General features: G+C 45.8%; 3 protein-coding genes and 1 non-coding gene across 9 annotated transcripts; 3 read left to right on the top strand and 1 right to left on the bottom strand.

The window, feature by feature from the left end:
- The first annotated feature begins 32,152 nt into the window (after positions 1 to 32,152).
- CFAP161 (cilia and flagella associated protein 161) lies at positions 32,153 to 40,587 on the top strand. Of its 2 annotated transcripts, XM_028706819.2 has the most exons (7): positions 32,159 to 32,464; positions 33,314 to 33,403; positions 34,969 to 35,204; positions 35,952 to 36,036; positions 37,428 to 37,586; positions 38,798 to 38,871; positions 40,141 to 40,587. In XM_028706819.2, the coding sequence occupies exons 1-7, from the start codon at positions 32,375 to 32,377 to the stop codon at positions 40,340 to 40,342; spliced, it is 936 nt and encodes a 311-aa protein (XP_028562652.2). In that variant the 5' UTR covers positions 32,159 to 32,374; the 3' UTR covers positions 40,343 to 40,587. The 2 variants fall into 2 exon arrangements, with proteins under 2 accessions (XP_077774995.1, XP_028562652.2); XM_077918869.1 differs by lacking the exon at positions 37,428 to 37,586 and having other exon boundaries at positions 32,153 to 32,464.
- A 4,063-nt stretch (positions 40,588 to 44,650) lies between these two features.
- IL16 (interleukin 16) lies at positions 44,651 to 129,548 on the top strand. Of its 5 annotated transcripts, XM_028706037.2 has the most exons (22): positions 44,651 to 45,190; positions 53,949 to 54,313; positions 77,703 to 78,099; positions 81,160 to 81,296; positions 82,612 to 82,744; positions 84,598 to 84,706; positions 86,622 to 86,767; positions 88,057 to 88,167; positions 89,127 to 89,241; positions 90,209 to 90,282; positions 91,013 to 91,229; positions 99,305 to 99,422; positions 105,334 to 105,466; positions 108,635 to 108,722; positions 110,164 to 110,645; positions 114,288 to 114,426; positions 117,779 to 118,865; positions 120,763 to 120,949; positions 123,957 to 124,058; positions 124,819 to 125,068; positions 125,679 to 125,804; positions 128,699 to 129,548. In XM_028706037.2, exons 3-22 carry the CDS (start codon positions 77,791 to 77,793, stop codon positions 128,893 to 128,895), a joined length of 4,260 nt encoding a protein of 1,419 aa, XP_028561870.2. In that variant the 5' UTR covers positions 44,651 to 45,190; positions 53,949 to 54,313; positions 77,703 to 77,790; the 3' UTR covers positions 128,896 to 129,548. The 5 variants fall into 5 exon arrangements, with proteins under 5 accessions (XP_028561870.2, XP_028561868.2, XP_028561871.2 ...); XM_028706035.2 differs by lacking the exon at positions 44,651 to 45,190 and having other exon boundaries at positions 53,685 to 54,313; positions 77,706 to 78,099; XM_028706038.2 differs by lacking the exons at positions 44,651 to 45,190; positions 53,949 to 54,313 and adding an exon at positions 69,862 to 69,937.
- On the top strand, positions 48,875 to 48,948 carry TRNAI-GAU (transfer RNA isoleucine (anticodon GAU)). The gene has a single exon. It is a non-coding gene; the product is annotated as a tRNA-Ile (tRNA).
- A 2,170-nt stretch (positions 129,549 to 131,718) lies between the features above and the next one.
- Positions 131,719 to 141,099, bottom strand: STARD5 (StAR related lipid transfer domain containing 5). The gene is made up of 6 exons (XM_028706521.2): positions 140,883 to 141,099; positions 137,347 to 137,396; positions 135,868 to 136,000; positions 135,298 to 135,415; positions 133,381 to 133,474; positions 131,719 to 131,891 (listed from the first exon to the last, which is right to left on the bottom strand). Exons 1-6 carry the CDS (start codon positions 140,970 to 140,972, stop codon positions 131,744 to 131,746), a joined length of 633 nt encoding a protein of 210 aa, XP_028562354.2. The 5' UTR covers positions 140,973 to 141,099; the 3' UTR covers positions 131,719 to 131,743.
- Between the last annotated feature and the right edge of the window lie 2,480 nt (positions 141,100 to 143,579).

Genomic DNA, 143,579 nt, shown 5'->3' with positions numbered 1-143,579 from the left:
ATTTACTGTTGCTGTGGAACACTTTGCTTTTTGCAGAGATGCTGCAGGCTTCCTCACGGTTGACTTTCAGGTGTCAAATACAATTTTATGCTTGCACTGTAGTGATCATCTATGTATTTTTAAAATGGTATATGATGTTGAAATCGTGCTTCAGCGGCGCAGCGGCAGCGGGAGGCCCCATTAGCTAAAGTGGTGCTTCAGGTTAAGAACAGTTTCAGGTTAAGAACAGACCTCCAGAACGAATTAAGTTCTTAACCTGAGGTACCACTGTATAGGGATCGAATCTGCAACCTTGACATTATCAGCACCACGCTCTAACCAACTGAGCTATCCAGGCTGACCTTGATGTAGATAAATATAGTTTCAATGATCGGAAATGCTGAGATTAATTTTTCTGGGCCTTTATTTTCATTTTAGAGGCCCTCATTAAGGGAATCCCCTTTGCACTTAAAAATCTGAAGAGTTTCTCTCTCTGTCTCTGCTTCTGCAAAGCTCGGGAGTTCCCCAAGTCTGCTGATACCTCCCTCTTGTGTGTGGGTGGTTCCGTTTTCACTAGACAAGGATCCACATTCAGAGCATGGGTTTGCTTTCAGTACATGGGATGGAAACAGCAAATGGTTTAAAAAAAAATGCAGTAAAACAAGCCACAGCAGAGAAAGAAAAGAAAAGACTAACCTAAAACCGCAGTGCTTAAAAAGCCACTGGGCAGATGCAAAGGTTTCCATATGATGCCCCAAAGAACAATAGAGAGGGTGTCACAACCAGAGAGGGCATTGGGTCAACCCACTATTACGCTCTTCTGCATTTCCCCCCATTTTCCCCATGGAACACGTGTAGAAAGCAACAATGTAGACCTGGTTGCCTCTGCCCTTCATTGATTACAAAGTAACTTGCCCGCTTTCATTGCTTCCTCTAAAATATGGCTGAGGAACCCTTTTCAAACTGGAGGGCATATTCTCATCCGGGCAGTCTTTGGAAGTGGCCACATGCCAGAGGTCAAAGTGGGTGGAGCAATGCATGTCTATTTTAACCTTTGTACCGTAGGCTACTTTCTACACACACAAGGACATAGCCCATCCAGGCAAAACACTTAGGGAGGGTAGGAATTAGGGCTGGCAGTGTGTGTGTGGCCTGGAGAGAAGAGGTGTGGCCTGGGGCAAGTCTGAAGGGCCAGACAGAGACACTAGGTATAAATACCGTATTTTTCGCTCTATAACACGCACCCAACCATAACACGCACATAGTTTTTAGAGGAGGGAAATCCGTAGGCATGCCACCTGTAGGCATTTCCTCCATAACACGCACAGACATTTCCCCTTACTTTCTAGGAGGAAAAAAGTGAGTGTTATGGTGCAAAAAATATGGTAATTATTCTTCTTTCTATCTTTCCTGCCCATCTGGCTGGGTTTCCCCAGCTGCTCTGGGCGGCTCCCAACAGAATATTAAAAACACGATCAAACATCAAACATTAAAAACTTCCCTAAACAGGGCTGCCTTCAGATGTCTTCCATAAGTCAGATACAGTCATATATTGGGTTGAAGTTGCTTCAGGTTGAGCGTTTTCGGGTTGTGCTCCGTGGCAACCCGGAAGTATTGGAATGCTTTACTTCCGGGTTTTGCCGCACGCGCAAGTGTAGACACTCAAAATGACGTGCACATGCACAGAAAGCGGTGAATCGCGACCCGCAGACGCGGGTTGTGTTCTGCTCTGGATGCGAACTGGGCTCTGGAACGGATCCCGTTTTTATCCAGGGGTACCACTGTAGTTGTTTTGATTTCTTTGACATCTGATAAGGTGGGTGCCACTACCGAGAAGGCCCACTGCTTGGTTCCCTGTAGCTTCTCTTCTTGCAGGGAGGGAACTGCCAGAAGGCCCTCGGAGCTGGACCTCAGTGTCCGGGCTGAACGATGGGGGTGGTGACGCTCTTTCAGGTATACTGGGCCGAGGCCGTTTAGGGCTTTCAAGGTCAGCACCAACAGTTTGAATTGTGCTCAGAAACGTACTGGGAGCCAATGTAGGTTGTTCAGGACCGGTGTTATATGGTCTTGGCAGCCGGTCACCTGTCTAGCTGCCACATTCTGGATTAGTTGGCAGTTTCCAGGTCACCTTCAAAGGTAGCCCCACGTAGAGCGCATTGCAGTAGTCCAAGCGGGAAATAACCAGAGCATGCACCACTCTGGTGAGACAGAGAAGGTATTAAGTGCTGGGCCTGAGGTTCCCCACCTCAGCTCTAATATAGCAATATAACACTTAAATCTTCTGTAGTCTGTTAAGCTTGGGATCATTCGCTCTCAAAACTCATTTGCACACGTGCAGTTCCCCTCTGCCACCATCCATTCTATGTCCCACAGGGATAAAATGTCCGATTAATTATCCATCAGCCTGCTTTTTCATTAAAAGCTTCTGTGCAATTTAATATGCTTTTCAGTCCAAAGGCAAGCTGGCGTTCTACTTCTAATCCCAGGGTCTCCTGGTGACAAATATTTGTCCTTCCTTTCCATTCTTGGCCGTGCCAAAAAACCCTGTTAGTTAGCAACAGGAAACCAATAGCCTGCACTATCGGGAGACATTTCCTTCACCGAGAGAGAGAGAGAGAGAAATAAGTCTGAGTAATGATTTCAAGCAAGGCTTCACCCATTTCCTGTAAAAGAAGGAAAGAATGCCTGCCCCACTCCCTTCGACTTCTCCATTTCCATCCCACCAGTGACGTAATGCCTCCTTGCATATGTAAAAAAGCAAGCTCTCCCTCCTCATCACACACACCTTTTCTGGTTTGATATCCTGTCTTTAAAAAGTGTAATTTGACTCAAGAGCGAGATACGTATATGGCAGTTGCATGTAATAGGAAGGGCCCATAAGCTCAGAGCAGTGCCACTCTTAATATACACACACAAAGAAAAGGGTTCTGGGTTCAAGTGTGCCTAGTGCTGTTCAATGTGCAGAATCATAGTTCTGTGCAGAATCATAGATTTTTTTAAAAAGACAACTGCATGAAAATGCATTTCATTGATACACATTTTTGTAAGAGCTTTCTCCTAAAATATGTACAGTGGTACCTCGGGTTAAGTACTTACTTCGTTCCGGAGGTCCGTTCTTAACCTGAAACTCTTCTTAACCTGAAGCACCACTTTAGCTAATGGGGTCTCCTGCTGCCGCCGCACCGCCAGAGCACGATTTCTGTTCTCATCCTGATGCAAATATCTTAACCCGAGGTACTATTTCTGGGTTAGTGGAGTCTGTAACCTGAAGTGTATGTAACCCGAGGTACCACTGTATTTTGTTTGCCTTTGCAACTTAAGATACACACTTTTGCATGCTTCTCTGTGTGTTCCCACTTGTAAAAAAGAAAAGAAAAGGTAAAGGACCCCTGACAGTTAAGTCCAGTCACAGATGACTCTGGGGTTGCGGTGCTCATCTCGCTTTACAGGCCGAGGGAGCCGGCGTTTGTCCACAGACAGTTTTTCCGGGTCATGTGGCTAGCATGACTAACCTGCTTCTGGCGAACCAGAAGAGCACACGGAAACGCCGTTTACCTTCCCACTGGAGCGATACCTATTTATCTACTTGCACTTTTTTGGCGTGCTTTTGAACTGCTAGGTTGACAGGAGCTGGGACCGAGCAACGGGAGCTCACCCTGTTGCGGGAATTTGAACCACTGACCTTCTGATCGGCAAGCTCAAGAGGCTCAGTGGTTTAGACCACAGCGCCACCCACGTTCCCACTTGTACACACACACGTATATTTTAAAAACTCAAACTGTGCCACAGAATTCAGAGAAGTCTGCTGTCCGATTGTTAACTGCATCCATGTACAGTGGTACCTCAGGTTACATACGCTTCAGGTTACATACGCTTCAGGTTACAGACGCCTCTAACTCAGAAATAGTACCTCGGGTTAAGAACTTTGCTTCAGGATGAGAACAGAAATCGTGCGGCGGCGGCACAGTGGCAGCGGGAGGCCCCATTAGCTAAAGTGGTGCTTCAGGTTAAGAACAGACCTCCAGAACGAATTAAGTTCTTAACCTGAGGTACCACTGTATATGTCTGGAAACTGCAAATTGAGTTCACTTTAAGATGCAAACCAAGCAAAATACAGTACTACAAGCCGGGGCCATCCAGTGAAGCTGAATTATTATTTATTAAATTTGTAAGAATATTTGGAAGTAAACAATGAGGGTTGCAGCTGTTGCCCAGATCATTACTCATAAATGCCACCTTTGGAGTTATCTACATGGTAAACAGTTTAACACTTTTTTTTTTACACACAACAAAGGGAAAAAACTAACTCAAAGCCAGATGCAGGGAAGAGGAAAAAAATTACATTCAAAGGTTTCTTCAAAACATTATCTTTTGGACAGATATGCTATGGAAAATTTCATCTCCGAAAGAGATTTTGACAGAAAGCTGGCGTATGCAAAGATGAAAGTTGTAATGGTTCCTGATTTTTCCAGTTTCCACTAGCAGATGGAAGCTATGGTAAATCTTCCGTTCTGATTTTCATTACACCTATCTTTCTTCTGCCTTCATAAAACTGTCACATTTCCCTTGCTAGTTTTTATTACTCTGCTGGAGAGATACAATATTCTGCTAAACCCATACTTGATTACAGAGAAGGAACCAGAAACTTACACATTTCTTCAAGAAGTTACAGCTTCTTATTTATTTATTTATTTATTTACCTATCTCTCACCTTTCCTTCAACGTGCTCAGGAATCTGCCATAACCACTTGTAAGAATCTTACCATATAACACCGGTTCTGAAAGACCTGCATTGGCTCCCAGTATGTTTCCGAGCACAATTCAAAGTGTTCGTGCTGACCTTTCAAGCCCTAAATGGCCTCGGCCCAGTATACCTGAAGGAGCATCTCCACCCCCATCGTCCAGCCCGGACACTGAGGTCCAGCACCGAGGGCCTTCTGGCGGTTCCCTCCCTGCGAGAAGTGAGCTTACAGGAAACCAGGCAGAGGGCCTTCTCGGTAGTGGCGCCCGCCCTACGGAGCGCCCTCCCTCCAGATGTCAAGGAAATAAACAACTATCTGACTTTTAGATGACATCTGAAGGCAGTCCTGTTTAGGGAAGTTTTTAATGTTTGATGTTTTATTGTGCTTTTAATATTCTGTTGGGAGCCGCCCAGAGCGCCCAGCCAGATGAGCGTGGTATAAATATATTATTATTATTATTATTATTATTATTATTATTATTATTATTATTATTATTATATTTTATGAATTTTTTTATTAAAGTTTGAAAAGTTTTTTATAACAACAAAAACAAAACAAAACAATACAATACAATACAATAAAAATGACAAACAAAAAGAAATATAAAAAACACATATAAATTCAACCCTTCATTTCTTATAACTTACTTTCCCGACTTCCTCATACCTCCCCTTTCTGTATTCCAATTTCTAACTAATTTTTCAGCAAATCCTTCCCTTATTTTTAACTTAATTTTAATCTTACTTTTTTTCTTTAACTTATCCGTTACCGCTAATAACCGCATATTTTCTAATCCAGCGTCATTTTAACATTCATTAATTTTGCAATATTTCTTTAAATAGTCCTTAAATTTTTTCCAATCTTCTTCCGCTGTTTCTCTTCCCTGGTTTCGGATTCTGCTCGTTATTTCTGCCAAACCCATGTAGTCAATCACCTTCATCTGCCATTCTTCCAAGGTGGGTAGATCTTGTGTCTTCCAATACTTTGCGATGAGTATTCTTGCTGCTGTTGTAGCATATTATTATTATTATTATTATTATTATTATTATTATTATTAATCACCACCACCACCACCACCATCATCTGCCTTCACCTATCATTTAGGCTCGAAAAGTCTGAAAAGGGTTTCAAAGCTTTGGCCCTCTAAGAGGCTACACATCAACCGACGGTTATCTGCCCGATCGTGCATTACCTTCACACCTGCTTTGCCAAGCAAAGAACACAGCCTGAGCTTGATCAGGACAGTCAGCGAAGCCTCTTAAGCACTTTTAAGCTGATTTAGGTCAGAGTAACCCTCTTCCGAAAGGCCTTGTGCAGAGTCCTTGAGAAGAGCACACACGTAACTAGGGCAGGGTTGCCCTGAAACGGAGCCAAGGTCAGTGCTTAACTGAAAAAGTTCCCCACCGTCCTCTGATATGATACGGCTAGAAATAATTAGCAAGGCAGATTGCGGTAAGATGCTATTTATGCAGCTGCTAAGCTCCGAAGGTCCAATTAAATGCATTGACTTTAAATTCATTCTCTTGGGCAGTCACCTGAATAAGTCATAGAAGATGGTATTCTCTCCCCTCCTCCATAAGCATTTGGGATTTCTGCTCCCAGTGGGCCTGATTATTCCACTTACGCCTGTACTAAGTAAGTTTTGAAGTTATTTGTACTGTTATCTGCAGAACCCATTTGAGAGGAGGACAAAAGCAAGTTTCTTAAATTCCCTTTCAATGCTTTTTTTGAAAACGTATTTCTGTAAATGGAGATAATGGAGCAAAATGGAGCGGGGGGGGGGGGGCTCCTTTAGCAAATAACATGGATTGATTCTAAAAATGGTCTACGCGTTTCTCCTGAGGGTGATATTGGTGCTAGGCCGATAGCTCCTCATTTACATGGGGGTTCCGTTCCAAACCTCCTCACGCATCAGTGAAGTCACATAAAATGGGGAGTCACCAGTTGAGAGATACGGAATTCCTCGTTAAATTACAGACATTATTTCTAGATTTGCATCTATACACACATTGCAAACAGCTGTTAAGGTAAAGGAAAAGGACCCTTGGATGGTTAAGTCCAGTCAAAGGTGACTATGGGATTGTGGTGCTCATCTCGCTTTCAGACTGAGGGAGCCAGTGTTTGTCCACAGATAGCTTTCCGGGTCATGTGGCCAGCAGGACTAAACCACTTCTGGTGCAATGGAACACCGTGACGGAAACCAGAGCACACGGAAATGCCATTTACCTTCCCGCCACAGCGGTATCTATTTATCTACTTGGACTGGCGTGCTTTCGAACTGCTAGGTTGGCAGGAGCTGGGACAGAGCAACGGGAGCTCACCCCGTTGTGGGGATTCGAACCGCCGACCTTTCGATCAGCAAGTCCAAGAGGCTCAGTGGTTTAGACCACAGCCCCACCCGGATCCACACTATAGACTGTGTACACACCAAACATCAAAATTACATTTAAATCACATGGCTCCCCGCACAAAGCCTCCTGCAGTTTATTCCTCAGAGAGCTACAATTCCCAGCTCCTTAACAAACTACAGTTTCCAGCATTCTTTAGTGGAAGTAATGTGCTTTAAATGTATGGCGCAGAAGCAGTCTAAATGATATTTCCAAGTACTGTAAGTAGAAGACCGCAGAGCCCACACCTTCTCCACTCTGTGAATCCGCCCTCACACCCATAATTAGACTGGGGGGAGGGAATCTATAGCTCTCCATCAACATGCTAATACCCCTTTTCAAATGCAAATGAAAACTTTTAAATAACCCAAGTAGAAAAGGGGTTATGGATAAACATTGGAGCAGAGCCAAAAGCTTTACCATACATCACTCTGAGGATATTCTCAGACCTCAGGATCCCTTTGAGAAATTAACAAAGGCTCTCTGCCACTCAAAAACCCCCACAGATTTTCAGGGAGCCATTTTTCAGTTCCAGATAAGGAAGGGCTGACATTTTAAATACCAGCTAGTCACTGAAAATGGGTATTACTGATACATGATTTAATCCTACATGCTAAAGGAAAGGTAAGTTGGATGAGGGTTTCATAATTTTTACAGCAGGGGTGTTCACACCAATTCATCTATCTGTGCACATAACTGAGCTGTACTAGTCAATAAGTGTATACTTTTTCACTTGTATTTGTGTAGAGGGAGCTTTCACCTGTGTTTAGTGTAATGTGTGAACAAGCTACAGTGCTTTTCATTCTGAAACATCAGTCTTTAGTAGGGTGAAAAATAATTAAGCACAGTTTTGTTCTGTGAAGGCAGAATTGTGTATCCAAGCCATTCCAGTCAGTCCTGCCTTTCAAAAATATGCGTTGGGGGCAAATGAACTGAAGCAAAAAGTAGCAAGATTGTTCTACCTCATTTATTTAATTAAAGTAATATGAGGCTGTTTTGCATTATTATAATCATCATTATTATTTGTATACTGCCCTTCATCCAAAGATCACTGTGCGGTTTGCAACATAAAAATATAAAAAGAGAACACAAATGGTTTTGTAGGTGTATAATTCAAAGTGGTAGTGGCTTGTTTGCCACCTGTTTTTGAAAGCAGTGTGGAATGGTGATTTAGAGAGTTGGAGCAAGGCTGTGGAGACCCAGGGTCAAGTCTGCACTCGAGTTGCAAAGTTTGCTGGATGACCTTGGGTCATTTGCCATCTCTTGGCCTAACCACCCCAAGAGGGTTGTTGCAAAGATCAAAATGGGTACTATCTGTGATAGTAGGACAGAAGCAGAAGGTTCACCAGTGCATCTCTGTAGCGGTAGATTTATGGCCTGTGGGATCTGCATGTGACGGGGGGTGGGGCTGGTACCTATTCATTTTCCTAAATATGACCATGTCCAAAGAGAAGAAGAGTTTGGATTTGATGTCCCACTTTTTCCCTTCCTCCCCCACAACAAACACTCTGTGAGGTGAGTGGGGCTGAGAGACTTCAGAGAAGTGTGACTAGCCCAAGGTCACCCAGCAGCTGCATGTGGAGGAGCGGAGACGTGAACGCGGTTCACCAGATTACGAGTCCACCCCTCTTAACCACTACACCACATTGGCTCTCTCTAGTTACAGGAAGAACTGAAAATATGGAACCAGTAAAAGTATGTAATAGAGTTATATCTAATGTGGGGTCTGCATGTGGTCGGGTTGGGGGGGGGGGAGGCTGGCACTTATTAGTTCACAAAAATAAGGCCATGTCCAAAGAGAAGAGAAGCAATACAATACAACCCCCCCCCCAAAATACTAAAATTCATAAATGACAATTCATCTTTTGTTGTCACGTTTCAAAGATAGCCTCTCGGTCAATGATGTATGGTAATAACCCGGGGGCACTCAGCTCGGTGCCGGATTTACATATAAGCTAAACAAGCTATAACTTAGGGCCCTACTCTCTTGGGGGCCCCCCAAAAAATTAAAGGGAAAATACTGGATGTACATTTTCAAAATATAAGATAAAAAACAAATAAAATAAAATAAAACCTACAGACATCAACAGTGTTTTGTGTTGTGTAGGCTCCTATTTGTTATGTGCAAATGGCTTTCGATACCTATTAGGTCCATAAATCACCATACAGTGGTACCTCTGGATGCGAATGGGATCCGTTCCGGAGTCCCGTTTGCATCCTGAAGCGAACGCAACCTGCGTCTGCTTCCGCGCATGCGCATGAAGTCATTTTGAGCGTCTGTGCGTGCGTGAGCAGCAAAACCTGGAAGTAACGCGTTCCATTACTTCCGGGCTGCCGCGGAGCGCAACCCGAAAACGCTCAACCCAAAGCTACTTCAACCCGAGGTATGACTGTGTAGCATATATTCAACACAAAAAACAGCGACAATTTGTTGTTGACAAAGGACTGCTGGACATATAAAGGGCCCCATTTCCTTCAGTAGCCTAGGGCCTCATCAAACCTAAATCCGGCCCTGCTCCCACATCTGGGTGTACTGTGCATACAGCAGCATCTCTGTGAGCACCAGATCCTGAGCTGGTTTGTGCCTTGTATGTAGGCTTCCTGGGAGCATCTGATTGGCCACCGAGGGAAAGAGGAATGCTGGACAAGATAACCCATTGGTTAGATTCAGCAGAGCAGTTCTGGTCTGGTTTGACTTCTCTTCTGCCATTATCGTGACACATTTCCTTTTCCCAGCTTTAAGCCAGACTTGCAAATAACCTCTTGCTTGATTTCTGGGGGTGAGTAAGAACAGCCTCTAGGTGATAAGACAGAGGGACTTTGCAAAAAATGGATTCCTTTTTTATTATTATTTTAAGCTGCAAATGACTAATATAGGTCACTGTGTGGGTGAATCAGCTGATTAAATACTGATATGAGTTGGTAATACTTGTTGACTTATTTTCAAGATGGCTTTAGGCTGCTAAAGCTAATTTTATGGTATTCAAGACTCCTCCCTCCCCCTGGGTGAACTATATTCTTTCTACTGCTGCTCTCTTCTGATGGCAGAGAATTTCATTCACCAAACCTTGCCAAATGGGATTGGAGGAGAAGCGTCCTCGGTAAACAGCTTGAACGCCTCATTCATAAAGACTGAAATAGCATTAGATTTCATAACAACAAATGTCAGCACGAAGCCTGTGCTATCGGGATCATCTTTCATTAGGTTCTCTGCTGAGAAACTTTGCTTGAAAACAGTACAGTATATATACATATTTTAAATCCTCCCTCTCCCTGACCAGATTAATGTATTCTGCAGAATTCATTCACAATGAATTAAGTCGCAATAATCCCCCCTTTTTAAAAAAGCTGTATTTCAAAACATCAGAAGTGACTTTCATTCTATGAAACCACAAACAGCGTCAGATATGCTTTAACCAAAACAGATTACGAACTAATAAGCAGAGAAGTTTCCCACCCTTCCCTTCTTCTAAACTTTGGACAAGTTGCAGTTTTAAAGTCGACACACCCAGCTTGTTATTGCCGAGTTCAAATGTTTAAAAGGTGGGTGCTTTCTATATTTTCCCTTAGCCTTTCGCCCTTATTTTTATGACAACATATTCATGTGACATCTGTTTCTCTGGCAAGAACCTTGCATGAAGAAGCTTACTATAAATAACTTCACTATTAAATGAAAAAAAGAGAGCGGGGGAAGGGGAGAGAGAGAGAGAGAAAACTCTCTTCACTGCCGCTAACCCATACTGAGAACTGAACATTGAGCGCAGTCTTCAAGGTTTTCAGAGCTGGAATCCACTTCTAACCCAAAACATGCATTTGGGAACCCATTTGGTTTCTTTCTTTTTTTTACCAGTTATTTGTATGGTGGTATGGTGTCTGTGGGACACGGGTGGTGCTGTGGGTTAAACCACAGAGCCCAGGACTAGCCGATCAGAAGGTTGGCGGTTCGAATCCCCACAACAGGGTGAGCTCCCGTTGCTTGGTCCCTGCTCCTGCCAACCTAGCAGTTCGAAAGCACGTCAAAGTGCAAGTAGATAAATAGGCACCGCTTCAGCGGGAAGCTAAACGGTGTTTCTGTGTGCTGCTCTGGTTCACCAAAAGCGGCTTAGTCATGCTGGCCACATGACCCAGAAGCTGTACGCCGGCTCCCTCGGCTAATAAAGCGAGATGAGCGCCGCAACCCCAAAATCGGTCACCACTGGACCTAATGGTCAGGGGTCCCTTTACCTTTATGGTGCCTGTGGCAACTCATCTTAGATCCAGACATGACCAGGAAGTGGGTCCTGTTCCACCTGTGTAAGACCTTTAGAGAGCCATTTACAGAAGACAGTTCTTTTATCCGAAGGTCAGACAACCGACCTTCAAACAACTGCATGGGTCAGCTGAAGTTTTCCCAAGTGGTCATTACTGATCTGCTGGAGTCGCTGGCAGGGGGTGAACAGAGACCTGGGGCTTCCAAGAGGTTCAGAAAGGGCTTGGGGGTATAAAAGTTTAGGAGATACAGTGCAAAAAATTAATTGCAATATATATATTCATATATATATATATATATATATATATATATATATATATATATATATGCAGGTTTTGGTGTCCTCGGGTATCTTCCCGTGTAAAAGTTGGGGTGTCTAGGCGACGTTTCGACGAGGTCTCACTCGTCATCTTCAGGCTGGTGCTTTCGGCTTCTTGTTACTGGAACAGAGCAGGATCTCAGTGTTTGAGTTCCTATAAATACTGTTGAGGAGGTTCTGGGCAGAGAGGAAGTTCCCAGGCTAGTGTGCCTTTTCTTCTTTTGTTCCTTAATTGCTTGAGGGATATCTTGAGTGATTTCTTGAGTGATATCCTGAGTACCACTTAGGTGGGTCATTAGGTGTGGATTAGTTGCTAAAGCCTTTGTGTCTTGACCTCTTGAACTTTGTGAAGAGTTTTTCTGAGAAGATGGGTGTACTACATTTAGTTGTGCTCTGGCTTGGCTTCGTGTATAGGGGCGAGCTGTGGTTTTGTGGCCTGTGCCAGCCAGATCTGTGTAGGGATTGCAGGGGGGTGCAGCATCCGGAGGTGCCACCATGGTTTGGCTACTGGATGGTGTCTGTAATTTATCTGTGGAGAGGGTCTGGGTTTGGGTCTGGTGTGGTTGATTGGTGATGGCGTTCTGTGTGCCTCTGGATCTGGTGTCAGTTTTTGTGGGGAGGGCTAATTTCCAGATGTCTGGCAAGCGGGATGTGTCGTCACGCTTGTTCATGTTGTGAGGGTGTTTCTCTATCTCGATGGCTTCCATGATTATTCTCTTGTGGTGATGTTCCATGTTAGAGAGCAATTTGGAATCTGCAAAATTAATTTCGTGTCCTGTTTCTTTCATGTGTTGGAAGAGAGAGGAAGTTTTTTCTTCTTTTTTGACGGCATTCTTGTGTTCTGCGATACGTGCATTTATTCGTCTGTTTGTTTGTCCAATGTACGTGGCTGGGCAGACTTTGCAGGGTATTTCATAGACCCCTTGGTTTTCCAACTGGATTTTATCCTTGGGGTTTCTGAGGATATTGGCTATTTTTTGGTTGGCGCAAAAGGCTGTTTTGATATTGTGTTTATGGAGGATTTTGCTAATTTTATCTGTAGTGCCCTTGATATAAGGAAGGAGGGCCATGCCATTGTTTTCTTCTGTGTCTTGGTTTTTGGGGGGTGTTTCTTTTTGGATTAGCTTCGTAACCCTGTTTTGCTGGTATCCATTGGCAATTAACACATTTGAGAGATTCTGTAACTCAGTTGTCAATCTAAAATAACAACTAAAATATTTCAATGCATAATCTCCTTCACATTACTTACAATCTCTAGATGTACCGTGTTATGGCCTTGAAGATAAAGATGGTGCATAGAGTTTACTGGATTTTTAATAGCCATGCAGCATTCCACGAAGTCTCTTATATGAAAGAACTGAAATCAGGAATCTAGCAACCTGTAATGTTCTATAAGAGTCAATGTCCTGGAGTAGATAAGCTAGATGTAATTCAGGTGGTTTAGCAGCAATTTCCAGAATGATTGAACTCAGGATCCTTGATTGGGGAACAGTGTATAAGGGGCAATTAAACAAGATATGATAAAGGGATTCTATTGATTTGTTGTCACATGCGCATAAAACAGAGGTTTTACCGTTAGAAAATCTATTGCTCAGCACATTTGAGGGGAACACATTAAATCTGGCTCTAACAAATGTGAATCTATGCGACGCAGCCGATAAAGTAGACAGATATCGAGGTATCTGGGACATAAATACAAATCCCATATAAGGGGTTCCATCAAAAAAATAAATGGGGGGGTAGACTGAGTCCAGCCCAAAGGCCAGGTGGAACAGCTCCGTCTTGCAGGCCCTGCGGAAAGAAGTCAAATCCCGCAGGGCCCTGATCTCCTGCGGTAGGGCGTTCCACCAGGCCGGGGCCAGAGCTGAAAAGGCCCTGGCCCTGGTTGAGGCCAATCTGAACGGATGCCTCTTATTTTGTAGATTTTCTTTTGCTGAATCCCAGTGCTGATATGGCATCTTGCTGCAGCTACATCTGCTTGTTATCTGAAACAGCCCATTTCTATTATTTGGTGTGAGAAAAAGACAGGTGAGCTATGGGACAACACAAATTGCAGGTTGTCAGGTTAGCTTTATATTACCTTTAGAGAAGGGGTCCTCTGAATTCTGAACCTATGGTCCTCTGAATTCAACTCCCATCATGTCCTGCCATCTTGGTCAATGATCAGGGGTGGTGCTGGGCCAGTAGCGTCTTTGCTTTATGAAACAACTGCAGGTGTGAATGTTAAGTCGAAGATTTCAGGAAAAGCCAAGGAAACGAAGAAGGAAAGAGACACTCCACTGCTGCTGGCAGAATCAAATAAACATAATTGAGCTTTGACATAAACTTTTGAATGGAATGTCTTCTCCATTTAAGGAACACTAGCCAACTTAAGGAACTAGGTGACGTCAAGAACTGTTCAATCCCCAGAACCTAACTTCATTCATTGCACCACAGAGAGCCTTTCAGAAATAGCAGTAAAAGATATTTCTCTGGAAGTTCCTATATTGTAGACTTAATAGTTATAACTAGAGGCATTGTGAAATTGCCTGCAACTTTCTCAGAACTTGTGGTGTGCATGCCCACCCCCATCCCTGAAATTCCACGCAGAGGACAGGCAGCTGTCTATAGTGTGGACGTTCTTATGAGACGTCCTACGTGGTTTGCTGAATTTAGGGACAAGAAATGAATGACTGTCGTAATGAGTGTCCGGCAAGACCAACATTCAGCTACAGGTGTGGACCGCACTCCCCACCAGGGAAGAAAGGGTGAAAGAAAATCTACATCAGGAACAAGGTGGGGAAGAAAGATTGTCAGTGGGATCTGCTGCCTGCCGCTGTGGATTCTGCTGCCTGAGATGGTCGCCTCACCTGGTCTCATGAGTGGGCTGGCCCTGTTCAACTATTCTGGGAGGGAGGGAATCGAAAGGAGGGTGGTAGTTACCAAATTATGGAAGAGGGGAAAACCTTGGTTTAAACTGCTTTGCTCAAATCTGGAGGAAGCTGATTCAAATATTAGTTTGCAAGCTTTGCCTGCATTGTCGCAGAAAGATGGCCTAGTGGTATTACAGTCAGAATCTGGTGATGTAAATCGCCCTGATAGTGATGCCATCATTCTTCTATTAGCACATTTTGCTGATATCAACCGGACACACATCCTGGACAGTGCAAATGGAAAAACCAGGAAACCCATTAATGAGGGCTGGGCAAAAACCAGGAAACTGATTAATAAGATCTGTGCAATCCTATCAAACACAGCCGGGAAAGCATTGTTGGAACGGACCGCCTTTACTATAAGAAAAGCCCAGCTTTTTCTTTCATCAAAGAATTTAAGGAGCAAATATAAGGAACTATAAGAAAACTTTGTTCCATTAGGATTGTCTTGGTAGACAATGAGTCCTGGAAAGATATGTATTTTCAAAGCTTAAGGATAGAAGAACAAAGAAAGCGCAGTTTGGATGTTTTGGGAGAAGGAATCAGAACTGGAAAAGAGCAGCTAAAACATTTTTTGTTTTAAAAACATTTCACTCATTCTTTCAAGAGCAATAATTGTTCATAAGAGAGTCCCCTCAATTTCTCACAGATTTTGAGTGAACAAAGCCAGCTAAGAAGGAATGTTGAGAGATGTAAAAGTGAGATCTGCTGGAACTGTTCTATGTGCCCTACCCCAGACTCTCCATATTCTGTGGCCATTGAACATGTCCCATTCTCACAGGGATGCTTTTCTTGGGGGGGGGCTGCCCCCTTAGTTTTCCTCCTGTATTCTGTAACAGAGCATAATGCTTAAGTATTAATCTCTCTCACACACAAATTTCAACATGTTGTGGGTACGGAAGTTTTAGCATCTCTGAACTTGCACATCTCCTCTCTCTGACCTGGTTTGCATATCCTATTAAACCGAAATGGGGTCCAACTCCCATCTCGATCCAGGAAACCCAGAGCTGAGCGTCTCCTCAGAAAATGGGCTGTACAAATCAATGGGGAACTTTGCCAATTACTTTGATAGAATATGGACCACCTCCCGGGTTACTGTGATTTTATTGTTTACTTATTTCATCTATGAATTGCTTCCTATGAAGCGCCTCAACATGATTTCAAGATAGAATACTAATAAAAAATCATTGGCAAAACAACTGTGCATACCAAAAATCATTTCAAATAAATTCAGATCCCCATTGAGATAAAAAAAAATCCCCTTAGAAGCCTTGTTGGAAGTATTTGTATCAATGTGAGCACCCAATTCAAGGTGCTCAAATGAGCGTTTAAAGCCCTGAACAACTTTGGCCCCAAATATCTGAAAGACTGCCTCCTTCCCTATACACCTGCTCAGGAGTTAAGAGCAGTAGAAGATGCCCTCTTAGCAACTGCACCAGCCTCAGAGATTCGGGGAGGGAGGTTGACCCTAGAAAGGGCATGATTCTCTTTGGCACCCCCTAAAGCTCTGGAATTCCCTCTCCACAGATGTGTGTCCTGGCATCTTAACTGTACAGCTTTCATCATATGCTCTATACCAGGGGTCAGCAAACTTTTTCAGCAGGGGGCCTGTCCACTGTCCCTCAGACCTTGTGGGGGGCTGGACTATATTTTGGAAAAAAACAATGAACGAATTCCTATGCCCCACAAATAACCCAGAGATGCATTTTAAATAAAAGGACACATTCTGCTCATGTAAAAACACGCTGATTCCCGGCCCATCTGTGGGCCAGATTTAGAAGGCTGGATCTGGTCCCTGGGCCTTCGTTTGCTTATCCATGCTCTATACCTTGGCCTTTGACACACACATATCTATGTACAGTTGTACCTCAGAAGTCGAACGGAATCCGTTCTGGAAGTCCGTGTGACTTCCAAAATGGTTCGGGACCCAAGGCGCGGCATCCGATTGGCTGCAGGAAGCTGCGTCGGACGTTTGGGTTCCAAAGAACGTTTGCAAACCGGAACAATCACTTCCGGGTTTGCGGTGTTCGGGAGCCAAAATGTTCGCCTTGCAAGGCGTTCGACTTCCGATGTATGACTACGACTGTATTTATAACCTTTAGAAGACATCTGAATGTGTAATGTTTTATTATGTTTTTATATACAGTGGTACCTCTGGTTGCGAACAGGATCCGTTCCGGAGGCCCGTTCACAGCATGAAAAGAGCGCAACCCGCAGCGGCGTGTCTGCACAGGCGTGGGTTGTGATTCACCGCTTCTGCGCATGACGTCAATTTGCGCTTCTGCGCATGCGCGAGCGGCGAAACCCAGAAGTAACCCTGGTTACTTCCAGGTCGCCGCAGGACGTAACCTGAAAGAACGTAACATGAAGCGGATGTAACATGAGGTATGACTGTATGGTGGAAGCTGCCCAAAGCAGCAGGGGCAACCCAGTCAGAGGAGCAGGATACTGATACTACTACTACTACTACGACGACTACTACTACTACTGGGACTCAGTGCTATTTTTCTAGAAAAAGAAGTCCTGGAACTCACCATGAACACCTTCCTTGTTCTCTTATAATGGCAACGGCACCCACTTGAGCTGGGGAAAAAAAGCCCTGGACTCACTCTAGCTTTTACTGTAGTTTGTTTTAAACTGCTTTTAAGGCTGTATTTATATTGCTGTAACCCACCCTGGGACCTTGTGGTCAAGGGCGGATTAATATAATAACAATAAAACAATACTTTTGAGATATTAGTACAGATTAATTCTTCTGACTCAAGAGTGCTTTAGCTGATTTTAATCTTGTAACTTGATATGGTTGCAACCCGCCCTGAGACCTTATGGCGTAGGGTGGGTAAGAAATCCCATAAATAACAATGAAAGCTAAGGATGCAGCCGTTCCCTTTCCTTTTGTAGACCCCCCCCTGCCGCCCCCGCCGCCGCCCCCTCCACCGCCCACTAAAATAGAAAGCTTAACTACTACAAATCTTGGAGGTACTTTGCATTTAATCGTAAGCTGTTTATCATAATTGTTTCCACATGCTCATTGACAACTGCTGGGGTGTGGTGGGGGCGACGGGGAGGGCGGAGAAAGAAAAAGTAAAGAAAATCTGCAGAACAAAAGCGAGCTGAAGCTTCCAGGAAGTGAACAGCTCCCTCCATTCTAATATTAGAAACAGGCAGCAGAGGAACGGGATTTTATGCATTCCTCGCTGCTCCCCACATAGACTTTAAAAGAGTTTGGAAAGCAAAAGCCCAAAGTGGACAGGTGGGATACTATTATTATTATTATTATTATTATTATTATTATTATTATTATTATTACTACTACTACTACTACTACAAGGTTTGGGCTAAATTCAGGGCAGCAAGGTCAGTTTAACGGAGGGTTAAAACACGCCCGCTGTGGATTTAGTTAGCTAGGAAGCAGGGCCTAAGAGGCTGAGTTGGGAGCCAGAAGTTCCCAATTCAAAACCTGGCTCTGGGTTTGAAGGGGCTACAGGCAGAATGTCCTTCAGTGGGTTCAGGTTCTATGGGTGATGGAAGTGCTTTCTTCCTGGGAATAAAAGGTGTCAGTGCCCACTACGATCGTGCCGGATTTACGTATAAGCTAAACAAGCTATAGCTTAGGGCTCCACTCTCTTGGGGGCCCCCAAAAAATTTAAAGAAAAAAAATATGGATGTACATTTCCAAAATATAAGATAAAAAAACAAATAAAATAAAACCTACATACAGCAACAGTGTTTTGTGTTGTGTGTGGACCTATTAGGTCCATAAATTACCATATAGCATATATTCAACACAAAAACAGCAACAATTTGTTGTTGACAAAGGACAGCTGGACATATAAAGGGCCCCATTACCTTCAGTAGCTTAGGGCAGGGGTCAGCAAACTTTTTCAGCAGGGGGCCGGTCCACTGTCCCTCAGACCTTGTGGGGGGCTGGACTATATTTGGGGGGGGGAATGAATGAGTTCCTATGCCCCACAAATAACTCAGAGATGCATTTTAAATAAAAGGACACATTCTACTCATGTAAAAACTGATTCCTGAACCGTCCGCAGGCTGGATTTAGAAGGTGATTGGGCCGGATCCGGCCCCCAGGCCTTAGTTTGCCTAAGGTAAAGGTAAAGGTACCCCTGCCCGTACGGGCCAGTCTTGACAGACTCTAGGGTTGTGCGCCCATCTCACTCAAGAGGCCGAGGGCCAGCGCTGTCCGGAGACACTTCCGGGTCACGTGGCCAGCGTGACAAAGCTGCTCTGGTGAGCCAGCGCAGCACATGGAAACGCCGTTTACCTTCCCGCTAGTAAGCGGTCCCTATTTATCTACTTGCACCCGAAGGTGCTTTCGAACTGCTAGGTTGGCAGGCGCTGGGACCGAACAACAGGAGCGCACCCCGCCACGGGGATTTGAACCGCCGACCTTTCGATCGGCAAGTCCTAGGCGCTGAGGCTTTAACCCACAGCGCCACCTGCGTCCCTTAGTTTGCCTACCCATGGCTTAAAAGGTAAAGGTAAAGGTACCCCTGCCCGTACGGGCCAGTCTTGCCAGACTCTAGGGTTGTGCACTCATCTCACTCTATAGGCCGGGAGCCAGCGCTGTCCGGAGACACTTCCAGGTCACGTGGCCAGCGTGACAAGCTGCATCTGGCAAGCCAGCGCAGCACACGGAACGCTGTTTGCCTTCCCGCTGGTAAGCTGTCCCTATTTATCTACTTGCACCCAGGGGTGCTTTCGAACTGCTAGGTGGGCAGGCGCTGGGACCGAACGACGGGAGTGCACCCCGCCGTGGGGATTCGAACCGCCGACCATGCGATCGGCAAGTCCTAGGCACTGAGGTTTTACCCACAGTGCCACCCGTGACCCATGGCTTAGGGCCTCATTAAACCTAAATCCGACCCTTAGTCCTCAATCCTCTTCCTCCCTTTTCTCTCTCTCTCATACTCTACTGTCCCCCACCCCCCTCAATTCATTAAAGCCCTCAATTAATTAAAACCGCTACAAAAGTAGGAACTGCTGGCACCTTCCCCTCTTCCGCAGCCCTAACCACCTTTGTGGGAAAAGCTCTGGAGAAAAATAAACAAAAGGGCGCTCAGACACAGAGCTTTAAACTGCGGACTGTACCTGGAAGGATCAGAGGAAAGGTAAGTGTGGATAAATCCTGGCACAATATTCTCCACGTCTGAGTGCTCCCATGGAGCTTTAAATAAGGAATTCTTTTGCCTTGCTGCAATCCTAAACTCAAAGCAACTGTGAGGGCAGGCTTGTGATTCCCAGCACCAAAAGGCTTAGAATTCCTGGTCCTAGCTTCTGGAGTTTTGTTTTTTAAATTGTTTTTATATCATTTTACAGATATAAATTTATAACAAAGCAAATACATATCCATATAAAGAGATTTCTCTGAATCCCAAGACTCCCGCCCCATCCCATCCATATTGTCAACGGTTTCAACCGCATATTGTTTCATAATCTGTATTTTATATCTATCCATATTGTCCATAGTATTTGTTACATTACAAGTGAGATTAAAATCCTGCTAATGTTTTCATCTGCTTGCAGTGGTCTCCTAAGTAAATTATACATTTGCCCCATTCTTTCTTGAAGTTTTTGTCTTCTTGGTCCCTGAGCTTTCCAGTCACTTTTGCAATTTCGGCGTAGTCTAACAGCTTGGTTTGCCATTCCTCTCTGATAGGGACTCTTTCTTCTTTCCATCTCTGAGCTAACAGCATCCGTGCGGCTGTTGTCACATACATAAAAAGTCTTTTCAGCTCCTTTGGCATGTCAGTGCCAACAATTCCTAAGAAGAAGACTTCTGGATTTGTTTGTTTTTACAAAAGTTGTTTTAAACATTTCTTTCAGTTCATTATATATCATTTCCCAGAAAGCCTTTACAGTGGTACCTCAGGTTAAGTACTTAATTTGTTCCGGAGGTCCGTTCTTAACCTGAAACTGTTCTTAACCTGAAGCACCACTTTAGCTCCTGCTGCCGCCGCGCCGCTGGAGCACAATTTCTGTTCTCATCCTGAAGCAAAGTTCTTAACCTGAAGCACTATTTCTGGGTTAGCGGAGTCTGTAACCTGAAGTGTATGTAACCTGAGGTACCACTGTATTACTTTACATGACCATCATATATGATAAAAGGTACCTTCTTTTTCTTTACATTCCCAGCAGGTATTTGTACTTCTTGTTGTTTTTTAACTTAAGCAAACAGGCATACACACAGCTGCAGAAATGCCCTTCCGGCCATTGGATAAGCAACTTTGAATTTTGTCCTATTTTTCACATCAACTTTTCATGCTTCTGTTCCTTTTCCTTTTATTTCATTAGAAGAGTGACCTCTTTTTATTATTATTAGCTTAAGTTTAAAGGGTTAGGGTTAGAATATCTCATTTATCTTATTTTCATAAATCTTATTTTCTCCAGGCTGCTGTAATAAACTTCTTCTCAAAATTGTGTCTTTGATGTGAATTTCTGGGTTCAGAATGTTTTAGACACATCCTCAGGGCAGTGTGTGACTGACCCATGCAAATGGTTCGCTTCTCACACATGCATGTTTAAGGGTCATGTGTGAATTGCATATACACTCATGTTCCTAGACACAGATGCAACAGAAGGCTCTTGGGACAGAAGGTGAAGCGTGTGTGTAAAAGAGAGTGGGAGAGATCAAAGCCCTGATCACACCACACATTTAAAGCACTACGATTTCACTTTGAACAGTCACAGCTTCCCCCAGTGAATTCTGGGAGCTGTAGTTTGTTGATGGTGCTGAGAGATGTTAGGAGACCCCTATTCCCCTCCCAGAGCTACAGTTCTCAGAGTGGCTTAACAGTCAATCACTCTTCACAGGCAGCTCTTGAAATTATAGCTCTGTAAGAGGAGGGTGGCGCTGTGGGTAAAACCACAGAGCCTAGGGCATGCTGATCAGAAGGTTGGCGGTTCGAATCCCCGTGACAGGGTGAGCTCCCGTTGCTCGGTCCCTGCTCCTGCCAACCTAGCAGTTCGAAAGCACACCAAAAAAGTTCAAGTAGATAAATAGGCACCACTCCAGCGGGAAGGTAAACAGCGTTTCTGTGTGCTGCTCTGGTTCGCCAGAAGCGGCTTAGTCATGCTGGCCACATGACCCGGAAGCTGTACGCTGGCTTCCTCGGCCAGTAAAGCGAGATGATTGCCGCAACCCCAGAGTTGGCCACGACTGGACCTAATGGTCAGGGGTCCCCTTACCTTTACCTAAGAGGAATGGGGTCTCCTAACAACTCTCAGAAATGATAGATCGCTACTCCCTTTGGGTATTAGAGAGCCACCAGGTGCATCCTGGGAATCTGAGAACCTCCTGTTGCAAACAGTCTGAACAGTGGGTATATGAAGTTACTAATATTAAGATATTGATTCTAATAATTTGAATATTAGTAATTTCAGCAAGATCTCGTGCTAAGTCAGGCTTGTGAGTTTCCTTGCCACTTGTCCAAAGATGACTCACAACTGCCTCTCTCTCTCTCTGCAAACTTCTCAGGCCAGACTCCAGAGGGGAACCCAGTTAACTATATTTTAGTCATATCGGTGCAGTGCCAAACCTCAGCAAGTGTCCCAGAAGCGCAGAACGCTGGCTTTCTCAGCGGTTTGCTGATTTTGTGTCAAGTATTTGATGCAAGGGCAATTTTTCCAGGAATTATATCACCCGGGTGGGAACTGGAACAGAGGGCCAAGTTGGCCGATAAAAAGGAAAAGCAGAACTCCAGATCTGCACTCATACTTTGATGTCGTTCTGGAGCCTACATAGAAATCACAGTGCGCAGGCATGATTTAAATCAAGACATGCCCTTTGAACTTTGAAAGATGCAAAAGCCAGTGCCAAGGTAAGAATTCATTATGAATTATACTTATTATGCAAATTCTGCAGAGCGGCATAATTCATTCTGCTTTCGATAGTCATAGGAAGGGCAAATAATTACCGTATTTTTCGCTCTATAGGACTCACCGGATAATAATAATAATAATAATAATAATAATAATAATAATAATAATAATTTATTATTTGTACCCCGCCCATCTGGCTGGGTTTCCCCAGCCACTCTGGGCGGCTTCCATAGAAACCAAAAAACACTAAAATATCATACATTAAAAACTTCCCTGAACAGGGCTGCCTTAAGATGTCTTCTGAATGTCAGGTAGTTGTTTATCGTTTTGACATCTGATGGGAGGGCGTTCCACAGGGCGGGTGCCACTACCAAGAAGGCCCTCTGCCTGGTTCCCTGTAGCTTTGCTTCTCGCAATGAGGGAACCGCCAGAAGGCCCTCGGCGCTGGACCTCAGCGTCCGGGCAGAACAATGGGGGTGGAGACGCTCCTTCAGGTATACTGGGCCGAGGCCGTTTAGGGCTTTAAAGGTCAACACCAACACTTTGAATTGTGCTCGGAAACGCACCTAGTTTGGGGGGGGGGGGGGAGGAAACAAGAAGAAAAAAATTCTGAAGCCCAGAAGCCAGAACAGCAAGAGGGATCTGGCTTCTGGGATAGCCTCTTGCTGTTCTGGATCCGGGGACAGCCTATGAAGCCTCCGCAGGGCAGCGGGGTGCCTTCACCCCGCTGCCCTGTGGAGGCTTTGCACAGCCATCCCCAAGCTAGAACAGCGAGACGGAGCACTGCGCAGCGCTCCGTCTCCCTGTTCTGGCTTTGGGCTTAGTCTCGCATTCGCTCCATAGGACGCACACACATTTTCCCTTACTTTTTAGAAGGGAAAAAGTGTGTCCTATAGAGCAAAAAATACGGTATGCAAAGCACTGACTTTTGGCAGAGCAGCTAAACTGCAGCTAGGAAGTCAACATCATGTACAATACAGTGGTACCTCAGGTTAAGTACTTAATTCGTTCCGGAGGTCCGTTCTTAACCCGAAACTGTTCTTAACCTGAAGCACCACTTTAGCTAGTGGGGCCTCTGCCGCCGGAGCATGATTTCTGTTCTCATCCTGAAGCAAAGTTCTTAACCCGAGGTACTATTTCTGGGTTAGCGGAGTCTGTAACCTGAAGCGTATTAACCTGAAGCATATGTAACCTGAGGTACCACTGTACCGACTCTCTTCTTGAAATTAAAACAATGTTCAAACACTTGTTAAAATATTCAAAAGTGCAGAACGTATAGCTGAAAGAGAATATATGCAAGGTATTTACATTCACATGCTGATCCAAGCATGGGCTTAAGTTTATCTTAGTTGAAGATTACAGCGTCTTCTTTAAACATTCAAATAAACTGTGTTTTTCTCTTTCCAGTACTTGTACTCAACCTTCCATCCATTACCCAGCCAGGCCATTTGCAGTTGCTTCTGAGAGGTTTCCACTTTCTCCTTCCAGAAGACTTCTCCTTACTGCTTCTTTGGGAGAACATCAACTCCTGTACTTCCTTCTGTCAAGTAGATTCACACAGAAACACTAGCCTTCCTCTACTGCGTTTAGAGAGAGACTTATCTAACACTTGTCTCTTCTTCAGTGTTCACAGAGATGCAGCCATGACTGCCGAGTCGCTTGCACACAAAACAAAATGGAAAATGCCATGAGATACCTCCCTGTGTGAACAGAGTCAACCAATTGCACAAGAGTTACTGGGGAACATTCCAGAATTAAACACACAGTGACGCATCTAAGCATTCCCAATTTCAGTAAATTAAATCACTATACTTAACACGGGCTCCTACCAGAGATCTCCTCAGCACTGTTTCCAAGTGACCCTGCCTGCTCCTCAAGGTCTTCAACTAACTGAGGGTCCATTTTGTCCTCTGAGGGCTCCGTGGATGGCCCCAGGTCAGGGTGAGACATGACAGGTTCCTCACAAATTGGTGGGGTGAACCACTTGGTTTTTGTTGCTATATCCATCCACAATTGCATTACAGTGGACAATAAAGAAGGCTGATCGCTGAAGAATTGATGCTTTTGAATTATGGTGCTGGAGGAGACTCTTGAGAGTCCCATGGACTGCAAGAAGAACAAACCTATCCATTCTGAAGGAAGTCAGCCCTGAGTGCTCACTGGAAGGACAGATCCTGAAGCTGAGGCTCCAATACTTTGGCCACCTCATGAGAAGAGAAGACTCCCTGGAAAAGACCCTCACGTTGGGAAAGATTGAGGGCAGAAGGAGAAGGGGACACCAGAGGATGAGATGGTTGGATAATGTTCTCGAAGCTACCAGCATGAGTTTGACCAAACTGCGGGAGGCAGTGGAAGACAGAAGTGCCTGGCGTGCTCTGGTCCATGGGATCACGAAGAGTCGGACACGACTAAACGACTAAACAACAACAACAACAACAGTACCTCGCGTTACATAACCCTCTGGTTACATAAACTTCAGGATGTGAACATGGCAAACCCGGAAGTATTTTTCTGGGTTTCACCACACGCACATGCACATAAGTGCTCTACCGCACCGCACTGCACACATACACAGAACACGCACCTCCGGTAGTGAAAACTTTGGGGTCCAACCAGAGCTCTGGAATAGATCCCGTCCACAACCGGAGGTATCACTGTACTCCAATCAGCGCTGGATGAGCTGCCATTTTTCTTTCCCATAATGCCTCAGGGCGACAGCGCTTAAGTGAATAGCCAGTTCTTAGCAGGCATGCCAACTCTATGGGGCCAAGGTGCCTTCAGACCCCTCAATATCCACTGACAGGGGGATGGGCCTCTTCAAAGTTGAGGGGGCAGAGGAGATTGAATGCGGAGCTGAGCATGGAGTGGTTCATTGGCTGGCTCCTCCTGAGTGCAAGAGAGGAGGAGGAGCCAGCCATTGAAGTCACACCATGCTAATCTGGGCTCTGCGCTTGGCCTCCTCCTGAAGAAGCGACGTTGTGCATGCAGTTCACATGGGGCTCCCTCCATTTTGGGCGCATGGCAGCGCCTCTGGCTCTTAGCCATCCAGGTCCAACTAAGAGCAGGGATACTGTCTGCTGCTGATGCCATGTGAGGCCACCAGGGTCCATTGATGCAGGAAGAGGCACACCTGAGGCAACTTTCCCAAGGGCCTATTAACCCCGGACTGGCCTAGTTTGGCCACATACCATAGTTGAGGGCCATGTGCCCTTCTGCCCTTGTTCTCCTCTTGCTCATCTGTCCCATAAAAAAAGAAGAAGGAAGGAAAACAAGAATGAGTAATGAGAATGGAAATGGAAATGGAAGGTAGCAGGGTGGGAGGCACAGTGAGAAGAATCAGAGACAGTTCCTCTGATTCCTGTGGTACTTTTATGGAGTTTATGTTCCCAGCTGGGAACTTCAGAGAATGATTTTGCATCTAGGAGGTGTTTTTGGCAGGCCTGGGTGTGTCTGTTCCCAACACTATGAATAGGTGGAAGGCTCAAAAAAAATCCCCCTGATGGGGGACTTCCTGCTCAAGAGGAAGTGGACGGCCAAAATGGGTGTGCAAAGATGAATTTAGCTGACACTCCTCTGCTGAAGGGCAATAAACATGAGCTTCTGCAGTCATTCGGATTAAAAATAGAATTGGTCAGATGCCAGCTCTGTGTATAGGAGTTTCTAGAAAAAAAGCCACACAAATAAATTATACATATAAGCTAATAGTAGATCTTTCAGCATTTTATCTCTCTTTTCTTAAAAGCAAAACAAAACAGACAGTGATGGATCCCCCAGCCCCAGATAAAAGATTCAGCTGTCTATTGTATAGATGACCAAATGGTGGCTCTTTATCTATGTTCATCTTTATCTATCTTTATCTTTGGGACGCGGGTGGCGCTGTGGGTTAAATCACAGAGCCTAGGGCTTGCCGATCAGAAGGTCGGCGGTTCGAATCCCCGTGACGGGGTGAGCTCCCGTTGCTTGGTCCCTGCTCCTGCCAACCTAGCAGTTTGAAAGCACGTCAAAGTGCAAGTAGATAAATAGGTACCGCTCTGGCGGGAAGGTAAACAGTGTTTCCGTGCGCTGCTCTGGTTCGCCAGAAGCGGCTTAGTCATGCTGGCCACATGACCCGGAAGCTGCACGCTGGCTCCCTCGGCCAATAAAGCGAGATGAGCACCGCAACCCCAGAGTCAGTCACGACTGGACCTATGGTCAGGGGCCCTTACCTTTATCTTTATATAGTGATAATGACAATAAATTGGTATTGTATTACTGCGACTTTGGCAGCATGAGGCTCAGTCATTTTGGCAGGAGCTGCTCTGTCCTCCTGGCCTGGACCTTGCCACCTCTTGTACTCCTGGCTCTGATATGAGGGGGCATTGTTTACCAAGGGCAAGACACCCAAGAACCACCACTGACATCTGCAAGTACAGTGGTACCTCGGGTTAAGAACTTAATTCGTTCTGGGGGTCTGTTCTTAACCTGAAACTGTTCTTAACCTGAAGCACCACTTTAGCTAATAGGCCCTCCTGCTGCCACCGCGTGATTTCTGTTCTCATCCTGAAGCAAAGTTCTTAGCCCGAGGTACTATTTCTGGGTTAGCGGAGTCTGTAACCTGAAGCGTCTGTAACCTGAAGCGTCTGTACCCTGAGGTACCACTGAAGTCGCTGCTCTTAACTGTTTTATGAGGCCTGCAATGTTAAGGACTTGTGCCTGAGACTGCCTTTTCCTCCTCCCTCCTCCTCGCGTTTTCCTTGTGTGCCAAATCTTTTTAGATGGTAAACCAGAGGGCAGATTTCATCTTACTTGTCTTATTTTTGTAAGCCACTCTGGAACTTTTTCTTGTGGCTAAAGAGCAATGGGTCTAAATGTGGCAAATGAATAATATAGGCTACACACCCTCTTAAGCCACACTCCTCACTGCTCCCACTTTGTACCCTCCTCCCTGAGTTTTCTTCCTGGTTGGGAGGTGTCCTTGAACTCTGTTCATGCGGCATGGCTGCAGAGGGATTTGATCCTGACCTTCGTTATACTCTGGCACGCAAATTCTCTCTAATGAGATGCTTCTTCAAGAAGGGAAGGAACCACAGTGGCCAATGTCTTCCCGCAGTCCCCCGCCCCCCCCCCCGGTGCTGAGCTAATATAGGCAGACGGAGGAGAGAACAGCTGCCAGCTGAAGTTCTGAACACCACAATGTTTACAATGCTGTTGGCAGCTGCAAGGGCCCTTGTCTGCAACACCAAGATTTCCCACTGTTTATTACCATCTGAGGAGCTGAATCAAAAAGCAACACTAGGAAATGCCGGGATCTTCCCCTCTTCCGCAGCCCTAACCACCTTTGCAAAACGGATCTGTTCAAGATCCCCCAGGGAACAATGCTGTGTACTTAAAATAGGCATTGCTTGCTGAGAACCTTTGTATTTCATCCCTCTCAGTCAGCCCAGCCAGGGAGCTGAAATGCTTCTACATTTACCTAAGGGTGGAAATCAGACCCTCTTAAGTGTTTTCATTTTCCAGGGATATCCTAGATTTACAGAAGCCATCCCAGTTTTTTATTTGATCCCAGAATGTTGGAGGGTATGGAGTTATGTGACCCCTGAGCCAAAGAGATAAGTAATTCTACAACCTTTAGAAAGACATCTGATGGCAGCCCTATACAGTGGTACCTCAGGTTACAGACGCTTCAGGTTACAGACTCTGCTAACCCAGAAATAGTACCTCAGGTTAAGAACTTTGCTTCAGGATAAGAACAGAAATCTCACGGCAGCGGTGCGACGGCAGCGGGAGGCCCCATTAGCTAAAGTGGTACCTCAGGTTAAGAACAGTTTCAGGTTAAGAACGGACCCCCGGAACGAATTAAGTTCTGAAATTGAGTTACCACTGTATAGTTTTACTATGTTTTTATATGTGTTGGAAGCCACCCAGAGTGGCTGGGCAACCCAGTCAGATGGGTGGGGTATTATTATTATTATTATTATTAGTAGTAGTAGTAGTAGTATATTACCTATCATACAGAGAGAAGCGCAATTAGAAAACAGATGTTCCATCTTCAAAGTCCAAAGACAAGAAAGCAGCCTTTCAGAAAATATGGTACTTGTCAGAGCAGCATATTAAAAAGAAGACCCAGGCAGATTGCTCTGGTGAGCAGATGCTGAAGAGTTGAGTTGTCTTCCTTTTCCACAGTTATTGAGAGGCCGACATGCTATTCACATGTTCAACAAGAGAAGGAAAAAAATCCCTTGGATGAAAATATGGCAAGAAAATATTCCTTCTTAGAATCCAAAGCAGAAATAGGTTTGAAAACAATACATTCTCCCTCCCCCACCCCCCCAAAAATTTCAAAATGCTATCTGCACACATACAGACAATGGGTTGTACCAACTATGTCTTTCTATGGCCTTCAAAGATGGGCAATAAACACAACTGGGGTAAGAAAATTCTTGGGCTTTCGAATTATGAGAGAGATGGATTTTGCCAGTGGGTTTTATTCTAGAATAAAAATTATTTTATAGGAACTTGGTGGTTAGAAAATGTTTTCAATATTTTAAGAGATCCAAACGGAAATGTTAGAAAATTCAGAGAACAGCGTCAGTAAAACAATCACAACCATTATAACATTTACCTCTAAATGTCAATGCCAATTGAATGTCTCAAGTTGTTGCTTGGTTGGGCAATGGATTTTAGCACTCCAGTTTTTCAGTTAATACTCATGTTCTATGGCCAGAGTTATATATAAAGAACATTACAGTTCCATTACTTATCAATAAAGCACATGATTGCAAGTATCAAAAGCAAAGCTTAGAACACAAACATTTCCAAACTTCCCCACCTCCTAAAAATCATCAGTTAATATCAACATTCTCCACATTTCTAACCTTTATCACAAATATGAAACCACTTACGAGCCTTCCATAATTTTGCAAATAAGTTTAACAGCATGATATAAGCATTTTTTGTGTGCTTTGTTAAAAACAGCAATTGCTGCAGAACCATGTTGACGAACATAGGAAGTTAATTAAACATTGGTTTAATTGTGAAGGGAAAGGGGAAACGAAAACCCAGAGATCCAGTTGCATATAGCTGGGAAATGATTTAATCAGAAGTAACTTGCCTTTCATGTAGTTAAGTCATGTGCATATATAGCTAAAACATCATCTCAAACATGCTTGAGATAAACCAGACATCCTAATTTAATTAAAACCTTCGATTTTGCAAAGACAACGACAAGAAGTTCACATTCTAAAATGTAATCTCTTTATGATGCCGTGCAGTTTCATGTGATTATTCTAAGATGTTCCTAAATCACCACCATTCGTGTTGCTTCCAAAATCCTGATTTGGCAGTTATCAATAATCTTAACCAAAAACTAACGCTTATTCATCCTCTTATATAAGCCGCACAGAGGAGGAGTTTTGCAAACCAACTTTAAAAATGAATTTAGCCAGAAAATGAGTTGACCTAAATAAACCACAAGATGGAGGTGTTGTACTAAGGTTCACCCACACAATAATATCAGCGCCTAGAATTACATTATTCAAGATGTGTAAGTTGAACTAAGGGCTCATCCTTTCATGTCACCTTTCTATCATAGGTCCCACTTAAAGCTCTGAGTCCCCCCCCATCCCCCCCTTTTGCCCCGGTGCTTTCCTTGCAAAACCCCACTCTTAACCTCTGAAAGTAATTCCGCAGAAAACCTGAAATGCCAGTTGTTTCAATACAGTGCGGACCTCTGCTTAGAAAGTATGGGGCAAAATGTAATTGCGTGGACAGGCGGAGTCCCCCCAACCCCAGGCGACCCCCGAGCGGAATAAAGACTCAAGACAATGCACTATGGGATTAAAATTGGCCACAACTTTATTAAGTTTCAGATGTAGGGAGACCTTGGCTCAGGCACGGGGCGTTTATCCTTCCCAGTCCCCAGCCAGGGATCTGGGAGACTTCAGGGTTTTCCAGAATGTGTGGGGATTGGGCTGACTCTGGAGAACATATGTTCAAGCAGAGAGCCCGCCCCCCATTTTGCCGCCGTTGGAGGGGAGAGCAATGACAACCTCTCGGCGTATGGCCAATGCCTCCCCTCAATACCCCTTTAACGGGGAACCCTGGGATCACCACCGCAAGGGGGGGCGTGGGTCACCGCTTCACCCCCCCCCCATTTAGGAAGATAGACTAAAGGATTCTGCTACGGGAAAGGCAAAACCTGCCAAAGCAGGAAAATTCCTTTCTGACCCTTCAACAGCGATTCTGATGTGGCAGCACCTGCGTACCTGTGGGGAAGAGGTTAACCTGCAAAAGAATGCTTAACTGAGGGAGGGCAGGGTGAGAGAAGCTCTGGAGCCAACTGACCATTCACAGGTAAGAATCACCTTTTGTTGTGTGGGCAGGGTGGTCCCTCCCCTTACCTGGCCGATCCCCTTGCAACGCCTCCCCAGGCAGCATTGGGCGATTGGCTGAGGTAGGCGGAGACCTCCAGGTATCCAGCCTGGGGAGGATGAAGCCAGCCTGAACTACCAGGAGCCGCACTGGGATCCAGGCGGCTGCTCCCGATCACGCAAAAGGCGCCCTCCATTTGATGTGGGGAGCGGTCTTTGTGGATGAGCCCTCAGTGTATGACTTCCAGCATGTGATTGACAGGGATTCACATTTTGTTGTTGTTGTTGTTTAGTCGTTTAGTCGTGTCCGACTCTTCGTGACCCCATGGACCAGAGCACGCCAGGCACCTCTGTCCTCCACTACCTCCCGCAGTTTGGTCAAACTCATGCTGGTAACCTCGAAAACACTATCCAACCATCTCGTCCTCTGTCGCCCCCTTCTCCTTATGCCCTCCATCTTTCCCAGCATCAGTGTCTTCTCCAGGGAGTCTTCTCTTCTCATGAGGTGGCCAAAGTACTGGAGCCTCAGCTTCACGATCTGTCCTTCCAGTGAGCACTCAGGGCTGATTTCCTTAAGAATGGATGCATTTGATCTTATTGCAGTCCATGGGACTCTCAAGAGTCTTCTCCAGCACCATAATTCAAAAGCATCAATTCTTCGGCGATCAGCCTTCTTTATGGTACAGCTCTCACTTCCATTCACATTTTAAGTTCAGCTAATGAGGAAATTCTAGTAGGTTGTAGTATGTAAGCAAACAAAGAGGATGAGACCTTTTTATTGGTGATTCAGGCCATGCTCTGCTAAGTAATTTTCAAAGCATGTACTTAAAACTACACCCTGCAAACCGTAATGCGGATTTTCGTTTAGGTGTGTGCAAATCCCACTTCCAAAAAGAAAAAAAAGGCCAGTCATATATTTTAAAAATGACTTAAATCCACAAATCAATCAAAAACAAATATACATATATCCATTACTAAAAAACAGGACAAAATCAGTAAAAGCATTTGATACAAATGTAACTAAACCATGTGTCTGGATAGGCTGGCTGAAACAGAAAAGTTTTCAGGAAGCATCTAAAACAGTACAGGGAAGGTGTACTCTCTCTCTCTCTGTGTGTGTGTCTATCTATCTGAATCTAAATTATTTGAATCTAGTTTATTTATTTGTACCCTTTGTACATGGTGGTTCACAGTATAACACGATTTACAGTAAAACAAGGAAAAAAGAGTATATAAAATCAACTGGATATTTATTTATTGTTTACAGTTTTTGTGTGTGTACACAAATCACAGTCCAAAACAGCACAATTAATTCCATTCTCTTGCTTATAAAATATACGTCCCATCTATGGATGGTCCCAGTTTTGTCCCATGGCTAAAGGGATGGCAAGAGCCCCCCCCCTCCTTTCTCAGCCATTCTTCCCTATTCCGATTGGCTAGCAGCTCTCCTCCACCAGGGCCAATCCCAGGGGCACACACAAGGTTCCCATAGCAACCTGTAAACACAGATCATCTTTCTCACAGCAGCGTGTGTACCGCTTTGCCCAGGCCTCCTCGACTTTAAGGCTAGCGAAGTGGCCTACTTCAAAGTAATCCAAAATGTTCAACCTAAGGACTAGCATGAGTGGCAGACAATACAGCCCTGGGGTGCTGGTTGGCAACTGGAACGAAGATGTGTGTCTGGAAGAGGTAATTAAAAGCTCTTCCTCCCCTCTTGACTTATTTCGTTTACTTTGTGTCTTTATTCCATTTACTGTTCAGTCCTTTCTACATTTACTTGGAAATAAAGTCCACTGTGTCCAGTGAGATTACTCTCAGTTTAGTGCACATTGTCTAATTTCTGATATATGATACATGGTTAGTGCTTTTTTTCCTAAAAAAATATATGTTTAGGGGTAATCTCATTTTCCTACTCATATTGAAAGACTGCCCCTCAATGAGGCCAAACTTAGATTCACAAAATGTTTAGGGGTATGCGTCCCCCCAGAAAAAAAGCACTGTACATGAGGAAATGTGTTTTGTCAATAAATTTTGTAGCAGAAGTTATTGATATCAATTACTATGGATGTTTTAAGGAAAATCCCCTTAAATCTATGGATATAGTTTTGTACTTTTATTCTTTATATTTTATGAACTTTAATTATGGCAAATAATTGGTAAATGCTTTGTCCAAAACAAAGGACATTTCTTTTCCTGTATTTGGGATATTAAAGAAAAAGTGCTTCTTGCTGATGCCAACTGACCCAGCTTTTTTCTGATTCTGCTTCCTTTTCTACACCCCTTTCTGGATTTTGTAATTGGCTTTGTGTTTTTCAAACTCTATTTGTGCCCCCTGGCTCAAATTGTGGGAGTCTGCCTTACTTTTGCACACCTCTTAATGGTGAAATTTAGCAGACTTTTATTGCTGTTGTTTTTTATTTGCATTTGCCACCGTTTGCGGTGGCTGGAGGTTGCCCTATTCAGACCGAGCCACGATGAGACAACGGATGCACATTAAAATGCCAAGCTCACATTTAAAAAATTTCTTTCCCAAAACAGGAACTCCTAAAAGACTTCTTATGTAAAAGAGAAAGAGGGGAGCTTCTAATCCAGAAATCAAAGAAACTGAAAGAGAACCTTTACAAGAAGGTATGTGATCACCCATTGCATTTCTACATTTCTACCAGCGCTTGCTTAGGCACGCGGGTGGCGCTGTGGGTTAATCCACAGAGCCTAGGACTTGCCGATCAGAAGTTCAGTGGTTCGAATCCCCGCGACGGGGTGAGCTCCTGTTGCTCAGTCCCTGCTCCTGCCAACCTAGCAGTTCGAAAGCACATAAAAGTACAAGTAGATAAAAAGGTACCTCTCCGGCGGGAAGGTAAACAGCGTTTCTGTGCGCTGCTCTGGTTCGCCAGAAGCGGCTTAGTCATGCTGGCCACATGACCCGGAAGCTGTACGCCGGCTCCCTCGGCCAATAAAGCAAGATGAGCGCCGCAACCCCAGAGTCGGTCACGACTGGACCTAATGGTCAGGGGTCCCTTTACCTTTACTATATCTGACTCCTGCCTGTCATGCAGGGAGTCCAGTAAGGGTCAACCACTGGTAGGGGAAGCCCCGTCAATGCAAACCAACTCAAGCTCCCCCTGGGTTCCTGACAGGGTTGTGGCATGGCCCTAGCCCAGCCCCGGACTTTGGACAAGATCCACATCCCTTGATTCCTTTAATGGAATACTCTTAAACTTGGAGGGGCAGGTGATGGCCACACCTCCCCTCCCCCATCATAAGATCAACCAATGCCTAACCGCCAAACCTTACAAAGTTGTGACGATTGCTACGAGATAGGTGAAAACCAAGTGTCCCATGCCAATTTGCCAAGTGGAAAAATTCCTACCAGGCCCCTCAATGGCGATTGAGGAAGTGAGCCAAGAGGAAGCTCTCCAGCTCGCACCTCAGTTTAAATGGGCCCCGGCCACGCCCCCCAGCCAGCGGATTGGCTGGCAGGAGAATGACTTGGCTGGGAACCTCCAAGGGACACGGGACTTCATCCCCCACCCCCAGAGGGGAGTGGGTGGCCACGTGGTCCACCGCAACTCCTCCCCACTGGGAAGTAGAGCGGATTTTTGGACGACTGCCATCATACCAGATCTTTAGCCATGCTGGTTCTGGCTGATGGGAGCTGCAGCTCCAAACATCTACAGGGCACCTGGTTGGGAAAGGCTAGTATACACCAATGGGCAGCTCCCTGGGATTTCAGGCAGGGCTCCTTTTTAAGCATTACCTGTAAAATGCCAGGGACTGAACTTGGAATCTGCAAGAGAAGGATGTGCCATATCACAGACCAACAGATCCTTCGCTGACTTGAGGCTGCTTTTGCCAGATGGGCAGTTTCATCTTCAAGGTTGTGTTTGTAAGGATGCGCGGGAAGCCCATCTTTTCCAGTGCAGCAAGCAAATAATAATAATAATAATAATAATAATAATAATAATAATAATAATAAATTTATACCCCACCCATCCAACTGGATTTCCTCAGCCACTATGGGCGCTCCCAACAGAATATTATTAATAAAAAAGTGATAAAATATTAAAAACTTCCCTAAACAAGTGTAGCTTGATAATAAAAAATGATCTTTGGAGACAACCAAAGTGAAAATCCAAATCATGCTATAATCATCTGAGATCCCACCCCTTCTTCTTATTCTTTTTTTTAAAAAGGAGCAGCTCTCCATTTCAACAGACGGATTTATTCACTTTGGAGATACGGTTATGGTGGTGAGCCCAGATAACAACAAGTCACCTGACAAGGAACCTACCATGAGTGGGAATCTATCTCTGGCTGTTAATCCCAAGGAAACAGACATACTCTTAGAGAATGAACTGAAAGCTCCCTGTGATATGAGCGCAATCAGCAGCGTGACCCCAATTGGCCGGAATGCGTTCCGGATTTTAAGGTGGGAGACTGGTTGAATCATTTTGTAACTTCCTAGAATTTGATCTTTCTTTCTTTCTTTTTCATTCATTCTTTCCTTCTTTCTCCCTCCTTATTTAGTACACCAAGACTAGTTCTGCTGTTAGCAGGCAAGTCACCTGCTGCATGTTTTTCTTTGCCTCCATATTGCCAAGGTGGCGCTGTGGTCTAAACCACTGAGCCCCTTGGGCTTGCCGATCAGAAGGTTGGTGGTTTGAATCCCTGTGGCAGAGTGAGCTCCCGTTGCTCTGTCTCAGCTCCTGCCAACCTAGCAGTTTGAAAGCAAGCCAGTGCAAGTAGATAAATAGATACCCCTGTGGCAGGAAGGTAAACGGCGTTTCCATGCGCTTTGGCTTCTGTCACGGTGTCCCGCTGCACCAGAAGTGGTTTAGTCCTGCTGGCCACATGACCCAGAAAGCTGTCTGTGGACAAACGCCGGCTCCCTTGGCCTGAAAGTGAGATAAGCGCCACAACCCCATAGTTGCCTTTGACTGGACTTAACCGTCCAGGGGTCCTTTACCTTTTTTTTACCTTATATTGCCAAGGCGCCTACTTCAGTTGTGTGCACCTTGTAAAGATCCCACCTTGCTTTGCACAAACCCAGAATCCTTCAGGAGAACCTTGCTTTGGGCTCAGGACCTGGGATCAATTTGAATCTGCCGCGCATCCCTCGTAAACAATCTGTAACATGTCTTCTATTGAAATAATGACCTTTGTCTGTTTTTTAAAGCATTGAAGGTGAATGCATGGGAGAGCCACTTAGATTTGGGCAGAATTTTGGTCTTGGAGCATCTGGAGGGTTTCCAGAGAAGATGGTAAGTGAATATATGAAACAGAACGGCCCATACAATGTTAATGACTATAATGTTATGTTACCACAAACCTATGCAGGATTAAGGATGCAACAGCTATTTGCTAACTGTTCACCATGCTTTCCAAACTTTTCACGTTGGTGACACTTTTTAGAAATGCATCATTTTGCAACAGTGATTGAGTTTTACTAGTAAACTAGAAGTTAAACTAACCCCTTATAAGAGATACGGACACATATCATGCAACACACCTACACACTACAGCTGACACACCAACAAGTTGCGACACACAGTTTGGAAAGCTCTGGGATACCTACTACAGCTTATGATGATCGCCTACTTCATAATTTTAACCTGCTTCTCCTTTGAAGAGCTCACACCAACATACTTGGGACCCTGAACCAGTCTCCCATGCAGGATCTCACTAAGCTTGGACCCCTTACATGAACAATGGTTGACCCTGCACTAGGGTTTATTTATTTTTTAAGCCCTGATGATGCATTCCTTTTCTCCACTCAAAGCTGATTTCCCACACACCACTATTGTGCTGCATTATTCAGTAATGTCCTTCCAGATGGCCAATTTGCTTCCATGATGCTCTGGTCCTTAACTCTGTTCTTTTGTATTTTATTGTGGTGAATTGCATATATGTGGAAGTTCTTGTAGCCAAAAAGTGGACCCAAAATCTTCTAAATAGTAAACAAATATTGAAAATTCAGAAGTAAGTCCTGTTGAGTAAAGACTCCTTCCAATGTTAGTTAAAAGCTTCCTCTTTGTGTTGCTAGTGTGTGAAAACAGTCACGATCCAAGGATGCCCAGGAATGCACCTCCAGATGGTGGAGATGTCAGGTGCCATCCTGTCACCTTGGGCATCTTCACTTGGTTGCAAGTGGCCAATAGCCAGGTGGAAATGCTCCTGACACCTGGCCAATTTTGAACGTCGTCCAATTCTATCCAACATAGATGAAAACCTGCTCCTTGAGCTCAGGAACCATTTCACAAAATTTGGCTATGATATCTTAAGAGGTGCCCAATGAAGAGACATCATCAAGCCGGATGCTCAAAGTTGCCTTTGCTTTCTGTGTGGCTTTGATCAATGTAACTTCAGGTAGTATTTCTGCTTTTGGCAAGTGCTGGGATTTGCAGCTCTGTGTCCCTCATTTCCTGAAGTTTTGCAAATGCAAAGTCCTTCACACCCAACCATTCATGCCAGACTAGTCCATACAGCAAACTTAAGAATGCAACATGTGATTACAGTATGATGTCAGCGCAATACTGGACCCAGATTCGTAACCGCGCTAATATTTGTTTTGCTTGTTCTTTGGCCTCTGTCAATCTACAACAATGTTTATCTAATTCTCAGACAAATCATTCCCACATGTTTCCATTTCCAGCTATTTATTGCAAGTGACCACAGAAGTTTTCAGAACATGACAAAGAAATCCTCCCTCCAGCCTGTGTTCTTGACTGATGAACTTACCTACTTGTGTTCTTGGCAAGCTACCTATCTGGACCCACAGTTACGCATGGAATATGAAGGGTTCCCAGTTCCTGTAAGAAATGATGCCGAGCCCCTTAAGCATACCTTGCCTTTCAGACTGTTCTCTCATGTTCTCCAACCGCCTCTCCCTCCTTTTCCTAAACTAGCTCTGCACAAGCTCCTGTGCTCTAGGAGCCTTTAGCTGCCTCCCATGACTCTTACCTCTTTGGCCTCTGCTATGCCAGCCCATAGGGATGCGGGTGGCGCTGTGGTCTAAACCACAGAGCCTAGGGCTTACCGATCAGAAGGTCGGCGGTTCAAATCCCCACGACGGGGTGAGCTCCCATTGCTTGGTCCCAGCTCCTGCCCACCTAGCAGCTCAAAAGCACGTCAAAGTGCAAGTAGATAAATAGGTACCTCTCCGGCGGGAAGGTAAACAGCATTTCCATGCGCTGTTCTGGTTTGCCAGAAGTGGCTTAGTCATGCTGGCCACATGACCTGGAAGCTGTCTGTGGACAAACGCTAGCTCCCTTGGCCTATAGAGCGAGATGAGCGCACAATCCGAGTCGTCTGCGACTGGACCTAACGGTCAGGGGTACCTTTACCTTTACGCCAGCCCATATTCTGGGAACGGCTTTGCATCTTTTACCCATCAAGCCATCTTCAGACACATCCTTACTATACATTTGAAGCACATGGCTTCCCGCCAAAAGAATCCTTGAAACTGTAGTTTGTTAAGAACGGTGGAAACTGTTGCTCTGTGAAAGGGTGCTGGGAATAGCTCTCTAAGTGGTTAAAATATAATTCCCAGCCAGGGGCACCATCTAAGGAGGCCGAGGGGCTGAGAGCGCCCCCAAAGTTTTCAAGGAGGGGCCTGGGCCCCCTCAATATTCCATGGCCTGCAGAGGGCCTCGCTGGGCCTACCCATGGCTACGGTGGGCCTCACGTCTTCCTCCAGCTGAGTGACATCACATATGAATATTATGTGTGTGACATCACTCACGTGTGCTGAGCACCCCCCCAAAATTGGTGAGAACCTGGCGTCAGTGTTCCCAGCATTCTTTGGGGGAAGAAATGCTTTAAGTTGATGGTGTGGGCAGCTTTTCTTCACCTTCCGCCTTTTCTGCACCGTTTGAACAATAATTCTTCCTTGCTACACCTCTCTCTGCTTTGCTTTTGATTCCCAAGGAAAATTTAATCAAATTCATGCGTAAACAGAATTTAAGCCCTTCTTTCCTTCAAGTATTTCTCTTTCTCTCTCTCTCTCCCTGCCCCCATTTCTAGGCAAATACAAAAATCCTCATTGTCCACAGTCATACAAATCAGGCCTTGGCAGTTCCTCGGATCTTCTGGATAAGGTGAGCAACTTTTGTAGAAAGGGCACATCTACACTACACTTCAAATATGCATTGGCTTTACACCAGTTTTGAACCCCCTGGTTACCCAAACAATCCTGGGGACCAGGGACAGGGGATAAATTCATTTCAGTTCAACATTTAAAGGCGATCCATCCAATCTGCACTTTGTAAAACAACATGGGAACCAAGACATGGCCACCTTTCAAAATTCACACTTATCTGAATTTTGCGATGCCACTCTCCAACCAAACAATGCTTACAAGAAGGCAGATATCAGGGGGAGCTGCTTGCAAAAAGAAAGTGTACATTGGCCAAAACTGCCCAATAAAAATGCAATTTCCCAGGGAATTCTGGGGACAGCGGAAAGTGGTGTGAGACTATACTTACAAAGGCTGGACTTCCTCATAAGTAGCAACCACTTCCTCGCCCCAAATCAAAATAAATGCCTCCACTTCCCCAAGAAAGAAAATTGGCCCTTGTTTCTTTTTTTGGGCGGGGCTACTTTGAGTAACTGGGGAAGGAATATTGGCCGAACCTTATATAAAAAAGTAATGGGAGAACAGGGCCAACATTTGAGGACTGTAAGAAGGCAACTGGCTAAAATGTTTTAAAAAGATCTAATTTTGGTTCCTCTGTTTTTTGTCAGGTTGATGTTGATTAAATGTTTAGTTTGGGTTGGTGGTTATTTTAATTTGTAACGATAAACTGTTTATTATTGCTATTACTATTATTGCTATTGTTGCAGTTGCTATTAGTTTCTGTTGATTTATTGGTTTGTTTGTTGCTCGTATAGGATATTTTGTTATTTCTTAATGTTTGATGCTTTCTTGTATTTTTATATATGTGGTAAGCTGACTTAATTGGCTAGAGAAACCCAGTAAGGTGGGCGGGATATAAATTAAAAAATTATTATTATAAACATAAGTCAACACCACAAAGTGAGCTTCCTGCCCCACTTCAAATAAATGCAAGGTGTGTGGCGGATTGTATTTTCTTTTCTTTTTAAAGTATAAATCATTTAAATATATGTCTGACTCCCCCTTTATCACATACACAGCACAACGGGACAACAACCTACCCCCTCCATTGCGTATGAATCAATATGGCTAACCTGACCCAACAACCTATCCCCAACACACATACAAACAAGCCACACTGCAATCAACTGAGAAATTTAAAATTGTATGTGTGCGTGGTCAGCTGATATTCAGGCTGAGGCTACGGAATGTTTAGCCGTTATTGTTGAATTTCTACTCTCTTCTTTTGAAGGACATACTTTGGAAAGGAATTTGAGGTAAACTGCCACACATACCTGGATACACACAGAGCTGAAGAAGACAAGAATTACTGGGTCATGGTTACCGGGAATCCGAGCGACAAATCAACCACGATGTTTGATAGGCCGAAGCCTCCGTCGGACGCGGACAGAGAGCAAAACAGCGAAATCCCCAAAGTAATATGCCCCTGCTAAAGCCCATGCTTTAAAAAGGAAATACAAAAATGTCATTTTTTGTGCTCATGTAAACAGAAAGCGAGAGAGAAAGCGCGAGAGCTGAAGATGTAAACTGGCAGCAGAGCACGAAGGATGCTTCGCTATTTCTTCATTCGAGCTGAACAGATAGGTGAGGATGTATTCAAATAGCAATAGAAATCTAACATTATTCTATCCTGTAAAAAATAAATAAAAAATCCAGAATACAATATCAGTACAACAAACTTAGAATCGCCTTAGTTTTTTATGTACCTTGGCCAACATTGTGTCCTTTCCTATCCTGATCACTAGGTGGCAGCATCTTTTAAAAAGAAAGCCAAGCATAAAGAAAACTCTCTCCCACCTCTCTTTTAGGGATCTAAAGGTGGAACTACACCAGTGTGGGCCACCTGGTGTCCTTCAGATGTTGCTGGACTACAATTCCCATCATCCCTGAGCATCATCAACATCATCATTTTGTTTGTATACCACTTTTCCATAGTTCAAACCAGTGTTTTTCAACCTTGGGTCTCCAGCATTTTTTCGGACTACAATTCCCACCATCTGTGACCACTGGTCTTGCTAGCTAGGAATGATGGGAGTTATAGTCCAAAAACAGCTCAAGACCCGAGGTTGGGCAACACTGGTTTAAAGTGGCTTACAACATGAAATGAATTACATAATTGCAAACATAAACAAATGTAGTCATGAACAATAAATAAAACATCAAAAAGCCCACAGCCAAATCAAACCATTTGCACATAAATCATAAGAAGATCTAAAGGTGCAAAAATAATAACAGCAACCATGCCCTCAAACAACCCCACAACCTAAGCATCTGTTCAGCAGCCTCTGCTGTTGTAGCTAGAGTCAGTCAAGCTCTGCAAGTGCAGCTTTCTCCCAATTGAAGTGCAGAGTGTTTGAGGACTGGGACATTCACAGGGAAACCAAAATGCTTGTTTACAAAGCTAATGCACTACCAACCTTACTGTATGCTTGTGAAACATGGACCACTTACAAACGCCATCTCCAACCCCTTGAAAGATTCCATCAACGGTGTCTCTGAAAAGAATTACACATTACTTGGGAAGACAGGCAAACTAATTCCAGTGTACTGGAACAAGCAAAGATCACCAGTGTCGAAGCAATGACTCTTCAACATTAACTTTGTTGGACTGGTCATGTTGTACGGATGCCTGATTATTGTCTTCCAAAGCAACTACTCTATTCTGAACTTAAAAATGGAAAGCGTAATGGTTTAAAGGTTTAAAGACTCTCTCAAGGCAAATGTTTAAAAATGTATAAACACTGACAACTGAGAAACACTGGCCTGCGAGTGCTCCAATTGGAGAACAGCCTTTACCAAAGGGCTTTGAAGAGGCTCAAACTCAGGACGAAAGGGAGAAACGTGCTAAGAGGAAGGCATGCTTGGCAAACCCTCACCGTGATCAACTCCCGCTCAGAAACTTATGTCCCCCCTGTGGAAGGGTGTGTAGATCCAGAATTGGCCTCCACAGACTCACTGTTAAGACCGTGTTCATCAAAGACAATCTTACTTGGGTACGAGTGATCGCCAAAGAAGAAGAAAACCTTTACTCCTGAGGAATCCTTGTCCATAGTCAGGCACCTCTGTGGATAGGTCAGGTTTAAGGTGCCACTTTCCCCGCTTGGGACCTGTTCAGCCTTGATGTCAGAGGCTGGAGCCACCCTGGCAGCAGACCACCCCACCTCAGTTTCATTGCAGAACTCCAGCTCCTTGACCCCAGATGGAGCCTGACCCAAGGCTTGGCGTAAGGCCGGGTGATAGAATCATAGATTTGGAAGGGACCCTGAGGATCATCTAGTCCAACCCCCTGCAATGCAGGAATATGCAGCTGTCCCTTACGGGGATCAAACCTGTGATCTTGGTGTTAACAGAACTATCCTGGTGGCTCCTCCTGGTCCTTCTCTGATGAGGACTCCTCCAGTTGAGACGTGACCCATGTGTAGGGATGGAGGAGGCATCTGCAGAAGTCAGATTCCAAAGCCAACTCCCCTGATTCGATCAGGGCAGGTCACGACCCAGATCAGAGTATGAGTTCCCTTTGGTCCTCTTTAGAATCTGGAATCCTGTAGATTCTATTACGGGGTTGGACAGAGTTATTGCTGCAGCCATCGGATCCCCATATAAGCGCATATATGCTTGTATGTATCTCTATCTATCATAAGTTTTTCTGTTCAAATGATTTCCTGTAAAATTCACATGGAAATGAGACAGGGCAGACTTGCCCCATCCCCATGAAGAACTGGAATGGACAAGACTTTGATGGATCTGTCCATTCCTAAAAACGAGTAGCAAGGTTCCTTGCACCAGGAAAGCGCACCTCAAACAAGAACATGGCTCTCCCGAGCAACCCCTCAGACTTTCTAAGCCATTTTGCCAGCTCTAGGAGTCTACAGTATGTGATGCATTAGCAGTCAAGAACCTGGAATGCATTTGTTTTCCAGCTACGCTGCTGCAGGATAATTTATGCAGAGGAGTTCCTGGTATATGTATGCATACAAACTGGTTGGGGCTTGCCTTCTGACTTATGTCAAGCCCAGTCACACGTGGAATATCAGAGCAAAGCTAAGCGGTCAGACCACCCAGAACAGGAATCTATGACTGTTATCTGGCTTTCAGCAGGGCTAGCAGTCCAGTCAGCTCTAGCTGAGAGGCTGCCTTGGGCAGAAACTATTCTCTTCTCTTCTTAAGCATAACATGGTGTGACACAATGCCTAAGGCAGCACCCAGCATGAAACCAGAGTATTTCCCCCCAAACACTTCCATGCATCCTTTGGATGAATTGCTGAACGAACTTTATTTTCACTCAAAGTGGGGTCTTGAGCTGTGCATGCAGAAGGCTTCAGGCACATTTCACAGTTAAAACATCAGCTAAGCACTAGTTGGTGATGGGGAAAACCTCTTTCTTTCTACTGGAGAGTTGCTGTGAGTCAAGGGAAGACAACGTTGGACCAGGTGGACAAACAGGTTTCAGGTTGATGTGGTATCACTACACACCATCACTGGCATCTGAAATGTGCTACTTACTCAGGGTAGACCTGTTGACGTGAATGAATCCATGGTGGACATTTCCAGCAACTACAGTGGGTCTGCTTGTGAGTAGGACTGGCACTGGTAAAAAAACCCCCACAGACTGCAGATGGGGTGGTGGTGGTGGAAATGTTCCTGGACTGTTTCATTCCTAAAAGGGGGAGGATCACATGACAGAATCCTGTCTCATCACTAGATACAAGTGTACACAAATATCCATTTTCTAGTTCAACTTTCTTCCTTGATGGTTTACTTTAAAATGCCCGAGTGATTCTCCCTGTCACTCCATAGGGAGGCATTCAGCTGTATGGAACCAGTACAGTCCAAAAGCAGTTTTACTATTTCATCTTTTGTTTGTGTGAACTAAGCCACAAGTGTGTGTGGAGTGGTGGTGGTTAGATTTTAGCTGCACTTCAAAAGGAGCATGCAAACACATTCATTTTTTTCTGAGCATCATCGCAGCAGCTGAGATCCCTCCAGCCCCCCCAATAAAATATTTGAGGGGCCAGCCCTCCCCAAGTTGATGGTCATTGCCATTCAAATGGTGTGTGCGCGCCGTGTCTTGTGATCAATTATGCTGTGTGTGTGTGTGTGCGTGCTACCCGGCTCCCCCAATATTTTATTCAAGTTCGCACCCTGGCTGAGTGTGGAGCCCCCAGAAGAACACTTGTGCTTCTCAAAAGAGAAATCAACACCTCTGTACATTTCGTGTTTCCCTCTTTTAAAAGCAGTCCCATTAGCCCCCTCCCTCGACCGGCTTGTGAGTTCAGAGAGCCAAATCTCTTGTTGCCTGAATTCATTTTTAAAAGGCTATTACGGGCAGTGGCGGAATTTTGTCTCCAGGTGTCACTGGAAGAGCGAAAGGCTCTTTCACATGCTTTGCATAAACACAGTAAAAGAAAGACGCCTCCCCCCCTCCTTTGTGCCTGCTTTCTATGAAATTAAATTAGGAGGAGACGGGGACTTGCCATTTGCACTGTATACTAGCGTGTGCACAAACGTCGTCAACCTTCCCCTGCAAGCAATTATTTCCCCCCCTGAACAAAGCACTCATTCATCACACATGCACACAGACTCTCTCCCCTCACAGCCCCCAGTCCAACTCCAGCAGGGCAAAGTTGATTTATGCCACACATTAGGCCTCTTATACAACCCTACTGTAAGCTGTTTAGTTTCAAGAGCTACACATTATATAAAGACCTCGAGCCAGACTGAAAGCTCTTTTTGTTCGTAGCATGTGTGGGCCGGACACGAATCAAGGTCTTGTTGCCTTTATTTTGCAATGAAGTAAGGTCCATTGTATGGCCAGGATGCTAATTTAGAAGAAGAGAGGTGATTAAAGGCCATTTCCCCCAAGAAACATAACATTAAAAAAAAAAAAAAACAGCAAAAACAACACAAGCTGTCTCAGCCTAGGCACACTTATGAAATGACTGACACCTTGGGTACGACCGGGTTTTTCTTTTCCTGAATTGTGAACAGGGGTTGTGTTCCTGCGCGCAACCTTCAGGACATGGATGTGCGGGTGTGATGGGCCTGTAGTTTTCCATCTCATGTGCACAAACAGGATCCCAACTGCCTGGTATGGAGACGCTGAGGTTGGGATAGAGGAGATCTCCACTAAGCAGCGACCAGTCAAGGAATGAGCGGGAGGAGCCAGTCTCACCGAATCAAAAAGGCACCTCGGCTGCATCACTGGCACTCAACTCTTGTTAACGTAAACTTTTAGAGAGCAGAATTCTGGAAATCTGAAGACGGGGGTCGTCGTCTCGCAGGTAAGTGACTTGTTTCCTGTTTGGCTCGGCTTGCAATCATTTCTCCCGTAAAGTTTGGTCAATTGAACCGCTACTCAGCATGGGGACAGTCTGCTTTTAATTTGAATTTAGCAAACGAAAAAGAGGGAGGAAGAGCTGATGAGAAGGCTTGAAGGGGCAAAGGAGCTCATTCCAACAATGGCATGTTGGCGAATTGTGTTTGCCATGATGAATATGTTAGTATTTACACTGTCTTGAGAGACTTGGTGCGTTCTGCTAAGGCTGCATAGCCACCCTTTTGGAGTCTCCTAATTTTTCTCTTTTGTGTGTGTATGGGTATGGAGGAAGCTTCCAGACTCTTGCTGGCTGTGTGTTGTTTTTTTTCCGGGGGGGGGGGGTGTCATCACACCCTGGCAAATTCAGGTTGTGCAACTAAAGTGGACTTGGCAGTCTTGCATAAGAAACCTGCCTTCAAACCAAAACCTCAAACCATTTTGTGCTTAAGGAAAGTGACAGGAAAATGCACTGGGAAAGGTGGGTGAAGAATTGCTTGGGGCAATGTCATATACCGGTAAACACCCCCCCCCCCGCCAACAAAGCGCAATGAATGTTCAATAAACAGATACCTGGAAGTGACCAGAGTTTGTTTGCAAATGCCTCTAAAGTAGTGAATCTGCCAATGTTAGTTCTCCCAATTGCTCCTTTTTCCAATGTTAAATCCGGTTCTCTACATTTTCACATCAGTTTTTTTTTAAGCACATGAAAATTCATCAAACTCTAAATGTGAATTTCTCCTAATTTCTGTTTGCATGCCAATTTCCCTCATATACAAATTTTTGCAAAGCCATTTCCCCATAATATGATGTAATGTAACATAATATAATAATGTATGCTATTGTCACCAACACAGGCATATTTTTATGCACACTTTATAACCCAATATATGTTATTTGTTTGTGCACATTACATGGCTCTGCAAAATTTAGAGACCTGTGAATTTCCAAAGATGGCTGTGTTGGTTCATGTAATGATTTGGAAAGTGTGGTACGTTAGCCTCTCAATGTGAACTGAAGCAAATTTTCAGGTTGGAGAGCAAGGTTGCAAGTTCTCACAATCAGGTTGCTGCCCGGACAACTCAAAATAGCTGGAGTTCCTTCTCCCTAACTTGCTGGACTCTGCCATCTAAGCAGTCTGTCTTGGACTAACTTCAGTGTTAGGTAATTAGCAGCACCTGAAAAGGTATCAGATGAATGGAGCCATATTGAGGGCAACTGCATGTTGGTGGCACCAGGCTGCAAATCTCTGAATGATGCCTCCCAGCAACTTCCTAAAGAGGATGAAAAGCATGGAAGGGACAGGATGGAACCCCATGGGACCTCACAGCACAAATACCAAGGGGCTGAACAGAAGTTCCCCTAATGTCACTCTCCAGTAGTGGTCCTGGTAGCAGGAGCAGAACTGCTATAGTAGTGCCCCCACACCCAAGTTTACAGTGTTGCTCCAGGAAACCATGGTTAGACAGTTTCAGTGTCAGAATGAGGTCTAACACCAGGCTGAAATAACCCTAGATCATCTGCTTCCTACAGCCATATCTTCAGCTACTCAGCCATCACTCTGTTAGTCACTTTGCCCAGAAAAGAGACATTAGTGTCCTAGAATCACAGAATTGTAGAGTTGGAAGAGATGCTTAGGGTCATCTAGTCCAGCCCCCTGCAATGCAGGACTCTCAGCTAAAGCATCTATGACAGATGGTCATCCAACCGCTGCTTACACACCTCCAAGAAAGGAGAGTCCACCACCTTCTAAGAGGGACCAGTGTCGAACAGCTCTTACCACCATAAAGTTCTTCCTGGCGTCTAGTTGGAATCTCCTTTCTTATAACTTGAAGCCAAGTTACTGTTTGGGTCCCAGCCTCCGGAACAGCAGAAAACAAGCCAGCTCCATCGTCCTTTAGATATTTGAAGATGGCCATCATAACTCCTCTCAGTCTCCTCTTATCCAGGCTAATCACACCAGGGAGGGTCTTTTAGGAATGGCCGCACCTCCGACTCTTTCAAGGCAGCCAGTATCACACCCTCTTGTAACGACATCTCGACCCCCCCATCCCGAACCCATCCAGTGATTCCCTCCCAGCTAAATCTGATAAGCTAAACACCACCCAAGGACTTTCCCTTTGGATAGATTGCGCCCAACAATAGCGATCATTACAGTGGTACCTCTGGATGCGAATGGGATCCATTCCGGAGCCCCGTTTGCATCCTGAAGCGAACGCAATCCGCATCTGTGTGTGCGAGGGTTGCGATTTGCCACGTCTACGCATGCGCATGATGTAATTTTGAGCGTCTGTGCATGCGCAAGCGATGAAACCCGGAAGTAACGTGTTCTGTTACTTCCGGGTCGCTGCAGAGCATAGCCTGAAAATGCTCAACCTGAAGCATATTTAACCCAAGGTATGACTGTATTTGAGACTCATCTGGATATTTCAGTGACTTCCATGGTGGCAGAAGGGAAAGAAGGAAGCTGGGAGCCCCACTGACATATGCCCCAAAACAGGGAGAGCTGTTTGGCACAAAGAGATAGCAGATGACATCCTGTGCCGTAGGTAAGTGTGAGGCGATGCAAGTCAGACGGGCGTCTGAACTTCATCTATGCACTCACAGGCTGTATTTCTAAGTTAACCACTCTAGAAGAAAAAGAAAAATAGTCTTAGGCGTTACTCTGCACGGCTCAGTGGAAACTTCTGCTCAGCTCACAGCAGTGGTTAATAAAAAAAAAGCAAGCAAAACAAAACATTGGGACTGTATTAGAAACCAGACCAGGAAGAATAGGGCACATTATAAGACTAGCTGCATGGTAAGCATTTAATTTAACGGCGTGTATTGAATGCTGGGTATTTTAAGTTTTAAAAACATAGACAACAAATGTGAGGTAAGGAAAGAGGTGGGGGGTGAATACGCAATGTGGACCTAGCAGTTTGAGGGTTGTAGTCAATGCTAGTCCTACTCAGAGGAGACCCATTGATGAACAGGACTACCTTAAGTTCATTATTTTCAATGAGTCTACTCTGGCTACAACCCCATGACATGTCTCCTACCAGAGGTACTACCCCCCCTCCCCAGTAAAACCCCATACAACCCCCCTATAACTGCAGCAGGAACATTAGAAGCTGCCTTATTCCAAGACAGATCATTGCTCATTTTGCTCAATGTTGTCTTACACTGACCACCCAGGGTCTCAGGTAGGGGTCTCTTCCATCCCACACATCACCAAGAATTGAACCTGGAGCCTTCTGCATGCCAAGCAGGTGCCCTAGCTCAGTCATCAAAGCATCCGCTCGGTATGCAGAAGGTCCCAGGTTCAATCCCTGCCATCGGCCAATAGGGTTGGGAGAGAACCCTGGAGAGTCACAACCCATCAGTGTAGACCAGGCATGGCCAAACTTGGCCCTCCAGCAGTTTTGGGACTACAATTTCCATCATCCCTGACCACTGGTCCTGTTAGCTAGGGATGATGGGAGTTGTAGTCCCAAAACAGCTGGAGGGCCAAGTTTGGCCATGCCTGGTGTAGACTATACTGAGCTAAATGGACCAATGGCTTGACTCAGGATCAGGGCATTCTCCTGCATTCTACCATTGAACGATGGCCTTTCCCCGTACAATAAAAACAATAGGCAAAAATGCTCTCGAAGACCAGGAGCTTTGGGTCAGCCGGATAGCTCAGTTGGTTAGAGCATGGTACTGATAATGCCAAGGTTGCATGTTCGATCCCTGTATTGGCTAGCTGCGTATTCCTGCACTGCAGGGGGTTGGACTAGATGACCGTCCAGGTCCCTTCCAACTCTGTAATTCTATGATTCTTTTCTATGATTCTCTGAAGTTTTCATCACATACAGAAGAGGCAACACACTACATTCCTGTTTTATTTGAAAATGGATTGGTCTGTAGCTCTGTTGCATTTGTCACCACAGAATAGCTAAAGAGAGCTACGAACCTAGCACAATTGCTACCCAATTTGCTGAGAAGTGGCTAACTCCCAATAATGGCACATTCCAGGTGGAAATATCATGCTGTGCTTAGTCACTAGCCCACCCCTTTGGAAAGCTGCCACCCACCTCCTTAGTTACAAGCGACAGATACATTCTCTCTATAAATAGGGACTGGAACTGCCAGCCTTACGTTGTTTAGTCTCAGCCTAAAGCGAAGCAAATGGGAATCCCATCTGCACAGCAACGGCCTGGAGAGGGTGTGGTTGGAAGCAAGAGTTGTTTTCTCTTGGAGAGCCTGTGCTTTTATAACCAGCTCCTTCAGGATCTGGAGGATGTCACAAGGTCCTCTTGCTATGCCCAGCTACGAAAGCAGGAGAGGAAAAAGTGAACCAAGACTGAGTTTTATAGAATGAACAAAGTGTGCTTAGTATTCTCTGCAGAGAGGCGAAAGCTGGCCAAGAGATTTAACTGTTTCCTAGGTGAACCAGTTTTATCCTGGAAGCAGGGGCATTCCTGGGTAGGTAAAAGACTCCAGGGAACAAACTCACCATACAAATTTGCATCGATAGATAGATAGATGTTGTTGTTGTTTAGTCATTTAGTTGTGTCCAACTCTTTGTGACCCCCTGGACCAGAGCACGCCAGGCACTCCTGTCTTCCACTGCCTCCCGCAGTTTGGTCAAACTCATGCTGGTAGCTTCGAGAACACTGTCCAACCATCTCGTCCTCTGTCGTCCCCTTCTCCTTGTGCCCTCCATCTTTCCCAACATCAGGGTCTTTTCCAGGGAGTCTTCTCTTCTCATGAGGTGGCCAAAGTATTGGAGCCTCAGCTTCACGATCTGTCCTTCCAGTGGGACTCTCAAGAGTCTCCTCCAGCACCAGATTTCAAAAGCATCAATTCTTTGGTGATCAGCCTTCTCTCTGGTCCAGCTCTCACTTCCATACATCACTACTGGCAAAACCATAGATTTAACTATATGGACCTTTGTTGGATAGATAGATTGATAGATAGATAGATAGATAGATAGATAGATAGATAGATAGATAGATCCATATTCAGGCCAACTGCCAGAGGAGAAAAACCAGCAAAGCTCTAGATCCAGCTACCTAGCTAATTTGTATACATAATAAAAACAAGAACAAGAAACAAACCAATACCTGCCCTCCCACAAACACATTTAAAAGGAGGCCCATGGGGGTCATTTTACTGGACCCTGAGCTGCCCCCGAACCGAGCTGGCTGCCTTGCGAGTCCCCGTGCGCTGCACTAAACCAGCACAGCATGGCGCAGGGACTCACTTTTGCAACACCGGAAATCATGTTTGCACACGCGCAGATGCCGGAAATCGCGGGTGCATGTGCTCACACGCACCCACAATCCAGCCCACACAGGGGGCTCCGTGGCAGTGAACCGGCCCAGGCAAGTTAAGCCTTGCCGACCCCTGGGATAGAGGATGTTAATCAGCCCAAGGTCTGGTTGAAGAGGAGCATTTTCACCCAGCACCTAAAGATGTATGATGAAGGTGCCAGGCGAGCTTCTCTGGAGAGAGCATTCCACCAATGGGGAGCCACTGCAGAGAAGGCCCCGTTCTCCTGTTGCCACCTTCTGGACCTCTCAAGAAGGAGGCACACGAAGAAGGACCTCAGGTGATGGTTGCAGGGTCCAGGTCAGTTCATAGGGGGAGAGGCGGTCCTTGAGGTATTGTGATCCTGAGCACCTTCCTTGTCAAAGGTCAAAGCGCACAGTAACAACACTGATGCTTCTTCTCCCTCAGGAGGTTGTGGACTCTCCTTCCTTGGAGGTTTTAAAGCAGAAGCTGGACGGCCATCTGTCGTGGATGCTTTAGCTAAGATTCCTGCATTGCAGGGGGTTGGACTACATGACCCTTGGGGTCCCTTCCAAATCTACAATTCTATGAAGGACGTGTGCTAGGATACTAGAAGGTTCTTGTCCTGCCCTGCTGCACAGCAAAGCAAGTCCCCAACTGAGCTTAAGGCAAGGCAGCATTTGGGTACTGCTTTTGTAACACAGCCCTATGGAATTGCTCCAGTAAGAAATGAGCTGAATCTGAGCCCTTATATAATAATAGCAACAAGTGTAGCAAAGTCCTGCTTTACCTAAAGAGGTCTAGCCTCCTCCAATAATCTCCTACTGTGACGGAGTGGAGGGACCTCTGAGTCAAAGGAGGGCGAGGCTGGTTCACCACTCACCACACGAAGGAGTCTGCCCACTTTGTATGGTACCCAACTCTCACCTTACCTCCATTCAGTAAGTCGCCACTGTGGGTGGAGGGCTCGTAATTTTGTACAGACTTTGCATGAATGGGCCATCCCGTAATTCTTAATACAAAGATGCAGAAAAGTCACCCACCCTCAGAGGATATTGTTATGTACTAAAGTTCTCACCCTGGGCCAGCAGGGGGATACTGTAGATAGTTCAGGTCCACATATGCAAATAAGGGATCGAAAGTGACGTTCAGTGATTGGATAGTTACAGAAAATGGTTACTGTTGCATTCTAGTGGAGCTCTATATAAGCAGGCTGGCGGAACCCTTCAGTTCAGTTCTGTTCTGGCCTGTGAATAAACAAGAGCTGTTTGAAGAATCGTTGTGTCGTCTGATATGGTCACCCACAACTTAACAGATATATTCCATTATGTTCAGACCCAAGTCACCATTGTACCCTTAAACCCCCCCCCCCATTGTGCAGAACAGCAACTCACACAGAATCACATTGGTGAACCCCTCTGAAGGTGGGCAATTCTTACTCTCTCTTTTTTGGCTTAAGAATGATGTGTAGCATGCCTTTCAATCTGGTGTGATACACCTTCAATCAAGGGTGGAGTTGGGGGCTGACATTTGGGACTCATTCAGCAGAACACACACCCAGAAAATCCAGCAAAATGGCTTACCACAGGCATAGGCAAACTCCGGCCCTCCAGATGATTTGGGACTACAATTCCCATCATCCCTGACCACTGGTCCTGTTAGCTAGGGATGGTGGGAATTGTAGTCCCAAACATCTGGAGGGCCGGAGTTTGCCTATGCCTGGCTTACCACATTTTGAAGTAAATGAAGCAATAACATTACCATCTAATGAGCCCCCGCCCAGGCTGATAAAACTGTTAAATCTAGAGGTGGGGCTGTGTAAGACCATTTTATCTAAGAGTACCATTCCTATATTATTATTATTATTATTATTATTATTATTATTATTATTTCAGAAAAAAGGCGTGCCTTGACTATGAGAAACTTAAGCCCCCCAATAAAAGGTAAAGGTACCCCTGCCCGTACCGGCTAGTCTTGACAGACTCTAGGGTTGTGCGCCCATCTCACTCAAGAGGCCGGGGGCCAGCGCTGTCTGGAGACACTTTCTGGGTCACGTGGCCAGCGTGACAAAGCTGCATCTGGCGAGCCAGCGCAGCACACGGAAACGCCGTTTACCTTCCCGCCGGTAAGCGGTCCCTATTTATCTACTTGCTTTCGAACTGCTAGGTTGGCAGGCGCTCGGACCGAACAACGGGAGCGCACCCCGCCGCGGGGATTCAAACTGCCGACCTTTCAATCGGCAAGCCCTAGGCGCTGAGGCTTTTACCCACAGCGCCACCCGCGTCCTGAAGCCCCCCAATATATATATATAATTTCAATTGGTTACACTGTGGATAGGGATCCTATGATTCTCCAGATATTTATGGGGCTGGGATCAGACTTCCCCCCACCAGCCAGCATGGCCAGTAGTTGGAGCTGATGGGGGCTGGAGTCCAGCCATATCTGGAGGTTCACCGATCCCCCACCCCCTTATGTTTGCTTGAGGGATGGCCTGATGCAAAGTACAGGTTCTCAACCTCGGTTTTCCATCTGTAAAATGGGATTAACCGTGACCTCATCACACAGGGTCACTGTGAAAACTCCCAGCATATGAGGCTGTAATGCCCTCATGCTTGCTGCAGCCTGTGACAGGCCAATTGTAGCTGGTGGAGGTGGCAGCTGAGGCTGGGGTGGGGTGGCAAGAGAAAGACAGCGCGTTGCAGGTGAAGGGCTCATGGGACATTTGTCACTCACAAAAGCCTCCATCTGGAAATACTCAGAAGGTAAGAGCCCTTGCTAGAGGAGGAGGAACTGAAAGCGCATGATTTAAAACAGCTGAATAAACTCTTAAGCCAGCAAAGGGGGAGTGTGTGTGTGTGTGTGTGTGTGTGTGTGTGTGTGTGTGTGAGAGAGAGAGAGAGAGAGAGAGAGGCAGGGGGAGGGAAGGAAAGGAACCAACAACCAAGGATATTGGTGGCTCCAAAATCTTTGTGTTATTGCCACATTATTCTTGCAAAGATCTCAGTCCACCCCTCCCTCTGCAACTGAGCCCTGCTGATCACTACATGGTTTTCATCCTCCAGGCCCCCCCCCCCCATGCCTTCAACACAAGCATCTATGAAAGCCGTTTTTCACCAAGGCTGAAATGAACGAAGTACATTGGGTCTCCTCACCCCCCCTTCTTCTTTGGGGAAAAAAATAGTAATAAATGAATCGTTTCATTTCAACCTTGGGCAACGGGATTTTAGGTGTTACATTTGAAATGAACCATGCAATTACATAGGAGCAGCCAGTTAACCAATGAGGGGAAGGACATGAATTCAGGAAGATTATCTAAACAGTTGAACACATTTTCCATGTGTGTGTCAAAAAAGCTTGGGATGTTTGGGCTGTGCTGCCCCCCTTCCCTGCCTCTCCTGTTGTAGAAGGGAGTCGATAAAATGTCCAAAACGAAAGACTCAGGTTTTCGATTTCTGTTTGTGGTACAGGAAACTGGCGGCGACAAATCTTGGTGGCCGATTCAGTGAAATAACATCTCCTTTACCCACACGGCCAGCTCCATCTCGAACAAGCCGGGCAGGAGATTGGAAGCTTAGCTGACTGAGCTATCCAGCCAGCCCAAAGAGGCAAATCAAAATATATTTTGCTGCTGAAGGAAGTTTTAAACTGAAATGTTACTTCGTGTGCCCTGGACTTACACCAAGGTATCTGAAAACTTTTATGGATTTACAGACTGGTTTTTAGCAACAGAACACAACTTTTAACCACTGCAGAAAGTTATTGCGTTGTGTATTCCACCTTGATCAAGCCACGGCAATGAAATGCAAAGGATGGATCTGATCTCTTGATAATGGTGAGTGATTATTTTTAACCAAGCTGTTTAAGTTTCCTGTATGATGTTGTAAAGGCTGGGGCCACCTAACATTTGCTTGAGAGTAAGTATAATAGAATCCAGAGGGCGGTACTTCTAGATGGCTATGTTCAAAGAGGTTTAACAGGCGCCCACACATCTTTTGGTCGTCAAAATGAAAGGACTTCATTCAAGAGGCATAGTGATATATAAACCCACAACAGCAAATTCCAGAATTTAAATACTGTATGCAAGCTGAAATAAAAACAAAAACAAAAGCATTCAGCTGAATAAGGGAATACTTGAGATTGTAGAACTGGAAAGCAGCATCAGTTGCCCGCAATGCCCACAAACATCACAAAGTCAGAGACACTGTGGGAAAATTAGATGGGTGAGTAGATTCAGTCACTAGTCGCTGCTTGAAAATAAAGCAAGGGAGGGCCAGGGCATGAGCAGCAGAGAGCCCTGCTGGGATACTGGTGCCCAGGCAGGTACCCAGGGATGTCAGCTGTTGACAATGGGCTTGGATGGAACCATCTAAGGTGAGGCAGGTGGTGACAAGGGAAAGGGCTTTCTTGGTGGTGGCACCCTGCATGCGGAATGCTCTCCCTTGGGAGAGCAGCCTTCTCTGCTGTCTTATCTATTTTATCTGAGCCAATTTACGCTGTTTTTATGTGCCTCTTAGGAAAATGGAAGCTGTCATTTCCCCTATGTATATCATTGTGTCATTTGTATGAAAATGCTATTGTTACATCGCCAGGATTCTTTAAAACGAACAGATTAACGTAAATAAGCAGGTGCAAGAAGCATTTATAAGTTTATTCACATCTTCGTTCACTCATATTTACTTATATATTCATTTATTTATATATTCATCTTAAGCTTCTCTGAAAATATTATTTCTGAATCTTAAAAATGAAAAGCATATAGATAAATGGTTGTGCAAATCAGACTGGAACTTCAGTGCTGGGGAAAAGGGAATGAACACCTTCTCCTATGTTGTTTCCCCATCAAAAACTGTTTTGGGTTCCCCCGCAACCTGCTCCCCAGAGGTGCTGTTTTCTCTGTCAGAGAAAACATAGCAGGGACATCTCTCCTTGGAGCTAGATTTGAATACCTGCTTAAGTTGTTATATGCAGCCCTGTCTCCCCAAATGTAAACCTGCTGGGTTACATAAGGGCTTTATGCTGAAATAACTAGCCGTGCCTACTATTAATGCTTAGATATTATAGGGGGGAGGCGGCAATAATAGGCTTTCACATCATGCCGGTTACCTGGGTAAGGAGCCAGGTGGCCGGCCCAAGAGCTTAACAGTGATAATCTTTGACAGCAAAACCTCACATTAAAAATGAAACTCTGCTGACAACTTGGAGGAGTTGTCAGAATGTTGGGGGATCAAGGAAAGGAACGTAAGCGAAGGAACGGAGAGTTCAGAATTCATCCGAGACCCAAAAAAAAAAAAAAAGGGGGAAGTTCTGCCTTTTGCTGGGCACATGAAACATATGACAAAAGACTTACAGAATACTTACAGCTAAATCCTTGCAGCTGAAATAACAGCAGCTCCCAAAGATGTTGTGAATTCTTCCGACTCGGCCCCAGACATTTTAAGGGGCTAAAGGGGGCCAGTGGCAACATGCTTCTCTAAGCAATAGAGGGAAGCCGCTGCCCCCCCCCCCCCGGCAACAGCAATATTAAACTTTCGGAAAACCTGAAATGAGCTATATTTAGTCCTTGCCGCTTCTTTGTGTGGGCCTCTTAGTGCATTGGCTTTCAAAGAAGAAGGAGTTTGCATTGACTGCCAAGCCCTACTTCCTAGTAGTATCATTTCTGTGGGAAATATTAAAGCCAGCATCACAAATGCAGAGCTGCAGCTTGGTGTGGACGGTACGGATTGGGCCCAGACTAAGGTAGTTGTGCATTGGCCTGCGAGCGCTCCAATTAGAGAACAGCCTTTAACAAAGGTGTCGTGGGCTTTGAAGACGCTCAAACTCTGGATGAAAGGGAGAAACATGCTAAGAGGAAGGCACACTTGGCAAACCCTCACCGTGATTAACTCCCACCCGGAAACCTATGTCCCCACTGTGGAAGGATGTGTGGATCCAGAACTGGCCTCCACAGTCACTTACTGTTTAAACTGTGTTTATGGAAGACAATCTTACTCGGCTACGAGTGATCGCCAAAGACGAAGAGTTGCGCATTGAATTCTCGCTGGACTATGACTCACAGATAGTCTGGAACTGAACCTGGGAGGGCCAACTGCCATATTATTTTTAAAATATGGCTGGGTGCAATGGTGGGGAAATAGCAAAAGTGGGGAAGATTGTGGGATCAGCTAGCCTGTGTGCTTGCCAAGTCTGCTGTCCACGTGCTAATTGTTGATGCACAACCTCCATGGCCCCTTGTCCCTTCTTAAAGGTAAAGGGACCCCTGACCATTAGGTCCAGTCGCAGACGACTCTGGGGTTGCGGCGCTCATCTCGCTTTATTGGCTGAGGGAGCCGGCGTACAGCTTCCGGGTCATGTGGCCAGCATGACTAAGCCGCTTCTGGCGAACCAGAGCAGTGCACGGAAACGCCGTTCCCTTCCCGCCGGAGTGGTACCTATTTATCTACTTGCACTTTGATGTGCTTTTGAACTGCTAGGTTGGCAGGAGCAGGGACCGAGCAAGGGGAGCTCACCCCGTTGCAGGGATTCGAACTGCCGACCTTCTGATCGGCAAGTCCTAGGCTCTGTGGTTTAACCCACAGCACCTTACTGTTTTACAAATTTTTAAACTAGAGTTGAACTGGATAGCTTTCCAAATACAGGTTTCCTTCAGACAGAAGCTATCCTCTGTCAAGTAGGACATAAGACCAGCCTAGAAACTAGTCAGTGATGGAACTGAGTTGAATCTACACTAAAGAAACCTGGGCACTGTTCGGCTCCAGTTGTTATGCTCCAACTCCCATCAGCTGCAGCCAGCATGGCCAATGGTCATGGATGATGGGAGATGGAGTTCAAAAACATCTGGAGTGTTGGGAAACTGCCAGGGAGATATTGTCCATCATGGCCCCAAGCCGGCTGCCCGACGTCCATCGATCTCCCGTAGCCAGGCAGATCCAGCAGTTAGCGACACAAAGCCTCAGAAATAGATTGCCACATTCCAGGCTTGTGCACACTGTTCTTTATCAGCAGAAACCACAGCCAGAAAGCTTGCACCGCAGAAGAGAGCATAATTTACAGACTTTATTTAGCGTTGATCAGAACAAAGAGAAAACATGACCGTTCTGTGTCAGTGTCTCTGACCGACTGAAATCGAAAGGAAACAGCAAACAAAAAACATCCTGTAACAGGAAATACGCAGACTCTGTGACTCACAAGCCTGCTCTCTCTTAAGGTGGAACGGAAATATCCTAACATCCTCCCCCTTTCCGTGTAACCTGGTGTACCTGTGGTTCACTCAATTGCAACCTTTGTACATAAACCTTTAGTTGTTCTTTGTTAACAACCTTAGACAACAGATCAGCAGGAATTTCATTTCCTGCCATGTAGGACACCCGAATCAGTCCCTTTTGAATACACTCTCTTGCACGATGTAGTTTAATCTGCAAGTACTTGGTTCTTTGCTTGCAACTCTCCGAGTTCAGCAAAGCCAAACATGATCTATTGTCTTGGTACACTTGTATAGGACATTTCACAGAAACCCCGATGTCCTTAAACAGTTGCATCAACCATTCACAATCCATGAGTGAAAATGACAGAGCATTGAGTTCTGCTTCACAGGAACTTAGGCTCACTGTTGTTTGCTTCTTGCACAACCAGTCAAACAGGCAGTGGTTGTACATGTAGCATACCCCAGAAGTGCTTGTACCATCTGTGGTGTCACTTCCAAAACTTGCATCTGCAAAGATTTCAAGACCTCCAGTCTTCTGACTGGTGAACCTCAGCCTGTAGTGCATAGTCCCTTTCAAATAGCGGGCTATGCGCTTCAGAGCTTTCCAATCCTGAACCGTAGGATTGTTGGCATGTCTGCTAAGCAGATTACAGCTTACAGCTATGTCAGGTCTTGAACATCTGGCAATGAAATTCAGCTTGCCTAGAACGCATCTGTATAGCGTTGTGTCAGAAAACGCTTCAGCAGTACTGTCTACCTGGTAACCTGTCACCATCGGTGTGTCTGCTGGGTTTGCATCAACCAAATTCAACCTGGTTAACACATCAGCAATTTTCTGTGTTTGGTGTACCAGAAAATTACCTGCTTGGTCCTTCTCCACCTGCAGAGAAAGATAGTTGGATACCTCACCAAGATCCTTCATGTCAAAGTGCTCCTTCAGCTGAGCTAGGGTGCTTTGATAGAAAGCCTGATTCTTCCAAAACATCAGAAGATCATCAACAAAACATAAACAATACAGTTTGTTTTGCCCCTCCTCCTTGACAAACACACATGGATCAGCTTTGCCCTGGTGAAAACCTAGAGAAAGCAACGTTTCAGTGAGTTTTGTGTTCCAACACTTGGCACTCTGCTTGAGACCATATAAGGATTTCCGCAGTTTACAGACCATTCCCTTCTGTATCTGCATCCCGTCAGGTGGAAGCATAAACAGCTCTTCGTTCAAAATCCCGTACAAAAAAGCTGTATTAATGTCGTGGTGGGAAACATGCAGTTTCTCCTCCGCAGCAATCTTGAGCATCAGCCGAATGCTCTCATATTTGACAGTGGGAGAGTAGGTCTCGTGGTAATCCTGTCCTGGTACCTGTGAAAAACCTCTGGCAACCAATCTGGCTTTGTGTCTGACAACCTTGCCATTCTGGTCTGTCTTGGCCTTGAAGACCCATTTGCTGCCAACCAGTCTCATACCTGGGACTACCGGTACCAGTTCCCAAGTTTGGTTCCTGTTCAAGGAATCAACTTCAGCCTTCATGGCATTAAGCCAAGGCTCAGCATCTTTAGAGGTTAACTCCTGAACCTCTTTGAAGCTTGAAGGTTCCCACACCTTCTCTGAGCTACTAAGAACAGCAGTTGCAGTCTTAGCAAACTCATCAGCATACCTCTTTGGAGGTCTGCCTTTGGTCGCCCTTTCAGACCTGCGAACCAGACGCAAGTCTTCTGGACTCATCTCCTCTTTCTTAGGAGAAAAATGACCAATGGTGAACAGTGGTTCTTCCAGATCATTGTCAGACGCATCAGATGGTCTGACTGAGGCCTTTGCACTCTTGTAGTCTGCTGTGTCATCACTCTCACTGACATCAGCAGCAGCGCCGCCCAATGAACTGGAATCCGAACTCTGATCATCATCATCATCATCATCCTCATCCTCATCATCCTCAGCAGCTTCCTCAGCTTTAGCTGCTCGCTTGACATCACCTACATCCCCCTCTGGGTAACTCTGGAAAATTCCCACATTTTCCCCCCACTTAGGATTGTACTCAACACTCCTTGTGAACTTAATGGATTTGGAGTCAGTCATCCATACCCTGTATGCACCTTTTTCGTACCCCATGAACAAACCATGTGCCCCACGCTTCCCAAGCTTGTTGGTTTGTGGGGTGCGTACCCACATGTCAGAACCAAAAATTCTCATGTGTTTGGTGTTGGGTTTCTTGCCAAACATCTTCTCATAGGGGGTACAACCAATGGGTGATGACAGTCTGCGATTAACGGAGTAAACCAGATTCCTCAAAGCTTCCCCCCAAAACTTATCAGGGAGATTGGCATCATGCAACAAGGTTTTCATTCCTTGCAGCAATGTCTGATTTGCTCTCTCCGCAAGCCCATTCATCCATGGCGATCTGGGGGTTGACATGTCATGTTGGATTCCCTTCTCAGTCAGGAAAGCTTCAAACTGCTGAGAAGTGAACTCCCCGCCCCGATCGGTAAACAGACAGGAAATACGTTTACCGTGAGCATTCTCCAACCAAGCACAGAATGCTTTAAACTTCCGAAACGCTTGCGATTTCTGTTCGAGCATAAACACATGAATGTACCTAGTAAAAGAATCAATTAGAACCATGAAGAACCTTGCTCCTCCTAAAGAGGGCGTAAGTGGCCCAACCAGGTCTGCGTGCACTAGCTGGTAGGGCTTGGAAGCCTGCCTGCTAGACTCTTTGCCTTTTGGAGCAACCTTCACCTTGTTCTCTGCACAAGATACACATTTCATATGAAATTTACAGGGTTTGATGTTCAAACCTTCAACCACCTCTGGCATCTTGGCCAGTGCCTTCCAAGAGAGGTGACCAAACCTTCGATGCGCTTCATGAATGCAACCTGCATGAAGAACTTTGTTAGTTTGTGCAACACAACAAGAATCAGCATTAGATACAACAGCAGTGTCATCATAAGTTATATGGAACAAACCATCCATAAACTTTGCATGCAAATAGTCCTCTTTGCCTTTACTGATGACACAGACGCTCCTCTTGAAGGAAATCTGAAAACCACGTCCAGTAAGCTGCGGGACGCTCAACAAATTATCCGCAGCTCCAGGAACATACAGCACATTACTGATGGTTGTATGCAAACTTGCAAGTTTCACAGTCCCTTCTCCTGCAATTTGCGACGTCCTTCCATCAGCCAGGTGGATCTCACCTTCCTGAGGCTTGAAGGAGATAAAGAGGTGCCGATCCTTCGAGATGTGGCGGGTACAGCCTGAATCAACAACAAAGCTGCCTTTGGCTGTTGGAGCAGCCTTCACAGCAAGCAAACCCTTGTTTTCCACTGGCTTGGGCTTTTGCAGCTTGCCCCCCTGCTGCTCCTGGCCAGCAGACGTGCCTTTAGCCTTTGGTGAAGCTGTGCCAGCAGACATAGCCTTGTCTTCCACTGGCGTGGGCTTTTGCAGCTTGCCCCCCTGCTGCTTCTGGCCATCTGCAGACGCCTGTTTACCTTTGCCTTTCCGGCCTCTGCAAAGGCGATGACCTTGGTTCTCACGAGAAACAGAGCTCTCAGCTGCCGACTCCTTGGCTCCCCCTGGAGGCTGGAATGCTGCCTGGGATGACGTGACGGTCAGCTCCCCCTGCAGCTTGCAACCGGTGCCCTCAGCATCCCTGCATTCACTCGCATTCTGGGAAACAGCCAGGACCTCCGATGCAGTCAAACTCTGGGCTGGGACGACTGACTTGTGAGCTTTCATCAAAGCACACCACATTCCACGTGCAGTGGTGTTGCCAGCCAGCGTCTTAATTTCCTCAAGAGATACGGATAAGACTATTACGTCTATGGCCCTCGAATCATCGGCTTTCCATCTCTCTGTCAGAGGATCTGGGGGGGCTTGAGACACAGTATGCCACACTCCATACTGACGCAGCAAACTCTCACACCATTTTGCCCAGGTCTGATAATTGTGCCGATTTAACTTTGGGCACTCAGTGGCCTCTGAAGCTTCAAAAGCGTGGAAAAACTCCATTCCAGCTTTTTACTTGAGCCGTGAGTTTTTTTTTAACTTCAGAGACTCCTTATCTTGGCAGCCATTAATCACGATGCCTCTTTGGCGCAGCTCCCAGGCCAATTAAGCCTTGCCGGAGTTCAAAGGCTCCGTCCGAGGTAAAACAGAAAAGCCTCCCTTTCTTTCGCTTTTCCCACTTCATACCTCTCAAACGCAGTCTGTTGCAGCTTTACTCTCCTGTAGGTGCTGTGAATCTGGGCCCGAAACCTTGTTGTTGGGAAACTGCCAGGGAGATATTGTCCATCATGGCCCCAAGCCGGCTGCCCGACGTCCATCGATCTCCCGTAGCCAGGCAGATCCAGCAGTTAGCGACACAAAGCCTCAGAAATAGATTGCCACATTCCAGGCTTGTGCACACTGTTCTTTATCAGCAGAAACCACAGCCAGAAAGCTTGCACCGCAGAAGAGAGCATAATTTACAGACTTTATTTAGCGTTGATCAGAACAAAGAGAAAACATGACCGTTCTGTGTCAGTGTCTCTGACCGACTGAAATCGAAAGGAAACAGCAAACAAAAAACATCCTGTAACAGGAAATACGCAGACTCTGTGACTCACAAGCCTGCTCTCTCTTAAGGTGGAACGGAAATATCCTAACATGGAGAGCCACATATTCCCCACTCCTGTTACAGCCTATCTGACCACTGTTTCTATAGTATAAAGGGGAAGGGGTGATAAACCTGTGAAAATAAAGGTAAGAGCTTTGGTTGTGGTTAAAATAACTTCTATTTAGTCAAAAACTTCCATCTCCAAATATTCATTCAGTTTCAAATTCAAGTACAGTGGTACCTCGGGTTACAGATGCTTCAGGTTACAGACGTTTCAGGTTACAGACTCCACTAACCCAGAAATAGTACCTCAGGTTAAGAACTTTGCTTCAGGATGAGAACAGAAATTGTGTGGCAGCGGTGTGGAGGCAGTGGGAGGCCCCATTAGCTAAAGTGGTACCTCAGGTTAAGAACAGTTTCAGGTTAAGAACGGACCTCCGGAACGAATTAAGTTCTTAACCCGAGGTACTACTGTATTTTTCATATTACCAGACAACTTTTCCTGAAAACTGGGGGGTTGGGGGGGGGGTTGGGCTGTGTGTCAAATGGTATTTTATAATACCTCCTTTAATTCAGGCATTAAAGGGGTCTTTATTTCAGCCTCTACTTTAGGAGTAACCACTTTAAAAAGAAGCCAGATTTTTTTTTTTTAAGAAACTAGTATTCAAAATGTAGATGAAAGTCCACAAAAACGATTAAAAAAAACACCAGTCGTGGCAATGCCAAATTGGCAATTTCATATAAATCACTACGGCTCCAAAGCCAAAATAATTTATATGCTGCACAGCAACCAGTTATTAGGGGGGGGGGAATAGTTGGTCATAAGATCCTAGGATCAAAACTGTGTGATTTAAAGGCACTCTGCTTGAAGACATATTGCAGAACTGAGAAGAATATGGCAAAGAGTAACTATAATGGTCACAAGTGTTGTAACATATGGTCCCATTAATTCAGGCAAAAGTGACTGGGGCTTTTATTTATATACTGCCCTATACCCGGAGGTCTCAGGGCGGTCCACAGAACAAAATCAAACTATAAAACCACAAAATATGTAATAAAAGCAACAACCCAATAACCCCTTTTGTGCATAAGGGGGTGGGGGTGGGAGAGAGATGAAGGCAGGACTATTGTGAGGCTGGTTCCAGGTCTGAATGAGTCCTCAGTCTAAGATTTTAGACAGTGCCCTCACAGTGCCTGATGGTTCCACTGTTTTGGAGCATTGTGGGAAATATAGATTCACATGCAGCCACTTGGCCCAGGACAAGCGTCAGTTCCACAAAGCCCTGGTGGAATACTCCACTCCCAAAAGCTGCCCGAGGTGTTTGCATGCTGACACTGGGGCTTGAATTCAAGCTACATGTAAACCTGGGCTGCCCATTTAGCAGATTCTCTGTTTTGAGACTTGGGGCGGGGGAGAATTTAGTTCAGTTCAATTTGAAATGTAAATCTACCCAATCCACACTTTCCAAAACAATAGAAGAACTGCGGCACAACCATCCTTCAAAATTTGCAGTTCTCTGAATTTTGCTGGGGAACTCTCCAGCCAAGTAATGTGGACACAAAAATGCACATACTGGGGTAAAGTTTGCATAAAATGCATATATCAATGAAAATATCATACGAAAATGCATTATATTAGGGGAAACTCTTTTGCAAAAATGTGTACATTAGGGAAAACTGCATTTTAGATAGGTGTTTATTAGAAAAAAAATTAAAATGCTAATGAATTTTCATTATAATTTTTTTTGGAAAAGCCATCACATCAGTTTGCGAACTGAGCTTGGAAAAATGAAAAACCAAGAGAACCCGAAGTTGACGGATTTGCCCATCCCTAGTTGAGATTACTCTCTCCATTATTCCATCAGTTATGAAAACTAACATATCGGGGAGCGTCCTTGTTCCTCCAGACAAGCCAGGTGTTTTTTTGCATGATTATCTGCAGGGAGTACTCCCATTTGGGAACATTCAAAAGCAACATCCCCACCGTGACCTTCAACATGACATGGAAAAATCCTTCCCACCCCCTTCATGCTCCTCCAGGTCTGAGGTGCCTTCTGTGTTCAAAGCCACCTAGTGAGCACCTCTTCCTTTCGAGGTCAGGGCTCTCCTCATCAGCAGGCAAATTTATAATTTGTTTATTTATGCTCCTGCCTGCTGGCCTGCCACTGGGGGTCTGCTGCCCCAGACTTCCCAAATCCCTTTCCTCGCTTATCTGCTTCCTGCCTCTCTGCTAAAGCTCCCCACTCCCTTTCATATGGCTGTAATCTCTCCTCTCCTAATGCGCCACAGGTGATGCTCTGTTCCCTTATTCTGGCTTTAGTCAGGGTCTTACGCCTGCCTCTCATTTCTTCCCCTGTTTTTTGCCTGCTTATTACCCGGCCCTCAGCTTGTTTCTCCTCCTCCTCTGTTTCATGCTCACTCCTACATTCATGCTCCCGTTCTGTCCTCCATTCCAGTCCGCCCACTCTCACTCTCTCATCTTCACGCCAGGCTGCCATCCTACCTTCCCTCCCACGCTCTTCTTTCATTCCACCTCTGTCTCTCACACGCTCCGATTCATCCTTGATCTGCTGCCGCCTCTTTTACTGCTGCTTCCTTTCCCGTATGTCTATCAGCTCCTGCTTCCCCTTCTCTGTATCGGTCACCGGCATCCACACCCAATGCATTTCTTGCCCCAATGCATTTCTTATCCTCTGTCAGGCTAAGCAGCGCTGCTTCATCATTGATCTCTCCCTTGCAACCTCACTTCCAGTCTGATTGGCTCACCTTTCAATTGGACTGTCAATATTTTGATGCACTGGAGAGGCTGTCCCCCCAACCTCTCTTCACAAACCCTTACTTGAAGGGTCACCTTATCTCACATATGCCCTCTCGATTGCTTCTGTTTGCAGAAGTCCGCTCCACTTCACTCCACCCACTCTCCTCTGGGGGCGGGGGACGAAGTCCCACATTGCCCGGGGGATCCCGGCCACGTCATCATCCAGCTGGCCAATCCGGTGGCTGGGGGGGCGTGGCCGGGGTCATTTAAGCTTAGGCGCAAGCCAGAGGGCTTCCTCTTGGCTCGCTTCTTTAAACTCCCTCCCCCCTCCCTATTTTACGGGTTTCTGTTTTATCGGCCTTGCTGTGGACCTCGGTTGGTTGCCATTGAGGGGCCTGGTAGGAATTTTTCCAGTTGGCAAAATTGGCATGGGGCCTTGTGGTTTTCGCTTACCTCGTAGCAATTGTCACAACTTTGTAAGGTTTTGCGGTTGGGCATTGTTTGACCTTATGATGGGGGAGGGGAGGTGCGGCCATCACCTGCCCCTCCAAGCTTAAGGGTATTCCATTAAAGGAATCTGGGGGTGTGGATCTTGTCCAAAGCCCGGGGCAGGGCTAGGGCCATGACATGACCCCAACGGAAACATCTGGGGGAGCTCAAGTTGGTCTGCATCGACGTGGCTCCCCTTTCTGGTGGTTTACCCTTACTGGACTTCCTGCGCAATGGGCAGGAGTCAGATATAGTCAGGTTCATTCAATGCCTAAGCCAATACCGCTCACAGTCTGTAATCAATAAAGTTGTGGCCAAAATTTGCCCAGTTAACATTAGCGTATTATCTGTGTCCTGGTGTCTTCTTTACAAGGGGGTGGCTGCGGGGTCTAGATATGCAACTGGCATTCCTATGAATGCTTCCTAGTGTTTGTCCTGCACTTGCAAGGTAACTTAGCCTTCACTGTAGAAACGCTTACACTCTAGAACTCTCTGCACATTGACATTAGGTAGCACTAGCATAGCATGGGTTGCCAGTGCCCGGGGCCATGCAGAGGGAGGGAAACAGAAGGAATATGCATGCACATTCAACTGCCTAACAGCATCTGCATCACCCAGGAGATCGCAGCTGCAGAGATAAGAAAAGAAGAGTTGTTCGGTTGTCTGGAGAGGTCATTTCCTGGTTCGCATGCGGAAACTTTTTTCAACAGAGCCCAGCAATAGAAGCGTGTAGCTGTATTGTGGCGGCACCAGGTATTGAGATTTTCTGCCGCTAACAATTTTGCCACAACCACCCCATGCCCCTCCCATGCTATGCCACTGCCAGGCAGGGACCTTGGCTGTATTTCTTCTGGCATTAGCTTAAAAACTTTTTATTTGTTTAGGTAAGCCTACCCAGGGGTAAGGGACGCAGGTCGTGCTGTGGTCTAAACCACTGAGCCTAGGGCTTGCCGATCAGGAGGTCAGCAGTTCGAATCCCCGCAATCGGGTGAGGTCCCATTGCTCTGTCCCAGCTCCTGCCCACCTAGCAGTTCGAAAGCATGTCAAGTGCAAGTAGATAAATAGGTACCGCTCTGGCGGGAAGGTAAACAGCGTTTCCGTGTGCTGCTCTGGTTCACCAGAAGCAGCTTACTCATGCTGGCCACATGACCCGGAAGCTGTCTGCGGACAAAACGCCAGCTCCCTCGGCCTTTAGAGCGAGATGAGCGCGCAACCCCAGAGTCGTCCATGACTGGACCTGACATTCAGGGGTACCTTTACCCAGGTGTATACTTTTGAGCTGAATTTTTATTTTATTATGTATATTTTTAATACTGCCAATTTTACTTACATTCTGATCCTTTCTTTAAAGCTCAGCTTGTTCTAATATACAATTTCATTTGTATTTTAAAATGAGTCTTTTATATTGTTTCAAGTGATCCACTTAGAGGCTTTCGATTAAAATTCTGTTAAATAAAGAGCTTAGGGAACTTTATGGAGCCTACGTTTTACCAATGGCAATTAAACACGACAGCTAAATTGAGCTTCCATGTTCAGGTGCAGTTTACCAGAGCTCAGTGACAAACAACAGGGGCAGACTTCATGCCCTGCTTGGGAGCTTCCTGGGAGCATATGACAGGCTGCTATAAGCAGCAGAGGATTATGGCCTTTGGTCTGATCAAGCAAAGCAATCCTTAAAGACATTCTTTCATCCTCCTCTACCACCCACCCACAGATGCTCTCCATCCCTGAATACATACTCACTCAAAAGTTTTGTTAAAGTGTAACATTCCTATCAGGGCCCACACATCTTAGCAAAACAGTGATGGTTTCACAGCAGTTGCCTTTCGGGAGCCCCTGCTGCTTGTTGGTCCCTCCTTTTTACACACTGCAAATTCTGAATGCACGGTCCTTGCTCGTCACAAGAAATGCCACAAAAAGGCCAGGGCATTTCACCTACACACAAACTGAATCACAGATCCTTGACAGGCTTCCGAGGAATCTGGCTGGGGGCGGCTAGGAGGCACGAGGAGCACAAATCATCAGGCGAGCTCTTTCGGTAGCAAGTCACAGCTGTCAACATTTCCTTTCCTACAAACCCTTTTGCTGTGCAAACTGCAGCTTAACAAATACGTCTCCTCCATTAGCGCCGGGTCTCTTCAGCATCTTAGGAACATTCCATGTACAGTAGAACCTCGGCTTACGTTAACGTAAACTTCGGGTTGCGAAAGCGGAAAACCCGGAAGTATTTTTCTGGGTTTCGCTGCTCATGCATGCACAAAAGCACTCTACGCACGGCGCACATGTGCAGAAGCACCCTGTCGCGCCATGTGCATGCGCAGAACAGGCACCTCTGGTTGTGGAAACCTCAGGATCCGACTGGAGCTCTGGAACGGATCCTGAAGGTACCACTGTATAAAGGTAAAGGGACCCCTAACCATTAGGTCCAGTCGTGACCGACTCTGGGGTTGCGGCGCTCATCTCGCTTTATTGGTCGAGGGAGCTGGCGTACAGCTCCCGGGTCATGTGGCCAGCATTACTAAGCCACTTCTGGCAAACCAGAGCAGCGCATGGAAACGCCATTTACCTTCCTGCCGGAGCGGTATCTATTTATCTACTTGCAGTTTGACGTGCTTTCGAACTGCTAGGTGGGCAGGAGCAGGGACCGAACAACGGGAGCTCACCCCACCGCGGGGATTCGAATCGCCAACCTTCTGATCGGCAAGTCCTAGGCTCTGTGGTTTAACCCACAGCGCCACCACTGTATAGAGAGGCGTAATCCTATAGCTCAGTAGCAGAACGCTTGCTTTCCATGTAAGAAGTCCTAGTTTCAATGCTCACCATCTCTGACAAAAGGTGGTGGGGAACCCCAAGTCTGAGGCCCTGGAGGGCTGCTGCCAGTCAGAGCAAGGACTGAGCTGGATGGGCAAAAATAGCTTGACTCAATGTAAGGCAGCTTCGTAAGTTGGAGAATGAATAATTGTTTCACGTGTTAAAAAGAATAATGGCTACACACCTGTCAACCATATGGACTTGTAGCATACCCCATAATATTTTTTGCCTTCCTGCTGAGAGTCACATTCCCATGGTGATCATGGGGGAGGAATTCAAGTCAGGTTGCATTTAAAGAACAAACAGGCCCATTCCAAAACAACACATGAAGCAAAATACAGCCACCCTGGGAAATTTGCAATTCTCCAGTGCAGTTCTCCAGCCATGCAATGCATACCAAAATGATAAATTGTGCCTAAAAAGGTATATACTAGTGAAAATAACATACAAAAATATGACAGGCTACGGTTAGAGGGTTGGGGTTAGGACTTCCAGATATTGCTGCACAACATTTCCCATAATCCCTGCCCATTGACATGCCTACTGGGGCTGATGGGGGCTGTAGTCCTGCAAGTTCTGGAGGGCCATACAGTCCTCATGCATGGTCTACACTGGCCATGAATCTCACAGTCCTGATCCAACTGAGACCGCATATCTGCAACTTTTAAGGAAAGGAAAATGCACTGGCAAATCGCCTCCTCGATCTGTGAACTGGCTCTGAATGACAGGCACTTCAATTTAACCCTGACCATCTCAATAGACAATGGGCAATAGATGTCTGGGCAGTATGCTGCCTTCTTCTCCTTTGAGTTTATCCCTCTTCATGCTAGACAAAATGTGATGAGGGAGAATATGCCCCTCCAGCTCATCATGATAACTGTGTCCACCCTGCTGTGTAGTGCCCTTCAGCCCTGTAGATGTAATGGAAACTATAAGGCCTAGGAACCGAGGAAGCCGTCTCGTACAATGTCAGACCTGTTGATCCATCTAGCTCGGTATCACATCTCCAGGTGTTTTTGGAATACAACTCCCATCATCCATGACCACTGCCCCCATTAGCTAGGGATGATGGGAGCTGTAGTCCAAAAACAGCTGGAGACCCAAGTTTGGAAAGCCCTGGTCTACACTGACTGGCTGTGATTCCCTGGGGTTTCAGAAAGGGTTCTCTCCTAGCCCTACCTAGAGATGCTGGGGGTGGAGGCCAAGACCTTTTGCACACTGGGCAGATGCCATGCCAATGAGCAACAACCTTTCCTCTCTTCTCTGCCTCCATCCTATGAAACTGCAAGCCTTTGTCAGAAGAGTTAACCCTTTATAAGGTAAACCAAAATGGCAAGACCCTACTTGTGGGGGGTGGGGTACACTAAGACATCTGGTGGGATGCCCTGGACACAAAAAAATCCACTGGGTTCATTTATCATTTTTCTTCCCCCTGCCCCTTTTTGCGGTTAGGAAACAATAGCTGTGTCCCATAGCCCTGTACAGAATTACTGAAAGAAAGTCATGTGACAGTCGGAGGGTGTGTTTTCAATTATTGCACTTGAAGCTTTCTGCCGGGGCCGCAAAGACAAACAGCCTTCTGAGGGAGTCTGCTGCTGCTTTGTTGTAAGTCCCTTTTAACATTTCATTTCTTAGAATGGTTCTATATGCTTCTCTCCTGTTCCCGCTGCAATAACCCCAGGCTCTGCTAGACGAAGTTATAAGAAAGGGGGAACCTACCAATGGGATAGCCCAAGACACATCAGATCCTTCTCCTTTTATTTATGGGAAAAGCTCAAAAGAAGAAGAAGAAGAAGAAGAAGAAGAAGAAGAAGAAGAAGAAGAAGAAGAAGAAGAAGAGAGTGCTGAACCTTCTCGGCTTCTCATCAGAGTGGATGAAAGAAGTCGAACTACGCTGCTCGCGCCAAACGGCACAAAAACCCTCGTGATCTCTACAGCCAGGAAGAAATCTGGCATTTCCTGCCTTTTCATTAAGAGCAATACTCTCCAGTTTGGTTTTGCAATTGCGCCAAACAGTTTTTATTATATTCGTAAATGCTCTGTTTGGTCATCCCAAATGAAGTGTAAACAGAATGGACGCTGTTCCTTGCAAGCACATTTGTTTACATAAAGAACCAAAAAAAAGGTTAGGATAATTTAGCACAAAACAGAGGAAGGGAGGTTAGAAGCGTGTGTGTGCGTGTGCGTGTGTGCGTGTGTAGAAGTGAGACCAGCCAGCCAAGCTGTTAAACATTTGATTTGGATTACAAAAACAACGCAAGACAACTTTGTATCTGGAGCGCACACAGGAAACAGAAGAAAAATCCTTAAGGAGGAGGGTGTGCTTCATCAGGGCATGTTGGCTACACCGACTTATGACTGCATTGGATTTGGCAGGTGGGCAAGTGTCTACAAAATAATTCTCCATACGCTAGTTCACAAAACTTGTGGGGCATTTGTATTATTCTTTTCTGCATGGTCGATCGTGACAGTGAATCTTATTCCTTCACCTAGCAGCTAAAAAAGGAGGAGGAAAAACTTAAGAAAGTTTCAGATCCACTCAGCCACATCAGGTAAACCTCCTTTCAGGTAGGAGAGCCACCAAAAAGAAGAAAAAGAGGGGGGAAAGAGGACATGATTTTTCATGTGTTATATTTAAATGTATAAAGGCACATTTAGAAATACTGTAATTTTGATAGATATACTGTCAGTTAGGAATTTTTCCAGTCTTAAATTCAATTCTCCACATTTCCACACCAGTTTGCACATTGCTTTTTAAACAAGTCCTCACGAAAATGCAAAAGCATCTTATTGCGAATTTCTCCCAAAAGACAATTTTTTTGTATGCAATTTGGCAAAATATATACAGTTTGACAAAGCGTTTCATTTATGCAATGCACTTTTGTATGTCATTTTCACCAATGCATGCATTTCTATGCACACTGTATCCAAATACGTACATTTTTGTACACATTACTTGGCTGGAGACCTGAATTGCAAAATTCAGAAAAGTGTGAGTTTTCAAAGATGGCTGTATTTGGTTCATGCAATATTCTGGACAGGGCTAATGAGGGTAAGTTTGCCTTTAAATGCAAACTGAATTGAAGTCCCCCCCCCCATCCCTGAATATAGTACATGTCACCACAGTGAGAAAGACTATGACCAGATGACCCGGGCATTTGCTCAGGCTGCTATCCTGGTGCTAACTGGGAATAGGCAATTCTATTGCTCCCAATGCTCTTGTTTCTTTATCTTTAAACCAGACTTGGGTTCGTTGTTGTTGTTGTTTAGTCATTTAGTCGTGTCCGACTCTTCGTGACCCCATGGACCAGAGCACGCCAGGCACTCCTGTCTTCCACTGCCTCCCGCAGTTTGGTCAAACTCATGCTGGTAGCTTCGAGAACACTGTCCAACCATCTCGTCCTCTGTCGTCCCCTTCTCGTTGTGCCCTCCATCTTTCCCAACATCAGGGTGTTTTCCAGGGAGTCTTCTCTTCTCATGAGGTGGCCAAAGTATCTGAGCCTCAGCTTCATGATCTGTCCTTCTAGTGAGAACTCAGGGCTGATTTCCTTCAGAATGGATAGGTTTGATCTTCTTGCAGTCCATGGGACTCTCAAGAGTCTCCTCCAGCACCTCAAATGGTAACTTGGTCACATGACCACCTTAGTTTTAAGCTCAGCACACACACGTGTGGATATGTAGGCAGATGTATTATGTTGAACTCTGGGACAGTGCTCATGGGTCAAAATTTAAAGCACTTCGGTCTACCATAAAAACACTTATTCAGCATTGGCCTAGGAAATTCATCTTATCTATCCCCCCTTGCGCTCTTTTGATCCCTGCTTGTGCAGCTTCGACCTGTGCCTTAATAATCCTTTCCCCGAATGCATTCCTTCCAGGAAAATGAACATTTATCAGAAGGTGCTCTCGAATTCCTTTCTTCACTTATTGAGATTTTCCTTTCCAAGACGATAGATCATGCTTAAGGGAAGCAGCTGGGCTGTTTTCAACGCCAGGCTGGTTTCTGCTGTAATTGCTTCTGTTGTGGTTGCTGTTGTGGCTCTGATTTATGACAGGGTTAGTCCATTTCCATGTACAGCACGAACCCTTTTAGCCAAGGATGAGCAGGTCCTTGATTACCTGGGGTTCACAGATGAGGCAAAGAGGGGCTAGACACTGCTCCGGAAATTTGGTTCTCCTCTGTTATCTTTCTCAAGAAAAAAGAAAGAAACAAGCAAAGCCCAGGAGGGAAAACCCCAATAGCCAAAATTGTGGGTGCATGCTTCAATTCTCTTAGAGCACACCAAAGCCCCAGAAGATCGTATTGGCACCATAATTTGGTTTCTTGAGGATTTCAGATGTTTAAGTAAAGGTAAAGTGGCCCCTGACCATTAGGTCCAGTCATGACCGACTCTGGGGTTGCGGCACTCATCTCGCTTTATTAGCTGAGGGAGCCAGCGTACAGCTTCTGGGTCATGTGGCCAGCATGACTAAGCCGCTTCTGGTGAACCAGAGCAGCATACGGAAATGCCATTTACCTTCCTGCCGAAGTGGTACCTATTTATCTACTTGCACTTTGTGCTTTCAAACTGCTAGGTTGGCAGGAGCTGGGACCAAACAACGGGAGCTCACCCCATCGTGGGGATTCGAACCGCCGACCTTCTGATCAGCAAGTCCTAGGCTCTGTGGTTTAACCCACAGCGCCACCCACGTTCCTTTCAGATGTTTAAAGAAGAGCAAACGCCTAGCTTTGATAGAACAGAAGGACCTGGGGGCCATGTAATCTATACCCTCTCCATGCAGGATCTAAAATGCAGAATGCAATACAACATCTCTGAAAGGTGGCCTTCCAACTCTCATAATGTTTACCCAAAGGAGAGGCTTTCTGGCAGCAAGAGGTGCTCCTAAGGTTCAGAAGATCTATGGCTAACGCTTAGGGAAAGAGCTCAAAGAGTTTCCTGAAGACACCTCTGAGTGGTTGGGTGTGGAGCAGCAGTGCTTTTCAAAATGCCTCGCACCGTTCCTACATCTAGCAAAGCTAAACTAAATTATGCAAAAACTAATATGACATTATGCACCGTTGACTCAATGTGCATTATTCTCCGAATGCTATACAGTGGTACCTCGGGTTACATACGTTTCAGGTTACTCCGCTAACCCAGAAATAGTACCTCGGGTTAAGAACGTTGCTTCAGGATGAGAACAGAAATTGTGCTCCGGTGGCGCGGTGGCAGCAGGAGGCCCCATTAGCTAAAGTGGTGTTTCAGGTTAAGAACAGTTTCAGGTTAACTGGAAGACACAAGATTTGCCCACTCTGGAAGAATGGCAGATGCAACTGATAGACTATATGGAACTGGCAGAAATGACTGGCAGAATCCGAGACCTGGGAGAAGAGCTAGTGGAAGAGGACTGGAAGAAATTTAAAGACTACTTGCAAAAGCATTGCAAATTGTATGAATGTTAGAAGGATGCAGGATATAAAGATAATATGGCATTAGTGATATAGTTGAAAGGAGTATGTAAAAAATGGTTTATAAGAACAAAGGTGAAGTCAGAATAATATTATGTCAAACTTAAATAAAATGATAATAAAGGGAAAATTTGGAGGCATAATAGTTGAAATGTATAATATAAAATAAGATTTGAAAGAAGGTGAGGCATTGCTGAATAAGATTGTGTAAAAGGGAACACAGAAAAGGGAGAGGTGAGGGAGTCTGGAAGGAGGGTTATGAGAACAATATCTAAGAAATTGGTTTTGGTTTTTTTTATGTCTTTTTTATGTCTTTTTTCTTTCACTTTTTATGGTGGGTTTTCTATTGTGTTTTTCTGTTTTTTTGATTGATTGTGATGGTGTTTTTTCTTTTTTTCCTATCCTGTTTTGAATGTGAAGTGTGTTTTATTGTTTAAAACTTTAATAAATATCTTTTAAAAAAAAAGAAAGAACAGTTTCAGGTTAAGAACGGACCTCCAGAACGAATTAAGTACATAACCCGAGGTACCACTGTATACAGTCATACCTTGGAAGTTGAAGGGAATCCATTCTGGAAGTCCGTTTGACTTCCAAAGCGTTCAAAAACCAAAGCGTGGCTTCTGATTGGCTGCAGGAATTGGAAGCCACGGAAGTCCCATCGGACTTTCAGCTTCCAAAAGAATGTTTGAAAACTGGAACAGTCAGTTCCAGGTTTCGATCATTCGGGAGCCAAAACGTTTGAGAACTAGCCTGTTCGAAAACCAAGGTACGGCTGTACAGCTTAGTTTTCTTTGGTTCAGAAATGAAATAGTTTAATACAGAATACATGTATCAAGGAAGACCTTATTCACCTCTTCCTTGCTAGGCCTCAGCACCAATCATTCCCTGCTATGAAAATCCCATATGCAGAGCCAACACCCATATCCTCCTTTCTAGGGTCACAATATGTGCAGACGACTTGAGGTTTTAAAGGAAAAACAGCCAGAGCTGGTCTGGTCACACATCATGATTCATTAGTACATTAGCAGAAAAGGAATGAAAAGAAGAGGATACTGAGGAGATTCTGTTTGGTGCACTTCCCAAAATTATATGCAAACCAAAACACAGCTACCCTTTAAAATTCGCAGTTCTCTGAATGTTGTGATGGAGCTTTCCGATTAAAGAAATTTGTACAAAAATGTGTATATTAGAGAGAGGGTACATAAAAAGGGCCTTCTTAGTGGCTGCTCCCAGATTGTGGAACTCCTTGTTGGTGCAAAACATATATAGAAATGAGAATTCCTGGATACCAGGATCCAAGTTTGGGACAAGTATTCTTTGGTGAGAGCACTGCAGCAGAGATTTAGAGTCACAAAATGTATAACAAAGTGTAGAAATATAAGCTGCTAGACCTTTAAAATATGCCCTTCCAAGTAAGTGAGTCCCACTTCCCCTAGCATAGAAGACAACACGTTTGATAAGTTAAAATTTGGTTTACTTACAAACTCTTCAAAGGCCTGCTTCATGTGCTTTCCCATATATCTGTCAGAAAAGTTGCACAGGCAGTAAAACTAAGCTTAGTTACAAAGTGGTGAAAGTTCCTAGATTATTGATATAGGAACTCAAAAGTATATGGTGAGAGCCATGCTGTTTTGCTGGAGCAACCAGCTCAAACCTCTTAACACACCGAACTTCTCAGGTAGACTCGGAGGAAAACAATAGTCTTGTTTGCCTATTTCCTCCTAAAGTAAGGGAAGTGACATTGCTAGCCGGGCAGGACAGCCTACTCTATGGTATTAACTCCTTCATGTATTAATTAGACTGAAGTATGTTGATTATGTGAGGCTGGTTATCCCACACTCCCTTCCATGGGAGGCTGGCCTCCTTTTTGGTTCCAACAGTCCTTTGGCTACTAACTGGCTGTTGTGGCAGGTCTTCTGAGAGTGGGTGTTGTAGCGTGTGGGTGCTTTTAAATGGTTTTGAGTGCTTTCAGTGTTGCTGAAAATGACATTCATAAATGTGTATATTATGAGAAATGCACACTAAAAAGCTGGTGAGTTTTCACAAGGAATTCTAAGATTGGGAAAATGAGATTCTCAGAGATACAGAAAAGGAAAGATTGATCCATCCCTGGTAAGGACAATCAGATCAGTCTATTTCTGGTCTGTGTCAGTTACATGAGCATTCATTCATAAATTTGGTTTCGTTTTCACATCATTTTGTGCCTGCATTTTTGGTACACATTTTAACTTGAAATATTTATCCTAAAATATGTAGTTTGCTGAGCCAAAAATTATATTCTAAAATCTGGAGCAACACAAAAGTGAAAGGAAACTGCCTTCTGGGGAAACTAATTCTTGGTTGGTCTACTTACAAAACCCCAGACCTAACAAAATCCTCAAAAGCATCTGTATGATGCATATTTTTGGCTTTTGAACATGTTTCCTTTGCATAATTTAATTCCACAAGGCGTAAATGTATATGCTATCCAATGAGATCTTTTTTTTTAAGCACTACCCTTAAGATGTTAGAAGAGGAAATCATCTTTGTTGAGATATGTTACTACAATAGTTAACCATATGCCAATATAGATAACAGCTAGTGTGCCATGAGAAATAAAATTTAAATCAAACTATTACAAGCTACCATAACTCTGAAGAACTACCCACAAGTGGAAGCTGCCCGTTAGCTCTTTTTGAAACTCCATGCTGTCCTCTTGCTTCCTTTCAATCTGCTGAGGATGGCCAGTTCTGCCTCATATGAGTTTGGTGCAATGGACTTATCCCATTATTCCTCATAGAGACACATAGACCTAACTTAAGAGGAGTTCACCCCCTGCTTTTCTGCATGAGTTACCCTTTTGCACCTGAAACAGTGACTCACACAGAACACAGTGGGGCAGACTTCTCTGAAGGTAGGCAATTCCTACTCTCAAAATACTCTTAAAAAGGGGTGAAGTGAAACCAGGTAGCCGATAATAGCAAGCATCCTGGTCTTTGTGGAACTACCAGCAGTGGTATAGCATGGATTGCCAGTGCCCGGGACAAGGCAAGTATTGCACCCTCTAAATATTGCACTGCCAGCCAGAGTGGACAGCACTGGGCTAGATGGGCAAAAACAGTCTGACCAGGGATCAATCAATTTCCTAAGCATGCCCAAATTCCCTGATGAGGAAAGGCTACAACATGGCAGGGGGTGGGGAGTAGTTTAGAGAAAAGGCAAGTAAGACGGCGTTACTGGGGTGGTTGGGAAAAGAGACTGTGTGTGCAGTTCCATTCCTCTCCATAGGCAGCTGAATATCAGAACAGGACTACAATCACAGCCAATCCTAGACTTCTGCACATCAATGCATTTATTTGGATACAGTTTCTTGACTCCCTCTGTCCCCATCTGGCCAGCCGCCAGCCCAGAGCTTCCTTTCCTTAAGCAGCTACAGGTGGCTTCAGGCTGGACAGATAATCAAGCTACTTGCCTTCCCCAAAGGGAAAAAAGATACAGGGATCCTCTATCCGGCGTACCTGGATTACAGATGTTTGGAAACATGTGCTTGTCACATGCCCACTTTGATTTTTGGGTGTATTTTTGAGGAGGAAGGGGCACAGGAGGATTGCCAAAACTGAAGAGGACCAATGCAAAATATTTGTTTTGAGTCTTCCATGGTGCTTAGAGACAGAAATAGAAAGAATATAAAGCCAAGAGATGAAGGCGGCGAAGCGGGGGGGGGGGGTGAGGGGAGACGTGCCTAGCACTTCTCTGCAAAATACAGAATTAGCAAGTCATGAGGCATCACGTTGCTGTGCCTGAACTGAAGGCCTGTGTCTTAAAAAAAATAAAAATCGCAAATTTGAAACGGTGTGTTATTTTGTGGTGGGGTGGGGAAGAAGAGATGAAACAGCAATATCTACAAGCCAGCTTTCTCTCCTCTGTATCTCTCTCCTCCAGCAGGATGTTCAGCTGCAATAATTGGGACAAGCCCCTGTAATAGCCATGGCAAATTGACGGGAAGCAGCAGATTACTGGGTGGGCGAAGATGGAGCGACAGAACAGCGCAAAGAGTCGGAAGTCGAAAACCCTGCGCTCCATTTCACGCTCCCTCATCCTCTGCAATGGCAAGAACAGCGACGACGGATCGAGCCCGGAGGAGAAGTACCCCAATCCCTTCGAAACGCAGGCCAACTGGGGTCAAGAGGAAAGCGACTACTGCCCTCGGCTTCAATTAACGTGTGCATCGTCAAGCGAGGACAGCCCTCCTGATCCTTTTATGATCACCAGCATGATGCAACTGAGGGCTGCGGCCAGCGATGGCTGCAAGAATATGAAGAGAAAGTTCTTCATCAAGGTAGGAGGTCACACCTGACCACTGGATGTTTGGTGTTCCCTAAGATCTGGGTAAGAGTTACCCCCCCCCCCAGTTGAATATGGGTTTTCTCCTGATCAGAGGTTTGGGAGACAAACCCCAGAAGCATGTCCCTTTCCCAAGGCAGCATGAATTTCCGTGCCAAGGGTATTACCCCCCCTACTGTGTGGCTTGCTCATCCAATGTGCTCTCCGTTCTGCAGCACAGCAGGCTCATCCTACCAGGAATACAGAGAGCATTGCTATGATACAAAGCTGTCATTACAGCGCACACAGCAGGGGTAAGCTGGGGTCTTAAAAGGCACCTCTCATCAGCAAAATGTGGCTTAAAAGCTGTTAGTTGGAGGGAAATGCTCGGAGACAGGTCTTCCGACTTGTGTTGCAAACGTTAGGGGTGCCCCTTAGGGATGTCACATATATACAGAGAGAGCCCCAGGCCGTAGGCTGGAAAGACAGGCAATAATCCTAATGCAGTGGAAGGTATCACTATTCATATCTGTTTCTCTCACCTACTGTTATTCACTGGCAAAGGGGATTTTGAAGCAGTGCGAAAGCCTGCCTGGCTTGGAGTGGAGTGGATATAGGAATAACTGCATAGTTAGGGACAGCTCAGTTGGTAGAGCATGAGACTCTTAATCTCAGGGTTGTGGGTTTGAGTCCCATGTCGGAAAAAAATTCCTGTATCGCAGGGGGTCAGACTAGATGATCCTTGTGGTCCTTTCCAACTACGAAATTCTATGATACTAGTACACAATGGCTGACATGCAATATTGCCTAGTACCGTATTTTTCGCTCTATAAGACGCACCAGACCACAAGACGCACCTAGTTTTTAGAGGAGGGAAACAAGAAAAAAAATAATATTCTGAATCTCAGCAGCCAGAACAGCAAGAGGGATCACTGAGCAGTGAAAGCAGCAATCCCTCTTGCTGTTCTGGCTTCTGGGATAGCTGCGCAGCCTGCATTCGCTCCATAAGACGCACACACGTCTCCCCTTACTTTTTAGGAGGGAAAAAGTGAGTCTTATAGAGCAAAAAATACGTTATTTAAAAAGTATGAGATTTCACACTTTAAATATTGTCATGTTAATTTGCACAAAGAAAGGTCCATAAGCTAGCTCCCAGATTTCAAAACCAGTACGCACCACCACCACCATCAAGATACAACAGCATAAAAGCGAGCTGTAGAACTCAGGATGGGCGATTCTGTCAATTACATTACAGATTGGCACAATTCCACATCAGTTAGTGGGTGGTGTTTTTGTTTTTTTTAAGGTCTTCATGAAAATTAGACAGCGTTTTAGTGTGCATCTTTCCTTCTATATGCATTTTTGCAAAACCAAATTGCCTAAGATCATGCATATTGTTCATTATATTCACAAACATACGCATCTTTATGCTCTCCCTTAATATATGCAATTTTGTACGTATGTTTTGGTTGGAGAACTATATTTTCCTGTAAACCTCTTTGAAGTATATATTGAGAAGTGGGATATAAACTTCTTAAATATATAAGAATAATTAAGTACATAGTAAAATATGGAGCAATGCAAAATTTGAAGAATAGCTGCATTTCAGTTTACATATTCTTTTGGGAAGTACAAATAAGGTAGGTTTGCATTAAAATGCAAGCCGTTTCAAAATTCTCTGCCCTCCTTAGGCAGAAGTAACAAATAAAAGACTGTGGGCTTTACATTTTCAAGCAAGCGGCAGGGGCCAAAAATATCTACCCGTCTGCAAAAAGGGTGAAAGAAAACAATACTCTTCGCGTCAAATTCATGTTAGCAGAACCATTCAACAAGATGATAGGCAGGCAGAGATAATGGCATCTAACACCAGTGGCGTAGCGTGGGTTGTCAGCACCCGGGGCAAGGCAAGTAATTTGCACCCCCTAACCCGTGGATTTGTGCCCCCTAACCCTAACCCCAGATGTTGCGCCCAGTGCGGCCGGGCCCCCCTGCACCCCCACGCTACGCCACTGTCTAACACCTCCTGTTTGCAGTACAAAACTGTATAAAAATGTTTTGATAAGAGATGATATAGGAATGACTATGAAGGAACAAAAGTTGGTGTAGTGCTATTTAGTGTTTGATGCTGGAAAGCTTGTGAGAATTCATACCTTTGAAATATGACTTGTCCATAGAAGAAATAATAGAATTGTCGAGTTGGAAGGGACCCTAAGGATCATCTAGTCCAACCCCCTGCAAAGCAGGAATATGCAGCTGTCTCGTACAACCTTGGCAGTATCAGCATCACTCTCTAAGCAACTAAACTGATCCATTTAAGACTGCAGATTTTTTTTTTTTATTTAAAGAGAAACACCAATAAAGCCATCATCACAAAAAGGTGCAACTAAGCAGAAAGAAATAAACTGCAGGTTTTTAAAAAGGAAAAGTAATGTGTAAAAACTTTACACATCAGAGGCTGAAATTCTCCTACATATCAGCAATAACGTTTTTAGAACAAGGCCAGGCTCCTTCAGAGACTTTCCTGGGCCCAACTACCAACAGAAAGGGAACTAAAATGAAACGAACCGCTTTGCTGCCAGAGGGCACGTCAAAAATATTGAAATGTGCAGTTAAGTAACATCCCTAAAGGCCTATAAAGAATGTATGTCACAATACCGCAAAAGCCATCTTGGCTTTTTCTCCAAATCAAGTAGACCTCATTTGAGAGACAAAGTACTAACAAAAAAGCTCAAATTTATCAAGGACCACAGCACAGACACCCCACACTATCCGCATAGCCTCCAAATGTCCCAATTTTCCCAGAACAGTCCCAGAATTACAGAAGTCGTCCCAGTTTTTGGCTTGATCCCAGAATGTTCCGTTTGTCTGTTTAGGACATCCCTATTTTCAATGGAGGAATGTTGGAGGGGATGTATCTGCTAAGATGCAGATTCAAAGATTGCATGGGATGGGGAATGTCTTCTGATTTGTATGAATACGCCAGCACATCTATTTTTAGGCTATCCAAATGTTATAGCTGGCCTCATGAGCAGCATCAGTTCTTACCTTAAATACCGTTCCAAATCTTCCCAACCAGGACAGCTGCATTTGGAAGCTCTGCATAGCCACGGGTACCGATGGGCTGGGAATTCAAGTCTCCAGGACTCCCAACTGCTCTGCTTTTGGAAAAGAATTCACCGTTAGCCATGTGATTGACGGAGGAGCTGCCCAGAGGTACTTCACATGTTCGCTTAAAGATGATGAATATGAATGTATTTGGTTACTCAGATTTCTAATTTACCTCTTCTAACCAAGGCTCAAAATAGGCAAAGGGCATTAGCATAATAACACAATTCACAATCCTGGATTGAATAACTAAATTCTATTATTGGAATTAATTATGCATGCATGTATCTATTTGCATGATTCATCACAGTGCACAGGCTGTGTCGAGGTTTGCAAACACTGATACTCAGAAATTGGAACATTGGTGAACATTGCATGACATCACAGCAGCTCAGCCAGAGCGGTATTTTAATAACACAACACATTAAGTGCTCTCACTTACAGGATGTGTTGTTATGCCCCATTCCAGCATCACCTGGTTGGGGTGGGGGGTGAGGGGCGTTGTTTGGTAAGGGGCAAACTACAACTAATCCAGAATGCGGCAGCTAGACTGGTGACTGGGGGCGGCCGCCGAGACCACATAACACTGGTCTTGAAAGACCTACATTGCCTCCCAGTACGTTTCCGAGCACAATTCAAAGTGCTGGTGTTGACCTTTAAAGCCCTCAACGGCCTTGGCCCAGTATACCTGAAGGAGCGTCTCCTCCCCCATCGTTCTGCCCGGACACTGAGGTCCAGCGCCGAGGGCCTTCTGGCGGTTCCCTCACTGCGAGAAGCAAAGCTACAGGGAACCAGGCAGAGGGCCTTCTCGGTAGTGGCGCCCGGCCTGTGGAACGCCCTCCCATCAGATGTCAAAGCGATAAATAACTACCTGACATTCAGAAGACATCTTAAGGCAGCCCTGTTCAGGGAAGTTTTTAATCTGTGATATTTTACTGTATCTTTGGTTTTTATGGAAGCCGCCCAGAGTGGCTGAGGAAACCCAGCCAGATGGGCGGGGTACAAATAAATTATTATTATTATTATTATTATTATTATTATTATTATTATTATGCAGTCTCCAAATCTCTAAGTTACCTGAGCTTCAGGGAAAGAAGCAGCCACAGGGAAGTGATTCCAGTTCCAGATAAATACAGCGGTACCTTGGTTCTTGAACGGCTTAGTTGTCGAACAAATCTACTCCCAAACGCCGCAAACCCAGAAATGAGTGTTCTGGTTTGCGAACGTTTTTCCTGGAAGCCGAACGTCCGACGCGACTTCTGCTTGAGTGCAGGAAGCTCCTGCAGCCAATCGAAAGCCGCACCTTGGTTTTCGAACGGTTTCGGGAGTCGGACGGACTCCCGGAACGGATTATGTTTGAGAACTAAGGTACCGCTGTATTTCTAACGTCAATTTCAGTGTGTTTCTGATGCTGTTTTTAAAGGGATGGCCGCCTAAGCCCTGGCGACGAACTTCTCACTGTCAACGGACAATCTCTTAAGGAGCTCTCCAGCAAAGAAGCGGAATCGCTCATCCGGTCGGCAAAAGGCTTGGTAAACTTAGTCATTGCTAACAAGGTACGTGGGAGAGACCTCCTGGTAGGAGGACCACAGGCTGCAGGTGTGGGGGGAGAGACTTTGGCAAGATGCCCTACATGACTCCTCCTTCCTCTTTTCTTTTTTGTCTCTGCCCACTTGCTCCTTCAGCCAAAGGGGAAGCAAGTAGCACTTGTTATTCCTTATTTTTTGTCCAGAGGGGAAAAAGCAGGCCAGTGCCTAGCAATAGCCATAGGAGTACCGAGCACCAGGGCCAGAAATCTCTAGTGATTACTGGTGTGGGTTCATTTCCTAAGAAGAGGCCCTGATATGTCCTCCTGGAAAGACTCTGATGGCATGAACATAAAGCCACACATTCTCATAGCAAATAATTTCAAGGTTTCCAGGAAGAGTAGCATTTAGCCTTCAAAGGTCTGGGTGTAAACCAGAATTTTTTAATTTTTTAAAAAATTCCTCCTGGAAGTCAGTTATGAGGGAGACAGATACACTTCACCAGGTAGGCCATTCCCCAAAGGGGGAGCCACCACATACAAGGCCCTGTTGCAAGTCTCTTCTGTAAATGTAAGAGGAAATTCATCAGACGGCAGCATCAGCCACAAGGCAGAACTATGCGTGGCAGGGACCAATTGGGCAGCACCACAAACAGGACCCAAGGTGGTTGGTATTAGGGAAGGTGTGGCCTGTGGGTTAAACCACAGAGCCTAGGGCTTGCCCATCAGAAGGTCGGCAGTTCGAATCTCCGTGACGGGCTGAGCTCCCATTGCTCGGTCCCTGCTCCTGCCAACCTAGTTCGAAAGCACTCAGTGCAAGTAGATAAATAGGTACCGCTCCAGTGGGAAGGTAAATGGCATTTCCGTGTGCTGCTCTGGTTCACCAGAAGCAGCTTAGTCATGCTGGCCACATGACCCGGAAGCTGTACGCCGGCTCCCTCGGCCAAAAAAGCGAGATGAGCGCCGCAACCAAGGTTGCAACTCTGATCCCCGTATGGGACAGCTCTGTATTCCTGCATTGCAGGGGGTTGGACTAGATGATCCTCAGGGTCCCTTCCACCTCTACAGTTCTAGGATTCTATGCTTTTCTACATTAATGCCATTCCCCCAAAGTGTTCAGTAAGGGGAAGATACCCAGCGACGGCGTTTGAGTAACTTAACAAAAGCGCCCTCTGCTGTGGGGAAAAAGGAAGTTGCCATTCGACAATAAATCTTGATGGCAGGATGTGATGGGATTTTCTGAAAATCCAGATGTTGAAAACAGGAGCAAGTATTCCCAAGGGCATTCCTGGCAGGGGGTGGGTGGGGGGATACATGGCTGCCCTAACAGCAATGTCTGTCAATGTGGGGTTTGTGGAATCCATGCAGGCATTCAGCAGGGCAGAAACAGGTGTTATGAGAAGGGCTGTGTAGCTCAGTGGCAGAGCTGCTGGCATCTCCAGGTAGAGATGGTTAAGTCCCCTGCCTGAATCCCTGGAGAGTCATTGCCAGTCAGTGTACATAATGCTTGACTATATAGACTTAATGGTATAAGGAAGCTTCCTACCTTCCTATAATCATACTGAAGAGAGCCACCCTTCTCCCGTTTCTGGCCTGCCACACAGCTGTTAAAACTAAGCTTTCTCTGAGCTATTAGTCAAAGATTCGTTAGCCCTAATTAAAAATTATTTAACATATAGGGGATTCATTATCCAAGTCTGCTAAAGTTTTCAAGAATCTCTTGCATGGGTATGACAAATGGCTCCGCCATTTTGGTGAGGGGTATTATTGGTGTTGCAGGCCAAGACAGGAGAGAGCTCCAGCATATTCAGGCAAGCTCAGAGTAAACATTCTCCCCTTAAAAGATTAAGCTAGTCTTTTTCTCCATAAATCTTCCCACTCCAGGAATCCTCAGTTTGTTCTCGCAAAGAACAGCCTGTTAAACAGGACGTACACAACGGCTCCATTCTACAGACAAAAGCAAAATGTCAGAGGACTCGCAGCAATTCAGCCAGTAAGTTCTAGCGGCAATTTATATTTTAACACTTAATGCTGTTATTTCCTCCTCCTCCCCACATCCATTTTCCTTTTGTGTCGTGCCTTCTTAGATTGTAAGCTCTCTCTTTTTAGTGATTGACAAACCTCTCTGGGAGCCTTCTTTAGCTGAAGATCAGCATTTAAAAATCTATCTGAATTCAAAGAACTATATAGCACTTTAGGATATCGAAAGCAATCCATGTATGTTATCTTGGTAATCCTGGCAAACAACACCGTAAGGCAGGGCAGAATAATTGTTGCCTTGTTGAACTCGGTGGTTGTTTTTAAAACTGCATATGTACATCAGCTGGAGATGTATTTTATGAGGCAACAAGTAACCTGGAAAATAATAACGATAATAATAATAATAGACGTTGCCATGGTGATATTGCAGATGGGTGTGCGAGGAGGAAGGACTGAGGCTGAAGATGCCCATGGTGGGCAAGGCCAGAGTCCATAGTGGGTGGAGCAATTAAGGGAAATTCTAACTTTATACAGTAGGCTAGCTTCTACACACACACACAAACCTCCACAAGTGCTGGGGTGGTGGTGCGCATTGCATGTGTGATGTCACACACACAGTGGCGTAGCGTGGGTTGTCAGCACCCGGGGCAAGGCAAATAATTTGCGCCCCCTAACCCGTGGATTCGAATCCCAGTGGCGGGGTGCGCTCCCGTTGTTCGGTCCCAGCGCCTGCCAACCTAGCAGTTCGAAAGCACCCCCGGGTCAAGTAGATAAATAGGGACCGCTTACTAGCGGGAAGGTAAACGGCGTTTCCGTGTGCGGCTCTGGCTCGCCAGAGCAGCAATGTCACGCTGGCCACGTGACCCGGAAGTGTCTCCGGACAGCGCTGGCCCCCGGCCTCTTGAGTGAGATGGGTGCACAACCCTAGAGTCTGTCAAGACTGGCTCGTACGGGCAGGGGTACCTTTACCTTTACCTTAACCTATGGATTTTGCGCCCCCTAACCCGTGGAGCACCCCCCCAGATGTTGCGCCCGGTGCGGCCGGCCCCCCTGCACCCCCCACGCTACGCCACTGCACACACACACCTTCCAATGCTGTGTAGGCTGGGGCAGCCTTTTGCTAGGCTGCACTGGTCTCCATGGTGTTAGGAGATGCTGTGGAGACTGTCACAGCCTGCCCTGAGGCCTAGCGGAAGGCTGCACCAGCCAGCTTGGTGTCAGGAGTAGTCCTCACAGCATAATAATAATAATAATAATAATAATAATAATAATAATTTATTATTTATACCCCGCCCATCTGGCTGAGTCTCCCCAGCCACTCTGGGCAGCTCCCAATCAAATGTCAAAAACAGTACAGCATTAAATATTAAAAGCTTCCCTGAACAGGGCTGCCTTCAGATGTCTTTTAAGATAGGATAACTGCTTATTTCCTTCACATCTGAAGGAAGGGTGTTCCACAGGGCGGGCGCCACTACCGAGAAGGCCCTCTGTCTGGTTCCCTGTAACCTCACTTCTCGCAATGAGGGAACCGCTAGAAGGCCCTCGGTGCTGGATCTCAGTGTCCGGGCTGAACGATGGGGGAGGAGACACTCTTTCAGGTATACAGGACCGAGGCATCTCCCAACATTGCACAGGCCAGCACAACCTTCTATTGATGCTACGCCGTGCTCAGCCCGGCAGTTCGGCCTCCTCCGCCCCCTCAATATTCAGGGGGCTGAGCCCCCCACTAAGGAATATTGAGGGGACTGCACACCTCTCCATCCTCCATATTTGGTAGGTTTGCACATGGTGAGCCTACACACCTCTCCATCTTCCAAATCTGCCTTGAAAATGTTGATTTGGAAACACCTGCAGTGCTGCAGTTTATCTTCTGGTCCTTGTGATGCACTCCTGATTGTCTCATACCTTCTCCCTTCTCTTGTTAACAGGTGTGAGTCCATACTGGATAGGGGAAATTGACAGCCCCATGGCAAAGAAATCAGCCTCCCGATACAGGCAGTCCCATTCTCTTTACAGCAACAGGAAGTCTCTCTCTCAGCAGCTGGACACCTCAGCAGGAAGAGCCTCTGTAAACGTAAGAGGAAATCCATCAGATGGCAGCAGCAACAAGGCAGAGCTATGCTTAGCAGGGAACAGCTGGTATACAGCTTTAAGGCTACCAATTTCCCTCCTGTCAAGGGAACAGTCACCTATTTTCCATCACGGCTACAAGAGCATAGGGCTGTTGCTCCCAAACTGTGTGTGCCAGGGCATTAGTTTATTAACTAATAAAAGGGAAGCGGGTGGCGCTGTGGCCTAAACCACTGAGCCTCTTGAGCTTGCCGATCAGAAGGTCGGCAGTTCGAATCCCTGCGACGGACTGAGTTCCTGTTGCTCTGTCCCAGCTCCTTCCAACCTAGCAGTTCCAAAACACGCCAGTGCAAGTAGATAAATAGGTACCGCTGTGGCGGGAAGGTAAATGGCATTTCCATGCATTCTGGCTTCTGTCACAGTGTCCCGTTGCACCAAATGCAGTTTAGTCATGCTGGCCACATGACCCAGAAAGCTGTCTGTGGACAAATGCTGGCTCCCTCAGCCTGAAAGCGAGATGAGTGCACAACCCCATAGTCAACTTTGACTGGACTTAACCGTCCAGGCGTCCTTTACCTTACCTTTATTTTATTAACTAATTAATGTCTCCAATGAACCCAAAGCCATCCATACATGGAGGAGACTGCCCACAGCATCTCTAAGCATCCAGGCATTATCCTCTCAGTCTGGCTGAAACTCTGTAGTAGAGCATATGCATCGTGGTGCATAAGGTTTCCAGTTCAAGCCACACTAGGTAGCATGAGGAAAGACTCTCTTGGTAGGAGTAGGGGAATTTAATGTTGTGGCCTCCAGATGTTCTCGAATTATAACTCCTATCAGCTCCAGCCTGAGTGACTAATTGTCAGTAATGATGGGAGCAGTGTTAGAAACTCAAATAACTAATCTAGGCACCAAATGACCCCCTTAAACCAGGGTTACAGTTGCCAAAACGGAATGCCTAATTGCCATTTCGGGGCCAGGCGGCTCAAAAATTGCATTTTCCAACACGCCTTTTTGGCTTGTGAAATTTGTTCCGATTGTGCGGTGCGGGTGCCACTACGGAGAAGGCCCTCTGCCTGGTTCCCTGTAACCTCACTTCTCACAGTGAGGGAACTGCCAGAAGGCTCTCGGAGCTGGACCTCAGTGTTCATACTGTTTCAGAAAGTGTGAATTGAGTAGGCTCACGTTAAAATTCAAACTAAACCCTATTTGTATCCTACCCCTGGTCATAACATCCATGGTCTCCTGTCCTTTCAAGTAGCATTGACCTGTTGCTTTTCGTTGAACATGCAGCCCCTTTGCAGGTCTTCGCGGTCGCTGAGTACAGCCCAGCTGATGCATGCGACGTGTGGTCTTCAAGCCTCTGTAATCTCCAATATTGTTTTAATGAAAGGCCAAGGGAAGGTGAGATGCTAATTTTAATCATGTGTCTCCTCTGCTTGGGCAGGAATGGTTTCCAAGAGGCTGCTAAGCAATACTGCTTAGACTTAGGAGGGATGTAGGAAGGCATCATTAACCGTTCTCAAATTCCCATCAGCCCCATTCAGCAAGGCCAAAACATTTTTCAGTAAGACTGGAATTGTATTCTCAGTTATCTCAGAGTAATTACACTGAACTCAGTGGAACTCATGGCATATCTGTGAAATTGTAGGTTTTGTCTATCAGTTCATAAGTTCTCTCCCATCTGTATTTTTGAGGGTTGGGTGGCTAGCATTGCCATACGGAATTTCCCAGACATAGCTGGGATTTGGTAAAATCTGGATGCATGGTAACCCATGTCGGAAGTGCAGATTTTGGCGAATTTCCATAAAAATAGTTGGAAAACTTCGATTTTTGAGCTCAAAAACAACTTTGGGCAAAGCTAAAGAAAGCGACACGGGTGGCGCTGTGGGTTAAACCACAGAGTCTAGGACTTGCCAATCAGAAGGTTGGCGGTTCGAATCCCTGCAATGGGGTGAGCTCCCGTTGCTCGGTCCCTGCTCCTGCCAACCTGGCAGTTCGAAATTATGCCAGTGCAAGTAGAGAAATAGGTACCGCTCCAGCAGGAAGGTAAACGGTGTTTCCATGTGCTGCTCTGGTTTGCCAGAAGTGGCTTTGTCATGCTGGCCACATGACCCGGAAGCTGTACGCCAGCTCCCTCGGCCAATAAAGCGAGATGAGCACTGCAACCCCAGAGTTGGTCACGACTGGACCTAATGATCAGGGGTCCCTTTACCTTTAAAGAAAGCTCAAGAACTTTGGCCAAAAATTAAAATAAAATAATGGCAAGACCTTTGTAATGTGCAACGTTTACATTTAACTGGGAAAGCCTTTTTAAAACCGCTTCATCAACTAAACATGTTCCCCATGCATCCTCCCCTTAGGGCCTTGGTTTCAGCATTGTGGGTGGCAAAGACAGTATTTATGGCCCCATTGGCATATATGTGAAGACTATCTTTCCTGGAGGAGCTGCCGCTGCAGATGGAAGGCTGCAAGAAGGTGGGAGAACTTTGCTTCTGTATATGTAGACCACCCTTTTCTTTTTATAACAAGTGGGTAACTGTGAAATAGAATAAATACATCCTGTTGTGCATTGCATCTTCTTTGCAGTATGTTTGTTTGTGTGCGCACACTCATTTATACTGAGTGGAAACTGAAAATACACAATGGTTTTCAATCTTCGTTTGTGACCCACAACCTTTGTTCAGGTTGCGTCATTGTCCTTGCTATGGACTTCAGTTGGTCGCCTTTGAGGGGCCTGGTAGGATTTTTTCCACTTGGCAAATTGGCACCGGTCACTTGGTTTTCACCTACCTCATAGCAATCGTCACAACTTTGTAAGGTTTGGTGGTTAGGCATTGGAATAGCATTGTGGGGGGGAGGTGAGGTGTGACCATTACCCGCTCAGGGGTATTCCATACTCGGGGTATTCTGTTAAAGGAATCCAGGGGTGTGGATCTCATCCAAAGCCTGGGGAGGGGCTAGGGCCATGCCATGGCCCCAGCAGGAACCCATGGGGTGCTTGAGTCGATCCACATTGGCGGGGCTCCCCCTACTGGTGGTTTACCCTTACCAGACTCCCTGCAAGGTGGGCAGGAGTCAGATATAGTCTGTTGATGCCAATGCCTAAGCCAATACCGCTCACATTCTGTAACCAATAAAGTTGTAGCTTAAATTTTGCCCATTAACACCAACCTAAAATTCTGTGACCTTGTGTCTTTATTCTCATGGGGGTGGCGTGGGGCTTTGACACACAACAAGTGGGTAACTGTGAAATAGAATAAATAAATGTGTTTGTTTGTGAATAAATGCGTTTGTTTGTGTGCGCACGCACTCATTTATACGGAGTGGAAACTGAAAATGCACAATGGCTTGGAATCTTCGTTTGTGACATCTATTGGAGCGATGGTGTTACATATAAACAAAGCTAAGGCTGTCTAACAGGATTATTTCTTTCAATTAACAGGGGATGAAATCCTGGAACTGAATGGAGAATCAATGCACGGACTCACACATCATGAAGCTCTGCAGAAATTCAAGGTTACGTCCATCTCTGAAGTCCTGCCCCTCCCCTTGCCCAACACACCCACTCAGGTCATGGTGCAGAGTACAGAAGGTCATCCAAGTTAGTTTGGCACTCAAGACTAGGGTTGAAACAGAAATGTGATCTTATTCACACTTTCTGAAAATAATATGCAAACTGAAACACAGCCGTTCTTCAAAAGTTATGCATCTCTGAATTTTGCAATTCATTTTGCCAGCCAAGTAATGAGTACCGAAACCTGTATACTGGTGTGTGGGGGGGGGGAGGAGTGTGTGCATAAAAATGAAAATATTAGTGAAAGCAGCATACAAAAAAAAGCATCACATTGGGGGGGGGAATTGCTTTGCAAAAATGTGTTTATTAGACAAAATGTACACTAAAATGCTGATGAATTTTCTGGAGGACTTTAAAAAATAAATAAATCACAAACTGACCTGAAAATGTGGGCACTGGAACATAAGATGGAAGGATTGAGGAACAGAGAAAAATATAAAAGAACAGATTTGTCCATTTGCAGTTGAGGCAGAAAATGGCACAGGCACGTTCTCCTGCAGCAAAAAACACAAGAATACTAAATCAAGTAATCCAACAATTTGCTGTCCTTTCATTCCCCCCAATCTGCTCCCTGGGGCAGCTGCCTCACTCTGCCCAATGTTTGGGTCTGCCCCATTGCCTCTCTCTTTATACACATAACACACACAACTCATGTTGCTTCCTTGTTTCTAGCAGGCCAAGAAAGGTCTTCTCACACTCACGGTCCGGACGAGCCTCAGTACCCCACATTCTGCCGCAAGCTACTTATCCTCCCATCTCTGCCGTTCCCTGAGTACCAGCATGTCTATCACCAAGGAGAACAGCTCCTTTGGCTCGGAAGGCACCACTTTCCCCTTGAACTCTGCCAACCCCAACGACAGGATCATTATGGAAGTTTCCCTCAAGAAAGGTGAGTGTTAGAAGTAACGGAGCACAAAGGAACAGAAGCAGCAGCTCTGCTTTCCCTTGGAAGGCTTTCTCCAAATTGGTGATCTTTCCTGGGCATTGAATTCAACTGAATTGGGATAGCCAGGGAGGTATCCTCTGCATGTTGTGGACTACAGCTCCCATCAGGCCCAGCCAGCATGGCCAATGGTCAAAAATCATGGAAGTAGTATCCTAAAAGACCTGGAGGGCACAATGTTGACTACCCCTGAATTCAAGTATGATTTAATTCCACGTAGCCAACATTGTGCCCTCCAGATCTTTTAGAATACTACTTCCATAATTTTTAAGTCCATCGAAATGAATGGTCTTGACTGACATGTCTATTGATTTCAGTGGGGTCTACTCTGAGTAGTTGGATACAGCTCCCCCTTTGGGTGTGTGGGGGGGTGCCAAGTATTTGCCCCAAAACAGATTTAATAAGTCATAGTCTACTGAGAGGAGTAGGGCAAGGTGAGGGGGAAATTGCCAGTGTTTATAAAGGGGTGAGGAAGAAACCAAGTTTTACTGCCTGTGCAGACTTCCGGTTCTGGTCGCGGACGGAGAGGGAGCGCGGAAAAACACGCTAGAGGTTTTTCCGAGTAGCTCAGAGAAAAGGGGGTGTCGCAAGGGCACTGCGCCCCTCAAAAAGTGAAAGCCCAGGGGGGGAACCCCTGGGGGAAGGTTTCCCAGCAGCGCTGGAACGGTGTTTCATCTCCGCGGGTCCTCCCGCCTTTTGCGGAGAGGAGAGACAGGGCGGAGCCGCAGGCGCATAACAAGGGAGAGCGCCGTCTCTGAGCTACGATGCCTCAAGCTCCCACCGAGAAAGGCGACGAACCACTACAGATGTAAGAACGGAATCCCCATCGTGAACGGGTCCAAACAGCACCAAAGAGAAGACACTTAGATGGGTGAGTCCGGGTAGTAGTTGTTTTTATGTATGGTCACCACCCGACGGAGAGCAGAAAGGACGCAGGTTTGGAACTCGCGGCTAGTTAAAAATGCGGAATAACTCATAACGGCCGTGCTGTGTAGGCTCAGAAGGAGGAGGGCTTTCTTTTGCTTTTGGCTAAATAAATTGAGTTAAAAGAACTCTCACTTTTGGAAAGCCAAACGAGCCAAAAGAACTTTCAATTACAGAAAGACTTAAGACGGTTTGCCTGAGTTGGAGGTACTTTCGTCAGGAATCTAAGGTAGACCCACGAATGGATTTTACGTTTGGATTTTTACCGTGGAACATTGCCTAAGGTTTTGGCGACTCTCTATCGGCAATCTATTAAACTCACGTAGCAGTAAAGAACATAGGAAAAACTTTAAGAGGACAGGAGGAGCATAGAGGGGGCAGAGAAAAAAGCCACCACGGCTGCTCCTGAAGACACTTACTGCTGAGAGTTTGTATTGATCCCACACTACGGCTTTTGTTCTATTAAGGACATTGGAGACATTTATTAAGGTCATTGGAGACATTTATTAAGGACATTGGAGACACTTATTGAGAACATTTGAGACATTTGGGACTTTATGAACATATGTAAGAATGCTATGTGAACGGTGAGAAAGATGTTAAAGACAAACAGTCATCGGCACTAGACCGATTAATAACTCCGATTTATTACCGATCAAGACCGATTACTGTTTAAGGTTTTTCTTCCTCCCTTGTGGTCTCCCCCCCTCCCCCTCCCACTCCCGGCCTCCCTCCCTTCCCCTCCCCTTCCCACCCCCAACTAACTTAGTAATAGTTTTGGATCTCTTATAATCACAGCTACATCTGTCTAGCTGCCCTCCTGTTTCCTCTATCTGCTCTTTTTACTTGACGTGTAATATTCATATACCCAACCCATATGGTTCCCCTCCTTCCCCTGTTTTCCTGCTGAATAACCTCCATTTGGTATTTATGTGATATGTTGTCCTGCTAAGCTTCAAACGGTAAGCAGGAAAAGGGGCAACACATCACGATAAGGACTCTCTTGCTGGATTGAAAGAGGTGGAAGAGGCTACATCAGAATCTGAACTCTTCATCTAGGACAACTATTTTAATTATTTGAGCGTACAGATTAGAACCCGTTTGTCTTTCCCTTTTGGTCACCTGGGAATGCGTTAGAACCTTACCCCTACCCCAGTCTTTCTTCAATCGTTATTTAAACGTTAATCAGAGCTTAACTCTAGGGGGTGGAAACTACAACACTCGGGACAAAAGGGCGAGGAGTGCCCGGCATAGAAGTGGTTTGCTGTAGTTTCTGACTGCTCCCTAGTGGTAATTAAGCAGATTATTTGGGAAAAGCTGAACAGAGTGGGGGGGGGGAGGAGATTGTGAGCCCTTAAAGGGAGAGATTAGCCTCGAAGAACATAACGAATAACTAGGATTAAAATGCAGGGGAAGAATGGGAAAAGGGGAGGGGGGACCCCAGGTGAGAGGAAAGTTTCCAGACAAGAAGAAATCAAAGATTTGGATTTTCTGTGGCTTAAAATCAAAGAGGAGCTTAAACAGAACGAAAATCATATAGAAAATAAATTGGAGGAAATGCAAGAAAGAATAGATAAAAGAATAGAGGGAGCCATAGGAGAGCTTGGGAAGAAAGTTCAAGAGTTAACGGTTAAAGCAAAGACATTCGAGGAAACCAATAAAAGAATTCAAAAAGATATGAGAGAGCAGAGAAGGGAGACGGAGAGGGTGAAGGAGGAGATGCGGGAGCTAAACAAATCACAGGAGCAGATCTGGGACAATATAGCGATGGGTGAAATGCGACAAAGGCAAATGCATTTAAAATTCAGAGGCATAGAAGAAGAAGTGAGAGAAAATATCAAAGAAAAAATAATTACGGAATTAGCAAAATGGTTAGAGGTAAAAGAAGAGGAGGTCGCTTACACGATAGAAAACGCCTTCAGGATTAAAATGAGAACATACCAGAACAAACTTAAGAAACCCATTGGGGACTGTTTAGTAATGTTTAACTCAATAGGAATGAGGAACCTGATCCTCAAAACGAGTTACCATAAAAAACTAATAATAGGCGGTAGACCAATAATTGTCCTTAAAGAGATCCCGGTCAGATTATTACGTAAGAGGGAAGGATACAGACACATAATTGGTGTCCTGAGAAGGAATAACATTCAATTTAGATGGGAATTCCCCGAGGGAATCGCTTTTTTCTTCAAGGACAAAAGATTTAAACTGACCAGTGTATCAGAGGTAGAAAAGTTCCTGAGAAGATACGAGAAGGAACTTAGTAAAAAGGAGGAAGGAGTAACAGATAGAAAGGATGCCAGGGAGGGTGGGGTGGGGGTGGGGGGGCGGGGCCGTGGGGGGGGGAGGGGGAGGGAGAGGAGGAGGTAGAGGAGGAGGAAAGCGTAGCGGAAGAGGAGGAAACAGAGGAAGAGGAAGCAACAAGGAACTGAAAACCAGACATAAACGTGATACTTTACCTCAATAATGTCTTTAACTTTTTTAACATGGAATGTTAACGGTCTAAATGAGAAAACTAAAAGAAATAAAATAGAGAAAATTTTGAGAAATAAAAAATGTGACGTGGTTTGCTGCCAGGAGACACACGTGGCCAAAAAACATGAGCATATACTGATTAATAAAAAGTTGGGAATGGAATTTATTAATTCAGAGGAGAATAAAAAGAGAGGGTTGGTCATTTACGCCAAAGAGAAACTGGAACCCAAAATAATATGTAAGGACGAGGAGGGGAGGATCTTAGGGATCCAAATTACACATCAAGGGGAAAGGTTCAATGTAGTCTCAGTCTACGCCCCCAATACAAACAAAACCGAGTTCTTTAAAAAATTAGAACAAATATTATTGGAATTGGAAAATTATAAATTAATTCTACTAGGAGATTTAAATGGAGTCCCTGAACCCGAAAAAGACAGAAGTGAAAAAAGAAGGAAAGGGAAGCAAGGGAAACTCCCAAAAACCTTTGATGACCTCCAAGAAAACTTAGATCTAATTGATATTTGGAGGCATAAAAACCCAACAGGAAAACAGTTCACACACTTCTCTGGAGTACACCAGAGCTGGGGCAGAATAGACCAGATCTGGGTCTCCAGAGAGCTGACGCTAAGAACGCGGAGATGCATAATAGAGCCCAGAACACTATCGGATCATAACTCAATCCTCCTGGAAATAAAATTCATGCCATCAGGACCATATAGATGGAGAATGAATGATTACTTACTGGAACAGGACGAGATTATTGATAGGGCAAAGAACATTTTGAAAGATTACTTCGATCATAACCTGCATCAAGATACCAAAATCAATGTAGTTTGGGACGCTAGCAAAGCAGTCCTTAGGGGCTTCCTGATTCAACAAAACAAATATAGAAAGAATCTGAAAGAAGCAAAGAAGGAAGAACTGGTTAAGCAACTAAAAGAAGTAGAGGAAAAACTAACAATAAATCCTGGGGACGAGAAGATTAAACAACTTAGTAAATTACTGCAAACCCAATACTCAACACTGCTGAACCAGGAAATAGAGTGGGGAATAAAAACGATGAAACAGAAGTATTTTGAATCGGCAAATAAGACCGGCAAGTTGCTAGCGTGGCAACTGAGGAAAAAGAAAAAACAAATGGTGATTAATAAAATTAAATCTGAAGATCAAATAACAGAGGATCCCAGTGAGATAAAAAGAAAATTTCTCCAATACTATGAAAGCCTATACAAAAAGAAGGAGGACGAAGATACAATTGAGATAGGAAGATATCTAGAAAGGAATAGAGGGGAACAGCTGTCAGACGAGGAAAAAGCATCCCTAAATGAACCAATAACTGTAGATGAGGTCAGGAATGTAATCAGGAAACTAAAACCTGGCAAGGCTCCTGGCCCAGATGGCCTCTCTCAAAAATATTACAAAATCCTAGAGGAACTTTTGACTCCGGTACTATGTACCGTAATTAACAATATCCTCCAAGGAGGAGAAATACCCGATTCTTGGAGAGAGGCGTATATCACATTAATACCCAAGGTAGACTCAGATATACTTAATATAAAAAATTATAGACCAATATCCTTACTTAACAACGATTATAAGATCTTCGCAGGAATAATGGCGAATAGACTAAAGAAATACTTGAATAGAGTGATACATAAAGACCAAGCCGGATTCCTGCCTGGTAGGCAGATAAGGGATAACGTAAGACACGTAGTCAACATAATTGAATACCTGGATCATAGGATCGATATCCCTGCTGCCCTAATTTTCATAGACGCCGAAAAGGCCTTTGATAATGTATCATGGCAATTTCTTATTAAATGTATGGAGAGGATAGGAATAAGAGGGCCATTTTTAGAAGGTATTAGAGAGATTTATTCAAACCAAAGAGCTAAACTTATCATCAACAGTAACCTGACAAACTCATTTATGATCACAAAAGGTACAAGGCAGGGGTGTCCATTATCACCCCTGTTATTTATTATGGTCCTGGAAGTTATATTGAATAAGATCAGAGAATCATCGGAGGTAAAAGGGATTAAGATAGGTAAAAAAGAATATAAAGTGAAGGCCTATGCCGACGATCTAGTGATATCAATAGAAGAACCTCTAGAAAGGATAAATACAATTATGGACTTAATGGAGGAATTTGGAAAGTTATCTGGGTTTAAACTAAACAAAACTAAAACAAAGATGTTGATTAAGAACCTAGATGAACAATCCCAAAATAAAATCGAGTCGGAATCTGGGATAAAGACGGTAAAAAAGGTTAAGTACTTGGGTATTTGGGTCTCAACAAAAAATATAAACTTGGTGGAGGATAATTATAACAAAACTTGGAGGGAATGCAAAAGAGACCTAGACAGCTGGAGTAGACTACACCTCTCATGGGAGGGGAGAATGGCCGCCATCAAAATGAACATCCTCCCAAGAATGATATTCTTATTCCAAAACATTCCAGTAATCAGGGGCACAACAATGTTTAAGGACTGGCAGAGGACCTTATCCAGATTTATTTGGCAGGGTAAAAGGGCCAGAATTAAATATAAATTGCTCACTGACAGAAGAGAGAGAGGAGGTTTTGCGGTCCCGAACCTGCAACTATACTATGAGGCCTCGTGCCTATGTTGGGTCAAGGAGTGGATAGTTTTGGATAACACCGACCTACTGGACCTGGAAGGCTTTGATGCTAGGTTTGGGTGGCATGCATACCTATGGCATGACAAGGGGAGAGTGCATAAAGGCTTCGCTAACCACATAATAAGAGGGGCGTTGCTGGAGGTGTGGAATAGATGTAAGAACTTGATAGAAAAAGACACCCCATGGTGGCTGTCACCCATTGACATCCTAGTAATCAAGAAACCAAACATGGAAGGTAAAAGGTGGACTTATGCTGACCTTTTGGAAAGATCTGAGAAAGGATGGGAAATTAGATCCTACGAAGAGCTAAAAGATAAATTAACGGGGTGGCTACAATTCCACCAAATTAACTCTTTATGGAATGAGCATAAAAAAGTCGGTATGAGTAAGAACAAGTCCAAGTTCCAGTTAGAAATAATAGAAGGGAAGTCTAAACTCCTAACTAAAATGTATAACCAACTATTAGATTGGGACACAATGGATGAGGAAGTCAAAGAGGTTATGATCAAATGGGCCATAGACTTAGGACACCCCCTAGAGCATGAAAAATGGGAAAAACTGTGGAAAAAGGATATGAAATTTTCAGCGTGTGTCGGACTCCGAGAAAACATGGAAAAGATGATGTACCGCTGGTACATCACCCCAAAAAAACTAGATAAAATGTATAAAACCGGAGATAAGACCTGTTGGAAATGCAAAAAGAAAGAGGGAGACTTCTTCCATATGTGGTGGTCCTGCGATGAAGTGAAGAAGTTCTGGGGCTCTGTTTATGATGAAATAAAAAAGATTCTAAAATATACCTTCCCTAAAAAACCGGAGGCATTCCTCCTGGGAATGGTGGGAAATGAGATTAATAAGGAAGACCAAACCCTATTTCAGTATGCAACAGCAGCCGCTAGGATACTGCTAGCGCAGAATTGGAAAAAGCCTAATATCCCAACAATTAGGGACTGGCAGACCAAGTTAACTGAATATATTGATTTAGCAATAATGACGCAGAAGATCAGGCTTCAGAAGAACACCAAATTTATTAACGATTGGAACAAATTCTTTTCATACATGGAGACGATACTAGGAAATACTAAAATCACAGTAGGCATAATATAAAAACCGCGAGGTGAAAAAATGATGATTAGTTAGAGACACTGCTGTATATATTGTTGAGATATAGGTCACGTCGTGGTGGTGGGAAGTCAAATAAGGTAACAGATTGTATAATGATTTTTGTACTTTATACTTATTTCTTTCTTTTCTCTTTTTGTTTTGTTTTTCTGTTTTTTTGTCTTGTTTTTCATTGACAATGTATTTGTGTTTTTAGATGCTGGAATAAAATAAAAATTTTAATATTAAAAAAAATAAAATAAAAATAAAGGGGTGAGGAAATCTTAAACCTAATTTCCAAATGTCAGTTTTCAAAAGTGGGCCGAGCAACAGATGTGACTCCTTCCTTTATACCAGGCATAGGCAAACTCGGCCCCCAAGATGTTTTGGGACTACAACTCCCATCATCCCTAGCTAACAGGACCAGTGGTCAGGGATGATGGGAATTGTAGTCTCAAAATATCAGGCGGGCCGAGTTTGCCTATGCCTGCTTTATACAGTAGACATTCTGGCCATGCAAATGATGGATGTCCCTACATGCACACCTCTCTCCAGCTAGGCAAGCACCAACCTCACATTTCAAAGGCACTTCCAGCCAGGCAAAAAGCACTCCAAGCCAGCAAGGAGGCGCCGGGCCACTGAGGGGTGGGATCTGGGAAGGAGGGGTGTGGGGAGTGGGGATAGTCCCAGAGGCAGGAAGGGATAGAGAGACCCAGACGGTTACATTTGGCCCCCAAACCTGATGTTTCCAACACCCGATTTAGACAGAAAGGGGAGAAACCAATCTAATTTTCAAAGTTTTCATCTAATGACAGTTTATATAATTCAAAAAACATAACAGATTGTCTTTGTTTTGCATCTTTCTGATATCTTTTCCTCAGAGGCTGGCGTGGGTTTGGGCATCGGATTATGCAGCATCCCTTATTTTCAGTGTATATCGGGAATATTCATTCATGCCCTCTCTCCAGGCTCTGTAGCTCACATGGATGGAAGGCTCAGGTATGTTGAGACCAAATAGCTTCAACAGCAGATATATATGTGTACGTGTGTGTGTGTGTGTGTGTGTTGAGAGCGAGAGCGAGAGAGCGAGAGAGCGAGAGAGAGAGAGAGAGAGAGAGAGAGAGAGAGAGAGAATTCACATCTCTTTAGAAGGCAGTCACTAACTGCTGGGCTGCAGTTGAAAAAAAATACATGAGGAAATCTAATTACAGAAAATATGAAGAGAAAAGATGTCCCTATATTTGCAGTCGATTTTCATTTATTCATTTTAGGCATTGACATACTGCTTAACCGTTAGCATTTCTAAGTGACATACATAAACAATACACTACACAGAATAAAACATCAAAAAGTCAGCATAAAACGGAACATAAAACACCTACTGGAATCAGAAAGTATTTGATTTGCAGTTAAGTTCAGCAAGGACGGGGCCTGTACAATCTCAGTCAGAAGGGGACTGCACAGGCTTGGTCCACAACAGGGAATGCACAGCCTTATGAGTCATACACCTGAGCCATGGAGGACAGAGACCCCCTCCCCAAGACCTCAGTGATTAGATAGTCCTGAGCCCAAGATGTTAAAGGGCCTTCTACAGTGGTACCTTGGTTCTCAAACTTAATCCGTTCTGGAAGTCCGTTCCAAAACCAAAGCGTTCCAAAACCAAGGCATGCTTTCCCATAAAAGTAATGTAAAATGGATTAATCCGTCCCAGATTTTTAAAAACAACCCCTAAAACAGCAATTTAACATGAATTTTACTATCGAACGCAGGCACCCCCAAACTCGGCCCTCCAGATGTTTTGGGACTACAACTCCCACCATCCCTAGCTAACAGAACCAGTGGTCAGGGATGATGGGAATTGTAGTCCCAAAACATCTGGAGGGCTGAGTTTGGGGATGCCTGATCTAACGAGACCATTGAGTTGTTTGAGTACCAAGGCGTATGAGAACCAAAGTACCACTGTAAATTAATACGAGAACCTCAAAACTGATGGTGTCAGCCCCACTTCCCTTCCACACACATGGCAGCAATAAGGGCATGTCTACACAACAAACCTGCACAGGACTGACCCCAAAACATCCTCCGTACGTAACACACACACACATTTTATAGAGACAACAGAGCAACCACTCTCAAACCTCCCCAACTGCCGGTGCTTTTAAAAACCATGTGCACACTTCCTAGAATGGTATGAGAAGCTGCACATTAGCAAGCTAAATTGTGCTGCAAATACCATGAAGGGCTTGGACCACATTGCTCTTTCAGCCTTCTGTGCTTGAGCTGGAAGTTTTTAAGCAACACTCACCCCCCCCCCCTACCCCCAAAGTGAAAGGCCAGGCTAAGCAAGCAGGAAGGAAGGAAACTGTGGGTGCAACACACTTGACAAATCACACACCGCAGGTCTGGTTGCAGCTAAAGGCGCATCAGAAGAAAGTTTGTAAAAGTCACCAAAGTGTGAAGGATGAACGGGTGCTTCAGACCTGCACAACTTCCACACGCTGTGTATTTCGGGGATATTCTCCTGGGCAGGTAGCCCTCTGGGACTTAGTCATTTGCAACCTAATTCTATCTCCCTCTGCCCCATTGCAGACTGAGAGACCAAAAGGGAGGAAAATAGAATTACCGTATTTTTCCGTGTATAAGATGCCCCCATGTATAAGACGACCCCTATTTTTTTTAACCCAAAATTAAGTTGTTTAGCTTTTTTGGGGTGGGGTGGAGGAGGTCACTTCCACCAATTGCTCACCCGCCTGCCCGCCACTGCTGCTCGCTTGCCGCAGCCACTGCCGATCACACACTTCGCTGCAGCCGTCAATTGTCTGCTCGCTCACTGCCACCAACCACCAACCACCCACCCACCCACCCACTTGCCACAGCCGCCAATCGCCTGCCCAATTGCCGTAAAGGGTAAAGGTACCCCTGCCCATACGGGCCAGTCTTGGCAGACTCTAGGGTTGTGCGCCCATCTCACTTAAGAGGCCGGGTCCAGCGCTGTCCGGAGACACTTCCAGGTCATGTGGCCAGCGCCACACACGGAAACGCCGTTTACCTTCCCGCTATAAAGCGGTACCTATTCATCTACTTGCACTTAAGGGTGCTTTCGAACTGCTAGGTGGGCAGGAGCTGGGACCGAACGACGGGAGCTCACCCCGCTGAGGGGATTCGAACCGCCGACCTTTCGATCGGCAAGCCCTAGGCGCTGAGGCTTTTACCCACAGCGCCACCCGCGTCCCCCGCGTAGCCACAGCCAATTGCCAAGCAAGCCTTGCTGCAACCACCAATTACCCACCCAGTCGCCACTGCCAATCTCCTGCTTGCTGCTGCCATTAATCGCATGCCCCCCCCGCATTCAATATCCGTGTATAAGACGACACCCAATTTCCCCCTATTTTTTTAAGCAAAAAGCATTGTCTTATACACAGTAAAATACGGTATATTGTAGGCCACCTAGGCCACATTTACACCATACATTTAAAGCACGATACCACCACTTTAATCCACCATGGCTCCCCCCCAAAGAATTCTGGGAGCTGTAGTTTCTTAAGGGCACTGAGAGTTGTTAGGAGGCTACAATTCGCAGAGTTCCCTGGGAAGAGGGGTTGATACAAAGCGAATTGTAGCTCTGTGAGACAAATAGTGGTCTCCTAACATCCCTCAGCACCCTTAACAAACTGGAGCGCCAAATTTTGGCCTTGTGGGACAGAACTACCTAAATTGTATAGAAATTTATTTATGTATGCTATTACAGCAGCAAGAATGTTACCGTATTTTTCGCACGATTGGACGCACCGGACCATAGGACGCACCTAGTTTTTTGGGGGAGAAATAAAGGAAAAAAAATTTCCCTTTATTTCCCCCCCAAAAGCAGGTCAGGGAAACTGAACCAGGTCGAGGAACAGCGGGATAGTGGCGCTGCGCCTCCCTGCTGTCCCCCGAGCTTGTGGGGCTGGCTGATGTCTGCCTAGCGCGCGGGGCGCTCTGCTTCAGGGCGCCCCACCCGCCGGGCGGCAGGCTGCTATCCGCAGCTTGGGGAGCCTTGCGGGGAACTGCTGCAGGGCTCCCCACGCTGCGGATGTATGCCTGGCGCGAGGGGCGCTCTGCTTCAGGGCGCCCCTTGCGCCGGGCGGCAGGCTGCTATCCGCAGCGTGGGGAGCCTTGCGGGGAACTCCTGCAAGGCGCTCCACGCTGTGGGTGTGTTCCCGAAGCGCGGGCGCTCTGCTTTCAGGGCGCCCGACGCTCCGGGAAGCAGGCTGCTATCCGCAGCGTGGGGAGCCTTGCGGGGAACTCCTGCAAGGCTCTCCACGCTGTGGGTGTGTTCCCGAAGCGCGGGCGCTCTGCTTTCAGGGCGCCCGACGCTCCGGGAAGCAGGCTGCTATCCGCAGCGTGGGGAGCCTTGCGGGGAACTCCTGCAAGGCTCTCCACGCTGCGGGTGTGTTCCCGAAGCGCGGGCGCTCTGCTTTCAGGGCGCCCGACGCTCCGGGAAGCAGGCTGCTATCCGCAGCGTGGGGAGCCTTGCGGGGAACTCCTGCAAGGCTCTCCACGCTGCGGGTGTGTTCCCGAAGCGCGGGCGCTCTGCTTTCAGGGCGTCCGACGCTCCGGGAAGCAGGCTGCTATCCGCAGCATGGGGAGCCTTGCGGGGAACTCCTGCAAGGCTCTCCACGCTACGGATGTCTGCCCGGCGCGAGGGGTGCTCTGCTTCAGGGCGCTCGTCGCGCCGGGTGGCAGGCTGCTATCCGCAGCGTGGGGAGCCTTGCGGGGAACTCCTGCAAGGCTCTCCACGCTGCGGGTGTGTTCCCGAAGCGCCGGGCGCTCTGCTTTCAGGGTGCCCGACGCTCGGGGAAGCAGGCTGCTATCCGCAGCCTAGACACGGCTAGCGGAGCGCTAATCCCGAAGCTTGGGGCGTGCAGAGCTCAGCGCGCCCCAAGCTTCTGGGTGCCGGCAAGGTCTCCGCTAGCCGTCTAGCGGAGACCTTGCCGGCACCCAGAAGCTTGGGGCGTGCTGAGCTCTGCACGCCCCAAGCTTCAGGATTAATGCAGCGCTCCGCTAGCCGTGGGAGAACTGGGTCTCCCACGGCTAGCGGATAGCTTCCTGAAGCCTGGAGAGCGAGAGGGGTCCGTGCGCACCGACCCCTCTCACTCTCCAGGCTTCAGCGAAAGCCTGCATTCGCTCCATAGGACGCACACACATTTTCCCTTGCTTTTTAGGAGGGAAAAAGTGCGTCCTATGGTGCGAAAAATACGGTACTTGCCCCAAAGTGGAAAGAAGCAGAGGTCCCAGTAAAGGAAGAATGGATACAAAAACTTATGGAATGTGCAGAAATGGTGAAGCTTACTGGAAAAATGAGAAATCAAGATAACAAACTTTTTATAAAAGAATGGAAATGGTTTATTGAATATTTACAAATAAATTGTAAACAGATAAAAACATTAGCAGGATTATTGCCACAACCTGCAGTCTTATAAGCGTATATATTTACAGTGGATAATTAAATGAGCAAGTCAAATGAATTTGGATATGCAGAAAATATTTAAAAAATGAATTTAAGGAACTGCAGAAAGAGGGGGAAGGAAGTCAAATTTTGAAATGCGAAATTGATTGCAAAACTAATGAAATGTATAAGTTTGAAAAGTATAACTACAAATCTTTTTTTTTTTTAAGCAAAAACAAATTTTGGCCTTGCTCTTCACCTCCACCGCACAACAAGGCTGTGTGTGGCCCCTAGGTTCTGGGTCAAAGTACTGTTGTGGCCCACTTGGTATGAAAAGTTGGACCGCCCTGATTTAGGCCATCAATGCATACCTTCTAGCATTTCCCTGAAGAAAATAGGGACGTCCTATTCCATAAGAATAATAATAATTTTACTATTTATACCCTGCCTATCTGACTGGATTGCCCCAGCCACTCTGGGCACCTTCCAACATATATAAAAACATAACAAAACCTAAAGCATTTAAAACAAATGCCTTCATATGTCTTCTAAAGGTTGTATAGTTCCTTGGCTCGGGGGTCACATAACTCCATATCCTCCTACATTTCTCCGATGAAAATAGGGACATCCACGACTGGACCTAATGGTCAGGGGTCCCTTTACCCTTTACCTTTAAGGAAAAGGAGGGCATTCTGGAATCAAATCAGAAACCGGGATGGCTTCTGTAAATCCAGGACTGTCCCTGGAAAATAGGGACACTTGGAGGGTCTGCATTATCAGTTGCTGGTGTTCCCAATAGCAGAATGGGGAAGTAGTTTATTTTGTTCATGCTATGCTATTTTTTCTTAAAAGGCTGCCTTTTGTGCATGTATTCAAGTCTGCTATTTAATAAAACCACTGAACTTCCCTCCACTTGTGTTGCTATTGCCCCCAAGAACTCTTACGTTTGGCAAAACAGTACAGTGGTGCCTCGCAAGACGAAATTAATTCGTTCTGCGAGTTTTGTCGTCTTGCGATTTTTTTCGTCTTGCGAAGCACGGTGTCGGGAAAGTTTTGGAAAAGCTTCAAAAATCACCAAAGTCTTAAAAAACCTCAAAAAAGGCTACCACACCGCGTTCTATAAGTTGCTCCTCGAAGTCAAGTCACAACTGTATTAACGGTGTTAAGAAAAAGGAAACAAACTTGCAAGATGTTTCCATCTTGCGAAGCAAGCCCATAGGGAAAATCGTCTTGCGAAGCAGCTCAAAAAACAAAAAACCCTTTTGTCTAGCGAGTTTTTTGTCTAGCGAGGCATTCGTCTTGCGAGGTACCACTGTATTGAAGTTGCACTGATAAGCTTAAATCCATGGCTTCTGTAAATCTGGGTCTGTTCCTCGAAAACAGGGACATTTGGAGGGTCTGTAAATGTCTGCTAAAATAAATAATCACATCTTGGCTTCCTGATCGAAATACATAAGTTTTTCCCCCTATCCATTTTGGAAGGTGCGGAGATGAAATAGTGGAAATCAACGAGGCCTCGGTCCAAAACATGTCGCTCAATGAGGTCCATGCAGTTTTAAGTCATTGCAATCCTGGCGCTGTGCAGATTATTATCAGCAGACACCCTGATCCTCAGGTAAGCTTGAAGCTTCCATATTCTGATGATGCTTGAGTGTCAGGACTGAGCCATGGAGTCACAACTGGAAAGACCTTGTTACCTTTTATAGCTCTTCCTGTCTAAGAGGCCCCAATGGGCAGCCTGGGTTTGGTGTGGCATTGATAGTCCAGGCCTGGTTTTCAACTCTTTATTGCTCAGGAAGATATCCCAACTGCAGTTCTGGTGGGATACAGTGCCAGATTTACGTATAAGCTAAATAAGCTATAGCCTACGGCCCCACTCTCTTGGGGGGCCCCAAAAAAATTAAACGGAAAAAACCTGGATGCACTTTGATAAAATATATACAGTGGTACCTCGGGTTAAGAACTTAATTCGTTCTGGAGGTCCGTTCTTAACCTGAAACTGTTCTTAACCTGAGGTACCACTTTAGCTAATGGGGCCTCCCGCTGCTGCTGCGCTGCTGCTGTGCAATTTTTGTTCTCATCCTGAAGCAAAGTTCTTAACTCTAGGTACTATTTCTGGGTTAGCGGAGTCTGTAATCTGAAGCGTCTGTAACCCAAGGTACCACTGTATTTTGTTATGTGCAAATGGCTTTAGATACCTATTAGGTTCATAAATTACCATATGGCATATATTCAACACATAAAAACAGTGACAATTTGTTGTTGACAAAGGGCAGCTGGACATATAAAGGGCCCCATTACCTTCAGTAGCTTAGGGCCTCATCAAACCTAAATCTGGCCCTGGTGGGATGCCATATGGGGCAAGCTCACACAGAGCCCAGAGATCATCAACCTTGTTAGACCGACAACTCCCATCAGATCCCCCAGCCAACTTAGCCAACCGTTGGAGGTGATGGTTGTAGTCATAGAATTGTAGAATTGTAGAGTTGGAATGGACCCCCAAGGGTAATCTAGTCCTTCTTCTTTCTTCTTTGGCGATCTCTTGTAGCCGAGTAAGATTGTCTTCCATAAACGCAGTTTCAACAATGAGTCTGCAAGTCACTGTGGAGGCCAATTCTGGAACCCCACATCCTTCCACAGCGGGGACATTGGTTTCCGGGCGGGTGTCGATCACGGTGCGGATTTGCCAAGCGTGCCTTCCTCTTGGCACGTTTCTCCCTTGCGTCCTGAGTTCGATTGTCTTCAGAACCCAGGACACCTTTGGTAAAGGCTGTTCTCCAGTTGGAGTGCTTGCAGACCAGTGTTTCCCTCCAGTGCAAGAATCTCAACTAGATTATACAAGGCGGAGCAGCCATCCAACCTCTGCTTACAAACCTCCAAAGGAGGAGTTTGCACTACCTTCCAAGGTAGTCGCTCCCCAGATGCTTCAACCCTGTTGTTAGGGTTCCTAACAACATACATTGGGAACCCCCATGATGGAGAAGAAGGAAAGGAGCTTAGATTGGAGGTTTTTAAGCAGAGGTTGGGTGGCCATCTGTCATGGATGCTTTCATTGACATTCCTGCATTGCAGGGGAGTTGGACTAGATGATCCTTGGGACCCCTTCCAACTCTACAAGTCTATGATTCTATGTGGCAGATGTGGAAAAGGTGAAGCTTCTCTTCTACTGCAAATGGGGTATTCTTCACAGCGTCATTTTTTCCTTTAAAATGTAAGTGCTCAGGGTTTATGTACAGTGGTGCCTCGCAAGACGAAAAGAATCCGTTCTGCGAGTCTCTTCGTCTTGCAGTTTTTTCGTCTTGCAAAGCAAGCCCATTAGCGGTTTAGCGCTATTAGCGGCTTAGCAGATCAGCTGATAAGCGGCTTAGCGGCTTAGTGGATCAGCTGTTAAGTGGCTTAGCGGATCAGCTGAAAAGCGGCTTAGTGATCAGCTGTTAAGCGGCTTAGCGGCTTAGCGGCTTAGCGGATCAGCTGTTAAGCGGCTTAGCGGATCAGCTGATAAGCGGTTTAGCGATCAGCTGTTAAGCGGCTTAGCGGCTTAGCGGATCAGCTGTTAAGCGGCTTAGCGGATCAGCTGATAAGCGGCTTAGCGATCAGCTGTTAAGCGGCTTAGCGGCTTAGCAGATCAGCTGTTAAGCAGCTTAGCGATCAGCTGTTAAGCGGCTTAGCGGATCAGCTGTTAAGCGGCTTAGCGATCAGCTGTTAAGCGGCTTAGTGGCTTAGCGGATCAGCTGATAAGCGGCTTAGCGGCTTGGGGAAAGGGGGGGGGAACCTGCAGGAACTCGCAAGACATTTTCGTCTTGCAAAGCAAGCCCATAGGAAATTCGTCTTCTGAAGCAACTCAGAAACGGAAAACCCTTTCGTCTAGCGGGTTTTCCGTCTTGCGAGGCATTCGTCTTGCAAGGGGCACCACTGTACAGTCATTTGCATTTACTGTTTGTCTTTAATCCTCATGAGCGAAGTGCCATTAAGCAGCAGCTCAGATGCTTTACTTGTTGTTATCTGGTGGCTTTTAGCTTCCTGGATGTAAAAAAAGAAAGCAGTTATTCAAATGATTTCACTTTAGAATTGTTTCCTAGCAATCTATATATATATATATATATATATAAGACATTTTCAGTCTTGATAGCACGTGGCCAGGAATGGATCTACTTTGAAACTAATGAAGTTTAAGCTTAGGGGGCCCCAATCCTGGAGGGGCCCTAGAAGCAACTTGAATCCACATTGCTTAACAATTTCTGGTCTAGCAAACCCAGTTTGAGTCTCACATCTCAAACTGATTAATTTTTTATGGTACATCTATATCAACAACAACAATGTCTGAGAGTCAGTAGTGCAGATGTTGTAAAGGCAGAATGTCACAGTAACACAAAAACTACAAGGCCTAGTGTTATGTACTGAGTTGAATAGGATCCAAAATGCAGCAGTCTGATTGGTTCTAGAACAATAGGATCCAAAATGCAGCAGTCTGATTGGTCCTAGAACAATGCAGCAGTATGATTGGTCCGCAGGAGCCACCCAATCCAGCTCCAGGTGCAAGTGAATCCACAACCTGATTGGCCTACAGGAGAATCCTGGAATTCAATACACTGTGGGCAAAAAAAATGAAGAGGGGAAAAGCCGTGCTTCACAAATCACAAAAAGAAAATTGATAAAACAGAAACTAGAGTGAAAAGGGGCTCCTTTGTGTAAGAAAGGTATTCAGGAAAAAGGAACCAAATACAGTCTTTAGCCAAACTTTCCAGCTTCCACAAGTAGCTCTGTGATCTCTGACCTTTTGTAGGTTTCTGAACAGCAGCTAAAGGAGGCTATTTCACAAGCGGTGGAGAGCAACAAGTTTGAAAGGGAGAGGTACCAGTGGCGGACAGAAGGTAAGGAAATCCCAATTGGTATAGAAATTATAAAAAATTGAATGCATTTTCTGACGCTGGCCCACTCGTATCTCGAAGTCCATCTCCCCATTTTCTGGAGGGGGTGTAGCTCCAGATGGTCCTGCTATCATATGTGGTGGGCCTTCTCCCCTGAAAGTTCTGGAGTTTGGCAATATCAGATATCAGGACCACCGCTGGACAGAGGAGCATCACTCTAGATCCCAGGCTTTCCCCACGAAAAGTGTTTGTGGGAGAGAATTCGGACTGCCGTTAGAAAACCTTTAATCATCTGCCTGCTGGGGGCTGCCTGCTTACTCACAGGGAAATGGTGGAAGGAGCCTTCATCATGGCCTAGGACCCTCGTACCTACGGGACCACCTCTCCCAGTATGCCCCACAGAGGACCTTAAGGTCCATAAATAGTAACACCCTAGAGGTCCCGGGCCCTAAGGAGGTCAGATTAGCCTCAACTAGAGCCAGGGCCTTTTCAACACTGGCTCCAGCCTGGTGGAACGTTCTGTCTCATGAGACCAGGGCCCTGCAAGATCTGATTTCTTTCTGCAGGGCCTGTAAGACAGAGTTGTTCCGCCTGGCCTTTGGCTTGGAATCAACTTGATCCCCTCCCCCTCTTTCCTTTCTCTTTCTGTGATGGAACTCCTATTTGGGGACTTCCCTGGCTTTTTTTCTGGCCCACGTAGGACCAGTCTGGATAGTTGGCCTTGGTGAAGACTTGATGTTTTCATCCCCCCCAAAAGTTTTTGATTTGAGTTCCTACTGAAATGAGGCTGCATTTTAATGTTTTAATGTCGTATTTTAATCTTGTTTTTAAGTTGTATTTCAATCAATTGTTTTTATACCTGGTGTCAGCCTCCCTCTTGGTTGGGGAGGGTGGGGTATAAATAAAATTTATTATTATTATTATTATTATTATTATTAATCATATCCCATGATGAACTGGCTCCGTAAGGCTCATCAGCTGGGAGTTCTTTGAAGAGCCGCTGAGACCTGCTGGACTTTGCAGCAGAGTGGTGTCTTTTTGTCCCATATTTGTCATCAGAGACACCGAGTAAGCAGATCCTTTGAAAATATGGTTTGGAAATGTTTATAGTTTGCAGCTGTACAGATTTTTCCTCTGCTTTGTGGGGGCGTGGGCACTGTGACTGGGCAAACTTTGCAAACAAACTTTGCAGTGAGTTTCCCTACCTTTTCCCCCAGAAAAAAGCACTGGGTTTGCCATGTAGGTTTGCCATTTGCAGTCATCCAGAGGGTTTGGGGTTGTTTTTTATTTTTTTTATTTAAAGTGCAACTCATGCAGGGAAGCTGTTGTGGTTTTTGAATAACTCCAGAGCTTCTTCAGGTGCACAGAATTAGTGGTGTGGGTGTTTAGATTCTGGTTATGGTCTTATTCCTCACTCAAAAACTGTTTGTATTTTTGAATGCAGGTGTTAAAAGCCTGGAGAACAGCTGGCACAAGAGACCTCCATGTGAGAAATACTCAGAGAGGAATAATGCTCATTCCAGCCACCGCTCCCAAAAGCTTATGATCCGTTCCAGCAGCGACAGCAGTTGCAACCCCAGGCCATCATGTGGCAACGGACTTCCCTACCAGCTGGCTGATATGAAAGAAAAAGGACACAGCATTGATGCACCAATTACAAGACAGCCTGGCTCCTTGTATTCTTCTTCTAGAACAAGCCTGGAGAAGGATTCCTCTCCACCAACGCTGAAAGAAGCCGGTCACCTCTTGCAAAATACAAAAAGGTCGGCAGAGATCCTTGTTAGGAAACCCAGGTCCTCAAAGCCCAAACCTCCACCGAGGAAATATTTCAAGCAGGACTGCACCAGCAGTAAGCAGGCAAGCAGGGAAGCGAAAGAGAAGCCCAAGCTGCAAGGGGACGGGAGCCCACCTCCTTCCAGCGCTCAGGTAAGACAGCTTCCCAGGGAATGGAGCCAACAAAAATAGGAGTCTTAACGGTGCGGATTTTACCTCCCTGGTAAAATCCACACCTTCTAGGAGCAGTGACTCTCGGACTAGGAAGAAGGTCCACTTTCACTGGGCAGAAATGATGTCAATAGGTAAGCTAGGGAGAAATTCAGTTCTGCTCACATTTAAAAACAAATTTATCCAATTCACGCTTTCTGAAACTGAAACAGAGATGTCCTTTGAAATTCACACTTCTCCAAATTTCACAATGTACAGTGGATGCTTGGGTTGCGAACGAGATCCGTGCGGGATGCGCATTTGCAGCCTGCAGTGTTCGCAACCTGCAGCAGTGCGTCTGCGCACATGTGGGTTGCGATTCAGTGCTTCTGCGCATCCACGACTGCCGAAACCTGGAAGAAACCTGTTCCGGTACTTCCGGGTTTCGGCAGTCCATAACACGAAAAAACGCAACCTGAAGTGTCTGTAACCCAAGGTATGACTGTAGTTCTTTAACCAAGTAATTTGTACAAAAATGCACATGCTAGATTAAGTGGTGCTGATAAATGCATATACAGTGGTACCTCTACTTACGTGCACCTCCTGTTATGTATCCTTCGGGATAGACACATGGCAAACCTTGAAGTATATTTCCAGGTTTTGCCATGTGCGCATGTGCAGAAGCGCTCTACCATGCCGCATGTGTGCGCAGAACAGGCATCTCCGGTTGCGGAAACCTCGGGATCTGACCGGAGCTCCGGAACAGATCCCGTCCACAACCGGAGGTACCACTGTATTTGTGAAAATAACACACACACAAATGCATTATTAGGGAAGAGTGCTTCGTAAACAGTTGGGAAGCTTTCTGGGATGCTGGGGAGCAACTGATACTGGTCCAGATGGACCAATGGCCTGATCTGGTGAAATATCTGCATTCCCATTAAGAGTGGGAAGATGGAACGTGAGATTCCACACTAGGGGAAAGTGAAAGGGGAAAGGCAAGCAAATGGATGGGTGAGTGTCAGGGACTGGCTGGACGAGAGGAGTGGAGGAAGGCACCAGCCAGGGAACCCCCAAGGGAAACCCCAGAGGAGGAAGGCTCAGAACCAGAGGGTTGGTGGTGGGACACTGAGGAGAGGTCAGAGGGGGAGAGGATTGGGAGGAGGTGCTGGATGCTGAAGGGGTAACAGGGTTTAGTGAGCAGGAAGAGCCAGTGAAAGGGAACAGTTCAGACTCTCAGGCGGAAGCAGAAGATGGGAGTCAAGAGACTGCTGAAGAATCCAGGGAGTCTCCCTCTCCTGCTGCAACAAGCTCTCCTCCACCCCTGGTCTCCAAGAAGTCACACAGTTATGAGAGGTCAGAGATGTGCAGAGATTGCTTGGAAACATCTGAGAGAGGAGGAGCCTTAGAAAAGGTGGAAGGCAGGGACCTGCATTCCTGGCAACTGCTCCGTAGGTGCAAGACCTACTGGGAAGGGTTGCCGAGTTTCCTTGAATAAAGAGTTACGGTCACTTCACTGACAACTGAGTTCTGCTTCTTTTGTGCTGACTCCATCCCTGACGATGAGTTAATAAGCAGCTGAATGACAGACTTAAGTACTCATTTAGTGCGAACTGTCAGGTTTTTAGAGGTGCAAACTGTCAGGTTTTTATTTCTGGTAGCCAATGGCAATTACAATGCAAACTCTCCCCAAATCATTTAAATTTTAAAAATCTCCTTGGTATTAAAACCTGTTTTGCATCAGGGAGCATAAAGCTACCCTATACTGTAGGTCACAAACTTGTCTGCATTGCCAGCAGCCATCTAATTCTTAAATAATTCTTAAAAAATCTGAATGACCACCTAGAGAATTCTGAAATGAGTGAAGCACTCTGTGCCTAGGTGAATTATGTAAAGGACAATGTGACGTATAGTCACAATGTCTTCAATCTGACCTGATCTGTATGCACAAAGATGGTAGCTTGGTCTCGCAACTGTGGATGCCCAGGGCCATGGGTGCTATGCAGTCTATGGTGTTGGCTATTTGTATGTGGGATTTACAAAAAGGCTGATTTAAGTGCAATGTATCAAACTGCCCTTGATTGACTGATTCCCAAGAGAACTGTGAATGCATGCTTCTTCTGATACATTTGCACAAGTATACAAAGCTTCAGTGAACAAGGAAATAGTTTTTAGATAGCATGAGCTTAACAGTGGAAAGTACCAGGTAGCATATATGCAAAGCAAGCAAAACAAATATATCACTGGTACAAAGTTTTGCAAGAACTTATGAAACGCTGCAGAATGATTTTTTTAAAAAATAAGCGCCAATTATGGTAAAAAAATTCTAGGTATGATTTTTGGTCTTCCACCCTTCAAATATGCACCAGTAGCACCCACAGATATTTAACCCTAGAAGTCACTGAGGAAGGGTAACCCCTTAGATCAGGGTTTCCCAAACTTGGGTCTCCAGCTGTTTTTGGACTACAATTCCCATCATCCTGATCACTGTTTCTGCTAGTTACGGATGATGGGAGTTGTAGTCCAAAACCCAAGTTTGGGAAACCCTGCTTTAGATCAAGCTTCCTCACACTTGGCCCTCCAGATGTTTTGAGACTACAATTCTCATCATCCCTGACCACCAGTCCTGCTAGCTAGGGATCATGGGAGTTGTAGGCCAAAAACATCTGGAGGGCTGAGTTGGAGGAAGTCTGCTTTAGATCTTTCCTCCCCAAACTGGTGCTCTGCAGATGTTGAATTGCAACATCCCTTATCACTGGTCATTCATCCTAAAACGTTTATGTAAACGTTCAATCATATTCAGTCTTTATTGGGTAATTCATTTTGATTTGTTTGCAGGGCTGTTATATGACTGTGAGTAGTCATCTTGTATTCATCTTGATTCGCTTGTGGAGTGTTTATAAATCTTCCCACTCAATAATTTGTTCATTCCATACTTTTCAATGCATATCCCTGTCACTTTCCTAACTGCAGAAAGTCATTTTTTAAAAAGTGGATTCATTGTGTTAGGACAGTAGAACAGTTTAAATTAGGCATGGGGAGAAATTTGGTGTGATTGAGATTTTAATGTGCTCGTATGTAATTTGCACGTTCCTATACAATATGCAAACAGGAACCACATCCGTCCTTTGAAGCTGAATTCTGTGATGCAGTTCTCCAATCAAATGTCTACAAAATTGTGTATATTGGGAGAAGTGTAGATAAAAATACCTACGTTAGTGAAATTAAAATGCACTGCATTAGGGGAAATTGCTTGCAAAGGTGTATATTAAGAGAAATCCTGACAAATTATGCTGACAAATTTTCACGATGACATTAAAAACAAATCTAGACTGATGTAGAAATGTGGAGAATTGATGAGTGAAGGAATGAGAAGCTGGAAAAAAAAAGGACGTATCTGTCTATTCTGAGCTGTAATCCACTTTAATTGCACAACCCTAAATTTCCCAGAATGCACTTGAATCCTTGTCAGAAAATATTGACAATCTGGGGGCATCCTTAATTATCAGTTCATTCTTCCTTAGGAGTCCCAGCGTAAATGTTTTGCCGCCATTCTAGAGAGCAGGGGCCAGCTTGTGGGTGCAGAGAATGTAGTTTTTGTGCAACCGGGCCTCATTACACGTGAGCTTCCTGTTTATTCCACAGGAAGCAGACGATCTGCTGCGGCAGAGAACTAAGACAGTTGTCACTCACGGTGCTTTTGCGAGCTCTTTAGTACCCAGAGCTTCAGAGCAGCCAGATGCTTGTGTAGGAGCCTCAGCCCAAGACAGAAAAACCAGCAAAGGTATGTTTCCTTGTATGATGACAAACATCACTTGTACTCACCGCAGCAAAGAAACCGAATTTATTTTGGAAGGAAATTTCTGCTCCGTGTTAAATTGTGAATTTATGCAAACGCTAAATTATGAACAAGACTGCACACATATGCAGACTAGGTATGTATAGGATTGCCCTGTAAATCCTAGTGGAGGAAATGAATTTTATTGAGCTAGCCAGTGCAGTCCTTCCTATACACATCTGCTCTGAAGTAGCCACACTTCTAAAGGAAGTCTCACTGTATTCAGTGGTGATTACTCCCAGGTAAGTGTGTAGGGAATCAAAGCTGCATTGCTTTCGATGAGACATGCAGGAGAATCCAAGGCATAGAAGGAACTGTGTCTTGTGGGACTTGCTGTGTGATCCTGCACATGTCCCCTGAGAAGCAAGCCCCATTGAGTTCAATGGGACTGGCTCCAAGCTAAGTTGTAACCTGAGTCACAAGCCTTAGAAATCAGGGCTGGATTTAGGTTTGATGAGGCCCTAAGCTACTGAAGGCAATGCGGCCCTTTATATGTCCAGCTGTCCTTTGCCAACAACAAATTGTCGCTGTTGAATATATGCTATATGGTAATTTATGGACCTAATAGGTATCTAAAGCCATTTGCACATGTTGCTGTGCAACCAGTCCATGCAGAATGCAGGCACCCTATATATAGAAATGAGCAAACCAGTGATATTTTAGGGAGCAGGCGGGGCTCATTACTTACATCATAGGAGCCTACACAACACAAAACACTGTTGCTGTATGTAGGTTTTATTTTATTTGTTTTTTATCTTATATTTTGGAAAGGTACATCCAGTTTTTTATCCCTTTAAGTTTTTTGGGTCCCCAAGAGAGTGGGGCCCTAAGCTATAGCTTGTTTAGCTTATATGTAAATCTGGCACTGTTAGGAATGCAGCCTTAATCACAGCTAACTTTTGATGTAGAAAGATAAATGGCAGCAACAGTGGAACATGATCTTGAGGAATGGACAGCTCATTTATTTTACGATGTGTTCTGTGCAGACTTTTGTGATATGGCGCTTTTAAGATCTGTTTCGGAGATTGTTCCGCATACATAATTTTTAATATACCTGCTGCTATTTTGATATTTATTTTCTACTCTACTTCATCAACATTTACTAGGAGGTGGTGTATAAATGCATAAACCTTGGTTTATTTCTCATCCTGCCTTAACCCAAAACACCCAGGGAGGAGCAAAATGGGAGCCAAGACATCTGTGCAGCCATGGTAAGCCATACCCTGGCTTACCATGATATATGAACCATAATGTTCTCTCTTTATCCTAGCTCACTATATTGTTCTCATGCTCACTGTTCTGAGGTCCTTGGAGGGCTGTTGGAGTAGAAGTGGCACAGAAAAATCTAAATGCAATTAGAAAAATCTAGACCACTCTCTCTATCCCCCAAAGATACTAGAGCTATAATATGTTTCTTTAAAAAAAAACAAAAAACTTGGGTCTTTTTAAAAAAAATATTAAAAAAAACTTAGAGGAGGGACGCTGGTGGCGCTGTGATCTAAACCACTGAGCCTAGGGCTTGCCGATCAGAAGGTCGGTGGTTTGAATCCCCGCGACGGGGTGAGCTCCCGTTGCTCGGTCCCAGCTCCTGCCAACCTAGCAGTTCGAAAGCACGTCAAAGTGCAAGTAGATAAATAGGTACCGCTCCGGTGGGAAGGTAAACGGCGTTTCCGTGTGCTGCTCTGGTTCGCCAGAAGCGGCTTATTCATGCTGGCCACATGACCCGGAAGCTGTAAGCCGGCTCCCTCGGCCAATAAAGCGAGATGAGCGCCGCAAACCCAGAGTCGGCCACAACTGGACCTAACGATCAGGGGTCCCTTTACCTTTACCTAGAGGAGGCATAAGCAGCTGAGTTGATATTATAATGAATATTTATTCAAATGAAGTAGCCTTAACTTAGATGCTAGAGGGCATTGTTCTTTCAGTAAAATGAAATGGCCCCCAAATGAAAATATATGTAGCGTTCAGGCATGGCACTTCCGTTCATTTCCCGTTGCATTAGACTGGAGGGAGGACAGTAGCTCAGACACAGCTTCAGAAAACTTACCCTGTTGTAAACTGAAATCTGCTTGTCTCATGGAAGAAGCAGGGCTGAGGGAGAGCTCACCTCACCGCCCCCTTGTGGTGGATTTGTGAGTTTGTGAAGCGATTTAATAATAATAATAAAAATAATAATAATAAATTGTGATGCAATTTCAAGGGTCGCTCAGATAGAATTGGACCGAGATCCTTTGATTCTAGCTCTTCCCTCTGGAAAATGCAATGGGCCAAAATTTCAAGCTAGCAGATTTAGATCTGAGAAGCACGAGAGAGGCTTGCAACATCATTGTTCCTCCAACACCTCCTGCATCTGCCACCAGAGACAGGGGCTATGGGAGACGTTAGCAGCAGCCACTCTATAAGGAAGTCATGGCTTGCATGGGGAAATCATTTAGCTGCTTCAGTAGTCAGATCTAGGCCAGGAAACTCGGCTACAGAATGGAGCTTTTGTTGAAACATTGGAGAACAAGGGGAAGAAACATATACTTTTTTTGCCCTGCTGCCTCATTATCTGTTTTACTGTGTTTGCAACTGGGGTTAGTAGATGGGGTGGTGTATAAACAAACAAACAAACAAACAAACAAACAAACAAACAAACTCTTCCAACTCTACAGTCATATTGACTCAAATTTAAAAAGAGTAAAGAAAGCAAGAAAATCATCTCTAGAATGTATAATTTACTTCTTGAATGGGAAATGAACAATGAGATTATAAAAGAAACGGCCATTGAATGGTCGCAAGACATAGGCCAGACAACCCAGCTGAATAGATGGGAAAGGTTGTGGAAAACAGATATAACTTTTATAGCTTGTTATCTAGTAAAAGAAAATATAATGAAAATGTGTTATCGATGGTATCTCACCCCAGTAAAATTAGCAAAAATTTATAAAAAGCATTCAAATCTCTCCTGGAAGTGCAAGAAAGATGTAGGGACATTATACCGTATGTGGTGGGGGTGTAAGGTGGTAAGACAATTTTGGAATGAGATACATGAGGAGATCAAAAAGATCCTCAGGAGCTCTATTTCAAAAAAACCCCCAGAGTCATACTTATTGAGTTTATTAACAAACGACATAAGGTAAAGGTAAAGGGACCCCTGCCCATTAGGTCCAGTCGTGGCCATTAGGTCCAGTTGTTGATTCCTATCTGTGCGAAATCTTGGAATGAAATGAACTTCCCTTCTTCACTGTTAACCATTATGGTACATTTACAGGAATGCACGATGTTCCTGTTAAATCACATTTCCCCCCCAATACAGGGAAGACTCTTTCACCAGCTCAACGGCCTGTGCTCAGAAGGCAGGCACGGGTAGATTATAGCCTTGAGGCTACGACTGAAGACCCTTGGGTTCGAATTTCGGACTGCATCAAAAGCTTGTTTAACCCCAGCATGTCAGAAGGCAGCTGCCCCTTAAACTTGCACCCGACCATTGATCCAAATGAAGGGAACCAAACCTCTAGCTGCTCAGAAGCAGCCCTGCAGAGGTCAGACACGGAAGAGGGCGACTCAAAGGCACCCAGGTCATTCGACGAAGGCGACTTTGCTAAGAAAGGGCCGCCAGTAGCCCCTAAGCCAGCCTGGTTTCGTCAGAGCCTGAAAGGGTTGAAGAAAGGAAATTCGGATGCAGCAGCCGTCAGAAGCACCGCTGAGCACCAGAGCGTCTCCGACAACGAAGTGGGTTCTACTTCGAAGATAATCCGGGCCTCGCCTAGAGGGTCATCAATAAAGCAAAGAATAAGCTCATTTGAAAGTCTGGGCACTCCTCAGTCTCCAGAAAGAGGAAACAGAAAAGTTCTATCAATGCAGAACGAAAGATCTTCCAGTAGGAGGGAGCCAAACTTGGCCACAGTTCATCCTAAACAAGTTCCCAGTGAGAGTGTGGACTTTCAAGGTCCTGAACACAGCCACCTTCAGCCATATCCAGATGCCCCTGGCCTAGATTCGTTGTCTTGTTCAAGAGGAGACTGTGCCCCGAGTCCAAAAGCATGTAGCAGTATCCCCACTGAATCTTCCTTGACATCAACGCCATTACAAGGCGCGGAGCCCATCTCACAAGTCGCCAAAGCACCCAGCAAAAGAGCCCGGAGTTTCCCACTTACCTCGGCCCAATCTTGCGAGATGCAGAAAATGGACGGGGAGAAATGCAGCAAGATCTATTCCATCAGCAACCACTTCTCGTCAGCTCTAATGAAATCGTTGCATTCCCTCCCTCAGTCCCCGCTGTGTTCTGGGAAAAACCCACGGAGGCCACACAATGGGTCACCAACCCCCCAAACAGAAGAAAATGGGACAACTCTCAGGCAGACGCATGAAGCTCATTCTTCGGATACCAGCTTTTCTCTGAAGTAAGACCTTCCTACTTGATATTTTTAAATGTGTGTTTCTGATCAGTGAGCAATTTCCTGTGTGCCATCAGTTGCTCTACAGGGATTGGGGATCTAGGGTCCTTCAGATGTCTGGTGGACAAACATCTTCCACCAGATGTGGTGGACAAGTATCTTCCACCAGTCCCAGCCAACATGGCCAATGGGTAGGAATGAGGGAAGCTGTAGTCTAACAACATATGGAGGGTTACAGGTACCTTATCCCTACTTTACAGTTTAGGCCAGAGATGGGCAAATGACAGCCCCTCACAAGCCACCTCTGGGTCCCATATCCTGGCTTGATCTCCCTATCACATTTTAATCAGTATTTACTCTGAGTTTCATTCATAACAATGTTTCCCAAACTTGGGTCTCCAGCTGTTTTTGGACTACAACTCCCATCATGCCTAGTTAGCAAGACCAGTGGTCAGGAATGATGGGAATTATGTGTCGAGACCCCACAGCCACCCCCTCGTTGGAAATAACTCACACAAGGACATGGATATTAGGTTTATGTTATTGGGCAAATTTTGGCCACAACTTTATTGAAATTACAGAATGTGAGCGGTATTGGCTTAGGCATTGATTGGACCTGACTATATCTGACTCCTGCCCATTGTGCAGGAAGTCCCCAGTAAGGGTAAGCCACCGGTAGGGGGAGCCCTGTCAATGCGGACCAACTCAAGCTCCCCCTGGTGTTCCTGTCAGGGTCGTGTCCAGGCCTTAGCCCCCCAGCCGGGCTTCAGACTAGAACAACACCCCCAGATTCCTTTAACAGAATACCCTTAAGCATGGAGGGGCAGGTGATGGCCTCCCCTCCCCTCACAAGGTCAAACAATGCCTAACCGCAACCCTAACAAAGTTGTGACGATTGCTACAAGGTAGGCGAAAACCAAGTGGCCAGTGCCAATTTGCCAAGTGGAAAAATTCCCACCAGGCCCCTCGGACAACCAAGGCAACCAACCGAAGTCCATAGCAAGGCCCTTGCCTAACCTGCAAAATAGGGAGGGAGGGTGGGTGATTGAGGGGGGGGGCAGCTGGAGACCCAAGTTTGGGAAAAACTGAATATTTTCAGGTTTGGGGAGGGGAGTGGCCCACACTTCATTGCCACATCTCTTTGGGGATTTTGTCATTTTGCATCCAATGTTAGCCCTACTCAGAGTAGATCCATTTAAATGAATGGCTCTAAGGCCTCATCGGCACTATATATTCAAAGGAGTACCGTACCACCTTAAACAGTCATGGTTTCCTTCAAGGAATCCTGAGAAGTGTAGTTTGTTATGGGTCCTGAGCATCGTTAGAAGATCCCTGTCTCCTTCACAGAACTACAGTTCCCAGAGTGCCCTGGGAAGACAGACTGATTGTTAAACCGCTATGTGAATTGTAGCCCTTAACAAACTACAATTCCCAGGATTCTTTGGGGGAAGAATCATTGAACAAGTGTGAGAATGGATTTTAAAAATAGTAAATAACAGGCACAGGACCCCCAATCCAGATCAGAACCCACTCCCCACCTGCAGCTTGCGTTGGTAGAAAAGAGCCACATGGACATACGAGAGAACATCTTTCCCAATGCAAAGAACAGGTGAAGGGGACTTAATTTGGATCAGGCGCCAGGGGGACGATGGAGGGGTAAAGCCTTCCCACCACCCCACCCCAAGTTCCAATTTGGATCAGGTCCTTTGTGCTTTCTTTGATAGATTTAAAAAGTACGTATTTGCTAAAGGAATTTGGACATCGAAGTCATTCTGGGAATGAAAAGCACATTCATAATAAACCCACTGCAGTGGACCCAACAGCCTCTGGTGTGCGATGGGTCACAGGGAAAGTTTACTATGATAATTTGGTGTTTCTTGTTTCCTATTCCACAATCGGACAGCCTCTCCGAGCTGAGAGACTACAGTGCAAGTCGGTCAGGCAGCGAAAAGGAGAGAAACATGAGGGAGCGCTCTTCTCCTCAACCTTTAGGCGCCTCCTCAGGACAGGCTGTCATATCACTGCTCACCCCTGAAGAACTGGAGAAACTCATGGAGGAGGTGAAGTCCTTAGACGAGGCAACGTTAAAGGTAAGTCTCTTGCTATGGACATTTCCAGTTTTCCCAACCCCGTCCATGTTCAGTGGTTTTCAACTGTTGGGTTAGGACCAGGGCTGGATTTCCCCCTTACCGTGGAGCATTTGATACATGTTGTTGTTTAGTCATGTCCGACTCTTTGTGACCCCATGGAGCACGCCAGGCCCTCCTGTCTTCCGCTGCCTCCCACAGTTTGGTCAAACTCATGCTGGTAGCTTCGAGAACACTGTCCAACCATCTCGTCCTCTGTCGTCCCCTTCTCCTTGTGCCCTCCATCTTTCCCAACATCAGGGAGTCTTCTCTTCTCATGAGGTGGCCAAAGTATTGGAGCATCTAAGTACTGATACATAGAAACGACCTATTATATGCCTTGCAAGCCACCACTGGTGTGGAAGGTTGTTACAGTACTTTAAAATGGTGGATGGTTTGTCACATGTGGGGTGACGTTTTGGCAGCAGAGGCTGGTGACCATTGGAAGGTAGGGACCCCACAGGTGCAGCCACAGCCAATGACAAGAGGAGCCAGTGTGATCTAGTTTTGTCCTCATCCTTCTTCTCATTGACTTCAAGCTGATGCACAATGCCACTCCCTGAACTGCTTGGGAGTGAAAAGGCAGGTGGGGGCAGGCTGCGGGTGGCACAGATGGGCCCTAGACACCCTAACTGAATCATCCTTGGTCTCCAACACAGCACCAGTACTTCTGTTTGCTACTCACCTGAGCATAACCTAGCCGTTTTATTTCTAACAGCTTAAAATGCATGAGTGTGCCTATTTCCACCAACTACTGCCCTCTGAAGGCATAAAGAGCAGGCCCTCTTGGAGAACCAGAGGGCCACTTTCAGCTGTTCAGGCAAATAAATAATAATAATGACACAGAAAAACAAAATAATCTATACAATAATCAACAACAAAAAAGTATTTTACAAAAGCACGTCTCTTGTTTGCTCAGATGGACCTTTTGGACTGATGCACAAGTTGCAATGCTGATCAAATACCAAAAAACAAATTACCGTAACTAACCAGTGTTTAAATTGGAGACCTGCTTTGAACTTGATGCCTAGGCCAAATTATCTTCTACAGTGGTACCTTGGGTTAAGAACTTAATTCATTCCGGAGGTCCGTACTTAACCTGAAACTGTTCTTAACCTGAAGCACCACTTTAGCTCCTGCTACTGCTGCACCGCCGAAGCACGATTTCTGTTCTCATCCTGAAGCAAATTTCTTAACCTGAAGCATGATTTCTGGGTTAGCGGAGTCTGTAACCTGAAGTGTATGTAACCCGAGGTACCACTGTACTTCACCCACCCCTTCTCTGATAAGCCCAGACAAAGAGTCTTGCGCGAGATCTCCATAGGCAAACAGTCAGATCAATATCATTCTTGTGCAAGACCTCAGCATTACAAAGTAAATGAAAACAAAACCCCATAGGGCTCCATTTTGCCCTTTGTGAAACATGCTAAGGATGCAATCCTAACAACCCCACTTACCTGGGGGTTAGCTCTACTCAATTCAGTAGGACTTACATATGAGTAGACATGGGACTTTTTATTTTATTTTTAAGGTGCACTTGCACAGATAAAGGAATATCTGTGTGGATGCTCAAAACAGGAAAAGGAAGGAGGTGATGGGAGGAAGAGTGGGGGGCGGGGAACACCTCCAGAAACATTCCACGAAGTTCCGTCTGCCCAGCTAAACCTCCACAACGAAAGGTTGTGGCTCTATTTCCAGCAATGTAGTACTGCTTGTTTCTGCAGCAAAGACACCACTGGGAGATAGGTTGCAGGGATGATGGGAACCTGATGTCATCCAGACTCCAGTTCCCATCAGCCGCAGCCAGCACGGGCAGTAGAGTCAGGGATGATGGGAGCTGAAGTCCACCGTCCCCGAGAGGACCACAGGTTTCCTTACCCTTGACCTTCCATATTGGCAAATGTGGCAAAGCTAAAGCTTCTATGAAGTCTGCTTCACTGGCACCGCAAGGGTGCCCACACACAGAGCGATCTTCTTGCAAAGGAAGGCTCCTGCTCCATTAATGTGCCGAAGAGGAGATTTCAGCCAAAATAAGCTTGTGATTCGAGGACCCAATCCCTGCTTGGGGGAATGAAGACACATGGACACAGTATATTAGGTTAATGGGCAAGAAAAAGGCCACAACTTTATTGATTACAGCATGTGAGAAGGTATTGGCTTAGGCATTGGACCACGGGAAATTTGACTCCACCCACTCGGAGAGGGGTGAGTCTGAAGAGGGGGTTAACCGCCAGTAGGGGGAGCCTGTTGATGCAAATACAACTATAAGCTCTCCCCTGATGTCACCGAGGGTTGTGCCATGGCCCCCCGCCACACAGGGCATCAGATAGGATCCACGACCGCTGGATTCCTTTAACGGAATACCCGTAAGTGAAGGGGTAGGCGATGGCCACACCTTGTCCTTCCACACACCAACAACACATTCCAATGCCTAACCGCCAAATACCAAGAAAGTTGTGACGATTGCTACGAGGTAGGCGGAAAAAACCAAAAGGCCGGTGCCAATTTGCCAGTTGGAAAAAATTCCTACCAGGCCCCCTGGGCAACCAGGGCGACCAAACATGGGTCCATAGCAAGGCCAATCGAGAAGCTACGTCCTAAAGGGTGTGGTGGGTGGGTGACTTGAAGACAATCAGGAGCGCAATGGAGGGGAGAGCTGGCGCGGCCGCATTTGAGCGGCTAAACCACGCCCCCGCGGTGCCACCCGATTGGGTGGCCAACTGGGAGGCGTGGCGCGCCAGCGATGACGAGGGGCAGGGGGCAGAACGCCCCTTGCGAGACGCTGGAATCGTCTCCCGCTCACAATCTCTCCCCTCCGGAAGGAGGAGAGGCTTTGTCACATTAGAGACCTGCTCCAGCCCGCTATTGAGAGCATAGGCAGTCTGGCTGTCACCCCTCCTCCTCCTCCCATTGTGTCTGTGCATCTTGCCACTGCCTTGACCAAGGTCCACTTTGTTCTCCCTTTGCACAGCAACTCAGCGACATTCATGTCACAATTCTGCACAAAGAAGAAGGCGCTGGTCTTGGTTTCAGCTTGGCAGGCGGAGTAGACCTAGAAAACAAAGCCATTACCGTAAGTTAGCGGAGGGTTAATCCCCCCCCCAACCCAAAGGTCACATTCTCTCATGGACGACCTTCCCGGGGAGCTACATTCCAGTGGTGGGGAGGGCCAAAGGAAAAGGGGTGTGGCCAGTGACAAAAGTGGGTGGAGCTCTTCCTTTTGTACATGCGATAGGCAATATTCCGGCTATACAGAACTCAGAGATTTCAACAGGCTCAGTTCAAGGACACAGTCTAGCCAGACAGCAGCATCTGCAGAGGGCATGGTGCACGACTGATGAGGGGTGTGGCCCTGTGGAGATTCCTGAGGGCCGGATAGAGAAGCCTGGGGGCCACATTTGGCTCCAAGGTCTGAGGTTTCCCACCTCTGCCAGAAGCAATCTTGTTCTGTTAGGTTTTTCATCCCAAGGCGTATGAAGACCTATGGGCATGAAAAATGCAGTTCGCTCATTAGCAAATTATAATGTTTCTGATCATAGATTTCCAAGTCTATGATTGCATCTGACTGCTGGCTGTAGCAAGATCCTGAGCTTCAGGCAGCAAAATGTATTGGGTCAGCACTGGCAGGGACATTGCAAGTTAAATGACTTCCTACACCCTCCATTATTTTTTTTATGTGTGGAGACGGAACAGATTTGCTAATTTGGGCTAGGAGGTTTGCAGGTCCCAAGACCTGGATGGCTTTCAAAGAGAACCTGGCAAATTCATGGAGGATGCATGTCTGTTTATTATGTCAAATTTTCTTTTATGCATGCGATTGTGTTGTCTAACAGGTCCACAGAGTTTTCCCCAGTGGGCTTGCATACCAGGAAGGAACTATTCAGAAAGGCGACGAGGTCTTATCAATAAATGGAAAGTCGCTCAAAGGCACCACTCACAACGAAGCACTGGAGATCTTGCGAAATGCCCGGCATCCGAAGCTGGCAGTCATCGTCACGAGAAAACCCAAAGAGGCCGAAAGGAGCCCCAATGTGTCCATTACATCCTCTGTATCTATAGGAAGTGAAACTTCAATGGAGTCTAGTGAGTCTAGTATTTGGTAACAAGGCTTAAATAAGCAGTAGGGTCAGGCAGTGCTATTTTTCTAGAAAAAGAGGTGCCAGAACCCACCATGAAGCCTTCCCTTGTTCTCATATACAGTGGTACCTCGGGTTAAGTACTTAATTCGTTCTGGAGGTCCGTACTTAACCTGAAACTGTTCTTAACCTGAAGCATCACTTTAGCTAATGGGGCCTCCTGCTGTGCCGCCGGAGCACAATTTCTGTTCTCATCCTGAAGCAAAGTTCTTAACCTGAAGCACTATTTCTGGGTTAGCGGAGTCTGTAACCTGAAGCGTATGTAACCTGAAGCATATGTAACCCGAGGTACCACTGTAATGGGAATGGCGCCCACCTGAGAGGTGCCAGTACTGAGTTCTGGTGAGTTCCGGCTGAAAAAAGCCCTGGGGTCAGAGATGGTGAACTTCAGCCTGAGGGCCACATTCATTTCTGGGTAACCTTCCAGGGGCCACATATTACTGCTGGGGCCAGATTCTTCCCAGGTGTACTTGGAGACGCACGCTCTCTACCACTGAGCTTCAGCCCATCCGAAACAGCACATCCAACTCTGACGATATTCTGTCTTCTCCACACAGCATCTGAAGACCTGATCTTCACAGTTATACTGGAGAAGACATCTGCAGGTTTGGGTTTCAGTTTAGAAGGAGGGAAAGGCTCCATCAACGGAGATAAGCCAATCATTGTCAACAGACTTTTTAAAGGTATGTAATGGCAGCAAAGGGACACGGGTGGCGCTGTGGGTAAAACCTCAGCGCCTAGGACTTGCTGATCGCATGGTTGGCGGTTCGAATCCCCGCGGTGGGGTGCGCTCCCGTTATTCGGTCCCAGCGCCTGTCAACCTAGCAGTTTGAAAGCACCCCCGGGTGCAAGTGGCGGCTAACAACAATAAAATAGTACATCATTCTAAAATCATTTCACTATAAAATTAATTCAAATCAAATTGATGGCAACCATTAGGCTAAAGTTCTGTGAAGACTGGCAAAGGAGGGAGTCAGGCTGTGCCATGACCAAAGGCCTGGTCAAACTGTAGACACTGTGATGCTCACAAAGGGGATCTTTAGTTTGCAGAGGAGGAATGGAGAACCTGTGGCCCTCTAGATATTGTTGGTTTTTCAGTCTCAGCTAGGATAGCAAACAGTAGGGGATGATGGCCCTGCCAACATCTGCAGGGCCACAGGTTATCCACCCTTGGCATAGAGGCTCAACCCAGGAATGTATTAAACCCCTCTGACCCTAGCAAACAGCACAAATGTACTCATTTAACTTGGAAACGCACAGAACAGACTTCAGCATGTACTTTCCTCAGGGAGTTCAGTGAACTGTGCAGGACCTGACATGTAAGGTAATGTGCCCTATCAAACTCTTTACCTAGAGAGCAGAAAGGTTTATTTCCAAACATGACACATTTAGGACCGTCTGTCTTAAGAGAATCACAGCGCCTGCTGTGGCTGCAGAGACCAGTAACTCGTAACTGGTCTTGCACTGGTTTGCTGCATTTGCAGCACCGAAGTGACCTCTCCAGGGCAAAAGCCTAGGCAGTGTGTATGGAGGTCTTGGGCTGCCTAGACAAGATCCCCCTCTCAGCCACACTGAAATAATATTAATAATAATAATAATAATAATAATAATAATAATAATAATAATAATAATAAATTTTATTTATATCCCGCCCTCCCCAGCCGAAGATGGGCTCAGGGCGGCTAACAACAATAAAATAGTTGTTGTTGTTGTTTAGTCGTTTAGTCGTGTCCAACTCTTCGTGACCCCATGGACCAGAGCACGCCAGGCACTCCTGTCTTCCACTACCTCCCGCAGTTTGGTCAAACTCATGCTGGTAACCTCGAAAACACTATCCAACCATCTCGTCCTCTGTCGCCCCCTTCTCCTTGTGCCCTCCATCTTTCCCAGCATCAGTGTCTTCTCCAGGGAGTCTTCTCTTCTCATGAGGTGGCCAAAGTACTGGAGCCTCAGCTTCAGGATCTGTCCTTCCAGTGAGCACTCAGGGCTGATTTCCTTAAGAATGGATGCGTTTGATCTTCTTGCAGTCCATGGGACTCTTGAGTCTTCTCCAGCACCATAATTCAAAAGCATCAATTCTTCGGCGATCAGCCTTCTTTATGGTCCAGCTCTCACTTCCATACATCACTACTGGGAAAACCATGGCTTTAACTATACGGACCTTTGTTGGCAAAATAAAATAGTACAACATTCTAAAATCATTTCACTATAAAATTAATTCAAATCAAATTGATGGCAACCATTAGGCTAAAGTTCTGTGAAGATTGGCAAAGGAGGGAGTCAGGCTGTGCCATGACCAAAGGCCTGGTGGAACAGCTCTGTCTTGCAGGCCCTGCGGAAAGATGTCAAGTCCCACAGGGCCCTAGTCTCTTGTGACAGAGCGTTCCACCAGATTGGAGCCACAGCCGAAAAAGCCCTGGCTCTAGTAGAGGCCAGCCTAACCTCTCTGTGGCCTGGGACCTTCAGGATGTTTTTGTTTGAAGACCGCAAGTACCTCTGTGGGACATACCAGGAGAGGCGGTCTCGTAGGTACGAGGGTCCTAGGTCGTATAGGGCTTTAAAGGTTAAAAAAAAAAGGAGAGTAATACATTTGGCACCAGCTTGGCTGCAGAAGTTGCTGGAAGGAGGTGTACAAGGCACCATCCAACCGTCTTATGGACTCCACTCTGGAGTTGTGTAGGGTTTACTCCTCAGCCTTTTCTTCTCCCAAAGATGTCCTGCACTCCATTAAAAAAAATATAACTTTGCACTGAATTTCTGGCCCAATAAAAGCTGGAGTTTGCAACCTTTAGTGGCGATCACACAGGGTCCCCGGACGTTTAACGGTCTATTGATCCACCACTGTGCTCCCTTCCCCGCTGCCACCAAGCAGTTACTCTCAGGTAAAACACTGAGTCCAGTCAGTTGTTAAAAGCGAACCAATAAAGAAGTTTATTTTACAAACATTAACAAGTTTATGGTTTCTCAGATAATATTCCTGTCAGTATCTTAACTTTAGTTTCTTTACTGGCCTATACCTTCCTAATACCTTCTGACTGATTATATCAACTGTTTGACTGACTCCTCTTAACAGATTCTCTCACTCTCTCACATCGGACTAGCCCAACCTAAAGACTTATCCCCTCTGTTTCTTCTAACTCCAGACCGTCTTCTCAACCACCCTAACTCTAACTCCTCCAAAAGCCCTCTGTGCTTAAACCTTATACGCTGTTAACTCTGCCCCCTGGGGTTCCCATTGGTTAGTCATTTTACAATAAGTTAACCCTTTCCTTATGAACCCAGTATGATGCCACACACCTAGGAGGGCAAACGCCACACCTTTACACAGGTAACATTTGCAGAATGTCTCTTATGTGTATTTTTGCCTCTGGCCCAATGGTCTCAAGCACAATGGGAATTGTGGTACAATGAGACGTATAGGTCACTATGTTGGCAATCCCTGCAGTTAGGAATGAGAACTACTGGTTCTGCCAAAGGCTTCATTGGAAGAGGTGGCTTGGTTCTCCATGTGTTTGTACTGTTTCCCATGTACCATATTCTCATAAGCCGTCTATTGTACTCCTTTTGCTTCTTTTAGGGGCGGCATTGGAACACAGCCCCACAGTTCAGCCTGGAGACGAGTTGTTACAGGTGCACACAACCCTGATGCAAGGGCTCACTCGTTTCGAAGCCTGGAACATCATCAAGACATTGCCCGATGGACCAATTAATGCTGTCATCAAGAGAAAAAACTCCATCAGCAAACCTACGGCATCTCTCCATGGAGAGGAGTGACAGCGATTTTAAAAAAGGAAAGAACAGAGCCTGAACTGCTGCCCATGTTAAACAATGACCAAAAAAGCTTTCATTTATCACTCAAAAGCCACAAAAGACCCAGGTGCCCAGCACCAGATGTTCGTTGCGAGTGAAGAGAAAGTTGGCCAGGACTGAGAAGAGGTGTATGTCAAAAGCTTGGTTGGTTGTGGTCCCAGTATTAATAAAGCAGCTGCCGCGAGGGTTACACTAATTAAAAGGAGGCTTTGTTAACAAGCAACTCAAGAGCCAAAACCTGTAAATCAGCTTGGGGGTGAAACAGACGCTGATGAATTAACATGTCTTGATTGCATAATGAGTGGATGAAGCACATTGCTCATGCACCCACATCTGGCAGGGAAGAGTGGCGCATGGAAGTGGTTCTGGACATATGGATCCCCATTATGGATGGGAACCACATGTGTAGTCTACGTGGCACGTTTTGACACGAGCCACCCTCTATTGCTGCAAGATGTAGAAAGTGGGCGCATGGTGCAACACTGACGGGAACACATGGCCTCATCACTTAAGGGCCGTGCATGGATTGTGGGCATATCTGGCTCAGGGACACTTGATTTAGCAACATCTTTCATCTCTGTTCTATGTTGACCAAATAAATCATCACTGTTGTACTCTCTGTAAGTTTACTTGTAATTACCACCCACCCCTCTTTAATGAACTTGCCTGATCACTCTAAGTACCATGGCTTTCCAGCCGCAACACAAACACACCAGCGACAGTTCAAAAGCACCATTTTTATGACTATGATTATGATTAATTTACAAGGTACTAACCATCTTATGGGACGCGGGTGGCGCTGTGGGTTAAACCACAGAGCCTAGGGCTTGCCGATCAGAAGGTCGGCAGTTCAAATCCCCGCGACGGGGTGAGCTCCTGTTGCTCGGTCCCTGCTCCTGCCAACCTAGCAGTTCGAAAGCACAACAAAGTGCAAGTAGATAAATAGGTACCACTCCAGTGGGAAGGTAAACGGCGCTTCCGTGCGCTGCTCTGGTTCGCCAGAAGTGGCTTAGTTATGCTGGCCACATGTCCCGGAAGCTGTACACCAGCTCCCTCGGCCAATAAAGCGAGATGAGTGCCGCAACCCCAGAGTCGGCCATGACTGGACCTAATGGTCAGGGGTCCCTTTACCCTTTACCTTTAACCATCTTATGGTCGATAAAAACATAAAGGATAGAAGAGTTTTATTGCTTGAGCTATGCAATGAACCAAATCGCACATGGTGGGGCTGTGAAATGGTGCAGGTAGGAGGTCACATGCTTAAATGCTTCTCTTTCTCTCCCTCTCTCTCAAAAAAATATCCCTGCACACAGAAGACTAGTGTGTTAGAGAGAAGGCTAAGCCAGAACTTTTCTCCCCGATACATTGGCTTTCTATCAGCAGAGGTGGGTTTTTGTATGATGCTCTCACCACCACCACAGACACTGTTACCTAAATGCTGCTTGGTAAATGGGAATATGAGCAAATCCACAGCAAGGAGAATTTGTGCTAAGATTACAGTGGCATGGCTAAGGATGCCCACAAACTGTAAGGCCTTGTAGACCTAACGCCAGATCCAAGTGTCTGTGTGTTTTTATTGACCTAGAGCATTTGTACAAAGGTTCCCAGAGTTGCTTACACATAGCCATGAAAAACAAGGCAGTTCCTTCCTGCAGGCTTACAATCTAAAAAAACCCAACAACGCAAAACAGAAGGAGGAAGGGAAGAAGGCACAGGGGTACGAAGGTCTTCTCCATTCAGTTCAATGGGGTGGAACTGCCTTCATTGGTCAAGCAAACGAGAGCAGGGATATTTTCCCACAGTTCCATGTGTGCATTGCAGCACGCATGGGATTCTGCTTCAGGCTGCTAGGCTACCCAGATCTTATCGACCTCGATTGCAGCTGACTTTATAGGCAGGCGATCACAAGTTACGTGCTTCTCACCCTAGGGCAGAAGTGTGCAGATAGTTTCCCTTCAAGAGCCACCCCCACCCACAGTTTTTCCTGCTAGCATGTTTTCCTTGTCATGCAAGCAGCACCTGACTCCTTGGTGCTTGGATTGGAAAGGCATCATTAGAATGAACGACATTGAGTCTATACAGTGGTACCTCGGGTTAAGAACTTAATTCGTTCTGGAGGTCCGTTCTTAACCTGAAACTGTTCTTAACCTGTGGTACCACTTTAGCTAATGGGGCCTCCCGCTGCCGCCACGCCACTGGAGCACGATTTCTGTTCTCATCCTGAAGCAAAGTTCTTAACCCGAGGTACTATTTCTGGGTTAGTGGAGTCTGTAACCTGAAGCATCTGTAACCCGAGGTACCACTGTATAGGTGCCTGGACAAGCAAAGCCATCACTGCAGAGGTGGTAGCGGCTCCAGAACACACACACAAATATGTTCAGGGATTCCAGAGGTGTTTTAAAGTGGGATGGGACTCATGACAGCCCAGGATTAAAAAAACTGGAATCAAAAGGGGGTCCTTCGCTGTACTGGAAAACCACAGCTCATAATTATTAAAGAATGGCAAAAGAACTAGGACAGGGGTAGCCAATGTGGTCTCCTCCCCACACCAAATGCTGTTGGGACTCTCAATACCCACCAGCCCAGGATTATACCAAAGTACTGTAAGGCGAGCCCTGATGATGTCAAGGCATCTGTTAAAAATCTTTCCCAACTAAAAACCAACGGGATTTGCAATTGCTTAATTTTTTTTTCAATCATGCCCCAAAGCTGCCACAGTTTTGAATCCCACATCCCCACATTACTTGCAGAGGGCAATCACAGAATTCTGTGCGCACACATGTGCAATTGGAGTTTGTTTGTTTTTAATTGCTTAAGCCGCTAGTTTCAACACTGCTTTGGTCAGATTGCTGTAAAAACCGGTCAAGCTGGTTGGGAAGAAGGACTCCACAACTGTTTGAGGAAGGTTGCCGGCTAGGTCTGTCTGGAAGAAAGTGAGGAGTTGCGTCTTACATGGCTCTCTGTAGGGAGAGAAACAAAACCAAAAAGCCCCAAATAAGTCAGCAGAAATCACCAGTTTTAGCCAAAGATGCAGGAGAGCCCATTCCTGTAGTCCCACCCATGTGGCCCAAGGTTTCCGATATTTGAAGCACTATGATACCAATTCATGAAGTCATGGTTTCCCCAAAGAATTCTGGGAGCTGTAGTTCGTTAAGGGTGCTCAGAGTTGTTAGGAGGCCCCTATTCCCCTCACATAGTTGTAATTCCCTGAGTTCCCTGTGAAGAGAGATTGGTTGTTAAATGACTCTGTAAAATGTAGCTCTCTGGGAGGAACAGAAGTCTCCTGACAACTCTCAGCACCCTTTGAAAACTACAGCTCCCAGAATGCTTTGGGGGGAAACCACACCTGTTTAAATTGGTATCACAGTGCTTTTGTATGATGTTAATGTGGCCATTATCAGAATAACAGGGCATGTGGCAATGTCTCCCATGTTGCATTATAAATTTAATTATGGTACCATTTTAATTATGATACCATTTTAACTGGAATGGCTTCCCTCAGAGAATCCTGGGGATTGTGGCCTGTTGAGGGTACAGAGAATTGCTTGTAATTCCCAGAATTCCTTAGGAAGAGAGATTGATTGCTTAACCACTCTGGGGATGTGTGTGCTGTTTTAGCCCCATACAGCAACAGTGCTCAAAGCCTGCATATATTGGAAATAAGAGGGCATTATGATACTCTGGCTTCAAAGGCCCCAACCTCCCAGAAGCCTTTGCAAAAATGAACCAGGAAGAAGCTGCTCACAGAGCAATCAGCCATTTTTACCTGCAGTAAGCTGACTGCATCTCTCAGCAAATTCAGTCTCCTTGTATCAAATCGGCCTTTAGAGGCTTTAGCATCTAGTTGGATGGTGGGCAAAACTTTCCCTAAAGTTTGCAACAACTCCTCCCACTCAATGAAAGAAGAACCCAACAATATGCACCATATATATACAGTGGTACCTTGGTTCTCAAACAACTTGGAACCCAAACATTGCAAACCCGGAAGTGTTCCGGTTTGTGAACTTTTTTTGGAAGCCGAACGTGCTCCGTTTTGAGTGTTACGCTTCCAGTTTGAGTGCCACACTTCTGTTTTGACTGTTATACTGAGGTCTGTCTGTTTTTGCTATTTATTTTGCGTTTTTGTGGCTTTATTGTTTTGTTTTTGTGACTGTGTGGAACCCAGTTCAGCTACTGATTGATTGTGTGACTGAAGTACATTGTTTATTGCTTTCATTTTGTAGATCAATGGTTTCGTTAGATAGTAACATTCATGTTAAATTGCCCTTTTAGGGGTTGTTTTTAAAAGTCTGGAACGGATTAATCCATTTTGCATTACTTTCTATGGGAAAGCGTGCCTTGGTTTTGTAATGCTTTGGTTTTGGAACGGACTTCCCAAATGGATTAAGTTTGAGAACCAAGGTACCGCTGTACGTGCTTGTGGTACTACAACATTTCCACCCATCTTACCCTGGGGCCGGGATGCAGAAACAGCCGCAGGGATAATTAAGGCCTCTCACGTAACTTGGTTGAAGTTGGCAGAGCGGGTGCTCCACATTGGTTGCTGCAAGGAAGAGATATGAAAATAATGCACAAGATAAAGTCCGTTTAGTGCTTTGGGGAAAAGAAAGCCTTTTCAATTTTATAATAATAGTAGAAATACAGTTGTACCTTGGATTCCCAACACCCTGGAACTCGGACGTTTTGGCTCCCGAACGCCGCAAACCTGGAAGCGATTGTTCCGGTTTGCAAACATTCTTTTGGAACCCGAACGTTCTGATTGGCTGCAGGAGCTCTGAACGGCTGCAGAAGCTGCGATTTGGTTTTCAAACGTTTTGGAAGTAGAACGGACTTCCGGAACGGATTCCGTTCGACTTCCAAGGTACAACTGTAATAAAACAGCAAGAGGAGTGTGTCAGGGAACTGCCATCAGTGCCGGAGGGAGAGAGCAAAAGCCAGAGGGATTATAGAGAGCCTCCAGGGATCGGGAGAAGCAGCCCATCTTCTGGGGAAGAGAATAACTGCAGCTCCAGTGGAGAGGGGGTGCAGGAGTCGGATGTGGCGAGGCGGCCCCACGACTCCTTGCCTGGGACAAGCGGGGAAGGAAGGGGTCCTCCGCTGCCCACGCCCTCCCTGCGCAGAAGGCTTTCGCGCAGAGAGGGAAGGCGGAGACTGGGCGTCAAGGAGCTTCTTTGCTGGAAGAAGTTTAAGAAACGCCCACTCACGGATTCTGCCAGCGATTGAGTCAGCCACGGGTGAGTGGCTCTCCGGACAGATAAAGTTTGAATTAGCAGCCAGCCAGGGAGAGGTTTGCCCTGCTTGCGCATGCGCAACCCCTTGGAAACCTCACAGAGTGGAACACTTTTAAGGTCAGGGTGAGGTGCAACATTATAATGCAATATCTCGCTCAGAATGAGGCAGCTTCTTATGTTTCTTTATCCATGAGGACTAGAGTCTTACTTTATTTTTAGGGGAAAGTCCACTCTTTGGTAGAGCATCTGCTTGGCATGCATCCCAAGGACCATAATTTCCCACTGTCAGTCAGTGTAGAAAAGTACACACCCTAGAATGGACCAACGGTCTCATTTGATGCAAGGTAGCTTTCTAGGTGGCAAGAAGCACAAAGTTTGCAGCAGGGGGTAGGCCAGTGTGTTGTGTGTGTGTGGTTGTGTGTGTTATTGATTTGAAATAGCCAGTTAATTGCTTAGTTGCCAGCTTCTAGGATTTTTTTGGTTTTTTATTGGTGGGGATCAAAACTGAAATTTTCAGGGTGTTGCATTCTGTGCTACGTATGAGACTGCTGGGTCTCTCACCTGTGCTGTTACTGAATGGCTACTGGCATTTCAGAGCATCAGTTCACACATGTGAGACCATTGCTTGATGGCAGCAACATCTAAGAAGTGGTGTGTGTGTGTGTGAGCAAAGGCAAGTCCCCAGGCAACGTGGCCAATTTGATCGGCACAAGGCATGCAAGCTCCATCCCCCAGTCGTTCTTAGACTCCTTATTGGGTGAGCAACGCAGCCAAGCAACACAGTTGGAGCCTCCCTCCTCCCTGGCCAGCAGGGAGGGAGGGAGAGGAGCTGCTTCCTTTGAAACCCGGGAAATTTAAGGGACATCATCAATAAGGGACAGCAGCGGGACACGGCGCTGGGATAAGGGAGTTTCCCGCCAAATAAGGGACAGTTGACAGCTATGGTGTGTGTGTGTGTGTGTGTGTGTGTGTGTGTGTGTGATGGCGCATGACAGGTCAAGCACCACAGAAAGAGAATTTCCTGGTTGCCTCAGGTTGCTGCCAGTCCATACCCACAGCCACTGGTATTGAGTACTCATACTAACATGGGCACCAGCCTATGGGGGCCAATATATTTAGGCATTGGCCATCTTACCATTAGATGTGATGGTTCCGTCCTCATCCCGCTGAATCAGGACGACGTCTATGAACTCCCTCGGAGAGATGATCTTCATAAAAGCCGACGGTGTTATAGTTCTGACTATGGAAACATCCTACAAAGCGCAAACCAGGGTTATGATGTAATATTTGGGCGTATTTGTTTATCTACTGCAGGTACCCCATCCCGGCCTTCATCTGCACCATACATTTAAAGAAGTATCATACTCCTTTACACAGTTATAGCTTCCCCCAGAGAATCCTGGGAGTTGTAGTTTGTTAAGGGCACCAAGAGTTGTTAGGAGACTCTGATTCCCCTCCGGAAGCTGCAGTTCCCAGAGTTCCCTGGGAAGAGCGATTGATTGTTAAACTACTATAGGAAATGTGGCTCAGTGAAGGAAATAAGGTTCTCTAACGCCTTTCAGCACCCTTAACAAACTACATTTCCCATGATTTGGGGGACCGTTTAAAAGTGAAATGAGACTACTTTAAATGTTAAGCGCAGATGGAGCCAAAATGTAGCAGCTACACTTTACCAGTTGCCACAGTCCAACTGTGTTATACTTACTTCGCTAATCTCTTCAACGACTTCAATCTCCTTCACATTTGGATCCCATTTTTCTCGCAGTCCACCCGTCTCTGGTTTCAAACATTTAAAGACATCCTCCGGTTTTGCAGGCATAATCCCTTCTGCTTTGTATCTTTCAGGGGAAGGAAGAACAAAAGGGACATATAGACATAAACAAATAAGTAAAAAATTGACCTCATTTTATTTCGGTCTCTGTAGGCAGACCTCTGGTGCTAGAGATGATAGGATCGCATTCCAGACTGAAGATTTTTCAATGTCCCATCCACATGATAAACTCAAATCAAATGCCATGTATATTGGAAACACATTATTCATGCCAATGACTTTGCTTTGGCCTTGTGCTTAACACTCCACCTGCTCCTTACAGGTGACTACAAATTTCATACAGGTATGGGCTAGTGGAGGAGAGATGGATTGCTCCATCCCTCTTTCCTCCAGCTCGCTCGGTGTCCATGCTAGCTGGGGAGAAATGGGAGTCTCCCCACAACCAGGATGGACACAGAGTGGGTTGACGTAGGGTGGGGAGAGACAGGTCACCCTGCTCTTCTTCCCATAGTCCAATTGGTAGAAGGCATTTTTAAAAATTAGTCTGCCAGTTGGTTGGAGGCTGTGTGGGGAGGCTGGGGAGAAAATCTGCAGGCTAGTAACTTATGTGGCTTATTTGCAAGCCTGCTCTGCTTGGTGGAAAACCGCAACCTCTCAACCTTGCAGGTTGAAAGAGAAAGCTGCAACAAAAATTTATCACAAACTCAAAATCTGGAAATAATAGTAGTAGTAGTATTTACATTACCCCCCCCCCCAAATCTGGCTGGGTTTCCCCAGCCACTCTGGGCGGCTCCCAACAGAATATTAAAAGCACGATAAAACCAGTCATTAAAAACTTCCCTAAACAGGGCTGCCTTCAGATGTCTTCTAAAAGTCAGGCAGTTGCTTATTTCCTTGACATCTGGTGGGAGGGCCACTACCGAGAAGGCCCTCCTCTGCCTGGTTCCCTGTAACTTGGCTTCTCACAGTGGGGGAACCACCAGAAGGTCCTCGGATCTGGACCTCAGTGTCCGGGCAGAACGATGGAGGTGGAGATGCTTCTTCAGGTTTATTGTGCCGAGGCCGTTTAGGGCTTTAAAGGTCAGCAGCAACACTTTGAATTGTGCTGGGAAACGTACATTTGAGAACTCAGATGTATAAAAACTGAATGGAAACTGCCCATTCAATCCTATACTCAAGTTATTTGGCAATAGGCCCCAATGGAACTTATTTCTGAACAGGCATATATAATTTTTTTTATTTATGATTTATTAAATATAGATACTGCCTTTCATCAAAAGATCACAGGATATATAGGATTGTACTGCAGATGTGACCAAAGTGGTGAGATTTACCTTATTCCCCAAGTAATTTACCTCCTAAATAAATATGCTCATTTTGGGTGTATGTGTGTGTGTGTACAACTTTACTTACATGTTTCCATGAAACTCAGTTGATGGTCTCCAAGATATTGAAACTTCATTCTAGAAAAATTAAATTAAATCAGTCAAAATCCACTCCCACAGTATAACTGTGTCGACTGAGATTATTAAAAAAAAAACTTTTAAAAAACTCAGCACTTATATTGCACTTTAGAAGTGTTTCAAGCTCTCTACACATCTATTATCTCAATATTTTCCACAACGGTCATGTAAGATAATCAGAATAAATATAAATATTGCAGGTGGGGAAACATGGTTTAGACAGAGTGTGTGGCTTAAACCAGTGTGCTGAATTAGTCAGAACGCTGGATTAAATTCCGGGAAATGCAGGTCTGAATCCCTACTCAGCCCTGAAATTCACTGGGTTATCTTGTGACAGTCACCAACTCTCTGTTTTACATCTTACAGGTTTGCTGAGAAGACAAATGATTAGGATACGATCCAAGTTGCCTTCTTCTCCTTGACGGCAATGTAGGATACAAATGCAGCAATAAATGCACCACTCATATTTGGAAGTCTTGTTTATTTGTTTCAGGGGAATAATGCCAAGGACCAGCATTCAAATAGGGTAAGGTAAAGGTAAAGGTAAAGGGACCCCTGACCATTAGGTCCAGTCGTGACCGACTCTGGGGTTGTGGCGCTCATCTCGCTTTATTGGCCGAGGGAGCCGGCGTACAGCTTCTGGGTCATGTGGCCAGCATGACTAAGCTGCTTCTGGCAAACCAGAGCAGCGCACGGAAATGCCGTTTACCTTCCCGCCAGAGCAGTACCTATTTATCTACTTGCACTTTGACGTGCTTTTGAACTGCTAGGTTGGCAGGAGCAGGGACCGAGCAACGGGAGCTCACTCCATCGCGGGGATTCGAACAGCTGACCTTCTGATTGGCAAGTCCTAGGCTCTGTGGTTTAACCCACAGAGCTACCCACGTCCCTATTCAAATAGGGTACCTTTAAAAAAAAAATAAATAGGTCTGCAGCACTTCAAAAGCTAACACATTTAGTGTGGCATCAATGTTCATAGACTAGACCAGCCTGTCTATAAACATACGAAACTGCCTTATTCGAAGTCAGACCATTGGGTCCATCTTTCTCAATATTGTCTACACCGACTGGCAATACTGCAAATGGAACCTGGGACTTTCTACAGCGGATGTTCTACAGAGCATCATCAGGAACGGAGCCGGCTTCTCCCAATATCTATGGGTGCAGTGAAGCTGTTCATTTCTGCCTGTGTATGCACCAGGGGGCAGGGACAAGACAGGGGTGCCTTTACACTATGCCAAGTTGTTCACACAAGAGACAAATGAGGAACGCCTTAAGGAGCCCGATCAGTGAGAAGTTGGTTTGAGAAATACGGCACCAACAGTGATATCTTAAAACAAAACACAGGATACATGTGCATTTTGGTTTCCCCCGCAAACTTTTGTTATTCATTTTATAACACAAATAAAAAACAAAGACAGAAAAGACAAACAATACAAACAAATTCTTGTCATATCCTTATTTTTCTAAACATTGTTAAGTGGGCTTCCCCAAGTCCCACCTATCTGATTTTCATTTTACTTCATCTTTAGCAGTTTACCGTACATATATCATAATTTCTAACCATCTTTTTTATCATACTTAAAATAACTTCACATTTTATCACTTACAAATAATACTATTTTAAAATACCCTATCTTCTACTTCTAACCCTACAGCCTATATCCACTTCCAAAGCTATTCTAAAGTTTAAACATTAACATATTTTTTCAAATATTCCTTAAACTTCTTCCAGTCTTCTTCCACCGTCTCTTGTGGATTTTGGAGAACGTTTGTATATAATTTTTATTGAATTGTCTGTTTTACAATTTAAAGTACAGTGGTACCTAGGGTTAAGAACTTAATTCGCTCCGGAGGTCTGTTTGTAACCTGAAACTGTTCTTAACCTGAAGCACCACTTTAGCTAATGGGGCCTCCCGCTGCCGCTGCGCAGCTGGAGCACGATTTCTGTTCTTATCCTGAAGCAAAGTTCTTAACCCGAGGTACTATTTCTGGGTCAGCGGAGTCTGTAACCTGAAGCGTCTGTAACCTGAAGTGTCTGTAACCAGAGGTACCACTGCACTACTGAAAACAAGTTTGGCGGCTGCAGCTTCCTTGAAACCACATTGTCTCCTCCCAGCTGGCGACATCACACTGTAGCATGTCCTCAGATGCACCAATGAGACCTGCTGATGCCTCCCCCTTCCCCCCCCTCCTCCAGGCTAAACAATGAGTGTCACATTGCTTGCTTGTTCGCGGCAGGAACAGACACCAAAGAGCATTCAAGGGGAGAGGGAACTGAATGAATTCCCTCCAACATTTCAGAGATGCAGGGGCAGCGCGGGGGGGGGGGCGGGGGCGGGGACGGAGATTACAAGCCCCTCTTCACGCACTTGAAGAGGTTCATGCCCTCCTCGCCCCTTCCAAATAACGCATTGTCCCCCATTTTCTGTCCAAGGTTTCCTTTTCAGATCATCCATGAATCTGCCCAACCCTGTTTGAAAGCCACCGCTGCCTCTTGTGGCAGCGAGTTCCACAGATCTAACTGTGCTCTGGGTGAATTGCTCTCTCTTTATCTTCTAGCATTCAGCTCTGTCTTATGTCCAATACAGTGGTACCTCAGGTTACAGAGGCTTCAGGTTACAGACTCTGCTAACCCAGAAATAGTACCTCGGGTTAAGAACTTTGCTTCAGGATGAGAACAGAAATCGTGCTCCGGCGGCGCGGTGGCAGCGGGAGGCCCCATTAGCTAAAGTAGTGCTTCAGGTTAAGAACAGTTTCAGGTTAAGAAAGGACCTCCGGAACGAATTAAGTTCTTAACCCGAGGTACCACTGTACTTCTAGCGTTACGAGAGAGGGGGCTTTTCCCTCTCCACTTTCTCCAATGCCAGACACAATTTTATACACTTAGTTACTACCAATAAATAACCCGTGCGTCCACCCCACGCTGTAAGTTCCCGGGGGAATCAAGCCAGAACAGATGCCTTCTCAACACACATTCAGCAGCTACAGCAAAGCGTCTCGTGGCCCCGGAAAGAACCTTTTGTCACCAATTCCTTCTGCTGTTGCCAAAACAGACTAACAGGGATGGATAAAGGGACCCTAGAGGAAGCAGCTTGCTGGCATTTCGCGTCCCTGCGCTGCTGCGCATTAAATGCACGCACGGGGGAAGCCACCAACCACTTCCCGTACCAGCTTCTTTTTCCACCTGCCAGCCCGGACCGGCAGCGGCTCACCCGGGATTCAGGACGAACAAGCTAGGCGCATCCCCCCGTCCATAAGCGGTACAATCCTAGAATTGTAGAGTGGAAGGGACCCCACGAGTCATCTAGTCTAACCCCCCTTCCCCTGCGCGCGCAATGCAGGAGTATCAACTAAGGCATCCATGACAGATGACCACCCAACCTCTGCTTCAAAAGGAGAGTCACCAGGATTTTACCCCCTCTCAGCCAGGCTGCAGCGGTGAGAAGGGGGGCAACCTCTCCAAGCGCGCCGCGCGGGCCTCACCGTGCGCTTGCAGCTGCGCCATCCGCTGCAGTCCTTGCGATAGCTCTGCATGCGCTCCGCAGCCCAGCTGGCGGCCTCCCGGTAGTCCATGTCGCCGAGAGGGAGGGCAAAATGGCTCTGGCGCTGCCGGCTGCTGGCCCAGAAGCTCGGAAGCGGGGGAACGGAGCTGCCCAGGCCGGCCCAGAAAAGGGGCCGAGCCTCTGCGGGGAAGCGCCCCCACCTGGAGGCAGCATCGCGGCGCCGGAGCCGCTCTCCCCGGCTTGTCCCAGGGAGCGCCGCTTGCGCACGTGGGCGGATCAATGGCCCGGAGCGGAGCGGTGGTTCCCGTGTAAACGGAGGAGGAGGGAAGAGGTTTGTTGCGTGCCATCGCTTGCTGAATTGGGTGGGTGAGGGAAGGTGGCTGGCTGCCGGTCTCCCGCTGCCCCCTCCCCGCGCCGCGCCTTTGAAGGAGAAAAAGGCGCATGCCTTTCATCCATCCAAGAGGAAATTAAAGCACCACACAACCTTAGCCCCTCTCCATCAATTTCAAAAATAAAGGGCACTTCGCCACGGGAGTGTCCTATATATGGGAACACTCAGTACATTTTAATTAAAGCTGGAATAAAAGTTGGTAGTATAAAATTACAGGCCGTGCGCCCAGGAACCTTTCACAGTTCAGTTTCCAGTCGCCTTACTGGCAGAATTCCAGAAGGCACTAACAAGAACAATCAACAAAGCATCGGGTAGCAACTTAAAGGGTAAGCAAGACATTACTGTAGTATGTATGAGCTTTTGTAGGATACAACCAACTCTGCAAAATGCATGAAGTGTTTATGCTCAGCTGGTACTTATGCAGGTAAGAAAAGAAAAGAAAAAAGGGGAGGGTGCTCCACGTGTTTGAAATAAGATATATTTCAGCCCCCATGTGTGTTTTTTTGAAACAAATCCTTCCTTGGGCTAAAAACGTGAAGGATTTATTCCAAAATAAGCCAGGCCTGGAATAAATCTTATTTCAAGCACCTGATGTTTTTCCTCTTTCTACCTCTGCTAGTAGTGTGTTCTCCATTTTTTTAAAAAAAGTTATACGGTGGTACCTCGGGTTAAGTACTTAATTCGTTCCGGAGGTCTGTTCTTAACCTGAAACTGTTCTTAACCTGAAGCACCACTTTAGTTAATGGGGCCTCCTGCTGCCGCCGCGCCGCCGGAGCATGATTTCTGTTCTCATCCTGAAGCAAAGTTCTTAACCTGAAGCACTATTTCTGGGTTAGCGGAGTCTGTAACCTGAAGCGTATGTAACCTGAGGTACCACTGTACTGAAGTAGCCAATGTGGTATCCTATTGTTAGTGGTGGACCACAGCTCCCATCATTCCATGGGCATAGCCAGGTGGGTGCAGGGGAGCAGTTGTCCCCCCAAATCAAGTAAATAAAAGTACTTATCTAACTGACCAACTGAGTCGCAGATAGCTCGGTTCTGCCCTCCCCCCAACAAAAGGCCTCCCCCCCCCCAACATAAATCCTGCATCTTCCCTGACCATTGGTCATGCTGGCTAAGTCTGATGGGTGTTGCAGTCCAGCAATCCCTGTGCTCTATAGATAGGAAGCTGCCCACAGTTTGTCCCATCTGGTTCAGTACTGTCTATTGGGACTGGAAGTGGCTCTCCAAAGGTTTAGGCTTTGCCATCACTTGATCCTGGAGATGCCAGGGACTGAACGCAGGGCCTTCTGCATGATGATCATGACAACTGAGCTGCAGATGGGATAGGAAAGGGGGTGGAAGTATTACTGCAAAATAAGACCCGAAGACCCAGCTGCAGGAGAGAGGTGTGCCACAGCCATGTCCAATTTGTTTCCACTAATCCTCCTGAGAGTCCAGTTTCACCAGCTGTAACAGAATGGCAATTGCGTGGACAGGCTGAGTAACCCCCCCCCCCCCAGCCCCTGGCGACCTCTGAGCGGAATAATGACTCAAGACAACGTGCTAAATTGGCCGCAACTTTATTAAGTTTCAAATGTAGGGAGACCTTGGCTTAGGCATTGGGCGTTTATCCTTCCCAGTCCCCAGCCGGGGATCTGGGAGACATCAGGGTTATCCAGAATGTGTGGGGATTGGGCGGACTCTGGAGAACGTCTGTTCAAGCAGGGAGCCCATCCCCCGTTTTGCCGCCGTTGGAGGGGAGAGCAATGACAACCTCTCGGTGTACAGCCAATGCCTCCCCTCAATACCCCTTTAATGGGGAACCCTGGGATCACCGCCGCAAGGGGGGCGTGGGTCACCGCTTCACCACCACCCCATTTAGGGAAGATAGACTAAAGGATTCCGCCCAAGGCCTGAAACCGCCAAAGTTGTGACGTTTTGCTACGGGAAAGGCAAAACCTGCCAAAGCAGGAAAATTCCTTTCTGGCCCTTCAACAGCGACTCTGACATAACAGCGCCTGTGTACCTGTGGAGAAGAGGTTACTCTGCAAAAGAAGACTTAACTGAGGGAGGGCAGGGTGGGAGAAGCTCTGGAGCCAACTGACGCTTCGCAGGTAAGATTCACCTTCTGTTGTGTGGGCAGGGCAGTCCCTTACCTGGCCGATCCCCTGGCAATGCCTCCCTAGGTGGGATTGGGCGATTGGCTGAGGTAGGCGGAGACCTCCAGGTATCCAGCCTGGGGAGGATGAAGCCAGCCTGAACTACCAGGGGCGCACTGGGATCCAGGGGGGGGGGGGCTGCG

The sequence above is a fragment of the Podarcis muralis genome, chromosome 14, assembly GCF_964188315.1.
Source record: "Podarcis muralis chromosome 14, rPodMur119.hap1.1, whole genome shotgun sequence".
In the NCBI taxonomy this organism is placed as follows: Eukaryota; Metazoa; Chordata; class Lepidosauria; order Squamata; family Lacertidae; genus Podarcis; species Podarcis muralis.
The sequence above is the reverse complement of the archived record's forward strand: the minus strand, read 5'-3'. Positions and strand labels throughout refer to the sequence as shown.

Coding starts and splice junctions, on each gene's coding strand:
- STARD5 (XM_028706521.2), bottom strand. CDS start 140,972: ATGGACTACCGGGAGGCCGCCAGCTGGGCTGCGGAGCGCATGCAGAGC. Junction 137,397..140,882: donor GGCGCAGCTGCAAGCGCACG/GTGAGGCCCGCG, acceptor TAATTTTTCTAG/AATGAAGTTTCAATATCTTG. Junction 133,475..135,297: donor CGGAACCATCACATCTAATG/GTAAGATGGCCA, acceptor TCTTCCTTGCAG/CAACCAATGTGGAGCACCCG.
- IL16 (XM_028706037.2), top strand. CDS start 77,791: ATGGAGCGACAGAACAGCGCAAAGAGTCGGAAGTCGAAAACCCTGCGC. Junction 89,242..90,208: donor AGATGGAAGGCTGCAAGAAG/GTGGGAGAACTT, acceptor TTCAATTAACAG/GGGATGAAATCCTGGAACTG. Junction 108,723..110,163: donor GTACCAGTGGCGGACAGAAG/GTAAGGAAATCC, acceptor TTTTGAATGCAG/GTGTTAAAAGCCTGGAGAAC.
- CFAP161 (XM_028706819.2), top strand. CDS start 32,375: ATGTTCAACCTAAGGACTAGCATGAGTGGCAGACAATACAGCCCTGGG. Junction 32,465..33,313: donor AAGATGTGTGTCTGGAAGAG/GTAATTAAAAGC, acceptor TTCCCAAAACAG/GAACTCCTAAAAGACTTCTT. Junction 37,587..38,797: donor ATGAAGGGTTCCCAGTTCCT/GTAAGAAATGAT, acceptor CCCCATTTCTAG/GCAAATACAAAAATCCTCAT.